The sequence below is a fragment of the Zootoca vivipara genome, chromosome 13, assembly GCF_963506605.1.
Source record: "Zootoca vivipara chromosome 13, rZooViv1.1, whole genome shotgun sequence".
Classification (NCBI taxonomy): domain Eukaryota; kingdom Metazoa; phylum Chordata; class Lepidosauria; order Squamata; family Lacertidae; genus Zootoca; species Zootoca vivipara.
Window position 1 is genome coordinate 8,500,062 of NC_083288.1, and position 144,179 is coordinate 8,644,240.

The 144,179-nt window shown below is 43.5% G+C and overlaps 5 protein-coding genes and 1 long non-coding RNA gene across 10 annotated transcripts in view; 2 read left to right on the plus strand and 4 right to left on the minus strand.

Annotated features, from left to right (window-relative positions):
* Window positions 1–12,490, minus strand: part of LOC118094577 (sulfotransferase 1 family member D1-like) — a 21,950-nt gene extending 9,460 nt beyond the window's left edge. Inside the window, exons 1-2 of the mRNA XM_035135104.2 lie at window positions 12,269–12,490; window positions 374–522 (exon numbers count right to left, since the gene is read on the minus strand). Of these exons, the coding sequence (XP_034990995.1) occupies window positions 374–521 (148 nt within the window). The 5' untranslated portion in view covers window position 522; window positions 12,269–12,490. The remainder of the gene's footprint in view (window positions 1–373; window positions 523–12,268) is intronic.
* Window positions 12,491–25,970: 13,480 nt separating this feature from the next.
* SLC20A2 (solute carrier family 20 member 2) lies at window positions 25,971–106,071 on the minus strand. Of its 4 annotated transcripts, none has more exons than XM_035134319.2 (11): window positions 106,003–106,071; window positions 63,044–63,595; window positions 55,750–55,890; window positions 53,376–53,461; window positions 48,777–48,873; window positions 46,566–46,682; window positions 45,707–45,910; window positions 43,651–44,239; window positions 32,771–32,956; window positions 31,783–31,867; window positions 25,971–26,773 (listed from the first exon to the last, which is right to left on the minus strand). In XM_035134319.2, the coding sequence occupies exons 2-11, from the start codon at window positions 63,324–63,326 to the stop codon at window positions 26,609–26,611; spliced, it is 1,953 nt and encodes a 650-aa protein (XP_034990210.1). In that variant the 5' UTR covers window positions 63,327–63,595; window positions 106,003–106,071; the 3' UTR covers window positions 25,971–26,608. The 4 variants fall into 4 exon arrangements, with proteins under 4 accessions (XP_034990210.1, XP_034990212.1, XP_034990213.1 ...); XM_035134321.2 differs by lacking the exon at window positions 106,003–106,071 and adding an exon at window positions 83,240–84,261; XM_035134322.2 differs by lacking the exon at window positions 106,003–106,071 and adding an exon at window positions 78,059–84,261.
* A 2,119-nt stretch (window positions 106,072–108,190) lies between these two features.
* SMIM19 (small integral membrane protein 19) lies at window positions 108,191–113,056 on the minus strand. Its single transcript, XM_035137098.2, has 3 exons — window positions 112,824–113,056; window positions 111,850–111,974; window positions 108,191–109,667 (listed from the first exon to the last, which is right to left on the minus strand). Exons 1-3 carry the CDS (start codon window positions 112,982–112,984, stop codon window positions 109,600–109,602), a joined length of 354 nt encoding a protein of 117 aa, XP_034992989.1. The 5' UTR covers window positions 112,985–113,056; the 3' UTR covers window positions 108,191–109,599.
* Window positions 113,057–117,179: 4,123 nt separating this feature from the next.
* LOC132593143 (uncharacterized) lies at window positions 117,180–118,119 on the plus strand. The gene is made up of 4 exons (XR_009558503.1): window positions 117,180–117,224; window positions 117,329–117,405; window positions 117,610–117,664; window positions 117,879–118,119. It is a non-coding gene; the product is annotated as an uncharacterized LOC132593143 (long non-coding RNA).
* Window positions 118,120–129,730: 11,611 nt separating this feature from the next.
* POMK (protein O-mannose kinase) lies at window positions 129,731–136,350 on the minus strand. Of its 2 annotated transcripts, none has more exons than XM_035135568.2 (3): window positions 136,283–136,350; window positions 133,029–133,336; window positions 129,731–131,033 (listed from the first exon to the last, which is right to left on the minus strand). In XM_035135568.2, the coding sequence occupies exons 2-3, from the start codon at window positions 133,308–133,310 to the stop codon at window positions 130,263–130,265; spliced, it is 1,053 nt and encodes a 350-aa protein (XP_034991459.2). In that variant the 5' UTR covers window positions 133,311–133,336; window positions 136,283–136,350; the 3' UTR covers window positions 129,731–130,262. The 2 variants fall into 2 exon arrangements, with proteins under 2 accessions (XP_034991459.2, XP_034991456.2); XM_035135565.2 differs by having other exon boundaries at window positions 136,288–136,340.
* A 4,931-nt stretch (window positions 136,351–141,281) lies between these two features.
* Window positions 141,282–144,179, plus strand: part of HGSNAT (heparan-alpha-glucosaminide N-acetyltransferase) — a 30,773-nt gene continuing 27,875 nt past the window's right edge. The window contains exon 1 of the mRNA XM_035136272.2: window positions 141,282–141,448. Within this exon, the coding sequence (XP_034992163.1) occupies window positions 141,346–141,448 (103 nt within the window). The 5' untranslated portion in view covers window positions 141,282–141,345. The remainder of the gene's footprint in view (window positions 141,449–144,179) is intronic.

Sequence of the window (144,179 nt, forward strand, 5' to 3'; positions counted from 1 at the left end):
GGGCAAAGCAACACCGGAAGTTGCATCTACACAACTTCCGATGTCACGCGTCTGCCGGTCCCGGATTCTGCAGTCCAGGACTTGGCAGGTATGCATGGAAATGACGTTGTATGGTCATCATGAGTATCATGGGCGAAGATGTAGCAGTCTGACAATTGCCAGTCACATATTCTCATTTGGCGTGGCAATCTCACAAGCACTGCCAGGATTTCTGGCAGAAGTGCATATTTTCCAACTTAGCAACGTTTTACAGCATGAAACCTGACTGAATCCCACTCCTGCAGATGTCCCAATTCCCTGCAACAAATAAGCAGCCGTTGTGCATTCTATGCATTAAAGATAAAAATCCAGGAAAGCCCTTAGGCACAGGCACCTGATTTTGGGTAGGTGGCAATCAGAAGATCATCTGGCTTGGCCTGGAAGTTCTCCACCTGGGTCCATGCCTCAGCGATGCTCCAGAACAAGGCAACACCATGAACATCTACCAGTTGCCGCCTGAAGACACCTTCTTTCGACTCCATCCTGTGGCAAGGAAGAAGAGGAAGAAGAAGCAATTGCTTTTCTTACAGCCAGCTGATCTCTATATCAGCTGATAGCTGTGGGAGTGTTCTCCTTATTCACTTGGTAGTGAAATGCTGAAGAAAGCAAGGCGCAGAGAACACTGAGCCCAGATATAACTCATTGCTGCATTTGCTTGAAGATAGTAGAGTACTCAGGTCCCTCATGCAAGCTTCCCACAGGCATCTGGTTGGCTACCGTGAGAACAGGATGCTAGACTAGATGACCAGAAGGGTGCTCTTGTATTTCCATGCATGGCAGCACAGCTCCCATGGGAATACAGCCACTGAATGCAGCAAAATGCTGAGAGTAGCCCTGAAGTCTTAACAAAATGGTAAACCTAGATCCATTTATTTATTTGTGTGTGTCCATGTACTGCTGCTATTTTTAACTCGGCTAAAACAACGTGGGATTCAGCAGTTACGAATTATCAGTCTCCGCAGCCACAGCGGGCGCTGCGATTCTCCAGCAGTTTGACTTCACCCCCGGAGGCACACTGCATTGTCTCCCAAGACAAACACACACACACACCTCAACTGCAAAGGCTCCCTGGTCGTTCAGTTCCAGGGTGTTCTGTCTGTGCATTTCTGGACCAGAAAAGGGTCCAGGTCTTACTACCACCTTGTTTCTTGTGGTGTAGGAAACTATAGAAATACTAAAAAATATATATTGTCCAGTAGCACCTTAGAGATCAACTAAGTTTGTTCTGGGTATGAGCTTTTGTGTGCATGCACACTTCTTCAGATACACTGAAACAGAAGTCACCAAACCCTTATATATAGTGGGAGGGTGGGGTGAGGTTTTTCCCAGAAGGGTAGTAGGAGATGGGTGATTGACTCAATGGGTATGGTAAACCTGTTGGCGACTGTTAACGACTGCAATTAATCCTACAGGAAAAAGCAAGGGAAAGTATGCAGATGACCAAAAATAGCTTTAGCATTTGTAATGAGACAAGAATCCAATATCTCTAATAAGGCCAGGTCTCTCCATAGTTTTCAGTTTAGTAATAAGTTGTAATTCAGCAACTTCTCTTTCAAGTCTATTTCTGAAATTCTTTTGTAATAAGACAGCTGCTTTGAGATCCTGCATTGAATGTCCTGGGAGAATGAAGTGTTCTCCCACTGGCTTCTCTGTCTTGTGATTCCTGATGTCAGATTTATGTCCATTTATCCTTTGGCATGGGGTTTGGCCTGTTTGTCCAATATAGAGAGCTGCTGGGCATTTGATGGTATAGACCAGGGGTGGCCAACTCCCAAGAGACTGCGATCTACTCACAGAGTTAAAAACTGGCAGTGATCTACCCCCTCAGGTCAAAATTGTTGAGCTTTTTTTAAGGAAGGAGGAAGGCCCCCATTTTGGGGGGGTTCAGGTCAAAGTTGTTGAGTTTTTTCAGGGAGGAGGTAAAATGTTGAGCCACAGTTGTTCAGCTTCTTTGGAGAGAGCCAATGATCTACCGGTGATCAACGCAGGGATCCAGTGATCTACTGGTAGATCACGATCTACCTGTTGGACATGCCTGATATAGAAAATGTTAGAAGATGAGCAATTAAATAGGCCTGAGATGGTATGTTTGATGCTGTTGGGTCCAGTGGTGATGTTGTCTGGGTGTAAAGGTAAAGGTAAAGGGACCCCTGACCATTAGGTCCAGTCGTGACCGACTCTGGGGTTGCGCGCTCATCTCGCATTATTGGCCGAGGTAGCCGGCGTATAGCTTCCAGGTCATATGGTCAGCATGACAAAGCCGCTTCTGGCAAACCAGAGCAGCACATGGAAACGCCGTTTACCTTCCTGCTGTAGTGGTTCCTATTTATCTACTTGCATTTTGACGTGCTTTTGAACTGCTAGGTTGGCAGGAGCTGGGACCAAGCAATGGGAGCTCACCCCGTCACAGGGATTCAAACTGCCGACCTTCTGATCAGCAAGCCCTAGGCTCAGTGGTTTAACCACAGCGCCACCTGGGTCCCTATGTCTGGGTGTATGTGGCAGCAAAGTTGGCATCATAGTCAAACTCATGTTCATAGCTTCGAGAACACTGTCCAACCATCTCGTCCTCTGTCGTCCCTTTCTCCTAGTGCACTCAATCTTTCCCAACATCAGGGTCTTTTCCAAGGATTCTTCTCTTCTCATGAGGTGGTGTGACGACCCTGGTCCCACTCTGCCTTACTATCACTGCGACACAGGAATCCAGAGGGGAAAACACCCACCCTCTGGTCCTGCCGCCTCAAAAATAAACCCCTTTTACTAATGGGTTTCTAAGTAAGGAGAGCCTTCCAGCCTGCGTGACCTGGTACCTTAAGAAACTCTAGGCTGTCCCCCAGGAATAACCTCTTGCCTCCAGTAAAGGGTCTCCCTCAGTTGGATTCCCCCACTGTAGAAGTTTGCCCTATGCACTCTGGCAACTTCTTGGCACCTCAGGTTACCCTTCTAAGTCTCCTCCGTGTAACTTCAGGACACAAACCACCACCTCCCTGCCTGAGGTGAGTTTTGCCCTCTCTTGAGTCACCACGGCTGTGAGTCCTGGTACCTCGCTGGAAAAATACAGACGGACCTCTTGTTGGCAAAAACAGAGATGAAGTTTTATTGTGTTAAAAACATAAGTGATTCTTTAACGTGTCATTTATTAATTAGCTTTGTTCCAGTTGTACAAAATAAACTCAGTCAAACATTTAACTTTAAGTTGTCCTAGCCTCTTCACTGTCTTCTAACAAGCCACCTCATAACACCACACCACACCTTCCTCCCTCTCCCTCCTAACTGACCAAACCGACTCTCCCTCCTTTTTTAAAACCGGGCACAGTCCCGCCCCCATCAGAGTTCTATGCCAGTCAGGCTGGAGGTGGGTTAACTCTTTGCCAGCTGGGCAGAAATAAACATTTTAAAAGTGCTTCAATTTGTCACATATCTCCCCCCACCACAAAGACATTGCGTCGGCTTGCTCTTAATTAACTAGAGCAATGCCAAAGCAATGGGCTTGGGGTTAAAAATACATCAATGCATCCTTTAACATTCATATTACAAAGTCAACTAAATTAACATCTCATAAACTTGTACACAGATAAACCATGTTTGGCATGTGTTAGATTATAACACCTTGGCACAAATGTCTTGCTAGGGTTCCCACCATTTCATATAATAATTTGCACCATTCTATACCTCACAAAAATACCTGGATAAAGCGTCCGCTATGATGTTTTCCTTCCCACTTATGTGCTTACCCTGTGTCTATTACATGAGTTGCTAGGCTGGTCCTCCCTGGGATGTTTGAGAAGATCTGAGCAAACTGAGCAAGGACTAATTTTAACTGCTCCTTTTGCTCTGGGGTCAGACCTTCGTCGAATGACACCTCTGCTAGAGTTGTGCCCTTACTTAGCTCTCCCCACCCAGTTAAATGAATCCCTTGGGTCACCTTCCCCTTTACTTGTAACACCAACTTATTTCTGTCAAAATAAGGCTTAAGTAAATTTACATGAAAATTTTTACATCGGTTCCCTTCCCCATCTAACTCTACCAAATAGTTCACCGCTGATATCCTCTCGACCACTTTGAAGGGACCGTCCCACGACATCTCCAACTTCTTTCGACGTCTTGTTCTTAACACGAGCACACTGTCACCAGGCTGGAAAGTTCTGTCTCTTGCGTGTGCATCATACCACTGCTTCTGTCGACGCTGTGCCTGCTGCAAGTTGTGAGCAGCTTGCTCCCGTAGCTCTTGAAGGTCGCTCTGCAGCTCCTGTAGATACGTCACAACATCAGGGCTGTCGATCTGCTCCTCCCCTGACCACGCTGCTTTCATCAAGTCTAGGGGTCCTCGTGGCTGTCGTCCAAATAGGAGTTCAAAAGGACTGAACCCTGTGCTCTCCTGCGGCACTTCGCGATAACCAAATAGGAAGTGTTGCAGCCTCTCATCCCAGTCGTTAGGATGATTGATGGAATAGGTTTTTAGCATCCGGCTCAGGGTCGAATTAAATTTCTCCGTCAAGCCATTCGACTGCGGATGATAAGCCGTAGTTTTAACATGCTTAACCCCACAAAGAGTTAAAAGCTCTTCCATGGTCTTGGACGTGAAGGATGTCCCTAAATCTGTTATAATTTCCTTGGGGAATCCCAGCCTTAAGAACACCGACATGAGGGCTTTTGCTACAGTCTTTGAGTCAATGTCCTTTAGAGGTATTGCTTCTGGATAGCGCGTAGCATAATCCACGAGGCATAAAATAAACTTATTCCCCCTTTTTGTAACTCTGGAGATAGGCCCGAGGATGTCCACTCCTACTCTGGAAAAGGGCTCAGTAATTACCGGAATAGACTGTAACAAGCCTCGCGTTTTGTCCGCTCTTTTGCCTGCTTTCTGGCAGATCACACAGGACTTGCAATACTCTTTGATGTCTTTGCCCATCCCAGGCCAGTAAAATCTTGCTTGGATTCTATCACTAGTCTTCCTAATGCCTAGATGCGCTGCTGAGGGTGCGTCGTGTGCCATTTGTAGCACTTGCAACCGGTAAGTTCTTGGCAACACTAACTGTTTCTTCCTTTCCCAAACAGCAGCAGTTTTCCTCCTCCTAGAAATTCTATACAATCTTCCCTCAATGGTGGTAAATAAGCAGGGGTTCTCCACAGTTACTTCTGCAGTAGGACTTTGTGCTTTACCCCACAGCTCTTTTATAGTTTCATCCTCTTTTTGATCACTCAAGAATTGGGCACCGTGCTCCTGGACCACTGGCACGCTAATCAGCCCTTCATCCTCACCAGGCTCTATGGGTGACTCTATAACTGCAGGAGGATTACTCTCAGTGACTTGAGACTGTGACCTAGTTATCACTTGAATACGGTGCTTCTGACTAGCTAGGTCATTCCCTATTAAAAAGGGTACCTCCAATTCATTTAGGATTCCTACTCTCCATTTGCCACAAAATCCTTTGTAGGTAATATCAACTTCAGCTAATGGTACTTCAAAATGTGGGCCCCATATGCCTTTTAAACTATAGGCCTGACCCTTGAGGTACTGCTCCTTTGGAACAAATTGTGATTTGACCAGTGAGACTTCTGCTCCTGTGTCCCTCAAACCTAAAAAAAACTGACCATTTAATTCAATTGGCTCCATGTAATCTTGGTTGCACTCCTGCTCAGCCCTCCAGACCTGCAAGACCTTAGAAGTAGTCTCAGCTGGACTGTCTGCTTTCTCTGAGCCTTCTGTCTGAGGAGAGCTATTTTCCTGTGACTGCGTTATCAGTTTTATTTGTTTAGCTGCAGAAGGTGTAGTTTGCGACTTAACCAGCAGGGGGCACCTGGCACGTACATGGCCCTCACGATTACAGAAAAAACAAGTGATTTTCTTAGACCCTGTCTTGTCAGAAACTGATTCCCTGACAGGAAAATTTTCTTGCCTGTCTTTATTTTCTCTGTTTCTCCATGGATTACTCTTCTGTGAGTGTTTTGGGAATGTTATTTCACTGAAATCTCCTTGTAGTTCATCTAAGACCTCGGCAACCTGTGCCACAGTTTTCAGTTTTTTATCCCTCAAGAACCAACGTAAATTGCTAGGGATTTGCTTAAAAAATTGTTCTAAACAAATTAAATGTTTTAACTCATCAAAGTCCTTCACTCCACTCCCTTGAATCCATCTGTCAAGTAATTTATCTAAGCGGCTAGCTAGCTGGGCATAAGTCTCTTTATGTTCCTTTTTTGCCTCACGAAAAGCCTTTCTGCTTTGTTCAGCCGTGAGCCCACATCGAACCCTGACCCTTTGCTTAAATACTTGGTAACTTGACAGCTCTTCTTCCCTCAGGTCAGCATAAATTTCACTTAGTATCCCACAAATTTGAGGTCTTAAATAAAGCATCCAGTTCTCCTCAGGTATTTGAAATTCCACACAAACGCGTTCGAAGGTAAACAGAAACGATTCGACATTATCGTCCTTTCCAAATTTGGGGAATCTTTTTAAATTAATTGCGATACTATCATTATTAACTGGACTGCTAGTTAATTCTGATCTCAAACGTATCTCCTCAAGCTTCATTCTGTCCTGTTCTAATTGAACCCTTAACCTCTCGGACTGCATTCTCTCCTCAGCTTCAATTCTAGCTTTTTCTCTCTCACTTTCAATTCTAACTTTTTCCCTCTCATTTTCAGCTTCAATCCTAGCTTTTTCTCTCTCACTTTCAATTCTGGCTTTTTCCCTCTCACTTTCAGCTGCTATCTTTTCCCTCTCAGCTTCAATTCGGGCCATCTCAATTCGTAGTTTCATCAGTTCTACCTGAGAATCTGGGCTTCCCTCAGCCCCTTCCGTTCTTTCATCTCCTTTTGCCTCTCTGGGTTTTCTTACGTGAGTCATTTTCCTCACAGGAAAATCCTGACAGACTCAAACCAAACTAAACGCGTGAGCTTTGAATTTCGATCACGACGCTGCCACCAAAAATGTGACGACCCTGGTCCCACTCTGCCTTACTATCACTGCGACACAGGAATCCAGAGGGGAAAACACCCACCCTCTGGTCCTGCCGCCTCAAAAATAAACCCCTTTTACTAATGGGTTTCTAAGTAAGGAGAGCCTTCCAGCCTGCGTGACCTGGTACCTTAAGAAACTCTAGGCTGTCCCCCAGGAATAACCTCTTGCCTCCAGTAAAGGGTCTCCCTCAGTTGGATTCCCCCACTGTAGAAGTTTGCCCTATGCACTCTGGCAACTTCTTGGCACCTCAGGTTACCCTTCTAAGTCTCCTCCGTGTAACTTCAGGACACAAACCACCACCTCCCTGCCTGAGGTGAGTTTTGCCCTCTCTTGAGTCACCACGGCTGTGAGTCCTGGTACCTCGCTGGAAAAATACAGACGGACCTCTTGTTGGCAAAAACAGAGATGAAGTTTTATTGTGTTAAAAACATAAGTGATTCTTTAACGTGTCATTTATTAATTAGCTTTGTTCCAGTTGTACAAAATAAACTCAGTCAAACATTTAACTTTAAGTTGTCCTAGCCTCTTCACTGTCTTCTAACAAGCCACCTCATAACACCACACCACACCTTCCTCCCTCTCCCTCCTAACTGACCAAACCGACTCTCCCTCCTTTTTTAAAACCGGGCACAGTCCCGCCCCCATCAGAGTTCTATGCCAGTCAGGCTGGAGGTGGGTTAACTCTTTGCCAGCTGGGCAGAAATAAACATTTTAAAAGTGCTTCAATTTGTCACAGGTGGCCAAAGTATTGGAGCCTCAGCTTCACGATCTGTCCTTCCAGTGAGCACTCAGGGCTGATTTCATTCAGAATGGATAGGTTTGATCTTCTTGCAGTCCATGGGAGTGCTCTTGAGTCTCCTCCAGCACCCTAATTCAAAAGCATCAATTCTTCAGCGATCAGCCTTCTTGATGGTCCAGCTCTCACTTCCATACATCACTACTGGGAAAACCATAGCTTTAACTATCCAGACCTTTGTAGGTAAGGTGATGTCTCTGCTTTTTAAGATGCTGTCTAGGTTTGTCATTGCTTTTCTCCCAAGAAGCAGGCGTCTTTTAATTTCGTGACTGCTGTCACCATCTGCAGTGACCAAGGAGCCCAAGAAAGTAAAATCTCTCACTGCCTCCATTTCTTCCCCTTCTATTTGCCAGGAGGTGATGGGACCAGCGGCCATGATCTTGGTTTTTTTGAGGTTGAGCTTCAGACCATATTTTACATCATAAAATCAATAAAAATAGGTTGTTGCTTTTAAAGACACAACAGACACCTGCCCTTGTTCAGATTCTTGTTCAGATGCTAGAATTTTAGCGGAGTAAACTGGACAAACAGCAATAGCTTACATGTGTACGAAACTTTAGCTTCTTATTGATTTCAGCAATGGACATATTGCATATTCCAAAACTATTTAAAGCACAGCAACATAGCAGTGGTGCAACATAGACAATTTTCTTCTGTTATCGGTGAAAGAAACGGGCTTGAAACGTATCAGTAACTAGCCTCCCAATTACATATGTGTTTTGAATTGTGGAAATGAGAGCACATTATTGATGTTATGTTTTTTCACAGCCAAAGGTACACCTTAGTTATGAAATCCTTTGTTGGCATTACACAGAAGGATTATCTGCAATGAATATGTCCCACCAAATAGAAAAGGAAAGAAAACCCATTGTGATGTAAAGAATATTATGGAGCTGAAATCCCTAGCAGCTGCGAATAATCTTGCGCACAGAAATCCACTAGACTCATACTTTGTGGTGGCTTAAGGTGCCCTTCATAATGCCAGCGGGTGCTGGTTTCCACTGACATCATTGTTTACTTAATGATAGGAGAGGACCCTGGAGATTAGCACACTCCAGAAGCTGCACATTAATGAGACTCTCAGCTACAACAAGGTTTTATTAATCCATGTTTACAACCGCCCATGGAGTTTGGGCAAGGGGAATTTCACAAATTATATGGAGGCAAACCTGGATTTGCCACCAAAGGTGCCCTCTGCGCAACAACCACCCAAACTCCTTGGTTAGTGGCCTTCTTTATATACCGCTCCCATGTCAAGTGGCCTTAAAACTTATAATAAAGGCTTTGTAATTGCAGGGTTATAAAAAACAAAACAAGTTTCTGGGCTGCTTGAACCTCTGCCCATTTAAGGGCCGGGACTAGATAAGACATGGGAGATTTGTGAATAGACTCTTCTGATATCTTGCTTGTTTAGAATTGTCAATAACAACCAGGAGGTTATTCGGATTAGGGATGTAGCACTGGGAAAGCAGAACTTTGATTTCTGCCCCAGGTGTCACCACCCCTTTTTAAACGCCCCCCCCCCGCAACTGCTACTTGCAGAGGCAAAATATACTCCTCTTCTTCTTCTTCTTCTTCTTCTTCTTCTTCAATCACTCGTAGCTGAGTAAGATTGTCTTCCATAAACACGGTTTTCACAATGAGTCCGTAAGTGACTGTGGAGGCCAATTCTGGATCCACACATCCTTCCACAGTGGAGACATTGGTTTCCGGGCGGGAGCTGATCATGGTGTAGATTTGACAAGCATGCCTAGCCAGTGAGCCCCCCCCCCCAAGTTATTGGATGCCAGCTGCCATCAGCCTTAGCAAGCATGGTCAGTGGCCAGGGAGTGGGGAGCTGTAGTTCAGCAACATCTGGGGAGCCAAAGTTTCCTCAACTCTGTTCTAGGAGAATGGCTGGATTGTTTCCAGAGATGAGAACAGAAACTGACACCAACCGTTCTGAATTTACACTACCGATTCGTATTTCCTCTCTCCAATGTTGGTGATACTGGCTTCTACTTGTCCCCATGCCATACGGTATCATGGATACCATTGCAGCTCCTGTGTGGAGCAAGAAAAAGAGCCCCGTACGTGGGGAACCTGCCCAAATGCATACTTCAAAAGAAATCATGTCTGTCTCGCATCGGTACAAAATGTAACACCTGAATTGCCTGGAATCAGGCAAGGACCAGAATTTCCTTTGGGCAGAGGAAAGAAAGGCACACAGCTGAACAGTTTCTCTCCCACAGCTCTGTTGTGCTCCTGTGGAGATCAAACCTGTTGGGATTATCTCTTGCATAACGCTGTTATCCAATGCTGTTTTATCTCCTTGTTCAGCAGGAGCAAGTACACACATTATTCCTTGCAAGGAATCATGGGAGCTGTAAGTTACCCCTCACAGAGCTACAATTCCCAGAATGCCTAGCAAACAAGATTGGGGGGAAAATAAAGTGCATTAAGGTAAAAGGTAAAGGACCCCTGGACAGTTAAGTCCAGTCAAAGGCGACTATGGGGTTGTGGCGCTCATCTCGCTTTCAGGCCGAGGGAGCCAGCGTTTGTCCACAGACAGCTTTCCAGGTCATGTGGCCAGGAGGACTAAACCGCTTCTGGTGCACTGTGACAGAAGCCAAAGCGCACAGAAATGCTATTTACCTTCCCGCCCCTATTTATCTGCTTGCACTGGTGCGCTTTCGAACTGCTAGGTTGGCAGGAGCTGGGACAGAGCAACGGGAGCTCACTCCATCGTGGGGATTCGAACCACCGACCTTCTGATCAGCAAGCCCCAGTCACTCAGTGGTTTAGACCACAGCACCACCCACGTACCTTTTTACCTAATGTGCATTAAATACATTATGTGTATGCAGTCTTAGTAGTGAGTGGGTTATTCAGCCACCATTGCTACACAATCTTGCTTCTCTCTGTGCATAGATTTGGGGGTTGGGGTACGTGAACGGGGCTTTGCTATTAATATGACAGTGCCAGAAGACCCTAATGCCTAGGGTTGTTATATGTCCTCTTTTTCCAGGACATGTCCTCTTTTTCAGAGGTAAAATGTCTATACGGGCAGATTTTCTGAATTTGCCAAAATGTCTGGAGGTACAGGAGTGGGCTAATTTTTATGATGCCTTCACAATACTAGACAACCATATACATACTGTGTGAGTTTTGCATGATACAGGAACAGGCCAGGTCCTTGTTTTTTTTATGTATTTTGAATGCCCCCGCTCCCGCACCGCTTCACTGCCCCCCACTGCTGACGGCATACATGTCCTCTTTTTTGCTTTTCAAAGTAGGGCAGTGCGGGTGGCGCTGTGGGTTAAACCACAGAGCCTAGGGCTTGCCGATCAGAAGGTTGGCGGTTCGAATCCCCGTGACAGGGTGAGCTCCCGTTGCTCGGTCCCTGCTCCTGCCAACCTAGCAGTTCGAAAGCATGAAGTGCAAGCAGATAAATAGGTACCGCTCCGGCAGGAAAATAAATGGCATTTCCGTGTGCTGCTCTGGTTCTCCAGAAGCAGCTTAGTCATGCTGGCCACGTGACCCGGAAGCTGTGCACCTGCTCCCTCGGCCAAAAACGGGAGATGAGCGCCGCAACCCCAGAGTCGTCCGCGACTGGACCTAATGGTCAGGGGTCCCTTTACCTTACCTTACCATGATCTCGCCTCTGCATGTGAAGAAATAGCAAGAAGGGAGGCTGTGTTGATAGGGGCATAGACCAGGAGGACCTGAATTAAAATCTGTGCTTAGCCCAAAAGTTGTTGAGTGATCTTGGACCAATCATCCTTCCTCAGTCTAACCTACCTTACATGGTTGTTTTGTGATCATCCTAACCCTGGGTTTCTCGCCGTAAGGGTGGGATAAAAACGTAACACATTAAATAAAGCCATGCCTTATTCCTGCAAGCCTATTCAAGTTATTCCTGTAATGTGGAACTCACTCAGCCAATGTACACGGACACACACAACTGGAGCTTTAATGCAGCTCAATTGATAGGAAAGCTGTCATTGCCCTGACAAGAGATTAAAACTGTGGGTGGAGAGAGTAAGCTTTGCAGTGCTTGAGTCTCTTGCTCCACTTAAGAAGAAGATTTTGAGTACGATATATACCGTGATCCAGACAAAAATAACTCTCCATGACTAAACTGGTGAGTAATCGGTTGTTTGGGAAACTACATGCCCGCTACTACAAATTTGTGTTGTCATCAATATCTAGATGGAACCTGTTTCTAAAGCCACCTTCGGCTGAGTTGCAGCCACATAAGCCTAGCCTCTCCGCTAGTGGCAACCACCCTCCAACCCCCAGAAAGAGCCGGACAGAAAGTGCCTCTCGATGGCAAAAACCTCCTGTAGTCTTGTTCCACAGAAAATAAGCAAATATTGTTACCCTTCAATCAAATCTCTTTCTGAGTGGGCCTTCGAGAGAGCCCCGTAGGGCTGCACTGAAGGCACTCGAGGCACCTGTCGGTAATTTCATTACAAACGAAGCTTGCTTACCTGTAGTTAGTTTAGTGCTGTAAGATGGCACTAATATATGGTGTACTCAAAGTGCAGTACGAGTTTGGTAGCTGATCTGAAGCCACAATCCCAACTCCTTGAAGCCTTTGTGAGCGAACGCCTTGCTTTCACCTGCCTTGCTGCCTCTCAGCCAGGCGTCAGATTGCAAAGACTTTTCTCTCAAACAGGCTGCACTGCTCTAGCGGTAAACTTCAATGTTCTCAGGAGAAGCTAGCTTAAACACGGAAATAAAAAGCTTTATTACTGCAGTGTAAAGGTGCCTATAGATGGGGTTTTTTTTAGGGGGGGAGTGTTTCCTATGGCATAGTCCAAACTCATATCACACTGATAACAAAAGCCTTAAGAGCAAAAAAAGGAACAGGGAGCCTTAATCCATGAAGTAATCTGAGCAAATGAAGTAATCTGTAAACTTTAAAGAGAAACCAGCAGACCCTTTGCTTGGAAAATAAAGTTCTGCTGGTTTCTCTTTAAGGTTTCCAGACTCAAAGGAGAGCAGGGCAATTAAAGGCACAGAAGTCCTGTCCTCTATTGAGTCTGGCAACCCTACTCAGAAGATTTCAGCCGCTGATTCTTCGAGGCGATGAAGTCTGGCTTATATGTAAATAAATGAAGTAGGGTGGAAGGGCCTGGGGTGGAAGGGCCTTACTTCAGCCTTCCGCATGAATATCTTCTAGAATTTCCAGATTGTCCACAAAAATTGAGCCATTTCCAAGCGCTGGCACCTCTAGTTCGACTTGATGCGCTATAGGTTGAGGTATTGGAAGGGGAGCTGAATGACCCACTTCTTCTGGAGTCAGATGCCGGCTAGATGTCCAATCTTCAGTGGATAAAGGCAGTGGATACAACACTGTCTGGAACAGGGCCTAAAGACACAAACTCATTAATAGCAATGTACTGTATCTGTCTGTCCTTCAGTTTGTCTGGGAACAACTTGGTGCATCCTGGCCAGAGTAGTTCAGTCCATTAAGTTCTACAGTCTTGTTGGGCTTAGTGGAAGGAGGCCTCACCTCAGTCTGAGAATCTCTCCCAGGTGCTACCTTGAATGCACAGAGCTTCCATGATATGAGTCGATTTCAAGGATTCGTTCTCCAGCATAGGTGAAGGCCAAAACTAACCTTGACAAACAGGAGGGAAGATCAAGGAATAATGGAAAAACCGTAGTATGATGCAGGAGCTAATATTATAACTGAGGAAAGCACCCAGCAAACTTCCGTTTGGAAGGGCAGAGGGTAAAAATAAGTTTCATGTGAAACCCAAATGCTAACTCCCTGCTTTCTGATTTGTAATTGGCCCTAATTAATATATATAATTGGCTGTTTGAATCACCGTATTTTTCTGTGTATAAGACGCCCCCCTACTTTTGGGGACCCCAAATTTAGAAAATTGGTAGCATATGCACTACCTGTGTATAAGACACCCCCAGATTTTTAACCTTATTTTAAGGTAAAAGAAACCTAGTATTATACATGGAAAAGTACGGTATATACGGGGAGGCTGGCAAGCTCTTGCACTTCCCAGCTATGTTTTATGTGAGCCCAGTGCCGGGCTTGCAAGATAAGCCTCGGGAGTAAAGTGTACAATAGAATTAAGAGTTATGCAAGTTACCGGTGGAAATCAATGAGAAAGGATTAAGCGTGTCAACTATGGCCTCTAGTGTCCAATGGAAGGAAAGGCACATGGTCGCACGGCACGGCAAATGCATCCAACTCGTCTCCATTGAGAAATCAGGGAAAACAGCAGCATGCAACTGACATATGAACGGCCCTCCTGGATCAAACCAATGGTCCAGCATCTAGGTCATGCAGTGGCCAAGCAGATGCCTTCCGGCAAGTCTGGAATAAGGGCATGAAGTCAAGAACCCTCTTCTCCTGTAGATCAGGAGATTCTGTATGACTAATAGCATCTCCTCCATAAGAAGTTCATCCAAACCACTTGTACAGCCAATTTAGCTAGTGAACATCAACGCTTGTTGTGGCAGAAGATTCCACAAAACATGCTATGTAAAAAAGAGTCCTTATGTTTGCCTCTTCTTTATAGTATACTGATCAATTCCATTGGCTAACCCCAAATATGAAAGAGGCTCATGTCCTTTATTTGTGCATTTATTTATTTGTCATTTCATAAAATTTATATACCCCAAAACTCACCAAAATAATCAGTCTCCTCACTGCCAAATTAAAAAGCCTCGGCTCCTCCCTCATTCTTCTCGCTGCCATTAATACCTGTTATCACTTTCTTGTTTAGCCTTTAGCCTTTAAGTCTCACTTAATGCTGTTTTCATTTGGCTCCCCTCCTACATCACAACTTAATCTTTTAGCGTTTCCGTAGTGGGAGTGCTGTTTTCCTTTAATCAGATGTTGTACTGAAAATCAAGTCCCATTTGTAAGCACCAGCCACAGGAACCTGCTTCTCCTGACCCCAGCAACCGTGCAGAACCACCTTTCCAAATAGTCACCCATCCTTCGCACACCAGCACAAGTTGTAATTAATTGCATTAAAACAGAAATAGTAGTTAAGAACAACAGTGGACCTGAGAACATTCACACACAAAAATCAGATTATTTTCTTATCTTGCTGTATAATAAAATTGTAAGGCATGACCACTGTGTTTTCATCGGCTAGTTGCCAGGGTTCAAAAGTCAGGTGCAGGGTGAGGTTGCTCCCAGAAAATACTATAAAAATAAAATTTCTGTTCTAACAGAAAATTATATAAAAATTCTATATCAATGGTATCTAACTGGGAGTAAATTGGCAAAAATGTATAAATCTAAATCAAAGAAGTGTTGGAAATGTAAAGAGAATGAAGGTTCTTTTTATCATATGTGGTGGTCTTATAGAAAGGTTAAAGATTACTGGGAAATGATATATAATGAATTGAAAAATAAAGTTTAAAATAACATTTGTTTTTTAAAAAACAACCCAGAAGCTTTCCTTTGGGAAATTATACGGACAGTACCAGTGGCGTTGCAGGGGGGTGCGGTGCATCTCAGGTGCCATGTCTGGGGGGGGGTGACAAGAACACACACCACGGGGTGCTTGCTTCACTGCCCCCGGGCACGGCGGCACAAGCAGCCATTGCGCCGCTGCAGCCGCATGTGGAGGATTCTCCGTTTGCAGCTGCAACCGTGAGCAGAGGATCCCGCCACCGTCCGAACGGTGCTCAGGTGGCACCGGCGGCAAACTGCTACTTACAACGCATGCACGGTGTCGCTCGCATGTGCTGTGCATGGCAACGTCGCACATAGAAGAGAAGAGAAGAGTTTGGATTTGATATCCCGCTTTATCACTACCCGAAGGAGTCTCAAAGCGGCTAACAATCTCCTTTCCCCTCCTCCCCCACAACAAACACCCTGAGAGGTGGGTGGGGCTGAGAGACTTCAAAGAAGTGTGACTAGCCCAAGGTCACCCAGCAGCTGCATGTGGAGGAGCGGAGACGCGAACCCGGCTTCCCAGATTACGAGTCTACTGCTCCTAACCACTACACCACACTGGCTCTATGTACATGCGCTGTACATAGCGGTTTGCCACCGGCGCCGCTGGAGTGCTGGGTGGATGGCAGTGCGATCCCTCCACCGCCAGCAGGAGCCGCTTGCGGCAAGCCAGGGGCCCCCCCTCCCAGCCTCTCTCCCTCCCTGGCTCGCAGTAAGCGGCTGCCGCTTTGCTGCTTTACAGCGAGCTGGGAAGGGAGGGAGGGGGACGGACGGGAGCCGTGGCTCCCAAGAGGACAAGCTGTGCAGCTTTGCCAGTGCCCCAGCAAAGCGGCATAGCTCCCTCCCTTCCCCCGACGGCTCGGGGTACTTGGGAGTTACGGGGGTGGGGGTGCAGAGGTGTAGGAAGGGGGAACAGACCACCCCAGGTGTCATCGCTGGGGGGGGGCATTCTGCGCCCACCCGCGACTCCCAAGCCTACCCCGAGTTGTCGATGTGGGGGATGGGGGTGACAAAAAAATTCTGTACCGGGTCCCACCTGGGCTTCCTACGCCTCTGGAAAGAACTACCCAAATTGTACAGAAACTAATTCATGTATGCTACTACAGCAGCAAAAAATGTTACTTGCCCCAAAATGGAAAGAACCAGAAATCCCAGCAAAGGAAGAACGGATACAACAACTTATGGAATATGCAGAAATGGTGAAGCTTACCAGTAAAATCAAGATAACAAACTTTTTTTATAAAAGAATGGAAATGGTTTATTGAATATTTGCAAATTGTAAACAGATAAGAATATTGGCAGGATTGTTGTAATAACCTGAAGTTTCATAAGAGCGTATATTTAAAGTAGATGGATAAATGGACAAATTAAATTAATTTGGATATGCAGAAGATATTTAAAATAAATTTAAGGAGCCGCAGAAAGAAGGGGAAGGAAGTCAAGTTCTGAAATGTTAAAATGACTGTAAAATTATTGAAATGTATAAACCTGAAAAACATAAATAAAATTTTAAAAATAAAAACAGACCATCCTCCTCTCTTTGTTCCCCTGGCAGTTCTTATGACCCCCAAATAAAGTTAGCCCTCACTTAATAAGCTTTTCTTAGCATTAGACTGTTAAAATAATTTAATTTCCTCAATAAGCAGTCTCTCTCTCTCTCTGGAAAACACTGAGCTTGAAAGCTCAGCATGGATAGGTTTTTAAAATAGAAGATGACAGCGTGCATGGTTCAGGGTTTTTTAAAAAGGTCTAGTAAAAATGAAACCATATACAGTGGTACCTCGGGTTACAAACACCTCAGGTTTCAAAGACTTTGGGTTACAGACTCTGCTAACCCTCAGGTTAAGAACTTTGCCTCAGGATGAGAACAGAAATCGTGCGGTGGCAGCACAGCGGCAGCGGGAGGCACCCATTAGCTAAAGTGGTTAAGAACAGTTTCAGGTTAAGAACGGACCTCCGGAATGAATTAAGTTCATAACCAGAGGTACCACTGTATTTCCTGAATTGATAAGGGTTTCCACTGAACCAAGTCATCCTGGGTTCTTGGATGATTTATTCTGCTCTATGAAACCCATTTTTAAACACACTTTTCATTAATGTAAATTGAGAGCATGTTATGGAAACCTGGGAGTATATTAAGAAAATGTGAAGCTGCCAAATGAGTCACACCATTGGTCCCTGTCTCTGAGTATTGTCTGCTGGCTGGCAGCAGTTCTTCAGGACCTTGGAAAGGGATGTTCTCTAATCCTGCTACCTAAAAAGCTTTTAAAAGAGACATGCCAGGGACCATCTACACAGAATTGTAGTGTTGGTCATTGTTCTGTACTAAGCTGTACTGAACAATAGGATCCAGAATGCAGAAATCTGACTGGTCTGCAGGAGCCACCCAATCCAGCTCCAGGTGGAAGTGAATCAGCGACCTGATTGGCCTGCAGAAGTGGCCAATCAGGCTTCTGGAGGAAGTGAATCCGCAACCTGATTGGCCTAAAGGAGCAGCTGTGCGAATGGCACCCCAGAACCAATTAAGTACTTAACCCGAGGTACCACTGTACATAGCAGACCTTTTGGGGAAAGTTTCATTCACTGTTTTACAAGCTGCAATAAAGAGCAAGAAATCACTACAGATCAAGGGAAGTAATAGTACCACTGTATTCTGCTCTGGTCAGACCTCACCTGGAGTACTGTGTCCAGTTCTGGGCACCACAGTTCAAGAAGGATACTGACAAGCTGGAACGTGTCCAGAGGAGGGCAACCAAAATGGTCAAAGGCCTGGAAATGATGCCTTATGAGGAACGGCTTAGGGAGCTGGATATGTTTAGCCTGGAGAAGAGAAGGTTAAGGGGTGATATGATAGCCATGTTCAAATATATAAAAGGATGTCATATAAAGGAGGGAGAAAGGTTGTTTTCTGCTGCTCCAGAGAAGCGGACACGGAGCAATGGATTCAAACTACAAGTAAGAAGATTCCACCTAAACATTAGAAAGAACGTCCTGACAGTAAGAGCTGTTCGGCAGTGGAATTTGCTACCAAGGAGTGTGGTGGAGTCTCCTTCTTTGGAGGTCTTTAAGCAGAGGCTTGAAAAGGCATATGTCAAGAATGCTTTGATGGTGTTTCCTGCTCGGTAGGGGGTTGGACTGGATGGCCCTTGTGGTCTCTTCCAACTCTATGATTCTATGAGTTTCCTTCCTTTTCCCCCTCCCCCCTCCTTCCTTTTCCATTTCTCCATTTGGGGCCTGAGACACAGGTTTCCTTTCCCTGTTGATAAATCTGGTCCTGCCTCTGGCTGCTACTGCACTCAGAGGCAAGGCAGCAATGGTGCCCGACATGCAGCGATTCTCAGTTTTAACTTGCAGGGAATGAGCCACACTTTGGAAATGGACCATAACGGTTTGGTATGTGGCCTGGGAGATGCTGCTGCTAGAGAGAAAAGGAGCTGCTTAGGCACTTTGAAAATAAGCAGCAAGGCTTAAGCTGGGTATTAGTGGACTGCAGCCAAAGGAGTTGAAGAATGTTAAGTCATTAGTTGTGGGTTACTTAAGGCAGAGTGCAGGCAGAGGAAAAAAAACAGGAGTCATGTTGTGCAAGTAGAGTGTGGTGTGCCGTTCAGCGGTATTCTGGAACGTGACCAGTTAGATTCGCCAAAGAGTCTTTCCCCCACAGCAACACTGTTTTACCTTAGTAACCTTACAGTGGCCTGGGGAAAATAGGACAGGGCCCCTGTATCTTTAGTTGTGGAGAAGAGGGGATTTTAGGGGATGAACCATTCGGCTACTCCTTGCTCAAATCTCATCCGCAACTGTGAAAAGTTGTAGAGGCATGGGCATCTACAAAGGATGAACTATAACAGGCATCCCCAATTGTGGCCCTCCAGATGTTTTGGCCTACAACTCCCATGATCCCTAGCTAACAGAACCAGTGGTCAGGGGTGATGGGAATTGTAGTCCAAAACATCTGGGGGGCCAAAGTGTGGGGATGCCTGAACTATAATCTCCCGATTCCCAGCATATATTTTTTTATAAAAGAGTGTAGGTTTCAAGCAGTTGCAGAACCTGAAAAATGGGACTAAATGTGCAGGCACAGTTCTTTTATTTTGGAGGAGAAATCAGCCTGCTCCCTGCTTTTGGTGCGCTCTGCTGCCCCTCACCGGAAAAATTCCCATGGATGCCCATGGTTAGGTGTACAGTACTGTCCTCTTTTGAATTTGAAAACTCAGCTTACAGAAGTGGCCCTGTCAGAGGAAGCCCTCCTTTTTCTAAGGAGAGTGAACCTTAGAAACCCTCAGTGGTTCTTATTTTTATCTGCAAGCCGCCTTGAGTCCCTGCCAGGGAAAAAGGTGAGGTGAGGTGAGGTGAGGTGAGGTGTGTGTGTGTGTGTGTGTGTGTGTGTGTGTGTGTGTGTGTGTAATATATGGGCAGACCTTCTGAGTTATAGAACTGCTTGGTTTCTGTGATATTGGGATGTGACTCCATCTGTCTGTGTCTGGCTAGTTCTCTGGTCTGCTGCGCTGCTGACTGGGACTGCAGGCTTAGCTCCATGCTCACCTGACCCATGAGCTGTGGTATTGCTTTGCTGCTGCTGCTACAACAACAACAACAACAATTTATTATTTATTCCCCACCCATCTGGCTGGGTTTCTCCAGCCACTCTGGGCAGCTCCCAACAGAATAATATAATAATAATAATAATATCAAACATTAAAAACTTCCCTAAACGGGGCTGCCTTTAGATCAGGGGTCAGCAAACTTTTTCAGCAGGGGGACGGTCCACTGTTCCTCAAAGCTTTCCTATTCCCCACAAATAACCCAGAGATGCATTTTAAATAAAAGGACACATTCTACTCATGTAAAAACACGCCGATTCCCGGACCATCCATGGGCCAGATTTAGAAGACGATTGGGCTGAATCCGGCCCCTGGGCCTTAGTTTGCCTACCCATGCTTTAGATGTCTTCTAAGTCAGTTAGTTGTTTATTTCCTTGATGGGAGGGCATTCCACAGGGCAGGTGCCACTATCAAGAAGGCCCTTTGCCTGGTCCCCTGTAACCTCACTTCTCGCAGTGAGGGAACCGCCGGAAGGCCCTTGGTGCTGGACCTCAGTGTCCGGGCTGAACGGTGGAGGTGGAGACGCTCCTTCAGGTATACTGGGAACCACTGTGGGATCTTTGTAGCAGCACACCTTGCGTCATGGATGGAAGAGAGTATAGATTGGATTCCGTTTCTGTTTGACATAGCAGCGCTCCTGCCATCGCTTCATGTTATTTGTACCCTCCGTGGAGGGTAAATGTTGGGGCATTGTCTGTGAATGGCCTTATGGCTGGTGGTTGGTGACAGAATTGCTAGGAATTCGGTGGGAACGGCTGCTGTTATGACGTTCCCTCTCTTTCCCCCTCTGCAGCTATGGTTGTGCTTTAGATGTTGCTGTGTGGTGGGTAGCACAGAATCCAAACGAGTTACGGGTATTTAACGGGCATAAGCTGAGGAGGCTGCTGCTGCTGCACAAATCTCGGCTTCTAAATTCTGTGCTCACGCTCCTTCATGGAATTGCCGAGTCTTAGCTCAAAATCCATTTCTCTGCATTTCAGAGAACCCACACAGAAGTGGCATGAGACGATGATATCTGAACACTTATTTGGCCCAGGGGGATCTAAATCGAGAAACCCAGTGACCCCGCAATCCCTCATGGGGGCCAAAGAGTGCACACATGCTGGTAATATTATATTATTTCAGATCATGAAGGGTTGGTTTATTTTTAGCAGCGGCATCTGCCGGAGCTAAGCTCTGGGTAAGCCGGAGCTTTGTTCTTAATTGTGTACACACCAGAACAGTTCCTGTGAGTGTCCCATGTCTGGCCACACATTAGTGCATGTTAGGCAGGGCTGTAACTCTAGAAGCGGCGACATTGTTTAGAAACATCTACCCCAATGCTATTTCTGCATAATATTTTCCTACTGCAGATACGGTTACACACCATGTGCTTGTTTCAAATGAGGCAGCTGTTCCTGTAGCTCACTGGGGGGGGAATTTATGCCTTTAAATCCAGAGGTCTCTGCAGCCTGAAGGCTTCACTCTTGCAGCAACACATTGGCATTGAAATTAAGGAAAGCCATGCTATGAATCAAGAGATTAGCAGAGATTTATATGCCCCAGTGACACAGCAAAAGGCTTCGCCCAGGTGCAGAAGACAGATCGCATTGATCAAAAGGGACAAGTTGACCTGGAGGTGAGAAGCCTGTTCAAGCTACAAGTTATTCAGCTGCTTCTGCAGATACATGGAAGGTTTGACTTGCCATGAAGTTCCAAAGAGCAGACAGGAGATGATTAATCCAGCCCCCAGTCAAAGGCAGGTATAGCAAATTTATGGTGCCTTTGAGGAGGCCTCTCCCAGAACCAGGGGGGAAATTGCAACAGCAGAAAATGCAGAACATTACACGATTGCCCTAAAAGGGCCCTAGCACATGTCAGAATGTGCTTCCTGGATGTCACGACCCCCTCAGATGCAAAGTTCATGCTCTCGTCTTCAGATGGGTTCATCCTTTGCTGCCTATTCTCCTCTCCTGTGACCAAGAAATGGATGCTCTCTCCCAACCATCCCGGATCGAGAGCCAAGATCAAAAGTACTTCTATACAACAGTGCACATAAAAAATGCTCCTTCAACTTCGCAAGAATGATTCCATCAAAATTATGCACCATGCAAGAGTTTGTGAACAAATCCTGAGAGACATCTTTCGGAGTCAAGCTAAATGCAACAGGACAACTGTCCTTGTTCTTTACATGTCTTTTCTGTTTGTGTATTAGGCAGGGGCAGGAGGTTTAATTTTTACAGCACCAAAAATTAACCAGATTGGGAGGGAAAGGTCTGAAAAAACAGAGCACAAGGAGGTATGGCAGGGGAGCATGGAAAGCTCAGCCCATCACCGACTAGCTTGACCTTCAAATGCATCTGCCAGAAACCAGTTTAGAAGCTGGTCTGAATTTAGGCATGTTGACGGAAGCAGCACAGCCAAAGCTATGATACATTATAGCACAATGCCAAGTTAATCTCAGGTGCTTAATACACAGCACTTTGTTCAAACAGCAGCCAGATAGAAATCGAGTCGCAGGTCCACAAAAGAAAATGTGGATACGGTGGTAAAAATGTTCTAAGACTGTTACCTGTTAACATTACCTGTAGGAGATTGCCCAGCTGAATCCTTCTACATGAAAGAAACTTCATATGAAGCTACCACATCAATGAAAGGGCTGGGCTAGTTCTCCCAGATATTTAGCTTTCTATGGGCAAGAGGTTGTTTATATAGCTGAATATTCAATCGTGTGACACCTTCTCCCCAAATACTAACCAGACGTGGTACCAGTTGTCACATTAATATTTTACGGCAAAAACGAACTGCAGTGACACTTAAAAGACTAATGAATTTATTATGGCATAGCAAAACTGCCTGGAAAGAGTTTTACTACCTCATATGCTGCATGTGAAAACTAGTAGCCAGGTTTCTGCAACACGCAATGAGGATCCATGAATGTTGTACAACAGCATTTTAATTGTTAGATGCCGATGTTGCCGAGTGATTTTATTGTACCGAAACTTTCAGAATTTTGCCTATATGTCAATAGACCCCCCACAGAAAGAACTTTCATCACCACTTTATACTCAGGGTCCTTCATTGAAGCCCATTTATACATCTAGGTACCAAACTTCACATATCCAGCAATCAAGTGATCTTTGTGCAAGCCACATCCAATTGGCTGGTTTCTTGTCCATTGCAAAGCATTTCTATTGCAAGAGCACAGAACGCTGGGATGATACCTGCATGGTTTGATATTCCCTTGCTCTGCTGCTTTTTTTGGTAGCTGCAATAACTGAAACAGCCAAGCTTTCTGCTATTATCCAAATCCTGAACACACTGCCCCAGGTGTGTGGGTGGCAAAATGGGCCTTTTCTGTAGTGGTACCTTGTCTCTAAGACACGCTCCCTGGCGAGGTCTTGCACCATTCTTTGAGGCAACAGATGAAGACCATCAGACTCTTAACATGATTGCTTTTTTTTCTGCTGCTGGTTTGCCATTGCTCTGCTTTTCCTTTTACTGCATTTTTATATTTGACACCTTCCGCACGTGTGTGAAAAGGCAAGATACGAAGGTTCTAAATGAATAAAAATGAATCACGAGTGCAGCCTTTTCAAAGCCACACCAAGCAAATGATACCCTGCGATTTGAATATCCGGCATTGCTGGAAAGAAACTTGGAGCAGGATTTAAAGTGGGGGTCAAGTCAGTAAACATAATTGAAAGCCAAGGGATTTGTTTGTTTCGATGCCAAGCACACCTTCAGCTGTTGAGACATATAATGCCTATTGATAAGATGTTGGCAACCTATGCCCATTGACTGCAATGAAGCAAACTCCTGTTGCCATGGCAGTTGAGGGGGCCAAGACTGTTGGCTATAACTGGATAACATGATAATAGCACCCAGTCCCTTGCTAGTGGTCACTTTTGTCCAAAACACACCAAAAAGAGGGAGCACATGGACAGTCACACAAGTCAGGAATTGCAACAGACTTTAAGGTACACTGACTGTTCAAATATATGCCGGTTGATCTCATCCTCGGCTCATGGAGCACTTTGTCCTAATAAATAACACCAAACAGGTGTCAAGCTCCATCTCACCTGCCGTAGCCTTAAGAACTATGTTTCGGGCTGGAAAGAATCTGCTTGCTTTATGAACATGCTCCTTTTTATGTGCAAGCAGAGAAGCATTCTCGAATTGTTGTATAAAGTTCACCAAGGGTTTAAATTATGCTGGTTGCGTCATTAGTGGGTTATATCATCCTGTCATGAGCCATGAGTTAATGTTCAGGTGCTTTGTGTCGTTAAAGCAATGCAAGCTGAGTTTTAAAGCCAAGAACCACTGCAACACTGGACCTTGGATAAGGAGGACATATTTTCCTTGGATTTCCTTTGCACAAGTGTGCTTGTGACAGTAGCACCCAAGCATCGCTTTCTCTAGACTCATGGAAACACATTCATTTGCATCTTTATGTATGAGATGTTCATTACAGGATTACTACCGAAAGAGGGCTATGGTAATTCATAAGGGGATCTTAACATCCTGGGACAAACAGTCCCAAGTGAAATAAATGGAAGTTTTTGTTTGCTTTACACAGAGCTTGGCTTTATTTGGGCTTTGCCAATGGGTGTGTTCCTCTGCTCCCCTCCTCCCTCCCAGGCCATTGTTACAAATTTCTAAACAAGAACTCAGACAGAGGGAAAGCAAACGAAAGGATTATAACAAATGCAAAGTAAGCAAGGAATGCTTTGAGATAGGAAGCGCCCACGGCTTAGGTTGCAAATAGTACAAACACATGGTTCGGTATCTAAAAACAACAACAACCCAACAAGAAAGCAGTTCTAGGGCAATGTATTCTTTTATTATAAATTTAGAATGAATGGCCAATGAAAAAGGATCACAATGGAGTACCAAGAAAGCTCACGTATCAAATTTTTTTTAGCAGCATTTCAACAGTCCTAGGGCTCCCAACATTCTCCAAGCGTGACCTCCTCAAGCTCACTCCAGTAAATCCAACCTGGACACCGTTACAAGTAGCAAGTCGAGGAGCAAAATCCTCTGGGAAGTGCTCATTTATGAGCCCAATGGAAAAAAAAACTGGAATTGCTCGAGAACACAGATTCATTTCAACAAGGCTTCCCAAAAGGTTCCCATAGCAAGGGGAACTGGATTCAACCCACTGTCTGCCAGGTTAATACGGTCCCTTTATACTAGTAAATTTTTTTTGGGGGGGGGGTTTCCATCAATGTGTATCTACCAAATTATGACAAATTGCAGTCCTAGGGCCAGAGACCTTGTAGGCCTCTTCAGTAGTGTCTTCATATGACTGGCAGACTAGGATGCCTCTTCAAAAAGAGACAACACGTTTCTGAGTATCGGGCACTGCCTTTAGCAGTTCCGAAGCTGTCGCAATGTGATTTTCCCCAGGCACCCTTGGCAATGTCCTAAGTGCCGGGCAACAGCAAAAGACTCCACACTGCAGCTCCTTCCTCTGCGAGCACTGAACTGGCACAGAGAACAACTGTAGCTTAGATTCCTTCCGCATGTTCCGACACTTGACCAGAAATGGCTCTTGTATTCACTCCTCCTCCAGTTATGAGGGTAACTGTAGTATAAAAATCTTAACCACCAAACACTGTCCATTGACTGTTGGTTAGCACCCCAAGCTATCCTAGATTGCTCCCTTTCAGAAACTGGGCATAACACCGCCAATCTACACGTTACGGTTGACACTGGATGCATCAGGAAAAAGCAATGCAAAAACTATCTGAAACCCCATCTTTCTCCCCCACGCCCCTTGAGCTTGCTGATGGATGGCTGTTTTGAGAGCAGAATTGGACCTATATACAAGGGGTGGAAAATACTTGTTTGATTTGAGGTTTGACACATAACGAAGCAGAGCTTTTTTTAAAATCCTTTGTGGGTGATTTTTTTATATATATAGACTGTAGCAGTGCAACACTTTACCTGCTACAGTAAAACATGAGCGATGCTATCCTGGCTTTGCTGGTGGCTGACTGGTAGAAAATAACTTTAATTAGAAAGTTAAATGGGTTGCAGGGGGAGGGGGGAGGGAGGGAGGGAGGGAGGGGGAGGGAGGGAGAGAGAGAGAGAGAGAGAGAGAGAGAGAGAGAGAGAGAGAGAGAGAGAGAGAGAGAGAGAGAGAGAGAGAGAGAGAGAGAGAACAGCACACAGATAGACAAATATAATACTGACAAGCTATCCCTCCTTCTTTGGTACTTTCTAAACTTTCTTATCCAAAATATATGAGGGAAATGCACCATTAAAAAGTTACATATTTGTAAGTATTTACAAATTCAATGTCCATACAGTATTATACACAACAATATGATATGAACAGAGTTTTTGCCAATGTACTTCTGCGCTTTGCTTCCAGTATCATTGAACAGCACTTTTTTTTTCTTTTACAAAAAAGAATCTCATCTTTTCGCACATTGCTTCATCATTTATCAAACTGATAAAACACATCCCAGGTTCTTTTAAAAGATTTTTATAAAATGGCTACTGAATGATACATTATGTACAAGTTTTACTAGGGATTAAGTTCTAGGCAATTATTTTCACCTCACTTATAACTTAAGGTAGTGTCACCTACTGTAAGCATATATATATATTTCTTTAATACATAAGAAAACGGCACCACATGTTATGTCACCAATGACACAGATGTTATGTACAGCAGATGTTAGATTCTGACGGCAAATCCTTGCTGATTAGCTGTTACTGCATGGTTTAAATAGGGAGGGGAGACCTTTGCTTCTTTTATCTCAGAGGCACCCCCTTCTTCCATGGAAGGAGCAGCGATGTCAGACGTACGGCAGGATGGCGTACATGAAGAGAGCCATGATGGCAGCGCTGAACAAGCCAGCCACGGGAACAGTCACAAACCAGGCGACAAAGATATTGCGGAAGAGGTGCCAGTCAACAGCCTTCTTGGAGCGTATCCAACCAACGGCCACCACAGAACCAACCTTGGAAGTTTGAGAAGGAACTCAGAATTAAAGGCATCTTAACATGGGCAACAGATGCTTTATGGCCTGGAGTCCATAAATTTGGGTTTGCTTTTAGTAGCCAGCTATTATCTGTGATCACCGTCGCCCTACCATCCCCCTCTGGCATGTAAGACGATTCGGGGGAAGGGCTGGGTCAAACCACGCTTTGGAGGCACGCGGAAGCAGCAGAAGGTGCACCAAGTTATCTCCAAAGCCTGGCACTAAGCAAGATCAATCCCTTTCACGAGTTGCGTGAATCCCAGGCATGAAAACGAGATGCTTCACCCCCTCCATTTTCTTTGCAATGCAAGCCTCCCACTTTAAACTGGGTATCCCAGGGACTTGCAATTGCCAGAGAGACTTGTGGCAACTGCTGACCAACCAGCAAACAAATTTATGGACCCCTATCTATGACAAAACCAATGCCAGTCAGCTGAAACCCAGAATTACAAAGTATCTGAAATTGGAATTCCTGCTTCCTTTTCACACAGGAGAAGAGCTCTACATGAATTTATCACACAAACTGAAAACTATTTGGGATGGGACAGGGAAACCATTAGTGCCTTGCATAATCTGGATTCCATGGCAGTTCTTATTCTTATTATTCCTAGCTTTACATGACATTCTCTTTAATTTAAGGCCTATGATAGCAGTTATTGAGGCATGCCCCCTTTCAAGGGAAAGGCTAACCATTACAAATAAGAGAATCAACCGTGTTTTATGTGTTTAAAGTAATATATGTTGCTTTTCAGGGCGAACCATTTCCAAAGCAACTTAACAAGGTAATTTAAACATGAAATGATTTTAAACACTAAGCAAAAAAAAAAACCACTCAGTAACAAAAACTACAACTAGCAAGTTATAACAAATAAAATGCCTAGAAGTTTGCTACACATGGCATAGAAAGTAGCAATTAATTATGTGGCAGAACATAGGAAATTGGTGGTAAAGCTGGATTCCATAAGCGAAGAGTAGATGGTTTGAGTGGTTTGAGGCTGGAGCTTAGATATTTTTTTCCAGCTTTGAGCCCCATCCTGGAAAGAACAAGAGTTATTTTTCTAGCAAGCTGCAAATCTAGTGTTCTTCCATCCCTCCTATTGGGACGTTATCTCAGATATGCCAAAGGGGCTGACAAATCTTCTATCACTCTGGCAAAGAGAAGCATGTGTTTTTCCTGTTCTGATCACTGCCATTTTAGGGCTTGCCTGAAGCTGTTCTCTGGAAGAAGGCTTCTAATACAATACATTTGCTCAAAAGAATAACTATGTTTTTGCGTCTTAAATAATGGATTGTGATTCGTCTTATGTGAGCAACTGCCATTTATTTTAACTGCTTAACCCAATTTCCCTTCTAAGTGCCATTAAGTCCACAGTTTGTTTCCTTGTATTGCCAAGGTTTTCCTCTTATGACCCTACATTTCTCCCTAAGGGCTGAGTACAACTGAGACACTATCATGTTCTGCCTTCCACTTTTCAGAGAGCATCTGGAGAAGAGATTCTGCAAACAAGAGGAAGCCATTTGTGAAAGGAAGGACACTAAATAAGAATGCTTCGTATTGCCATCCAAGCAAATTTGGAGCTGGCTGGAATTGACTGATCAGGTGCACCAAATTAAGTGATACAGTAACATACAGAATTATCTGAAACAACACATTTGGTTGCTCTCACATATATGAAGCTGCCTTAGAAACAGATACTGGTCCATCTGGCCTTCTTTGACTGCAACCAGCAAGGCCTCAAGCATAAAGAAGTAATTCTCAGCCCAACTACCCAAGATCTTTCTTAGCTGGAAATGGCAGAGACTAAATCAAGGACCTCTTAGATGCAGCACATGTGCTTACTACTAAGCTATGGTTCTCCTCAAAAGGGATGCAGTAGGGAAAACCACATTTTCTTACTATAATGACTGTCCACAGATTTGAACATTGCTGAATTAATATAAGAAATGCCCATATATCCTATAGTGGCAATGGCAGCTATATAAAAATAAAAACTATATCAGGATAATGACTGCTTCACTTCTATATCCCTTCTGCCTCCTGAAGAGTCTGTGCAAATAAAAAGGCATATCCACCTCTGTTAAAATATTCTAGAGCAGGCATCCCCAAACTTCGGCCCTCCAGATGTTTTGGACTACAATTCCCATCATCCCTGACCACTGGTCCTCTTAGCTAGGGATCATGGGAGTTGTAGGCCAAAACATCTGGAGGGCCACAGTTTGGGGATGCCTGTTCTAGAGATTTATGGTTTGTCAGATAAATTACTAGGATGCAACAATCCAAAGGATTAATTCAATCCAATTAGTGTTGGTGGCATAGCTCAGTCTTAGTAACCAAGAGTTAGTCATACGACTATCTCTGATCAAATCAGTTCTGAAAACCACAAGTCTGATCATAGTAACAGTAAGAAATTACTGGCTAACATTCAACGTCTATAATAAATGTCTTTTCCCCCTTGTCAGTCATTGCCCCTAGACCGGAAGATAAAAATGAATAGTTACGAACATGCTTTGTTCTTCATTTTGCCTGGGGAAGTTTCACCTGATCCATTCCAGAACAGGACCTACACCCACCAGCAGGAATCATGTGTGCAAATGCAAGGCTGTGCTCACATGACGATTGCTGACACTAGTGCAGCAACACTGGAACTTTTATCTGTGCAGGCACCAGGCAAAGTGGTGAGTGAGCAGTGATAATGTTTAGGATTACAAGAGTTCTGTGTGCCCTGCAGCCTTCCAAGACCATTTAAGTTATCCTGTTGCTCTTAGGTGCAGCAGAAAACACGGTTCTGTCACCAATGCGGATGTAAAATTCAATTGCTAGTCCAGATGGCTTCTGTACATGGAATCTTTGCCTGGATTGTGGGGATGGGGTTGGCTTCTGTTTACAAAATTGTAGGGGTGTGGTAGCACTCTTTTCTAGCCCTGAAGGTAATGGGCATGTGACTGTAATCATGGTATCTAAAAACATTGTTTAACTCAACCTGATATTACAATATTTTGCAATCTTCTTCAAGGAGAATAGTGATATGTTCATACATGAACTGTTATCAGCTCCTAGAGATTTTGTCCAGCTTTTGGCCATTCTTCTACCTCATTACTTGCTAAGGATTTTCCTTCCAGCAGATTGGTCACCCACTGCAACTCTCTTTTTTATTTGTTAGGGTGTTTTTTTATAGAGAGGGGGGAACTTGGGGGAGGAGAATTAGAGAAATGGAAAGAGGGCAGTGGTGGAGATATGATATATGCTAAAATAAAAAGGGGGCACAGGTCTGAAACCATTAAAAAAAAAGATTCAACTTATGCTGTTTTGTTTCATGAATTTTCCCAATTGTAGAGGGTATCAGTGACACTGGCATTAGTTAACCCATTTCTAAGCATTATCAAAGTTTAGCTTACTACGTTCTGATGAGAATACAGGTTAGAAAAGCAGATTAATCATTGAAAAGCTACAATCTGTATAGAGCGTCTAGTTCCGATTCGCTTGAAATCAAATACCATTTGCCTTCAGATACATGAATGCTTGGTTCTGTATTTCAATGACTTGTGATGTATACTCCTAAAATTATGCACACCACAATCCATGAAAGTTCCATATGAGAAACTGCAAATTTGGGGGAAGAAAATAAAATGTATGAAACCGTTAGTTGAAAGCTAATACTAAGAAGTTTAAGTTCATATAGAAGCAAGGATTCTAAAAATTAAGATGGTGACTGTTGCTTGTTAATACACTACAAAATGAATACTACAATGTGTTTTATAAATAGCAATAATAATAGAATATATATATTTTTCTTTTTGCTCTCTTCTTTTAAAAAAAGAAGAAAAAACCAACATTTTGACATGGGGGGGGAATTGCAACTCATATGTTCTGTATAATTTTGTAAATAACTAAATTTCCATATTTTAATTGTTGCTTTTTTAATTTCAAAACTTGCTTGGTATATTACTTAATGAAGGCAAAATGGGGGAGGGGGGATCAGCACTTGTTATTTGTTTCTTTCTTTTCTTTAAAGATTGAGCATGTGTTTAATCGACGTGACCACTGCAGACTCCAATACCTTGCAATGAGTGGAGCTTATTGGAATACCCACATTTGAGGCTAAAAGTACGGTTAGCGCACACATTACTTCAATGCAAAATCCACTGTAAAGAAATAAAAAAAAGACAGATGGAGAATTTGAAGTGTAAGAGCGACACACAGGAAACCCCATGCCATGCATTCATCAGGAAAATAGAAGAATGAACGATGAACAGTGTCAGAACCTCCGGACAAAGAAGGGTGCAGCAGATCAACGTTCACATGGCATGACCTGAGGAAAAAGTTACTGCTATTCGGGGCCAACTCCACTGCGTACGGCAGCAAATTTTGGTGTACCAGTCAAGGGCAGCACAATGTAGATTTTTAGTTTGTTATTTTAATTCCAATAGGCGGGTGCTGCTTGGATTTCCTGCCTCAGGCATCAAAACGCCTCGGGCCATCCGCCCCCTACTACACTCTAAAACATTTGGGCTAGTGTCACCATTCCTAAATGTTCTCATGTGTTCCATGACCATGTGAAAACATCGAGATTAGGCAGTTCCTGGTGCACAACCCCACCGATCTTTCCTTCTGCACAAGGCCCTCTGAAATTAATGGGCAATGCAAAAGGCCAATGGTTGATGGATTGATCTTTCGGGGAACACACCACTAGGTCGAATTCCATGTGGATGCATAAGGAAGAATCTGCTAACAAGTGTTTGTAGGGGAGGGGGAATACTTTGATTCCACAGTGTGCAAAAAGGGTGACATGTCTGAGAAGGGAACCTGAGGGCTGTCCATTCAGATGAGTGGAGTGACGGGTGTGGGTGTGGGGAGAGTTCTGGGATGTGAAACGGACGTGTGCATTTCCTCATTGTGGTGTCATGCCGCTATAAACTGATCTGGGCAGCAGAGTTAAAACACGAACAGTCCAGACCGGCCTGGCTGCAGTCACATGGCAAAGGCATACCTTGCAGTGTGTAGTACTGACAGGAAGTCCAATATTGGAAGCTATCACAACTGTGAACGCCGAGGCCAACTCAATAGTGAATCCACTGCAGGAAGCATAAAAAAAACACTTCACAGTCACTCTTTCCTTAAAAAAAGTGTAATCAATCAGTCTGGGCTGACACCATGCAACATGCCAAAGTCTTACCAGCATCTTCTCCAACCGGTCCCCTCCGACTGATCTTTGGTCATTGAGTTACATTAAGTGAGAGAACAAAGAGCTGCTGAATAACAAAAACTGGACACACACATCCACATTAAATTAGCTGAGCAGCTCACTGCTACAGACAACCTATTACAGTGGTGCCTCGCTAGACGAATTTAATTCGTTCCACGGGTCAATTCGTATAACGAAAAATGCGTCTAGCGAATCCCATAGGAATGCATTGGAAATTATTTAAAGGGTTTTTTTTGCCCATAGGAACGCATTAATTGAATTTCAATGCATTCCTATGGGAAACCGCGATTCGCTAGACGAATTTTTCATAAAACGAATTCGTCTAGCGAGGCAACCTCCACTAGAAAAAACCTTTCGTTAAGCGGAAATTTCGTTAAGCAGGGCATTCGTTAAGCGAGGCACCACTGTACTACATTCCAATAAATCATGCTCAATTAGTAAACAGGTTAGCAGCAGAGGTCTAGTATGCATTAAAAGCAAATTTAAAAAATCACAGGTTTGGTTTCTTTTTTTTAATCATTGAGAAGCACATGGAAAGCTACTTCGATTTTTTTGCCATTTCCTAATTTATGCCTCTCTATGCTATTCAGACATTGGTAGGCTATTCTGCCCAACTAGACCTCAACAATGCAAACAACATTGCCGTTAGTTTAAAGAGAGAGCTACGAACGTCACTACTCCGATCAAAACCAGAAATCATTAGGCACACATATGCTATGGCAGAGCTAGCACGAGATGCCAGGGCAATTAAATGCAGGAGATGGGCACGTACCTTGATGGCGTGATGGGTGTGAGGTCCTTCCCCATTGTTTGGATCACTCTTCTCCCCCAGACCCAGAGGCCCACGCAGATGCCAACGCCCCCGTAAAGGAGCAGCCATACAGGGGTAGGAGCTTCTTGCAGTACGCCACCCTTGTCATATATAAGCCAGAGGGCAACCAAGGGGCCAATAGCATTGCTGGAAAACATAGCAGTGAAAATATACTGTCAAATCCTAAATGCTTCACTCAATACCCTCCTAGTCACACTGAACAAGGACAGAAGAAGCTTACAAAAACAGTTGAAATAAAAAGATTTTTTAAAAAATATATTTAAAAGATCCTTTTTTAAAAAAATAGAAATTTCTTTTAAATTCCTTTTTAAAAATCCTTCCAAAAATTTTTACTAAATTTTTTTAAAGAATTGTCCAGTAGTACCTTAAAGACCAACTACGTTTGTTCTGGGTATAAGCTTTCATGTGCATGCACCCTTTTTCAGATAGTCAGACCAACATGGCTACCTACCTGAACTTACAAAAACAGCCATTCACTTACAGTATTACAATTTATACCCTTCCTTGCTGCATATTGCGCCCATGGTGTTGAGACATGCTATTTTCCTCTACAACGAAATACCAGAGTGGCACTTTCACAGACATGAAGCTACTACACAACAGAAAACTGGAGTTTTAACTTTTTCTTACGTCACAGAGATAGGACAATATGAGGGCTAATGGGCCGATCCATTGTGAACGCAGCTAGTTTCCCAACTGGCTTCTGGATGCAATTCCAAGTGCTGGTTTTAAAACTCCAAACAGGCTGCTGCTCTGGTTACTATCTTCTCTCTCACTATACACACACCAAGATCCTCAGAAGAGACCATGTTTCATATTCCCTCTTTATCCACTATGGGGACAACAAGAAGCAGGAACCGTTTTCTCAGTTCCTGCTGCTTGCGGAGTTCAAAGGTACTCAGCTACAATCTGGTGTTTCATTGGTATCTAAAATATTTTAAAGGATACTGTTCTGTTCCTTGTCAGCTTGTGAATCACTTTGAAAAATCACAGGACAGGTGGGCTGAATATTTTTAGTTAGCAAAATATAAGAATCAGAAGATACCCCAATGCACTTTTATGAAATACTTCCTTTGCAGTCACTACATTCACAACATACTGCAGACTATGACCACTTTTCTACATATTTTTTGCTGGCATTTATGCATTGCTAGCTTAAGCATTGTAAATCTGATACTGGGTTCCATAAGCAGAAATAAGGATGCCCCGGATTAGTCACTCATGGTTACAATGGGGTAGGTTGAAGGATATTGCATTGAAAGAGGAGAGGAGGGGAAAGTTCATGATCCCCCAGCTCCCTCCTTGAACAATTATAAACCCTAATAGCCCTGTGAGTTCTGAAGAAAGTGTACTAATACTGTCACTTCATGATACCATGTGCTTTACGGGAAATAGATTCCTAGTTACAATTTATTTTCAGTAATTCTTAACCTGAAATTTGGGAGGAGTGGAGGGGTGAGAATAACCAGGGATGATCTGTCATTCTCTCTCTCTTTCCACACACCTAATAGCATACATTCTTTACACATTTTTCACCTTTATTTTTGGAAGATCTCTACAGCAGGGGTAGCCATTGTGGTCCCCTGCATATATTGTTGGAATACAACGCCCATGAGCTCAAGTATGATTGACAGCAATTGTAGTCCAGTAACATTCAAATGTCCAGAACAAATGACCAGAACATACTAATAACCATTTGTTCCTTAGCAGGTCTTAAAATTAGGTAAATACAACCTCAGATGAACAACAACACATGTGTGTTGTCATGTGCTGCTGTTCATCTGAGGTTGTATTTACTCAATTTTAAGACCTGCTAAGGAACAGATGGTTGTTATTTTATCCTGATATGTAAAACCACAGAATTCAAAGAGGGTGTACTTTCTTTTTCCCGTGACTGTATGTGTACATCTCAAAATGTAATGCAGTAAGCAAATGAGACACATATTTGGAAATACAGATATGATACAGGAATACTTAAGAAAGTCAAGACTAGCTTCAGATTCCTATTGAATGCAGACTTGGTCACAAAACCTAGTTTCCTGCTAAACAAAACATGGGGAAACTACTATATTAATGAAATGTCTGACCAGCTTAGTGGTATAAAATCATGCTCTTGAAGGCATGCAGTGACTTGCCTAAATGTTTTTGGCCCTGGTAGCCAAAACTGGACATTTCAGAAGCACACTGATTTGATCTAGTTTTCTCTCCCCAGGGCGGAGCTGAGCACATTTTTATTCTTTACCATACTGTACAGGGATGGAAGTTCTATGTGACACGCACTTCTAAAGCACAAGCTCACAGCAAGAACACTGCAAGCCAAATATAGAATGAATAGGCCAATCACGCATGGCCATGTGCAATATTCTATGGCACTGATTTTGCTATCTGTTACCTAATAATAAGAAGGCACAGAAAGCAAGAATTGGTTACCAGAAGAAATACATAAAATAGCCAGTATGAACGATCCAAGTTTAATGAATTAACAAGCCAAAGCTTTCTCAGGACGTTGGCAATGGAGAATGGCATGCACAGAATGCATAACCCGGGACCTGACAGCTAGATACAAGGACTAACATTGGCTATATTTAGTCTATGCACCTTGCCAAAATACACAGCTGTAACAAGGGCAGTGGCACTGTCTGACATGGTGCATAACAAGAAGGCAAGGTCTAGAAGTTAATGTTTTCTGAAAAACGGAGCCCCAGCTTTCAAATGATATAAATCTTGCGAATTTGTGCCTGACACATTCCCTAGGAGTTAAAGGCAGCCATCAACTTACCCAAAAAGAAAAAAAGAAACACACTAGCTGCCAACCAGAATGAAATCCTTAAACTCGAGTGACTCTTACGGCTCAGTAGGAAACAGGTTTATACTGAAATGGCGTAGAAGAAGGTTGTCAAGCAGCTTTGTTAGCAGAGTCAAGGAAATGTGGTGTTTCAATAACAACTAAACCCCAATTGCAGTTGAGCTATCAGGGCCAAGGAGGTGGATAAGCAGTTTAATTTAAAATCCAGTGTTGTACAACCTGCCGCTTACAATTTACCAGTGCCACCCAACAAGCCAAAAAACGCTTACCTAGAATGAATGCTTCCCCCCTCTATGTTAAAAATACCCCAGGTTTTGACGAGCCCATATTTTTGGCACCAGTCACTGGCCAAAGTAAAGAGCTCCTGAGATTATGTGCCTTCCCTAACCTTCTTCCACCAGGTACAAAGTTGGCCTGGCCCAAACTAATGGCCGTTTTAAATTTAAACGTCTGCATTTGTTAATTAAATAATAATAATCTCTTTAATCTTAGCTTTCTGAACTGCTCCCTCTTCCTCTTCCCTTGTATTTCTAGGCTCTTAAATGGTTTTTAATAAAACAGAGATCCACCTCATTCAGGAGTGCCTCCTTGTTTGTTACAGGGGTGAAATCCAGGCTCCAGATCTGAAGGTGGAGCAAGAGGAGCTCTAGATGGATTCGGGGCTGCTTACAACAAAGATAGCAGCTCACAATAGCAGCCCTTCCCCTTGGGCTGCCCCTGTAGGGTGCCATGACAAAAGCCAAGAAAAACTACCCCCTCTCTGAACTGCAGGCCTTTTAGATTTATATTTGCACAAACATTGTTTGCGAGGAATGATCCAATTACCAGGCTTGAATTGAAACAGAACACTTATTTCCATTGTTTCCCAACAGCTTGGGCTTTTGACCCTACCATCTTTCTGCTAAATTAATCCTTTAAATACTTCACAATGGTGTTATTGTATATTGTAGGGACCTGAGGGGGGTGGGGTGCAGTGCATCTCTATATGCTTTGCGCAAGCACACACAGCCCTTCCCCCCACCCCCAGGAGACTTTTCTTTTGGTAGACGCCTACCTCTACCCAGTGCAAGGAGAGAACAGATGCGGCTCACACAACAGGGTCCAACTGCAACATCACAATTTTTCAATTAGGAGTGAATGGCAGCCTTTCAGCTTCATGGAAGAAAGCAAAAGAAAACTTGGGGACAAGATTTTAGCTCCACAAGACCCTTGCCATGCCATGGTTACATAATAAAAAAATTCCTTCAGTAGCACCTTAAAGACCAACTAAGTTTATATTTTGGTATGAGCTTTCGTGTGCATGCACACTTCTTCAGATTTTTTTATTTTGCTTCGACTAAGACCAACACGGCTACCTACCTGTAACTATGGTTACATAAGATAAGCAGGGGAAAGGTAGCTTAGCTATATGCTCTGCAAGACCAAGAAAACCAAGTCAAAGAACACACATGTACTCTCAAGTTAGCCTGTGGAGCCTACTTTACAAAACAGATAGTGTGCCCTTTGCTGCTGTGCATAGCAAGGGAGGGTCAGGAATAGCAGGCAGTCTTTCAAGCTACTTGCCCACGATGGCTATGTTCTGCCCCCACAGTTGGAAACACCAATGTTTCCAATGGTAGAAACCATCCTGCTTGCTGGTTTCCTACCAGCAACTGTTCAGCCGCTATAAGCACAGGATGCTGGACTAGATGGGCCATTGGCCTGATCCGGGAGGCTCTTGTTATGTCCTCGGTGCAGAACCCCCAATAAGCACCCACAAAATACAATCTGAAAGCTACTGTTCTATTTCCAAAGAACAGAGCAAATGTTGGAGGAGCCAGTGCCCAATGAATAAAACACACAACCAAAGGACACACCAACACCCAAGCAGGGCAGTCATCAGCCGTGATGACTGTGGAAGTAAGAGGCTTGAGTTATCCAGGGGAATTCATCAGGTCAGGCTGCCTCCACCACAGGTATCAACTTGCCACCTGATTCATAAAGTAAATAAGCCCTCCAGTGGGTAGCTTTATTCCTAGCTGCATGGTGCTCAATGAAGAGTCTATTGCGACATTTTAAATGTCGTGGGTGGTATGAAGAAAGAAACCTAAACAGCACAAGTGAATGCAATCGCAGACACAGAAGACACCACGCAAAATCAATCATGCTCAAAATGTTGGCAGCATTACAACAGAGTGCCCACTGGGTGTTCCAATTAATGCTCAGTGGGGAACTATTAAAAAAGGTGCTGTGGAAATCTGATCGCTTCTGGCTCACGCTGACGTTATGTAAGGGTAAGGTGCCAAGGATGAGGAATGTCTCAAACTGGGGCCTACAACCATAACTCTTCTGCCAGGCAGTCCCAATTTTGTGGTTCAAGGCTGCTCTCTTGACTGCAGTACTTATCTGAGTATTGTCAGCTGACCCCACAGCCTTAACAAAAACCCACAACTTTCCAGACGAATCAGCTGCAAATCGTCACTGTCCTGTTTCCCATGCTACCCTGACTGCCTGATCCAGTATGTGACCTCAAACCTATCCAGGTCTCCTGTCACTAGACCAGGGTCAGTCCCCAAGACAAGATGCCTCCCCCCTGGAAAAAAAAATCATGTACAGAAAGAAGTCAACCAGACATGCTGTTGGATCCAATTTAAAACTGGCAATGGAACTGGGTCTTCCACAACACCCAAGGGCAGCAGGTTAGCTGAGGGAGAACTGGGCAGGCCGCAGGCCACACACAGCTCTACCCTCAAACCATAGGTGCCATCTCCCAGATTGAAAATCCGGGATCGGCACCGGAAGTCACGCTGTGGCCATTTTGGAACTGGGCAGAGCAGCACCGGAAATCGCTTCTACGCATGCTCTGCCCATTTCCAAAATGGCCGCAGCGCCAGAAATCGCTTCTGCGCTTGTCCAGAGACTCCAGACATGTGCAGAAGCAGCCTCCCCGGGCCGGTAAGAATCCAGGGGATTTATGGGGTTTTTAAAAATCCAGGCTGCCAGCGGGAAACGGCTGGGAAAACGGGGGTTTCCCAGGGAATACAGGAGACTTGGCAGCTATGCCTCAAACATCTCACCACTGTTCCCTCACTGCTCCACCTGGTACCTGCTCCCATCCACCCACGAAAAATGCTGTAATGCTGCAGCGCTAGTGCCTACATGTAAGCATTACCTACTGGAGTGAGTGGCCTGGGCTGAAAGCCTCTGCCTGCTTGCTCGGGGGTCTCTCTCGACAGGACGGTCTGCAATGTTTCAACTAAGGCATACAGGTCTATATAACTGTGCTCACTGGCCACATTTGGAATACAGCATGTGCAAGCTCTGGTTATCTCATGTCAATAAGGATATTATAGAGCAGGAAACTGAATAAGAAAGCAAAGCCAATGTGACTCAGGGATTGAAGAATCTTCCCTACAAGACTTAGGAGCTGGAAAACCTTTCGAGCCCAACAGACGCATTCCCTTCCGGGCAACCTATGGAGTTGCCTCTGTAGAGTAGACTGGTTTCTACAAAGCCATGCAATCCTGCCTGCTCTCCATTCCTCTGGAGTTTGAAGGCATAAATTCCAGCCAGGAAGAGGCACTCAAGGAAGGTGGGGAACAAGGCTGGGGGAGGTTGTGGCATGGACTGAGCTCCAAGTGCCAGACAGAGTAGGGAAGGGACTTGATAGAGGCTTCTAAAACTGTGCATGGCACAGACACACACAAGTGAAGTTTGGGGAAATATTGGGGTTCTATTGGCTGCCTGAAACAGCCTACAGAATCCAGACACAAATTGTCACTCAAACAGGATGCTGATTCAGGCGTGGGAAGGCCGATGTGAAACAACCTCAACCAGCAGGTAGCTGGAAGGAGGCGAAAACTGCACAAGCATTTACACACTTACAAGCGAAGGGGTAGTAATGTCCAAATATGGCAATACTTCCTTCTACCAGTTTCTACTGGTTTGATCACGAGGCACAGCAACTCTCTTATCTTTCCCTCCTTCCTTTGCCCTAAACAGTTACGGCAACAGCTCTTGCATATGTGTCATTCCGTCTTTCTACCATGGTTGTCTTGCAAACACAACCTTCACATTCCAGCCTTCACCTGCTCAGCCCTTCTCTCACACATTTCAATTTTCATTCTGTAATTTCAATAATTTCTCTGACGGGAGAAATCTTTTTTTTTTGTCTTCCACAACATTAAAGAGCTCAGAATCAGCCAAAGAACCTGATTTGCTTTCAGCATAGACAAAAGAAGCTGCTGGTTCACCCTGTGCTCCATTAACTTAGAAAGGACATTTTTTTATCTCTTTGTGTTTTTATCAGAAAAAGCAGAGGAAATTAAGATATCACTGGGACAATCCTTGAGGGAAGCTGCAGCCACCTGGAGGAAGCAGCACTGTGATATATGAAAGTCCAGCCTCAAGAGGACTTTGCTTGCAACAGGCACAATTCCAGCTGAAAATAAAGCTACAATTCCTCACACTAGAACACAATTCAGGTCCATAAAACTGTGGAGCAGATTATAAGTAGCAAAGAAAGAGGAAGCCAGCAACCAGCCCACATCAAGGAGCATGCAGGAGGAATGCTCAGCACTCCCTATCCCCACCCACCAATCTGACAATGACCCATGGAGAACTGCCATTGCAATGGCACCTTCAGCCAAACTACACAGCTTACGGGCACACTTGGAATGAGAATGATAACACCAAAGTTGGAAGAAGAAAAATATTTCCAGTTTTCAAATGAGGCCTGAATTATTAACCTCCCGTTGCAGAGGCCAGGCTGTGGCTGAGAGAGAGCGGACTACTCGATGAGCGTGTGTCGGCTTAAATTTGAGCCTGTGACTTTTTGACTCCCATTCTTAGCCACTGTGCTACACCAGATATTCCTCCTCTCTGTGAACCTTTGAGGCAGACCTTATTTGTGCACAATATGCTTCAAGCACTCATTGATATCTACAAGTGCTTTACGACAAGATTAAATCTCCACTCATTTCAGAATTGGTTCTATTTTCAAGTTTAATAGATAATTAAATGCTCTTGGGCATACGGTTGTTGCATTAATACATAATACATACAAATGTATATAAATGCTCCACAGCATTATGCAAAAGTATATCACACAAAAGTACAGCTCCTGCTTCTTCTTCACATCTTTTATGTTTATATTGTAATTGGACAAAGTTGACGTTTTTGTGCACTGCTATACGAAGAGCTATTCATGTGGTTCTCTTTTGTGATGGCAGTTTTTAGCCAAAGCTCATCCATTCCATTGTCAGTAGCATCTTCACTTTTACATAATACCTGACATATTTTATTCTTGTTTATATACGGTACCATTGTGATGAATATGTTTTAATAATGCAATGCCTTTGAGCACTGCATTAAGTGCTGCATACATTTTCATTAAATGTTGAACTATGCAAAACAGTGTATTTGATTTATTTATCAGTTGTATTAAAAATAGGCAATGAAATGTCAGCCGTACAACTGGCCTTTGCTTTGGGCTGCTATTTTCACGTTAAATAATTAACAGGGCACCTGACCATAAAACTCTAAACTTCATTGCCATGCCAAATAACTTGGGAGTGTTCCTTTACAAAGGAAGAGTAAACACTGTATAATTAACCCAGGAAGTGCCTACCCTCCAGTTGAGAACTTGGTTACAGTTCATGCTCAGAGGAATTTGAACCTCACAGCTGATTTCCCATCCGTGGCTTCATTGTTTATTTGGACTCACTCAATGAGTGAGTGCCAAAACAGAGCATGTTTCTCTGCTACTGGCATAGATTCAGGCAGGACAACCTCTCCGATGGCCCCAACTTCTGCAATGGGACTTCGGACATCATTTCTTAGCTTAATAAGTTAAGAGATGAGTAAGTTTCTTGGCCACATGCACGGACAGCCCTTTAAGCTCTTCCTTTTGGCAGGTGAGTGACCACAAAGTCCTCAATGAACTACAGCATTGTTGAGGAATCTTGTTCAGCTGGAGGCCACATTCCCTTCTGGGAACCCTTAGCAAGCAGGGCCAGAGAGAAAAGTGAACATAGCACCAACTGCATATGTTACCTTTGTACAGTGAGCTAGTTTCTACACATGCTCACACACCACTTTCTATGCAATGTCACAGCTGACGGACACATTCCAACCAGGCAAAAGCACTCAAGGAGGGTGCAAAGCAGGGCTGGAGAGAGGGGTTGGGGACACTGGGCTGAGTCTTGAGTGCAAAATAGAGAGGCTTGGAGGGCAGCATACAGACCCGAGTCTAAGGTTTTGAAACCCATGCTTTGAAGTTGTGGTTCAATGCGCTGGCTTGCGCTGAAGCTGTTATCCAGTGCGGACACCATACTCAATTGAAGGTTTCCTGGTTTATTTGCTTGCTGAAAGGTGGAGCGACGTGACTGTCTACGCAGCCAAGAAGGCTCATTCATATCTCAGCTTATTAATCTGATATATGATGAAGCACAGGAAGTTCTAAAAACTGTAAGGCTTTGCGGTGAGCCAGAAGTGGCAAATGGGTGCGTATAAAAATCAATGGGATATGATTACAGATACCCAAAATTGGCCCAATAAAAGCAAGCCTGTTGTACAAGCTCCGCTTCATTAAAAACAGAATGGATTTGTGGGGAGTGCAAGAAGCAACCTCTTGGATTACAACAGGCTATTTGTTTACAGTAGCTGTTTTTTGTTTCTATGCACAATACAACTACCGTAAGCCTGCCTAGGAGGTTATTTTCCAAGGCACTGAACCGACATGTGCCTGGCAACGTTCTCCTAATTTATGAACAACAAAACTGGCCAGCAACTTGGTAAAACTTGCTGAAAATGTACTGTATTTTTCAGTGTATAACATGCTCCCGTGTATAATGCAATCCCTATTTTTTGAGACTCCAAATTAAGAAAATGGGGGGAAGATTGCCCAGAGCTGTTAAGCTTTTGGGGGGGGGTTGCCTAGGGTTGTAGTTTTGGGGGAAGGATTGCCCACAATTTTTGAGCTTTTTGGTTGGGGGGGGGGAGAATGCGACTTGTTGAGCTCACCCGCCTGACTGCAGCTGCCAATCACACACCTCACAGAAGACAACAATCATCTGCCCGATCGCCGCCAGCAGCCACAAATCGCGCGCCCAATTGCCGCAACAACAGTCAATCCCAAACAGCCCTTGGCACATGCACCAATCACCGCTGTATATCTCCTACTCGCAGCTGCGAACAATCACCCATCCCCCCTATGCACTACCCGTGTATTTAAAAAAAGGTAAAGGTAAAGGACCCCTGACAGTTAAGTCAAGTTGCCGACGACTCAGTTGCAGCACTCATCTCATTTTACAGGCCGAGTAAGCCGGCATTTGTCCACAGACAGTTTTTCTGGGTCATGTGGCCAGCATGACTGAGCCGCTTCTGGCGCAACAGAACATCAAAACCAGAGCAGCGCATGGAAACGCCGTTTACCTTCCCGCTGGAGCGGTACCTATTTATCTACTTGCACTTTTGGGTGTGCTTTTGAACTGCTAGGTTGGCAGGAGCTGGGACCGAGCAATGGGAGCTCACCCTGGTGCGGGGATTTGAACCACCAACCTTCTGATTGGCAAACCCAAGAGGCTCAGTGGTTTAGACCACAGCGCTACCCACGTCCCCTACCCATGTATAAGGCAACCCCAAATTTTAAACAATATTTTTAAATAAAACCCCCCCTCATACACAGAAAAATACAGTACTCCGCAAATAGAGCTGATAAATTCTAGCTAGACCTGTACATAAGCAATATGGCACCAAGAGGGAAGATGAAATCCAGCATAAAGCCAACAAAAATAGTTCAGACTTGGAGCTCTCAATCTCAGATACAGGGTTTCATTTCTGTATTTGTTCTTCACACAAATGGAAGATTTACACACAGCCATAGATCCAGGAACTTTTTGAGCAATGCCTGCTTTTAAAACAGATCAGCATTACTAAGATTCTGCAGCAGATTTTACCTTGTTGGACTGCTGGAACAGACAACAGAATTTTTAAATGATGACATCGTTCACATATGCAAGCTCTCCTCACTTACCTGACATCATTACCTCCGTGAGCAAACGATCCAAAGCAAGCTGTGAGGATCTGAAGAAAGTGAAAGAGGAGGTGAACCTGTGAGGAGTCCCTCTCATCTTTCTCGTCTTCTGCAAGGTCTTCAGGGGGGTGGCTAGGATCTACTAACTCAGATGCCAGCTTCATCTCCACACCACCTTCGTCAGCTTCAATTTCTGCTTCTGCCACGGCGTTGCAGTAGCTGGAGTAGCTGTCGTAACGAACCCTCTTTTTGGAATAGGAAACCGTGTCTGTAACTAGCTTTTCGCTATCTTCTGGGGTTGACGTATCAGCAGCCTTGAAGGACGAATGTACTGGCACCCCACAGATGGCAGCGGTGTAGCAAGTGTAACTATTGTTGCGCCGCAGCAGTTTGTAGTTGTTTTCTTGCGTAGGCCGGTTGTCGCTGCCTCTGTCCAGGTGTATTTTGTGCAGTAAGTCTTTATACAATCCCGAGTCTTTGTGCACAGTGTGATACACATGAATATCGCTCTTCATGTGGCCGTCAAAATTAAAGGTGCCATTGGAAATAGGAGATTTCACCATTGTCTGTGTCATTGAAAAAGCTCTTCCTAAAACAGCAAAGAAAAGTATTTTTTTTTCAGAGAAAGCTAAAGACCTAAAGGCAACAGAACAGTGAAACTCCAAATAAATATCACTCTTTTTATAATTTGTTACAGGTAGGTAGCCGTGTTGGTCTGAGTCGAAACAAAATAAAAAAATTCCTTCAGTAGCACCTTAAAGACCAACTAAGTATCTGACGAAGTGTGCATGCACACGAAAGCTCATACCAAAATAAAAACTTAGTTGGTCTTTAAGGTGCTACTGAAGGAATTTTTTTATTTTATAATTTGTATGAGCATTTATGCTCCATCAGAGCATATTTGCTGCTCCAAGTCCATTTTCTCCTGACCAAATTGGCCAGAGAGACGTAGGGAGAGAACACCAGAATATTCAGAGGAATCCACGCTAGTCAAAGAGTTGGAAAATGGCCTCCAGGAATGATCAAGCCAAGTACTTTGTTGCTTGGGAAACAGACTGAGGCTCTTTCCTCGCCAACTGCCAACACCTTCTCCTCTTGGACTCCAACATCAGCCAGCCACTCTGGGTTGAATGTCAGAAGAAAGAAACCCTTCTATTAACCTGTTGTAGCCACCCACCTTTCCCCAATTGATTTATCCTCCCCAATTTCTCTTGTCTTTACCTTCAGATTATAAGTCTGCAGGCAGGAACCATGTTATTTCAAGTTATCAATTTAGGTGTAATAATAACATAAATAACTGCATATGGAGAGCCATTGCAGTATAGCAGTTAGAGTGTTGGACTAGGACCTTGGGAGACCAGGGTTCAAATCCCCAGGCAGCTATGAAGCTCACTGGGTGACCTTGGGGCAATCACTACCTCTCACCCTAACCTACCTCACAAGGCTGTTGTGATAATTAAATGGGGGGGACACCATGTACACCACCTTGAGCTCATTAAAGGAAAGGGTGGGGAATAAATGCAATAAACAAACAAATAAATAAATATTTATTCCTGTTCAGCTACTGGAGTAAAATACTCTCAATCTTTGAAAACAAAGACATAGACATAGACTTGTCTATTGGTGAAACATAGTTCAGTATCTCAAATATTAAGATGCCACTTAAAAATTCAGCCAAAATATTATGTCATTTCTATTGTTCATTACCAGTATATCAGAAATTGATTTGACAGCAGCCTTAAATGCATCACCCACTAAGAGAAACTGTGGTAAACAAACAGGTAGCTATTTAAGAAGACAATACACAATTACAGTGTAGCATACAACTGTGTGCTGTTCTTTAAAAAAACTGCTATGCATAAGCACACAGAAAAAGAGCATGAGCAATTATCCAAAAAAGCAAAATGAAACCATATACTCTCTCTTTTTATTCACCCTGTACATCAAAAAAGTTGGGGTGGGAAGGGGTTTTGCACAGAAGGGAACTGCCCACTAGATATCAGCAGGCAGCAACATGAAAACAGAGAAAATAATTTATGTGCTCTTGGTTTCTCACCATATGGCACACGGGGATGGCTTCCATTTGCTATATTATCTGATACACCAGCCTCTTCTGTTCCAGAGGCAGTAAGAGGAATAGTACTTTCATCACTTGCTTTGGCACCAGGAAGTTCTTTAAAGACAGGTGTATCCTCATCTTGTATTTTGTCAAGGCTTTCGTCAGATATCTTTGATAATGCCCCTTCTTTCTTTAACCGACCTAGGGAAAATACAGAGTTTTTATGAGGATGGGTTAATTATCCACTCAACAGAAATAACTAGCATCACTTAAATAAATGAACTGACTGCTTTGCTCTTTTGTCAAGAAACCCAGAAAGTTGCCCACATCTGTAAGATTAAACTCCCTCCAGAGACCAAGGAAACAGAACATTTCCTTCCACCTCCTTCCACCTCCATCTAATTTAGATCACTAAATCTTAAAATTCTGTTCTACACTTCCTTGAGCTCAAAGCAGCCTAGCTGTTTTAGATAAATAAAATACCTTGGCTGAATGGGATTTCTGTTTCTCACATATCATTTACCCCATTTGTCACACAGTAAGTAAATTTTGGAAATAAGTTACGTTTCAAAGGTATTTAAGATACAAAATAGGAACCTCATGGAGGGGGGTTGTTTTTGTTTTTTAAAAAAGTATGACGTCACAGTGAGCTTTTATACTTTGGATCATGGCCTGCATTTTTAAAACACAACAACTAAAAACCAAAATGTCATGCTATGCAAGACATAAAAAGGTCATCGGTCAGAGTTATATTTAAAGCATCACTATTCTAGAAAACAACACTGGAATGGTATTTCCTCAGACATGGGATTTAAAATTACACACATTTTGACCTCCCTCATCCCCCAATACATACTTGCTATTTTTCTTTTCATCCACGGACACACAAATATCCACACTAAGATAGCGAATATTACTGATACACCAATTGATATTAGCGCTATTGCCCACATAGGAAGAACGATTCCTAGGACTGAAAAAAGAAACAAAATCACATCCTTCCATATTGGTTTTGTAACATTTACCATAACATTTTTTTTGCCCAGTGCTGAGGGGGAAGTGGCAATGATGTGACTTCACACCAGCGCATCAGACTCATCAACATGCTTTAGTACTGCCTCTTTCGAACCTATTTGTTTGGATTGTGTGTCAGCCTTTGTGGAACAGACTCCAGTGCATCCATCAAAAAATGACTGCAGTACTGTCCCCAAAGTGTCAGACCACAGAGCAGAAGAATTTGTCAGCACGCTCACAAAATGTCAGGAACTCCTGAGGCTTCCCTGCTGCTTGAATTAAGTGCATTGCCATCAATGCACACAAGTTCTGAACCTCATGTAGGGTTATCTACATCAATAGCCTGCTTTTGGCATGGTGCTCATCTGTTCTCCAACCTTCACAAGCAATATTGAAACAGAGAATCTGTATTCCATCTAGACATCACAACATCCGGCAAAATGGAAGTGGAAGACAGGAGTGCCTGGCGTGCTTTGGTCCATGGGTCACAAAGAGTCGGGCACAACTAAATGACTAAACAACATGTCATGGAAGCAAGGTGGCAAATGTATTCAAATGCAGTACCCAATTACCACCACCCCTTTCCATTCTTATTAAGTCCATCAAGATCTTTATCGCTCTTATGTAAGCTGCCCAGATCACAAGGGTTTGAGTTGCCACTGTGTTCAGCACTGAAGTTCACTATGGCATCTCTGCATTTCTGTTCATTTGAAAAATGGGTATGAGGCTTTCCACCCCACTGTAAAGGTCATCTCCTTTGGCTTGACCTCTACACCAAGAAAACACCTATTACACTCCGTGGCAGCTTTTAAAGAAGAATTACCACACAGAGTTCATGATGATTGCTCACCAGCTATGACTCCAACATGGGCCATTGAATTTGCCATACTGCTGCACATATAATTATCTGCGTTCCGTCACAGCATAAAGGGACCCCTGACCATTAGGTCCAGTCGTGACCGACTCTGGGGTTGCGGCGCTCTCACGTTATTGGCCAAGGGAGCCGGTGTACAGCTTCCAGGTCATGTGGCCAGCATGACAAAGCCACTTCTGGCGAACCAGAGCAGCACATGGGAACGCCGTTTACCTTCCCGCTGGAGCGGTACCTATTTATCTACTTGCACTTTGACGTGCTAGGTGGGCAGGAGCTGGGACCTAGCAATGGGAGCTCACCCCATCACAGGGATTTTAACCGCCGACCTTCTGATCAGCAAGCCCTAGGCTCTGTGGTTTAACCCACAGCATGCATACTCTTAAATACCTGCAGGCCCAATTCTGTACACAGGTCATGCAAGCCAGCATTGTCAATTGACAGGAGATAAAATGTGGGTTTAATTGGTAAAAACAGCATGGGAGTCCAAAGCCATGGTCATAATTTCTGGTGCTTTTGTCATTGAAGCCCTCACAGTCCACAGTACAGGACAGTGGTGTGTTGCCTGGTTCTACTGATCACAAAAAAATAAAAAGTAAGAAGGATGCCTTTTTTCAGCTACCCTTTACTAGAAAATGTGCATATTTAGAACATGAAGTTTCAGCTTTCGACAGAAACAAAATCAGGGCAACTTTGGACGTTAAACTTTGGTATGCGCCTAAGGTTTTTTTAAAGTGAGCATATCAAGTGCAACAAATATGTGTCTTGAAACATGCACGTCATGCAAGCACATTTGTCAAGAGACTGTGGCTGGCTGTGAATCCATGCGGGGTGTACTCTTGGTGGTGAATCCTATGTAGCAAACACATGATGTGCAAAGTGGCCCTCACAGATCTACAATGGCTTAGGTGAAAACACACTAGTTTGTCTTGCTTTCTGAACTGAATGTGTTCCTTCTTTTATGGAAAGCAAAACCAGCCTTAAATAAGATGTCAGTTGTAACATTTATCATCTCTTTTTGTCCTTTACCAATCATCCAGCATCCACAATGAGAGAAGTCCCAAAATTTCCCTACGAATTATTACTTTGTGTAATTTTTGAAGCCTTTGTCCTCCTTCACAGAGTGTTTTGACTACAGCTGGCTTGTAGCATAGTGGACTTTGTAAGTCAGATAATACTCACCAGGGGCACCTGTATACATTATAGAGAATACATTAATTGTTAAGGTAGCAGCGTAGAAGACTGGAAGGGCTCGAAGACCATTGGGTACAGGGTCTTCCTGTATAAAGAATAAAAGAAGATAAAATATCACAGCTTTGGAGATACTGCCTCCGATACAGTCAGTCAAAAAATTCAACTCACTCCAAATGAGGAGGCCCTGAATATTTGCTAGCAAAAATCCAGCCTTTATTACCCAGATATGGCACGAAGCAAAAAAGGAAAATGTGGTTCTGAATTCTGAAATCAGCCCAAATTAAAAAATGAAGACAGACAACAGCAAACGGCTGGATGAGTTAAAACTGTAAGAAGCACCTTCAGCTGGTTCTGTTGTCCCCACTGTAAGAGGTAACAACACCCAAACAAATACAGTATTGTCACAGACAAAGATACACAACTGTCACCCTGTTGCTAGACAGGGGCCCTAATTCCAATTGTGAAAATGGTTGCACTAGATCCTGGGGACGGAGTACGTCGCTTCATTTGTACAGACAGATTTCTAGGCAGACAGGATCTGACAGCAGGGCCGCCCCTAAGGCAAGGCTGGGTGGCGCAGGGCGCCAGGGCACCGGGCCGCCAGGGGGCGCCACGCTGGGAAACGGGGGGGCGTGCCGGAGGGATCTTCACACCACAGCGCCAGGGCACCAGATATGCTTAAGACGGCCCTATCTGACAGTCTGAGTTATATTCCTTATGAGTCCGTTCTGTTCCCTAGTCTGTCATTCCCTCTCACTGGCTTGCCCATTCAGGGACCCACACAGTTTTAGGAGTGTAGAAAATTATCTTGTTAGGAGATAGAAAGATTAAAGCACTTCACCTCCCTAGGGAGAATTGGCAGGAAAGGGAAATTATCAGGAGGTCTTTGAGCTTTACCCTTCCTTGCCTCATAACCAAAGGCAGTGTTTTGATTAGAGCAGGAGGCAGGCTGCCAAACTACATATCAGTATCACAGCAAAACAGAAATCTATGTTCACTATCCTTATACAGTAATTGCTGGGAGGAGTGGAACCACAAAGAATAAATGCTTCTTCAGGGCTGGTCTCGAATTTCCGTCTTCCTACATTCACCATGCTATCCCTTGCTTTCCTCCAGGTTAACAGTAAGAACACAGGCTGCCAGGAAACCACCTCTCTTTTTAATGAATTTGTTTAACTGGAAGTTCAAGCAAGCAAGCAAGCAAGCAAGCAAAACAACCCTAAGGGAAGGGTCATAAGTTCACTGCCAGAGTATCTGTTTGCATGCAGAATGTCTTAGGTTCAATCCCCAGCATTTCCATTGCTAGGAGAGACGCCTATCTGAAATCCTGCAGAGCTGCTGCTGGTCAGTGCAGGCAATGCTGAGCTAGACGGACCCAATGACCTGACTCAGTATGGTAGTTCCCTGTGCTCCTAAAAGAGACATATTTTTTATTCCAATTTGAAGTTGACTTGTTTCAATCAAGCCACAGTTAAGATTAACCACAGGACCCAATGAAATGAACCATGGGAGTAAACACTGTTTACGGGTGACCACCATATTAAGCCTTCATTTGAAAATTAATTGCGCTGAAACTTTAAACCTCAAGGGACTTTGAAATAAACATTTAATGTTGCCTCCCTATATACATAAAAATGCAGAGCTATCGACAATCACCCCTCACTGGAGGGTTTGTAGTGTACAGGCATCTCCCGCCCCACTTATGTGGGGGTTACGTTCGCATAAGTGTGCGCATAAGTGCGCATAAATGTGCGCATAAGTAAAAATTGCGTAAGTGGAAAGTGCCCTCTTAAAAGCCTCTTCCTACTCTCTCTACACAACTCTCACTTCAACTAGAATTGAAGCTCTAGAGCTACCTGGAATCAGGAGAATGTGCAGAAAAGCGGCCATTGCTGCTGCGCTACCGCACGTGTCAGCTGCTAGGCGGGGAGGCTGAGCAGTGGAAACAAAAGCCCTGCTGCCCCTCCAATCTCTTTGGAACTTCCTCACTGAAATCCTCTTTGGGCTCTGGAGGGGGTCTCCTTGTGAGCCTCGAGGCCTCTCCAGCTCTCTCCCGTCGTTTCCAGGTTTGAATTTATTTCTTTGTTTGGCTGGTTGTTTCCCAGCACCATGGAAATACATGATCGTGCATAAGTGGGGTGATGCCTCTTATCACCACAACCCTCAATTTGCATGAAGTCACGGTGGCAGAGAGCAAAAGAGAGGACAGGTTTATTAACGGCAGTTGTAAACAACTGAAGAAGTTTGAACAAAGATAACTGGGGGGGAGGGAGTAGTGATTTTAAACATTGGCAAAGGTTTGAGTTGAGTGAGCAAAGGGCAATACTGAGTGAGGGAAAGTGGCAGGGGAGTTGGCAAACGCAGAGAGCAGGGCACAGCCTCTAGTAATATAGGAAGATTTTCACCGGCATTTCTAAAGGTTGGAAGCAACTTTTTAAATAAAGATTTTGTGTGGGTATAAGTAAAGGTATAAAGTGACCCCTGATCATTAGGTCCAGTCGTGACCGACTCTGGGGTTGCGGCACTCATCTCGCATTACTGGCCGAGGGAGCCGGCGTACAGCTTCCAGGTCACATGGCCAGCATGACTAAGCCACTTCTGGCGAACCAGACCAGTGCATGGAAACACTGTTTACCTTCCCGCAAGAGTGGTACCTATTTATCTACCTGCACTTTGACGTGCTTTCGAACTACTAGGTTGGCAGGAGGTGGGACCGAACAACGGGAGCTCACCCCATCGCGGGGATTCGAACTGCCGACCTTCTGATCGTCAAGCCCTAGGCTCTGTGGTTTAACCCACAGTGCCACCCGCTGTGTAACAAACCCACCACCTGTAACAAAAAATGTTACAGGACATCAAAGTTGTGGATATCACAGGCAATCAGATCAGGGTTACAGAAAGAGGTTGGAATCATTTGTTTTGATTTCCTGAGTGGGTAATTTCTGTTTAAAGTTTCACAGTCTCTTATTCTGAAGCTTTGGCAAGTTGAAAGATATTTGAAAGGGGAGAGGAATGTTTTACAAGCATTTCTGATGAGCGATGTAGCAGTGTTCCAGTAAAATGTGTTGCATTTAAGTGTTGAAAGCACACACTGATCTCTGGATGCTTCAGCGCTGCTAGACAGATGCCCACACCTAAAGCAACTCAGCAACAAACAGACCTCAGATTCAGACTCTGAACTGTAGGTGCAGTTAATAAACTTTTCTTTATTTAGTCAACAGAGAGAAGCAGTGCACAAACAGTGGCATATATAAATTATCCTCTACAGCTTGTAGTTGTGTATTACGTTTCAGTTTGAGAGTTACTCCAGAGTCCTTTTTAGCTCTCTGCAATATTAAAATAAGGAAAAAGGAACATGGAAAGTGAGAAATGGCAACTCACGATCAGTGGGAGTAAGAACCAAAATGATGTGTTTTCTTTCAGCTCTCCTCCCATACATTTGCTTCTGGGGACAGATCTAGTCCAAAAGAGGGCCAGACATGCAACCTACTGTCAGTTCAACTTATGCATGTCGCTCTCTAATTTCAAAACGCCGTTGGCTTTTAGGCAAATTCAAATTCCATAATTAGAACCCATGAATTTATCACTTGAGTGCCGATGTCCTTAACACAGGCTACTGAAACTTCATGACTGATTTGAGTCCCTTTGGGGCTTTACAAAATGTTTGCATCTTTCCTGAGAACCTTACACAATGGGAGCTCAGTATTTTAACCATTTACTAAACTTACAGCAAAAATAATTTTGCTCTTTGAACACATGGTGTATCTGATTAAAATTGTGTCTTGGGTGTCTTGACTGAAACTGACCAATTTAAATTTCAAAAGTCAAAACAATGGTATAACCATCCCAAAACCCATTTTAACAATGACATCAGAAAATGCTAGTGACTGTGGCAGGTGATGTATGGAGGGAGGGCCTGTTTACTGGGAAGGTGCATGTTATGTGTAGGAATGCATCTCTGTGCACAGTGATACATCACAAACAGTACTACTTAGTGGAGGCTGAACCAATATTGGGGTAGCAAATGGATCCTGCCCCCACAAAAAAAAAACTTTACTGTTCCCTGAAATAAGTGAACTGAGTGATTTGATTACATGGGAGTAAAAAAAATGGGGAGCAAAATAAAATGAGAGCTAAATCTCCACTGCCTGGGACAGGTTTTGCCCCCTATCACCTGTGTACCACACTGCAGCCTGTTTACTTTGATCCACATAATCCAATTAGAGCCATTAGTAAAATCCAGCCTCATCTACACAGTAACACCTTGACTTCCATTTTTGGTGGAACACTAGAACCCAAAGGAACCCTAGAAACTAATAACTTGCATGGATATCAAGCCATTTCAAGATGAACTTAGCATTCTTGAACTACACTTTGAAACCTGAATAAGCAAATGTACCTTCTGCAGACTTTAAAGAAAATCTACAGGCACTGAGATCACTAAGGGAACAGGGCACATGACAGCCTCTGGAGTGCATTTTGAGTAGGGGGGGGGGAATTGGCGGTGAGGAACAGCAAAGCCTATTTGTCACTAGCATTACAGTCTTACCAGCAACAAAAACAGGAAGCACAAATTTCGCCACTAACCTTATTTAAGATGAAGTATCTAATCAGCAGAAACAGCACACCAGACATCATACCAGATAACAGTGGGGAGATAAACCAAGAAGCGACTGAATAAAAGCAAAAGAAGAAAAGATTGAAAATATATACTTTCCAATGTGTGCTAAAATCCTATCCAATAAAAATATAAGCTTTTGACAATGCACATTTATTTTGTATTGATTCTGGATACTCTAAAAAAGTTGGCTTACAGGTTAGAAGAAAAAAGAAGTGTGCGCCAACTCACAATCCTCCTGAAATTAGGCATGTTTAAGTCTCATTGAATTCAATGTGAGTGTTTAGTGCGAAATTGCATGAAAAGGGAATATTTTAAGCTGGATATTTAGCATATTTTTCCCTGAAAGGCTTACCACACTGCCTTAACAGCTGTTAAAGTAAAAGTAAAAAAATGGCATCTCCTCACCCATTCACTCATCCCTCAATGTCTATTTGAAAAATATAAATAAAAATCTGTAGAAGCTAGACAGTGATGATAGAAAAATAATTCAACTCAGTATTCGGATACTCTATAGATAACACTGGCATTTAAAAGAGAATTGAGCATTTTTGCAAGTCCCAAAATACACAAGGGAGTTACAAAAGTTTAATTCGTACAAAAAACTCAAGTTTTTAAGAATGATTGCTATCATGCCTGTTCTGTATGTCTTTTAAAATACAAAGAACATTCTGCTGAACACAGTAGGAAAACCCATGGTTATGCCCCTAATGATGGTCTAACACAGGCAACCCCAAACTTCAGCCCTCCAGATGTTTTGGACTACAATTCCCATCATCCCTGACCACTGGTCCTGTTAGCTAGGGATCATGGGAGTTGTAGGCCAAAACATCTGGAAGGCCGCAGTTTGGGGATGCCTGGTCTAACACCAACACAGAGTACTTTGGAACACCACAGCTTCAGATGTCATTTAAATTTGTGTTATTTTTCAGCACAAATACACTGAATTAAAAAATAAAGAAATTCTACTTTAGGTCAGATGTCTTGCAGCTCTGGAGGGATTAAGAAATGTGCATGTCCCCAATAAGCATGCACAGCACATTATGCTTTGAAGTATTAACTGTGATCACTTTAATTAGAAATGTAAAGCTATCAATTCTCACATAACTTTGGGGTGGATTTAAAAACTGAGAAATAAAACAGACGTGAAACCAGAGCTTGACTTCCAGTGCAAAGGAAAAGGAAAGCAGCCATAACAACACTGTTATCTCTCTCCATGTCAGTATTTAAAGTGCACATGAGCTCAGTTCAGACTTCACGGAACCTGACTTCCAAACTGCACTTTGGGGCACTTGCATGCTTCCTCCTCCCTTCTGTGATTTGATATGAAGCGGCTTAGTCATGCTGGCCACATGTACGCCGGCTCCCTCAGCCAGTAAAGCAAGATGAGCGCTGCAACCCCAGAGTCGTCCGCAACTGGACCTAATGGTCAGGGGTCCCTTTACCTTTACCTTTACCCATAATTAACCTCAGTTCAGATACTGTGGTATCAGGACTGCTTGAAACTATGCTGTAAAACCATGACATGAAGAGGGGTTCTACTTCAGGCATCTGAATTAGGGCTAACTAGGATTACAGGAAAAGGGACCCAGGTGGCGCTGTGGGTTAAATCACAGAGTCTTTCTGATCAGAAGGTCCGCGGTTCGAATCCCTGCAACGGGGTGGAACTCCCGTTGCTTGGTCCCAGCTCCTGTCGACCTAGCAGTTTGAAAGCACATCAAAGTGCAAGTAAATAGGGAACGCTCCGGCGGGAAGTTATTTCCGTGCGCTGCTCTGGTTCGCCAGAAGCAGCTTTGTCATGCTGGCCACATGACCCGGAAGCTGTCTGCGGACAAACGCCGTCTCTCTCGGCCTATAGAGCGAGATGAGTGCCGCAACCCCAGAGTAGGACACGACTGGACCTGATGGTCAGGGGCCCCTTTACCTTTACCTTTAGGATTACAGGAATGGGAAGAATCGGGGGAGATCTCCAAATCTGGTTTAGAAATTAGATCCCAGGACATGTGAGATAGGGATAGTTTTTTTTCTTTTTTCTTTTGTCACAGCCCAACCCTTTGTTATGAAAGAATAACATCATACTACAGAGGCAGAGAATGCCATGGGCTCAACCTAATATATTTATTCTGGGTCTAATCAAACTGTAATTTGCTATTATGTCCAAACTGGCCAATTACACTGGCCAGGGAGCCCTCCAAACCAGGATATCAAACTAAGGTTTGTAAAAACATTTGGCTATAGCTCCCAAAGTATAGCAAAATTGTAAGATTGTGTTTCTATAATGCTATTTTCAGTCAATGCATGTTTGTGCACAAACCTTCACAAATAAAAGGAAATGTCAATTACCAATCTTGACAAGTTCCATCCATTGAACTCCTTTTGTGCCGATTGCAACTAATGAGAATCCAATAGTGGCACCGACAATGCAGTGAGTTCCAGATATCGGGAGCCTCAAGAATGATGCTATCAGCTGCCAAACAGCAGAGCCTAAAAGTTAAAGCGGGGACAAAAAAATTAGTATAAACATTAATGGCCAAACACTTACGTTAGCATTCTTGTTTGAGGGCACACCAACCCAGTCTTTCGGCATATTTTTGCTCATAGACTGTCACAAAACATTTCTGGAAAGGATTACAGAACTCAAGTACAAGCTTTATCCAACACTGCTTCTATTTATTTTGCATTACAAATCGTACTCCTAATAGATTTAAACTGTATAAAGGCCACAATGCTTCTTTCGCCTTAATGAACCTCTGCCCTATTTAACGCATGTTAGCCCAGTACTGAGGTAGAATAATGGTTTTTTGCTACACTGTCATTGCAGCCTAACCATTCACCTCCCCTTCACTACATTCTAAGCTTTCAATCTCCAAAACAGGACAAGGAATAGCAATTTAGAAACCTGGACTCGTAGAATTCTAAGGTGCCTGGATAGTCTTGCAAGGGAAGGAATACGCACAAGTCCTTTAGAAAAAGAGCAAGCTATCAAAACTGGTGAAGTTGCCAACTGCCTTCTACAATCTTAACAATCCTTCTTTGTTCTGTTTTGAACAATATGCACAGAAAAAGAAAATGGAAAACGATTTCATGTAATTTTATATTTTCACTTGCTACCGTATTTAATTTTTAAAAGAACACAAAATTTACATTCCCCATTAGATTCAAACCAAAGTTTTTGGGGAATTTTTAAACGTCTCAAGTTCTCCTTTGGCACCAAAGTACCTTTAGCTGGAGAGATGTTAATAATTCGGACTATATAACTGAACTTTTCAGAAATTTAGCCAGGAAAACAGCTTTATTAATAAGATTTATCCACTCCTCTCAGTACTAGCTCTGCATCATCCCTGTCAAGAGCATCAGAGTGCATAAAACCTGGAGTGGAAAATTTAAGTATGTTAAAAGGGCACGAATGTATGCTGGAGTCGTGCTCTTTAAACAAGAGAATATTGGTCCAGGTGTTAGCTCCCTGGGGGATTGTATTTTTATAATATATAATTTAAGATCTATAGCACGCCCACCCCAAAAAATCATAGAATGCCACAATATATTGAAAAACATACACATGCCCCTCATACATTAATAACAGTAGATGCAAATGGTTTATAAAAAAACCTTCACAGTTTATGACCTACCAAGATGAACACATCCCATCAGCTAGGATGGTGAAGCTTTTGTTTTGCTGCATGCCCAGGACTGTTAGAACAGGTTGTTTGTCAAGCACTAGGCAAGCTAAAATATATGTATGGGAAGCGGAATCTGAAGTTGTGCTTTAACAGAATAGGCAGGACCGTCAAGCCCCTGCAGACGTAGGTGCGAACTTCAAAGTGTGAGGCCCTCAGCATCCGGTTCCTAATGAAGTTCCCGCTGAGGCTTGCCAAATTAATTCTCCACAAAGTGGCACAGTGCAAGTTGCCATTATATGTACAGCGCAGAGCAAGATTTATTACTTTCTAAGCGGTAAAGCTCTTACCCAATTTCCCTTCCAGAAGAGCCTATCTATTCTGCTTTTAAGAGCGAGCCATTAGAACCACATACAACTTCCTTTAGGAAGCCAATGAATAAAACTAATTCTTTCCTGGCGCTCCATTCCTAAACTACTGACTTTTCTATTCCTAGCTGAGGCCTACCCTCCAAGCCACAAAGTGAAGCCACCTGCTGCGTAATTTAGGCCTCTGATTGACTTGTTTTAGGCTAAGAATAGCCTAACTAAGCAACCTTGAGCCCTACAAGAGGAATGCATTCCGAAAGGGAAGACACGTGGATGGACTGGTTTAAAAGTTCCCCTTGGAAGCCACAGATCTTAGATTCTTCAATGAAGTAGGTGCTAAAAAATTGTGGATCTCATACATGCAGCTGTTATGAGTGCGGATTTGCTCAGCTATCCAACATTAACTCAGCTCTGCCTTTCTTTCAAATAATCCACATGTTCTCTTCACGAGCACAGGACAATGACATACACAAGTGCACCTTAAATTGTCACCTGGCCAGAATGACAGAAAGTGTTTTCAATATTACTAATGCACAAGTTAACCATAAACAAACTGCATGCCTCTAGCATTCAGACTCCTCTGTATTTCCAGTTAGGGATGCTTGTGTTGGGCATTTGAATGATCATTGTGCGGAGGGAGGGAGGGGGCAGAATATACCTGCATGTGTGCACTCATTGCCTTTTACAAGGTTGTGAAATAATGAAAAGGAGCATTCTTGTATTCACATAATATCTGAGACCAAATATACACATAGACCTGGTTTGTACATCACAATATGCCATAGTTAAAATAAACTGTGGTTTAATGTAAAAAAAGCTATGGTCTAGCATGTTATGTAATCCAAACTCAATCTCATGGTTCATTTTTCTTCAAACCTTGAGCATAAGTCAGGATTTGTTCTTTGTGGTTTATCTGGAGAGAAACGTACCAGGTTTAGACAGCACAAGTCGTACCATTACTTGTTTATTAGCAGTGCAGCAGCAGCAGGAATAAAGCAAAGTGTCCACAATTTCAACAGTGTACACCAGCATGCTTAATAATAATACAGTCACACCTCGGTTTAAGTACGCTTTGGTTTGAGTACTTTCAGTTTAAGTACTCCGCGGACCCGTCTGGAACGGAATAATCTACTTTCCATTACTTTCAATGGGAAAGTTTGCTTCAGGTTAAGTACGCTTCAGGTTAAGTACAGACTTCTGGAACCAATTGTGTACTTAAACCGAGGTACCACTGTAATAATAATAATAATACAATAATAAATTACTTACACCTAGCCCACCTGACTGGATTGCCCCAGTTACTCCACCATAATAAAAAAGTAAAGAAAATATGTAAGTAATCACTCATTTGGTTGCCTATGGTGACCAACAGGTGACCATCAGAAATGAGCTGAACTCAGGCTCTGAGCATGTGCAGATTGCATTTCCCTCCAAATATTAATGAGAAACTGCTCATTAATGAGAAACTGCTCTCCAACAGCCGTTCACGTTTGAAATTAAGGGCTGACTAGTAGGTGACTGTACTTCTTGCGTACACACAAGCCCCAAAATTCTATGTTGAAACTAGACACAGGCCCTTTCAACCTTCTTAGAAACTATGCAATTTTTTCCCACAATTCTTTCTCCACCCACTCCACCCTGTTTTCTTGCTACACACTTAGGATGGAGGAATGTGGTGCTTATGAACCCGTGCTCAGTCTAGGAATTTGTTTTTTCTTTTTTATTTGTTTTCAATACCATAGCTGTCACTCCACACAAAAATCCATTCCAGCATTTCTACCTAATCATTTCACAAAACAAAACTTGTTCCTTGAAAATCTGCAGAAGCTGGCCGACTAGTTGGTATTTGGAATGTATTTGTAGGGTCAGGGCTGGAGACTGCAGTTTCAAAGGCTCTTAAAGCTACTGCTGCCAAGTTCCAGGGGGCGGTGAAGTTGGGGAAGGGTGCAAAAGAGGCTCAATGAGGGGAGTAGCTTTGCACATGGATCAAGGAGAGGGAGACACAATCAACTTGATACTGAGAAGGGGACAGAAAATGGTGTGGTCATATGCCCTGCCCCCTCAGCCTACCAGTAAAATGTGCAGGATTCTCCCAATGGAAAGTGCAGGGAAAGGGAATCCGAACAATAGGACAGAAACTCACTTTTCCGAAAACCACACTTCGTTTTTCTGGCAAAGGGTGGTACCCTCAGGTGAGGGACACATTGTGCTTCTTCTGGGTTTGTCCTGCTTTGGTCCCCACCCTGCACTCACCTCTCACCTGTGGCTCTTAGAAGATGTATGTGACAGCGGCCACACCCTGGGATGGCTTCAACTGGCCTGCAAACCAGGTGAGGATAACTGATGGGTCTTAAACCCTTGGTGAGTTAGGGACTTCCCCTGCATGTAAAGACAGGCTCTGGTGGATTGAGCAGACGAGACCAATAACAGGCCCAAAGGTCAAGAAGGTGGTTTCTGCACATGCTGTAGAGGGAAGTGAGGGGCAGATGGGGCTCATCAACCTAGGAGCCCATCTAGGAGAAGCAAAAATCTGATCCTCAACCTCCACTGCCTTGTGGGATATCTTCAGGAGAAGAAAAGGCTAAGGAGTAAACCCTACACAATCAGGAGTCCCTAAGATGGTTGGATGGCACCTTGTACGCCTCATTCCGGCAACTCCTGCAGCCAAGCAGGTGTCAAAAACGTATTGCTCTGCTTTCCTTTGGACCACATCAGCAAGGCTGAGAGGGGGGTCTTGTTGTCTGGGCAGCCCAGGACCTCCATTCACACTGCCCAGGACCACAGTTTCACTAGTTATTATGTGCATGTGCTATTGAGTGTGGTGTAGCCAGGGCTTGTTTTCAGTCAGAACTCAGCTCTCATGTGGGCGCCACTGCCATTATAAGAGAACAAGAGAGGCACCTCTTTTTCTAGAATAATAATAATTTATTACTTGTACCCCATCCATCTGACTGGGCTGCCCTAGCCACTCTGGGCGGCTTAAGCAATGTTCTTTCCCTGCATCTATGTCGGGTGTCCATAATCTTGTGATATTTGGTGGAGCCAATCAGAAGCAGAGCAAGCAATATTGACAGTTAGCTGCCAGCACAAGGTCTTCTCTATAAACAGGAAGAGAAAATTCACTTGTACAGAAGAATCTAGGACTTGCAATTTGAGAGAGAGAAAGTGTATCATCCCGTGTGACACAGCTCTCAATAACTATATCCGGGTGTTCATTTTGGCATCCTTTGTGCACAGCAAGGAGTCAAGAGGATGTGACATCTGACTAGCAGAAGGGAAGGTGAGAACATCCTAATAATAACCGGTGAAGCTGTGATCCCAGGCACAGTGGGAACCAATCCTGATAAGGATTTACAAACCCCAGAACGTATGCAAACCAATGAGCCAGTTCCGAAGAATATTTCTTCAGCTTATTAAGCAGAAATGTACACAAGTCTTTTAGTAGCAATAGCTCCTCATTTCATCTGACCTGGGAAAATACAGGTCCCAGCTTCAGAACAAGCCAGGATAGTAAAACCAACTTCAAACAGTGGTTTATCTTGACGTGTTCTGAAACTGGTAACCAAAGATTCTCATTTCAGACAAAACAGCAAACTCTGGATTAAAGAGGCTTCTTGATTTTTCTGCAGTTTGAGCAAAGGGGCTGCCTGTGTGGGCAAAAAGCCCACACATATCTCAGCTTAATAAGCTGATATATGATCATCCGATAATAGTTAGGCCTTTGGTTTCTAGAGTGTTTACAAGCACTGACGCTAGATCCCAGGGACTAAGAGTAGGATCTAATGGACTTTTCAATCAAGTATGCATACCGGTAATTAACATACAAACTTGCCATACTGTCTGGTTATAAATGCAAACAAAACAGCTAGAAGTTTAAAGAACAAAGGAAGCTGCAGGACACTGATCAATCATCTTATTTCTTCAGAGCAGATGAGATTTTTTTCTGTGGAAGTGGGAACCTTTTTATTTTTTATTTAGCCAGCCCAGAGAGATGATGGTTGGACTTATCCAACTCCTTCTATTCTTCACCCTTTCCCTTCATGTATTTTGTTGGAACATCACATATCTCCAAACTGGCATTAGCTAGTGAGACCACAAGCTATGGAAATTCTTTTGCTCCTAAGCTTTATTTTGGATTGGGGGGGCGCTACCCAAAAACCTGTTATGTCATCCTAGTAAGATCATCCTTTTTAAAACTGCACAATTGTGTCATCTTCATAGCTGCCAAGTTTCCCGTTTCCCCCGGGAAATCCCCGTTTTTCCAGCTGATCCTAGCTGAAAAAACGGATTTTTTTTTTGTTTTCCCCCGGTTTATTCTGGCACGGCGGCCATTTTGGAACTGGGCGGAGCATGCTCAGAACCGACTTTTGATGCTGCTCTGCCCAGTTCCAAAATGGCTGCAGTGCGACTTCTGGCGTGGCGGCCATTTTGGAACTGGGCAAAGCAGCATCAAAAGTCACTTCTGAGCATGCTCCGCCCAGTTCCAAAATGGCGGCAGCGCTACTTCCGGTCTGCTATTTCCAGCCCAGTCCCTTATTTCTCTGACAGCAACTTGGCAAGTATGGTCATCTTTCTCTGTTCTTGCACACAATTTTAACACCCGTGTCAAAATAAGCACAAGCATTTATTTTAGCAGTTTGGTGTTATATGCATTACAATGCACATGGTATATTTCTACTGAAGTAATAAAAGGCTAGCAGCCTTAATAAGAACTGAAACAGATGTTAGCATTTCCAATCCTTTAAACTTGGTTAATAAAGAAGCAGCAAAGGGCATGAAAGTTCCCTCTCACCATGACAGCACTGATTTTATCTGTAGCCAACACTAACCAGATTCTTTGAGTTATCTCTAAACCCTCGTTTGATACAGTAGAACCTCGGTTTATGAACACCTCGGTTTACGAATTTTCGGTTTACGAACGCCGCGAACCCATCTGGAACGAATTAATTCACTTTCCATTACTTTCAATGGGAAAGTTTGCTTCAGTTTATGAACGCTTCAGTTTATGAACAGACTTCCGGAACCAATTACACCCATGCTTCAGGTTAAGTACGCTTCAGGTTGAGTACTCCGCTGACCCATCTGGAACGGATTAATCCACTTTCCATAACTTTCAATGGGAAAGTTTGCTTCAGTTTATGAACACTTCAGTTTAAGTACTCCACGGACCGTCTGGAACAGATTAATCCACTTTCCATTACTTACAATGGGAAAGTTCACTTCAGTTTATGAACGCTTCAGTTTATGAACAGACTTCTGGAACCAATTGTGTTCATAAACCGAGGTACCACTGTATTCTGTTTAAGATGAACCTGGTTGGAATAATCTTCAATCAATCGTGGTACCAACGAGGGGGGGGGGAGCTGGTTGAATTTGTACAGGGGGTGAGAGGGAGCACCAGGCCCCAGATTCTTAAGCATGGTTGAGAGTTCAGCAGTTAAACATCTATATAGGGTAGAATCTACACCAACCCTGGCAGTTCCTAACAATAGCGAAAAGCAAATTTGCGCATTCAGAAATATTAGTCTCCAAGACTCAAGCTGCTGTGTTACTGTTTGTCAAAAAGGCTTTGATCACATTTCTTAACAGGATTGGAAAACCACAAAACTGCTTGAAGAAACTGACATTGAATATAAAACAAAAGTTACTCACCAACCATTGCGCTGACTTCTCCTGCCATCAGTAGTTCCACAGTGCTGTTGTATAGGTTCACATCAATGATACCTTTACGAATTGTTTCACCTACTTTTGCTCCTAGTAACACTGAGCCAGTAGTTTCAAAAATTGAAGCGAGAATGCAGGCCTGGCGCAAAGTAACCACACCAGAGCCCACGGCAGTACCAAAAGAATTGGCAACATCGTTTGCCCCAACCGAGAATGCCAAAATAAAAGCAATTATAAAACCAACAATGACCATCCACAGGTATTCCTCCATGTTTCTCCGGGTGCTCTTAAAGATAGGTTTCGCCTTTTGTAAGTGTTTAACCAGACAAAGCTGTAGGGTACCAGGACAGATTTGTAAAGCAGATTTCTTGCACACAATGAGTTCTCTCTGGAAAGTGCTGTGCAGTGTTGGAGCGTGAAGAAACTGCTAACTGGTGATTTTCAAGCTACTGTCAATACTGTTTGTTTGGCTGGATTCAGTCACCAGTGAAACACATTCCATATTTTGCTTCAGTAGTGTTAAAGCTGCGATGACCTCTCCTGTAAAAGAACAATTTTTGAGGGTAAAACACAACAGATTTACAAGTGGTTAAAATCAACTGATGATATTGCGGAATGACACTCACAACAATAAATGCACACAAGACTATCAGAGTCAGTTTAAAAGTAACCCAGAATCAGGGATGGCAGAAAGTAGACCGACAGTCCTTCTGCCTGTTGGTTACTGGGATGCTTTCAAGAAATGCTGCAAGAACATTTAAAGAGAAATCCTTGCACCAGTCAACCAAAGCACTCACGCTTTGTTTTATTTGGTTTTGGTTTTTTAAAGCAAGAATACCTGGTCACAATCAGTCAAAGCACAATTGAAAAAGTTGTTGAAAAGATGTTGAGTTGGATCCAGAGAAAAGCTCACACCTACTGTCTTTCAACAGTCCCCAAAATGTCTCTCCTGAGGATCAGGATGTACAGAGCAACACGTCCTTCTCTGCCCTTCCTGTAGAGTTTACATCCAGAGATAACCGTCTCCCACTGGTTCTCTCTGCCCCACCAGGGTTCTGTAACATTAACTATATCAATGCCACCTTTTAAAACCAAGCGCTACAGTTCACCCATCTTGACTTGGGCGCTTCTAGCATTGGCATATAAACACTTGCACAGTCTCTCTCTCTCTCTCTTGAAGTGTCTTTGGTGCTTGCATTTTGATTTGTGGCGCTTTGGCTTCTCTGGATTGCTATCCTGCGCCCCAGCACTCACAGTGCTGAGTTTGCTGCCACCCAATTTAAATATTCACCCGTTTATCATCTTCATCCCTCAGGTCCCATTGCCTTTTGCTGCGAATCAGTTTAAACGTTGCTTTGGCACCTTTTTTATTTTAAATGCCAACAGTCTGCTCCCAGCCCAGTTCAAATGGAGCCTATTCCTTTTGTACAGGCCTGTCTTGCCCCAGAATGTACCCCAGTGACTAATAAATCCAAACCCCTCCTCCCAGCACCACTGTCTCATCCATGCATACCTTGGAGATTCTGGTTTTCAGCATTCTACCTACCAACCTAAATTTGGCTTCCTGGACCTCGGAACTACATTTGCCCTTAGCATGGGTGTGAATGTGCCCCCAAGTTCTGACTTTGCCCCAGCACAATCTCCCTTGCTAACTTGGCGACTGGCAACATGCGCAATCTTCATGCCAGGCAGACAATTCACCCTGCTAGTCTGCACGCTCACACTCAACTACCTATGTTCCTAATGATCAATGCTTTAAAATGAAATAAAATAAATGCTTCTCTTACTCACACACTGAATGATAAAGGCACGTTTGACAGAGTTGTAAATTAAGCTTTAAGAATTACCGGTAAGTATAAAATGAAGTATGTTTATATTATATTGACATTTCAGTTGCTTTTAAAGACTGACACATGGGATCACTAAAATTGCAAAATAATAATAATAATAAGTGTGTGTGTGTGTGTGTGTGTGTGTGTGTGTGTGTATCCACCCCGGTAGTAAGAATAAAGCTTCCATCTAGGTTTTGTCCTCATTCAGTGGAAATAGTGTCAGCCTGTCTAGTGACAAAAGAGAACTGAAACAGAGGCCCAGCGGCAAGCCTTAGAAAAGCCAAGAAAACTGATGACAGATGCTGCTGTCCTGAAAAGGCCTGGTGAACTGACCCTGCAATACAGTGTGCAAGGGAAAGGACAGGATGTTGCTCTGCCACAGGAGCAGCCAATTGAATCCATTGGCAAAGATTAACCAAGAACGAAATAAGAATATGGCAGAGCAGTATCTTAATCGCACAGTACTTGCTGGCGAAAAATATATATGCCTGCTTCAGAGATACTATGCTATGGCATTCTGGTCATGCTCCCCTGTTACCATTGTTTAAAATACTGTACTGTTAAGTGTAAAGCAGCCTTTCTCAACCCTGGATCCCCAGATGTTCTTGAACTACAACTCCCATCATCCCTGACCACTGGCCCTGCTGGCTAGGAATGATGGGAGTTGTCGTCCAACAACATCTAGAGACCCATGGTTGAGAAAGGCTGATGTAAAGGGTGCACAATGAGGTGGTAGACCTTCAGTATGACAAGGCAGGCACAAGATACTGTCTTGGGATGGCTGGCTGACGTGACGCTGTGCCTGTCACATGCCAGGCACCTTGTTTTCCACCCTTCTCCCAAGTTACCAAGGGCTTTCCTCAAAAACCATACCAAATTTAACAATGAAGAGAGACTGGCAATCAATTGTTGGAGCTGAAGCTGGATGGCTAAGCGATCAGCAGCCAATATATACTTCCAAATATGGGAGAACCAACTGTCCTGGATGAGGTGAACTCAGCAAGCTAGACATTTGTAACCAGCTCATAATTACACATTGTCACAGCAAAGAGCAGAAAGAACTCATATAAGCCACACATTTTGCATTCTGTTCTTCTTGATGGGTTGTTTCACATGGAACGTAATGCCCTAGTGAAGGGGTACTAAAATCTTTAAGCTTGTTGTCTAGCTTCCACCATATGATGGAAATGCAACCCTTTATCCCCTGATCTTTATTTATTTTTTTTTTTTTTTGGTTTTGAACATACTTTTTATTAATTTTACAAAATACAAAAAAGCAAAAAAAAAAAGGTACATACTTAAACCCCTTTTCCACCTCCTTCCTACCCACCCACATGGGTCCTCCCCTGCCACAGAAGTATCCCATGTATGTGAACAGTCAGAGATGGTCCATTTTATGCTTGGGTTTCTGTCCTCCCCCCCCTCCCCTGGCCCCAAGGCCCCCCCCTGCCACCAGGGAGCTCCAGCAAACCAGGGCAGTACGCAGGAGGACATCCATCCAACCATCTATTGTCATACCAAAAAAAAAAAAAAGAGAAAAATAGAAATAGGAAAAAAGGGGAAAAAAAAGAAAGGGCGAAAAAAGAAAAAAGAAAAAACAATACAAAACAAAAAAATTTTTTCTTGCATTCATAGTTGTAAAACCATATTTTGTGGGCTTCCCCTCCCCCCCCCTTCCCCGGTTTTCATCCCTTTTTTATCATCTGCAACAGTTTCTTACTTTATAAAAATACACCTTTGCATCTTATACAACTTATAAATCAATTGTTAACATTTTCATCTAATATTCAAATCACTGAGAAATCAAACTCCCATTTTCTCTTCCCGTGCCTAATTTTTTGTTTTTTCTCCCTCTATAAGCCTCCATATTTTCACATTTTCCAAAATCCATTCACTTTTAAAACTATAACTATTCTCAATTTAACCTTACATCCCCGATTGCCGGCTTCCCCCCCCAATCCAGTAAATTCCAAAATCAGCAGACCAGTTATAAACCTGTTAATCCATCCTTAATCACAACATCACTTTCCCTTCACCCCACCCCCTGTTTACAGTCTTTTGTCATCCAGGCCACCATACAGGACCCCTGAATTTCTTCTCTTCTCTGCATATTTTTTCCTTCTTCCCTGTGGGCGTTCTGGAGTTCCAATGATACCAATCGTGCCCCCCTCAAAAGCAGGGCACTCCATCCAACTTTTTGTAGAGTAAAGTCATCATTTTTTTCGTGGTGTGCTTCATTTTGTGTTGAATCATCACAATCCTCATCTTCTTCTTTTCCTTCCCCATCATTGTCATTCTCACATTCATCTTTTTCAGCGTCAAAAGCTTCATCTCCTAAAAAATCATATTCCGCCATCACCTCCTGGAATTTTTCCTGTAACTCTTGCCGTCGTGTCTCCTCTTGACATAACTCTATTCTTGTTTCCCACATTAAGGTCAAAACAGACCGCTGGAACTCAGGGGAACACTTTTTTGTTGACATATTTCAGTCCTGCCAAGGTCAAAACTTGTCACGTGGGGTGGAATATGATCACAGTTTATTTTTCGACTCCATTTTAACAAGCTGGCTGCATTCTTCAAGTCTTATTGACAATAAAGTTCGAACTCACATTTCACAAACACTTAAGCCAAAAAAGAAATTCCACAAAGTCCAGAAATACAAAGTGAAGTAAAATTTGACTTATAAAACCTGACAACTCACTGGGTTGTCTGGGCTGCCGGCTCCCGAGTGGAAAGGTTTTTTTCTTAGGCTGTGCCTCTTATTGCAGAGCAGTCATAAACCGCAGTCTCTCTCCCCTTTTCACCCTGCATCAAAGGGGAGATTCTCTTTGATGCCTTTGAGGGATCCTTTGAATTGTAAATCTTCTGTTTATGGCTTCGGGTTTCTATTTACTGTCTCTTTTGTTGCCGTGGGGGGGGGTGGCTTCCTCTTTTCTCCCCTCTCTCCCAGATCCAAATTGTTTTATAATAATCCAAATCATGAGGTTACTTACAGTCTTTTCCAATCGTTTTATTTTCGGAAGAATCCAGCGCTCTCCGCCTTCGGCTTGAAGCTTCTCCCTGCTAGAATAACGTTGCCGCTCAAAATGGCCCCCGCGACTTCTACCCTCCTCGCTCCGGAGCTCTTATTAGAGCTAGCCGAAGAGTTGGGGAGTCCGGATTGGGTCTGTGCCGAGCAAATTGCCCTCGGGACGCCCTTCCCGAGGTTCTAAGGGGCGCAGCGTCGCTCTCGCTGCCCTCCCCACTCCTAGCAGAGACGGGCCGTCTCGGAGACGAGACAAAGCCCCGCCGATCGACGCTGGCGCTGAACCCGGAAGCCTATCCCCTGATCTTTAACAGCATTTTTTCGTGGAGGCAACCTCTGCTGTGTTGTTTAACCTATACTGTTACTTTTCGCTTGGAATTGGTTTGTTTTTATAACAGTATACACCATTCTAATTGTTTGATTATATTGTTGTAACCTCCCCCTAGGACCTTAACATGAAAGGAGGGATAAGAATCTCATAAATAAGTGAACTATTTGACACCGTGCCAAATCCTTGTGCTCATTTACCGTATTTTATTTTCAGAGAAAAGGGGCCCCTGGCTGCAATCTCTCTCAGGCCCAGCTAGTCCACAGTGTGACAATCCCTTTCCTTGCCAACTGCAAAGTTGGAGCATATTTTAGGGCTTCCGCTGTAACTGAGTGAAACTAGAGTTTCTTTTAAAGAAATAATATGGCACAAGTTTGCAACCCCATAAGGAAGAAAAATAAATGCATCAGAAACAAAGATTAGTACCATGGCCTTAACAAAGCAAAGGACATAGCCTTCTTCAAAGAATTAATTCACACTAGAAAGTCACAAAGTGTTGCGTGCCACAGAAGTTCACAAAAATCTTGTGTCAATACACTTTTTATCATACTTTATCAATTTCTTTTAATTACCCCTTTTCTACAGCTACTGCTACAGGATTTCAGACAGCTCACAAAATTCATAATAACACCTTAAACAGCATTCAAATCACTGCCTTTACATATGAGCTGTCAGGAAAAAGCATACCGTTCAAGATGTAAAACCAAGCTAGCAATACAGTAGTCAAAGCAGCAATAAAAACTAGCAGCCTACCAGAAGCTTGGGCAAGCATGAAGGATTTTCCCTGTCACCTAAAAGACAGATGCTCCAAATTCATGTGGAAAGCACAGAAAGGGTCCTTCTCTTTGGTAGCAACCTGCCTAATTTTGCAAAGCAGAGGACGGACGAACAGAGGAAGCTCTCCAATTAATATTGTCCCTAACAGGAAGCTTCATATATATATATACTATTGTGGGTATGGGTTAACAACCTGACCACCATACTCTGCGCCACTTCAACCTCTCAGAGACATTTCCACGTCAGGCCTCCATATGATGTCTTGCAGTAAGTCATGGAAGCTATGACAAGAACATCCCTTCCCAACTGTTCACATTCTTTGCTGAACCCAGCAATCAAAGGGAGAGTTTTACATGCTTCAGGATCTAATGATTCCCTAAAAGCAACCAGCCTTGAAGAAAGATTGGTATGTGGGCAGAGGAAGCAACAAGTTCTAGATAACCTTCATACCCCACCCTTTCCCCTTTACCTGGCTTCCCTCCTCCTAGCATTCTTCTCAGGAGTTGATCCTTTCTTTTGGAGCTTCAGCAAAGCCCCAACATCTGAAAGCTGTGTGTGTTTTTAACTTGGGTTAGAATCTGGTGTGACAAAAGTGAGCAAGTAGAGCTTATTCTTCTTGTTTTTCTACACATTGCACCCAAGGTTCCAGCAAATAAGGAAGAAATCGAGATACCGAAGCAAAAATTATATCCAAAGTTTGAGGTACCTCTAAACAGCTAGTCATTGGAACACAGCTTTGCAGAAATCTGCAGTGCTGTTTGCACAATAGCTTTTCAGATAGCAGGGAATAGGATTATGTTAGCAATGTGGCACGTGAACAAGCTAAGCCTCCTTCTGCTCATGCAATATAGGTAGCTGCTGTGCTACGTTCAATCAGCAAGCATGAAGCAGCACCACGTTACTATAATAATAATAATAATAATAATAATAATAATAATAATAATAATAATTTATTATTTATACCCCGCCCATCTGGCTGGGTTTCCCCAGTCACTCTGGGCAGCTTCCAACAGAAAAATGAAATAATATAATCTATTAAACATTAAAAGCCTCCCTAAACAGTTTCACCGTGTTTAGACAGGAGGCACCAATAACCCACATGCAAGGCATAGCAGAAGAGGACAAATAAGAGAGCATTGTGTGTGGGAGAGATGAAGAAGTGTCCACAATTCCAGGGAAGAAACCACCATTGTGAGTATACAGGGTTCCACTTGGAAAAATGAGGGATGCAAGACCCACCACTATACCCACCCCATATCCCTTGGGCCAACACTCTTGCCGTAAACCAGGCAGACTGAGCAATACAACTGGGACTAGCCCCAGATGCTAGTCACAAAGCACCAGCAGGCATATTCTTGCATTTATGCCCTGCCAAAATGGCCTATGGGGCGCCACAGCAGCTTACAAAAATGCAGTTACCATGAAATCCCCAATTTAAAAAATGAACCAGGTACAAAAACTATCTCCCACTTCTATTAAAACAGAATTATATCTCACCATCTGAAACCTCATAACTGTAAAGTAAGGGAAAAGATGACCTTGGCGAGGATCATCTAAAGAAAAGCACCATCAATGGAAATGCCCTGTTCCTTGTCCCAATCAGTCTAGCCTCCAGTTATGAAGGGGATGGGCTACTGGAACACATATCAAATTTCTGGATCCATTTCAGGGTGGATTTGATTTAAACCTCTTTCCTCACAAATCCTGTTCTCATCTTATCTTCACAACAACCCTGAGAGGTAGGTTAGGCTGGCAGTGACTGGCCAAGTGGAGATTTGAACCCTGGTCTCCCAGGTCCTAGTCTGACAACACTACCCATGGCACCACAGTGGCTGCTGTCAGACAATATAAGCTTCAAAGTGTGATTTAAATCACTAGTCAGTAAGACTTGATTTAAATATTTTTTTTTACAGAAAGACTGGTATAATCTTAATATTTACAACTGGGAAGAAGGGCCTGGAACCAGTGAACTCTTTTTAGTTGACTGGCAAGGACTTACAGATCCCAGTTACTATTTCCTCCACCACCCCCTTTGGATTTGCTTCCACATTCAGGTGCCTATTCTGTAAAGTTAAGTGTTAGTGCACTTATTGGAATCCAGTGGGATTGGGAAGAGGTTGCCAGCCTTCAGCACTTGTCTGAAATCTGAGTTGCAGAGACACCCAACTGACTTGCACAATTGTTACACAAAGATCCCAATACTTGTGGAGTATTCTGCTCACAAGGTTGCACTTTCATTTTTACTGCTTCACACTTAGCTAGTAGGAGATTGTCAGTGGTGATTGTTTGGCTGATTGGTGGCGCAGCAAGGGCTGCTGTCGATTGGCTGTTGTTGCGGCTATTAGCGGCTTCTGTGACATGTGCTACTGGCAGCGTTGGCCAGGTGGGTGAGTAATCCCTCCCCGGCAAAAAAAGCTCAACAACTCTGGGCAATTCTCTCCCCCCCCCCAGTTTCTTAATTTTGAGTCCCGCCGAAATAGGGTGTCTTATACACGGGGGCGTGTTATACACGGAAAAGTACAGTAACTTAAATAGAAAACTAACTTAATAAATATTTTTCCTCCAAAAGCATTTTATTTTAAAAAATCAGATTTTTTTAAAAATCTGATATATATATTTTTAAATCATTCACCCTGATCCATTTCAACTAGGGTTCAAGCTATACTGAGACCACCTTTGTTAGGAGAGAGACAGAGGGAGTGGTTGCTCTGCTCCTACTTGGGGGCTTCAGAAGGTGATCCTGTGTGATTTTTGCCTGGTCTTATGGAGCCTTCAGTATGGCGTTCCACAGGGTTCAAGTCTTATCCCCCATGCTATTTAAATATACATGAAACTGCTGAGTGAGATCATCCAGTCTTTTTGAGGGTGTTGTCATCAGTAAGCTGGTGACACACGGCTCCACTTTAATCTTCAGCAGGTGTAGCAGAGCACGTGCTGAACAGGTGTCTGGTTGTGGCAATGAACTGGATGACAGCCAAAAACTGAGGCACAATCCAGACAAGACAGATGGTTAGAGAAGAGTTCCTTGATCTGGACAGGTGGGCATGCAGCCTACTTTAGGGTCGCATTTGCCCATGAAAGATCAGGTGCACAGATATACCCTTTGATCCATCACTGTCAATGGAGGCACAAGTGGTCTAAACAGCATGGAGCACCTTCCACCAGCTTCAGTTGGTGGTCCAATATGGATGCGCATAGCCTTGCTTCAGAGCTCTATGACCAAGTAACCTCACAGCTGGATTACTGCAATGTTACATATAGGTCTGGCTTTTAATATGGTTCAGAAACTGCAGTTGGTGCAAAATTCAGAAGTCAGATTATTAACTGGGACAGCACAGTCCAAATATATAACACCTGTTCTGGACTGCCAGTTTGTTTCCCAGCCTAATTCAATCTGGTAGTCTTCACTTCTAAAGCCTTAGATGACTCAGGACCTCAATACCTTCCCGGCCCTTATATGTCCTGAAGTCAGAATGAGTGGCAGGCAGTTGTCTGGAGGGTGATCATGAGGAACCAGCCTCCATCCACAGAACCGTCTCCCCAGGGAAGTTCACTCTGCACCAACATTTTCTTCTCCCAAGTGTTAAACTTTTCTTTGAAGCAGTTGGTGATATCTTTCCATCGCTCTATCTACCTTTGGCCATCTGCTACGGTAAGGCCTATGTTAGAGGCTGGAATGATTGTTTTATGATTTGATTACTGTGCTCTACTTTTTCCTTTGCTTGTCATGAGTGGCACTGCATATTTTACTATATTTGTAAATTGCTCTGAGGTGCTTATGTAAAGCAACTAAGAAAGCTTGATGGTGGTGATGCAAAAATCTCCTAGTTAAAATTCCTGGTATCTAAGGTAGCAGCACTGAAACAGACATTAATGCATTGTTGCAACATGTTATATGTGGACGGCTGCCTCTGAAAGTTTGGAAACTTCAGCTGGTGCAGAATTAAGCAGCCAGTTTGCTCACTGGCACAAGATGGTTTGAACAGATAACACTAATCTTGGCCCGATTGCACTGTCTGCCAATTAGTTCCCAGGCCCAATTCAATATGCTGGTTGTGACCTATAAAGCCTGGAACAGCTCAGAGCCACAATACCTCAAGGACTGCCTTTCCCCATATGAACTGTCCCAGACCCTGTGATAATCATCTGAGGTCCTTCTCTGTGTATCCATGAGTGGTCTGAAGGGAAGCAACACAAGTACAGGTATGTGTCTTTTCTGCAGTGGCTCTCTGTTTGTGGAATGTACTCTCCCCAGAGAGGCTCGCCTGGAGCCTACATTACAGCTATTTAGGCACCAGACAAAAACATCCCTTTTCTCCCAGGCCTTTGGCTAATTAAACAATCTATGACCTTTTAAATCTATGACTTTGGGGAAATTATTGTTTTGTTATTATGTTGTATATTTTGGTGTTCATGTACTGCAAACTGCCCTGCGATCCTCAAATGAAGGATAGTAAAAGGTAAAGGTGAAAAAGTAAAGGACCCCTGGATGGTGAAACTTGGCAGATATATTGGATACTATATGCAGTGTTCGAAAATCCCATTGTTCTAGGCGCATTTTGCGACAGGGAATTCTATTAGCGTGAGCAGTTTCTGAGCTCTGGGTGCAGTACTGCGCCTGAGATTTCATATTAAAACTGCAGAGTGGAAGGAAAGGAGGACTTTTTCTGTCTCCCCACTTCCAGCTACTCTCAGAAGAATGGAGAAGAGAGCCTCTTGAGAATATTAGGGGAGTGGGCAGGGGAAGGACTAGACCATGTAAAAAAATGGACATAATATTTTAGCTGCAGTTCATTCATTTTCAGCTTTGTATTCTTGTTATTAAAAAAGTGTGCCTAGACATTTCGTTGTTGCGCCTATAACCTAGGTTTAAGGTGCCATTTGGCTCCTACCTTTCATATCTTAGTTGCTTAACACTGGCTATATGGGCAGTCATAATTATTGAAGCATATTATTGATACAGGGATGCATTCCTACTGAATGGCACAGGATACCTTGATGTGAGTAGCAACAGTCATAAGACTGAGACCTTTCACTGTTTCTCTCATGTCTGGGCACCACAGTTCAAGAAGGATATTGACAAGCTAGAACATGTCCAGAGGGCGGCAACCAAAATGGTCAAAGGCCTGGAAACAATGCCTTATGAGGAACGGCTTAGGGAGCTGGGTATGTTTAGCCTGGAGAAGAGAAGGTTAAGGGGTGATATGATAGTCATGTTCAAATATATAAAAAGGATGTCATATAGAAGAGGGTGAAAGATTGTTTTCTGCTGCTCCAGAGAAGCGGACACAGAGCAATGGATTCAACCTACAAGAAAGAAGATTCCACCTAAACATTAGGAAGAACTTCCTGACAGTAAGAGCTGTTCGGCAGTGGAATTTGCTGCCAAGGAGTGTGGTGGAGTCTCCTTCTTTTGAGGTATTTAAGCAGAGGATTGACAGCCATCTGTCAGGAATGCTTTGGTGGTGTTTCCTGCTTGGCAGGGGGTTGGACTGGATGGCCCTTGTGGTCTCTTCCAACTCTGTGATTTTATGATTCTATGTCTGTCATCTATTCAGCTGCTGGGGACAAAGTTACCCGGAGTGTTAGAAGATTTGCTAAGTAGTCAGCTGATCTTTACTCAGTAATGCAAGTGCAGGAGACATATGTTCATCCCAATGGAGAGATAGAAAAGAAACAGAGTCAGTAGGCACAATGGATGCTTGGGGATGGATGACATATTTATACATGTGTTTATTTAATTTATATCCCACCCCCCCTTCCTCCAACAGCTCTGTGAGGTAAGGATGGACACAGAGAGGGGCTCATTGCCAAGTGTGGATTTGAACCTTGATCTCCCACTAATGTTCCCTAACCCCTACTCCATAGTGGTTATATTCTAGAATTCTTATCATGTCTACAGAATGTACTTGGGATTCAGATCAAACTACAGGGTTTAGGCACATGAAAGGAAGGTTCAATTTGCTTGTTAAATTACAACACTGTTGCACACACAAGCACTGAAGAAACATCCTTTCTAATGCACAGACTTCACCCCAGGATGACTTAACAAAAAAGAACCGGAATGGGTCAACCAGATGTCACAAAGTCACTTCCCTCAGGATGATACGTCAATCAATCACTATCACTTCCCTGCACTGTGGTGTATAGTATTCACTTTGATCTACTCTAATAATCTGCTGCTGGAATTGCCTGCAGTTAACTGTACGTCTTTGCATTATTTACTGCTCTCAATTCCAGAACACTGATGAACAGAGCACATTCTTTTTCTATTTCCCAGTGAGTAAGCTGCCTGTACAGTAAACAACCCCACCTTCTAGGGAAGCATCCACAGTAAGACCCATTTCCATAACCCCAAATCCACTTGCTCAATTCCAATATGGGCCACAAATATGAACCATGTAATGTAATGCAGAAAAAAAGAGACCAAAGGTATAATGAGTGCTAAGCAACAATTAAAATGTATCCTCTGATTAATACAAGAGATAAACACACTTCAGAGCAACCCAATAAAATCTGTGACATGGTAGCACAAAAACCAAATTTTTGCTCTGAGGTCAGAAAATCATAGTACAAATGGTCATTTACCTTACATTACATAAGATCTACCTTTAATAATCCTGAGTAAGATATATTTAGAGAATTCCTGCCAAGAACTGAAATTCCTTGCAACAAATTGCAGATAAGTCTGTGAGAGCCATTTTCCAAAATAATCATTAAGCCTCCCAAATTACATACCCTCACCTCCGAGAGAGAGAGAGAGAGAGAGAGAGGAGTGAATTGTGCCTGGTCCAATGCTTTGGGAGCAAAATACTGCATAGCTCTAGTATGTCAAAAAGAACTAGGAACTGGGGTGTGCACCTCACATAGTCACAGTAAACTTAGGCCTATCACAAATCATATATCCAGGATGAGGTGGCATCAATTTAAGACCAACCCAATACGTATATTCCGGCGTATGAGACGACTGGGCGTATAAGACGACCCCCAACTTTTCCAATTAAAATTTAGAGTTTGGGATATACTCACCGTGTAAGAAATACGACCCGGCGTATAAGACGACGCCCAACTTTTGAGAAGATTTTCCTGGGTTAAAAAGTAGTCTTATATGCAGGAATATACAGTACTTTCTTTTGAGTGCAAAAGGCTAACAAGTAAATGGGCCCACACCAATAATTACAAAAATATGCACAAACACTCTCCTGGGGGTGTGAATGTATGGTTTGAGGTGGCCCAAGGATTCATGTGGAGGTACACATTCAGTGTTGGAAACTCAGATATATAAGCTAATTGGCAAATGGCACTGTAAACCTGGGTTATGGTCACTACAATAAAATGTCTAGGTGCCAATTTTTCCCCAGTGGATTTTATTATTGCTGTTGATTTCCTTTCTATATTTTAAAGAAAAAACCTCAAAGTGGTTTACAGCACATTAAAACATCAAATAAAACAATCCAGAATAAAACAAATTTAAGCTTCAAGGAAAATATTTCAGATTCTTCTCTAAGTGACATTTGGCTTGCTCCATATTTATTTATTTGTTTATTTATTTATTTATTTATTTAGCTAGCTAGCTAGCTAGCTACGGTACTTAATTTATATAGCTGCCTCATAGGAAAAGGACTCTAGAAAGGCAGTGTTGTGTTTTTAGAGTGTTGGATTAGGACCTGGGAAATGAGGGTTCAAATCCCTACTCAGTCATGAATGAAGTTCACTGGTTGACCTTGAGCCAGTCACAGCCTCTTAATCTACCTCACAGGGTCGCTGTAGGGATTAACTGAGGTGAACCATTTACTCCTTGAAGAAAAAGGTGAGATATAAATGCAATAAATAAGCTCTTCTGTTTACCTGCTTAAGAAAGCTAGAGGGGCCAGCCAGATGCAGATGTCAGCCACCAACCTGGCATCCAGAGATCTCCATGTGGTCGGAATTGGACCTGTGGCAGTCACAAAACATGCCTAAGGCGCACACCCCTAATCCTCCTTTTTAAAAACGTATTTCCCTGTTGTCGGCTTAAGTTCACACCACTGACAGTGCCTTGCATCCACGCAAAGTGCTGGATCATACACAATTCACTTCCATGTCACAGAGCACACTCTCCTGGAGTTGTGAATGGAAGTTTATCTGACATGAATCAATGGTATCAAGGGGAATTTGCCTTAATGGAAAAGCTTACGGAACAAATTATTGTCTTCATTACACAAGTGTATGCTCACAGTTTCACTGGAAACTGCTATCCATTCATAGCTTACATCTATAGCTCCCGAGCGAGGACAGTATCTAATAAGTGACAATTCACCTAATGACCAAATGGCTAGATAGTTTATATTGTTGAAGCAGTTCTATGAAGTACCATGAGTGCTTTCAAAAAGGCAATAATATAAGAAGACACTGCTAAAAATCAAATTTTATTTCACTTTTTAAATCAAAAACATAAAAGCCATAATTATTCTGTGCTTGACAGTTATGATTGCCAGAACTTGACATACAATTTGGCAACTAATAGGGGGGGGGGGAGAGACCTCCAGGAATTATATTCAAAACAAAGGCAACCCAAAACTCAAGAGGCAAAATATTCTACACAAAGAAATACACTGAAACACAAGGTGGGGCTTTGCAGCCTAATCAGCATGTATTTGGCAAACAATATCTGGTGTTTGCATTACTGTAACAGATGCCAGGACTGTGAAAAGTAGACATATTTTTTCACTTCTATGAGGTTTTCTAACATTTGAGTTTATGATCAGCCACTTAAGCCACGACACTTCAAAATCTGAGTTTCCACTTACAGTCTCTTTCTGAGACGTTTTAACATTAAAAATGCTACTTTGTCCTCACCAAGAACAGTTCTCAATCTATCCCTCAGCTGTGGAATTCTCAGTCTGACCACAGCACCCTTAACACTGTACAGTCTCTTCCCAAACCACATTTCCATCCTTACTTTCCCCCCAGCCTGCAGTCTATTCATTCAGAGCCCTCTCAGATCTAGTCCTCGCTCTCTTCTATCTGCTCCTCAGAACCTGCAATTTTCACTCACTCACCCAACTTGCGCCTGTCTCCCTCTCTTGGCTCATTTGTACTTCTCCACTAATGAAGTATTCACGCCTCAAATCCTCAGCCCTTTTGCCTCTCTTCAGGTCCGGTGTTCCTGCTCTCATGCAGCTGAATGCCTCTGGGAGAGAATCAAACAGCTGAGCTGTTTTGTCCATTGTAAAAGTCATCCTCTCCTTTCTGCTTGCCATATGACTCATCAAGAATACTGTTATGATCCACACCAACTCTAGGAATCTCCAGCACCTCTTTGACGTCCTACTAGGAACCCCCTTCATGCTCTCCCTCCACATTGAAGAGTTTGCCTGATAAAAATAAAATAACCCCCTTTCTAACTCTCTTTCCTTGAAGTCCACACCTCCCTGAATCCTTTTCTCTTTTCTCCCATCTAGTTCATTATTCCACTGTTATCCTCCCCTTTGATTCTATCTAAAAAAGGTAAAGGTACCCCTGTTAGGTCCAGTCGTGAACGACTCTGGAGTTGCGCGCTCATCTCGCTCTATAGGCTGAGGGAGCCGGCATTTGTCCGTAGACAGTTTCCAGGTCATGTGGCCAGCATGACTAAGCCATTTCTGGTGAACCAGAGCAGGGCACAGAAATGCCGTTTACCTTCCGCTGGAGCGGTACCTATTTATCTACTTGCACTTTGACGTGCTTTCGAACTGCTAGGTTGGCAGGAGCTGGGACTGAACAACAGGAGCTCACCCCGTCGCAGGGATTCGAACCGCCAACCTTCTGATCGGCAAGCCCTAGGCTCTGTGGTTTAGATTCTATCTACCTCCTCCCATTATTCCTCCTCAATCAAATACACTGTAAACTGACCTGAGATAAATAATAAATAAATAAATAAATATACCACTTTTCTCCACCTCCCCCATCTCATCAGCACATTCCTTCCCTTCTGCATTTAGACACACTAACACTTTCCACCCTCTCCAAAAAGGACACCGCCTTGACCCATCCTGCCTCTGCAGCTACTGCTCAACTTCTCTTGTCTTCTTTATCTCTAAACTCCTGGGATGTGTCACTCACACCTACTGTCAACTCTCTCTACCACAGCTTCTCTTGACCCCATAACATCTGACTTCTGCCCTCAGCATACCAGTAGATCAGCCCTTTACTGATGAACTCCTCACTGGCAACTATCTCTGGAACTGATGATTCTCCCCTGCATGACTCACTTTGTGCCCATGACTCCCCTCAGCTGCTTCTCTTCCTGTTGACGCAATTGCTCATTCAACTTTTCCACAGGGAAGGGAAGCTCTTCCTTTGCTTTCCCCCTCTCCATCATGGTCTGTTGTGACCTCCGCATATACTCTCCCTGGGTGACCTCATCACATACCAAAACTTTCAATATCAACCATATCAGGGGTGGGGAACCTACCCTCAGGACTCTGCCTAGGTCACTCCCCTTTCTCAGCCACACCCATTCTCCCCAGGCTACATCCCTCCCCAGCCCTGCTTCACCTACCCCTTAAGTGTTTTTTCCTGGCTGAAATGTGTCCTTGAACTTTGACAATGCTTCTTGGTTGCCCGGATGGAGGCTAAAGACTAACCTATGGTACAATGCTAAAATTTACACTTTTTGGCTTTGGTGCCACCCACCATTGCCATGTGACTCCTGGAAAGTTGCCCAGATGAGAATGTGGCCACTGGTCTGAAATAAGCACTCCAGACCTATGTGCTTATGACACCTACCTCCACATCAGAACTCCCTCCTGCATCTCAGAACCCGGCCTACCTGTCTGCTATTTCTGCTTAATATTTAATCATGGTGTGAAGCACAGTGAGGGTTGAGAATTAACCTCTGTCGTCTTTCCTTCCAAGACCTCCACTCCTCATATATTTTCTATAACCACCAACAGCATCACTATTCACTATCATCCCTCTCCTTTGGCATTCACATTCAGCTCAGCACCATAACATGTCACTTTACAACAAACACAAAAATAAACCCCTTTCTCTTTGTCTCAACAAAAACTCTAGTTCTCACACGAGTAACTTCTCATCTTGTCTTCCACTGTCACACTTCAGCCTCTTCACTTCTATCCAGAACTTTGCCACCAAAACCATTTAGCTCACTCATTGTTCTGATCACATGATGCGTCTTCAGCAGGTCCATGTCTGCTCCAAACCCAGCATAAACTCCTCATTCTTGGCTTCAAAAACCTCCATAGCTATGCCCCTACTGTAATCCCATTCTCTTTGCTCTTGTATCCTGGTCTTTGACTCTGATTTATTACAATAACTAATTTTTCCCCATCCCAAACAATTTCCTTTTCTCCTCCACCTCTGCCACTCTCAGCCATCTGAAGGTCTCCAAACATCCTTAGATGCCTACAGTTTCTCCCTCTTGCCCCTTTTGGCTAGAATGGCTTTCTTGAATTTCTAGATGATGCCTTCTGTCTTCTTTCAAACCCATTCTAAGTGCCCACGTTATCCATAGTCTTCAGCACATTTACCCTCTTCTCCACCTGATTCCAAATGTTTATCTATCACTTCAAATTTCTTACTGAAAGCTTTTCACTCCAGGGATCTCTCTTGTTACTTAAAAATGCACTATGATCGTGCTATAAAATATTTTATTTTATTTTATTTATTTATTTATGTTGTTGTTGTTGTTCTTGTTGTTCCAGGCATATCTTCACAAAAGACAGAAGTCTTGAGAATAAACTACAATAAATGTCCCAAATTTCTTGACTTTAAATACCAACTTCACATCAACATCTCATTAAGACACTACATAAATTATTTGAAAGACTGTGTCAAATCTTTTTCAGGGGGACTATTCTTCACACTCATACAAAGGCACTAGTGGTATTACCTACAGGACTCAAAATCTCTTTTCCTACTGAATAACAGGGTTCCTCAATAGAGTTTATGAAATAGAAAACTAAATTTGGTTTTATGGAAATTCTTTGCAGCTTTTTTCAGCCAATATATTGCTATGTAGGTCAATGGAAAGGGTAGTCTTGGGCTGGTGCCATCATTCCATCCCACCTCCTAGTCCAGATTTAACACACCCCAGTTTGCAGATTTACCGAACTAAAGAAAGGATGAGTTTCCATCAATTAGCAACGGCTTCCTCTGTATACCGTTCAAACTACTGTAATCTGTTTGCTTTCTGTTTGTGTTAGATTAGAAATCTTTGGGTAGAGACTAAACTAATATTTTGTAAAGCGCTCTACTCAAAACACTACTCAAATAAATAATAATCTCCAAAATCAGAAAACATTAAGCAGGTGCCAAGCCTTGATGGCTTTACAAACAGAAGCCGAGTAGGCCCTTTATAATACAGTGAAACGCCCAATCCCCAAAAGCAGATTTGTAGTAGAGGCTTGTAAAAATACTTTATACCCTTCTAACCAGCCAAATAGTATATCCAAAGGAAAGGCTATCACAGAAAACAAAGGTGAGGGGTCAAGCAGGACACTTGCAGAGCCAAGTTCAAACTCCAAGGAAACTGCAATTTATTCCCAGCCAACAGCAGAATAGTGTACACAAATGGAAATAAGGAACTTTAAAGGGAATTCTAATGGGTTATCCTTAAATTTCCTCTGTGATAGAATCCAGGGCAAACCCTGCTGACTTACGGAGCTTGTTTACATGTGGCAGATTAATTACTGCCAGTACTTTGCCAGCATTTAAGAAAATCTCAGATGCAACTCAACCCGTACAATATAGGTCAGAAGGCACTTGCCCTGAAAGAACTCTGAACTTTAGCCCATGTAAACCTAAGCGGCATCAGATCACTTGGACATTTATTATGGACTAGTGATAGAGGAACAAGGAAAGCCAACCAGCAAATATTAGTTTTCCTTAATATGGACCTCACCTTACCCATGGGAATCCATCTAAAATTGGTAAAAAAAAATTGCTGCTTAAAAGCAAAGAGGCAAATGTTACAAAATTTGTACACACACACACACACCTTCAAAAAAGGAAGCCCAGCGGGATTGTACTGTACTACTAACCACAACCATATAGTTTCCTATAAAACAATCAAATAGAGCCATAAAGACAAAGTTTGTTTCTAATTGATAATAACATGGGTTTTGGGGGTTCGTTTACAACAACAGATTATTTCACAGCAACCTGCAAGCAATTCTTTTTGTTTGTTTGCGGGGGTGTATACACACACACACACACACCCCTCTTACATAGCATATTTTATTAAGTATTGTAGAATTAACTATCAAATCTGGCTTGTAATGCCAGGTACAGGCAAGTTGGATAAAATGGCTTTTTCCCTCCCAGAGGTTAAAGTCATTGAAGTATTTAAAATTTAACATACCCTGTTATGGCAGGCAGGATAATTAAAATAGTTCTGGGCAAATTACATCCCTACATGGTTCTAAAATTACATGCACAAAGCTTGCAATAAGACCAAGGAGGATGAAAGATTTATACTCCAGGAAGGAAATAATGCCTAATAAATATCAGTTATATAAAAGGGTTACTTCACCAACCAATTCCAACTTTCCCTACACATCCTTATATAGCTTGCTTAATTGCAAGCCATCTTGCACGACAAGCACTGGTATGTTGCATTTCAAAAACTCATGCTGGCGTCTGTTACCTTCAGCTACAGAAACACTATCATTTATAAGGAAAAACCTGGCAGTAAAAACTATCTTCCCTGAATAAAACCCATTTCATTTACTATACAAATTTACTATACATACTATAGACTACAGTATATATTTCAGATACATACTACACATATTTGAATTCTGATAGAGTAAAGTTTACCTCCAATAAGAAGACAGTGCTGCTTGAGGTTAAGGTAGTTTTCAACAATTGAAAACAGAAGATCATATCTGCCTCCTTTCAGCTCTATTTATTTCTTGCTAATAGATGTTATGAAATATTTTTACAAAGGGGAGATTCCACCCCATCATGAATCACAAAAGTGTCATAGAACTGCCTCTCATTCTTTTCTACTTCCACGGGAGGTGTACGAAATTCCATAAAAGTTTATCAAGGGGAGGGAAACCATTAAAAACTTACTCAATGCTTTGAAGCTGTTTCAAAGAGAAGCAAAGTTAATTCTTCAAGTAACTCTGCCTTGCTAGTCACAAATGCATTCCTTATGTCTAAAATAGATACCCTATCATATTCACACCTCAAGAGCAGAGATCTCAAGCAAAGTGAACTGTTCTACAACTTACAGAGCGAGCTCCAGATAAAACTCCCGAGAGAACTGCAAAACAAGGCAACACTCATAAGCATCAACCAAGAGTTTCTACTCAAGATGAAAACATGCCTCCTCTTAACAGGACACTCTGTTGAGGGTGGTTCCTGAAACACAGCACAGCGTCATGATTGCTTGAGTTAAGCCAATCCAAATGAAGCTCATTTAAAGAGAACTCCTGTCAATCCACCCCACCTCCACCCCACAAAGCATGAATACAAAAGGGACAATTGATTGTGCCTCTCAGTTTAGGGTTTCTTTAAGAAAAAAAATCAGTTCACACAGACTAGCAATACTTACCAAGTGTTGTATACTGAAACTACATATGCAGAAAAATAATTCAGTGCTTGAATTGGATTGCACAAAATAAAAGGCTAGGAAAATGCACATTTTTACATTTTGTCCAGACATGCAGTTGCAAACATTACAGTACATTATTATTTAACAGTCAGAATTATTCTAATTTAATAAAAGGAAAATGTTTAGAATGCACATGCAAACACAGATTATTAAAAAAAACCTGCCTTTGTCTTTAAAGTTCTTGCTAAGTCACAGTGGTAGCAAATCCTAGTGTGATACAATGGCCATGAGGCTCACTGGGTGACCCTGGATGAGTCAGTCACTCAGCCAAACCTACCTCACAGGGTTGCTGTGAGGATAAAATGTGTCACCTTGAGCTCCTTGGAGGAAAGGCGGGCAATAAATGCAATAATAAAATAAAAGTTTCATGAGCATCATAGCTGTCTCAATGCTTTGGGGGCACAAAGGGGAATTCTAGTGAGTGAACACTTTTACACATTTTTAGATTTTGAAATCTAAATCTCTATGTGGGACAAGAAGCTACAGTTAGAACTGGATATGGAACAACTGATTGGTTCAAAATTGGGAAAGGAGTACGACAAGGTTGTATATTGTCTCCCTGCTTATTTAACTTATATGCAGAATTCATCATGCGAAAGGCTGGACTAGATGAATCCCAAGCAGGAATTAAGATTGCCGGAAGAAATATCAACAACCTCAGATATGCAGATGACACAACCTTGATGGCAGAAAGTGAGGAGGAATTAAAGAACCTTTTAATGAGGGTGAAAGAGGAGAGCGCAAAATATGGTCTGAAGCTCAACATCAAATAAACCAAGATCATGGCCACTGGTCCCATCACCTCCTGGCAAATAGAAGGGGAAGAAATGGAGGCAGTGAGAGATTTTACTTTCTTGGGCTCCTTGATCACTGCAGATGGTGACAGCAGTCACAAAATTAAAAGACGCCTGCTTCTTGGGAGAAAAGCAATGACAAACCTAGACAGCATCTTAAAAAGCAGAGACATCACCTTGCCTACAAAGGTCCGTATAGTTAAAGCTATGGTTTTCCCAGTAGTGATGTATGGAAGTGAGAGCTGGACCATAAAGAAGGCTGATCGCTGAAGAATTGATGCTTTTGAATTATGGTGCTGGAGGAGACTTGAGAGTCCCATGGACTGCAAGAAGATCAAACCTATCCATTCTGAAGGAAATCAGCCCTGAGTGCTCACTGGAAGGACAGATTGTGAAGCTGAGGCTCCAATACTTTGGCCACCTCATGAGAAGAGAAGAATCCTTGGAAAAGACCTTGATGTTGGGAAAGATGGAGGGCACTAGGAGAAGGGGACGACAGAGGACGAGATGATTGGACAGTGTTCTCGAAGCTACGAACATGAGTTTGACCAAACTGCGGGAGGCAGTGGAAGACAGGAGTGCCTGGCGTGCTATGGTCCATGGGGTCACGAAGAGTCGGACACGACTAAACGACTAAACAACAAATTTTATCCCATTATGATACTATTAAAATGCGCATGACAACTGACATTTTCAAATTGCCAATGGAGAATATGTAGGCCTAACACACATCATGCCAGTTTAAATCCTGGTTAACCATTTGAGGTTCACAAGCATCATGTGGCCATTTCAAGACGAACTGATTGCTCCTGGGTTAACTTGGCATCATAATCAGGTACATATTTGCAGAGGGGTAACCATGCTAGTCTCTCACAGCAAAAAAAAAAACACCAACAAATATGTTTGCAGCATAAACTTTCATGGACCAGGGTCTACTCGACACAATTAGTGCATCAAAATTGAACTGAATATTTTGACAAAAAATACTACATTCCTTGACATGTTTTAACTGTACCACATTCTGTATACAGAATTAGGATAATAAATCCAAAGCACACATACTGCAAGTTGGAGCACATCTATAGCAGAAACAGAAGCAACAAAAAGGCAATTTGTTCTTTTAGTATCCAACCAAAGACACATTCCTGCATGTGAAAATGTCTTCTCTTCACTAGGAGGTTTATATCTCATTCCAATATATTCCTTGAGGAAACCGAAATTCATAGTTTTTGTGTGTGCATGAGAATTTGTATAGTATTGCTGCTCAGCTCTACAACCAATGCATTATTTTCAGGCAGCGGGCTTCAAGACCTGAGACACACTTGCAACCCTACCCACAACATAGGATCTGAATCCTCACACATGTGGCTCTGTTTCCTTTTTTCTTCTCCCTGCCCCAGGACTGTCTGTGACTTCTGCAGATTCTCTCTCTTACAGTTAAATCAGGCTGCAAACTGTGTACAAGTTATCATGGATCAGTAGCCTTACTCTGCACCACCACATGAAATTCTGCAATATATAGTGGAATAACCCCCTACTGTATCCCATCCTGGAGGACACACAAGAGTCTCAGCTAAGGGACGGACTCTATACATTAGTGTTGCAAGGTGGTACCGAGGCACACCTTTGTGACTGAATTATAACACAAATACTGTCTCTTTGAAAAGGAAGCAGCAGCAATGATTCCACATCAAACTTCAGGCAATGCTGCAACCCAGCACTTGGAAGGACAGTGCATAAATAATGGTATTTTTGACACAGGTGTAGTTTACTATAGTCTTCTACAGATCTTTGGCTTCAGCCTGCCAAGAGTTGAAAACAATTTTTCAACCTTCCACTACCAACATTAAATCCCTAAATGAAGTCATCCTCCCTTTTAAAGAGTGAGAAAGCCCTATTCAGGCTCTAAATTCCCACAAGCTTCAACTCGTCCATCTGGTCATTAAATCCAATGACAGAACCAACAATCAAAGGAGACTATGTTGCTAGAAAAGAACATTTGTTTGATTTAAAAGAATGTGTTTAATTCTAACCAATCAAGACAAACTTCAGCCACATGAACCCACTTAGTCCTTTAATAGCAGTATTGTGGGAAGACTCTAAAAAGTTCCCACAGACAACAGATATCAAGGTTTAGTTTTATCCCTAAAATTACTACATGTACATCAAAATAAAAACAAACGTTTATATCAAAGAGCAAACAGGGAATGAAAATATTTCAGAAGTTTGTAATTATCAGACCCCAAGACATGGGAAAGTACATCAGGAAGGCATATTCTGATAATGCAGCATAAAACAGGTTTCTCAAGGAAGAAACTGCCAAAATGTAGAACTCAAAAACTGATGCCAATCTACAGCAAATACAGCAACCAAAATTTACAGAAAATATATATTTATTTCAATACATACCTAAAATAAACATGTTATTTTCTCATTAAAAATATTCCATTATTATTGTGCATTTCTAGAAAAAAATATTCAAGGTAGTATAATGAGGAATGATTCAACAGACAGTGTGTGAATTTTGGAAATACATATAAGAACATTTAGGTAGTGGAGGATGTAGGAGAACAGGGTTTTGTGGTGGAATAATTTAAAATGTGGCCCCGATAACCTTCAGCAGGGATCCTGCCACTCTGCTTAAAGCCATATCCTAAGTCACCTATCAACTTGTAGGAGTGCATCTTTGACGAGGGAATGGTCAGCCAAACCATTCACCCGCCCCGCCCCCCAACACACACTACTGACAGAGCCAGGGAATACATATCTTCATGCTGGTTTGGCAACTAGGGTTTCAGGTACTGGAATTCAGAGGACTAGATTTGGTCCCATGGCATCCAGCTGCTATCCCTATGGCAGACTCATCTATTCTGGGATCCTACTACATTTATAACAGGCAGAACTACATTTTCCAGAGTCACTGCAACAACCTACATTGGAAGCAGGTACAGTACATTCAGCAGAGGTACAATTTCAGTTCTAGATAATTCACTAAAGTGGATCGCCCAACAATGTTCCTTAAACTGAACCAGGGGGATCCAATTCAATGTAGGGCTATTGACCAGCAAAGACTCTTGGCTCTTTGGCACACAAAGAGGGAGTACAGGATAAGGTCAGAAAATTGCACTTCTCCTAAAGTACGGCAGAACAGGTATGCATGATGACAGGCGACATGGGCCATTTTAGCATCAAGCCTATTGATCAGGTGTGGGGAACCATTGGCTCTCCAGATACTGCTAGACTAAAACTTGAAGGATCCCCAGCCCACCAAGTATGGCCAATGGCTAGAGATCCTGGGATTTGTTGCTGAGAAACACCAGAGGGTCAAAGATTCCTTTACACCTGCTACAGATGGTAATGGACAGTAGAGATCCATGTTCAAATCTCCAATTCAGTTATGGCGTTCACTAGGTGACCTTGGTGCAGTCTCCCTCTCTCAGCCTAACCAACCTTATCGTGTTTTTTTGGAAAACAAAATTGGGAAAAGAGGATCATATAAACCTCGAGCTCCTAGAAGGAAACATGGGATATAAATGTAACATTTAAATAAGATGACAGATTATTTAAGCAGGTTACTTTCAAGGCAAGGGAAGGCGGAGTATTTTTCTTCTACGGAGCTGTTAAAAGCAGCAGCAGTTCCTGGGCTTGATAGCCTTAACTTTTTAACATTGCTTACTTAACCTAACCTATTAAAGGAAAAGAGAAAGCAGAGCATACCTTCTTAGCCCAAAGTCTGTTAAACTGATGCAGGTTTTGTACTATAATGCAGTACTTGCCACATACGTGGCAGCACAAACTGGTTCAGGAAATTGGACTATGCTCTGGGGACCAACACGACACACCTCAGTATTGCCCTTGCAACCTGGATAGTAAAGCCAGCCTTTTCCATACCAAGCAGATAATGCTTTTATCTGTTCTTCCTGCCTCCATTGTATTTTCCTTGATGCTGTGATTTTAATTGTTGGAAGCTGCCCTGAGTGATGCATGTCTATTGGAAGTGCAGGGTAAAAGTTCTCATAGAACTAGTAAATGCAGACATTAATCAGCAAAAATAAAGTTATCTCCTGCTAACTTGGCTCACACATAGTCTTGCAAGATTTATTGTGGCAAAAATTTGTGCGGACTCAAGTCTATCATCAAACAGATGAAAAGACAGATCTGCCACTGAGCACAATCCTTCAAGCTTTTGACAGTATGGTGTCTGGTGCACAAAAGCCTATGCCACAATGATTTTTTTAGTATTTAAGATAAAACAAGAGCACTGTATTGTGTTAACAGAACTCCCCCTCTAGACTCCAACTTGCAGAATTATCAAACACACATTGCTTCAAAGTTCCAAAGAAATACAGAACTTTCTTTCACAAAAATGCCATTAGATCAGAGCGTTAACAGATTACGGAGGCTTGCATGTGTAACAAACCTTGCATGCCTCTCAGCTTCCAACAGAACCTTACTTTTTCCTATACACTGCAAAACTGTTATCATTTGGATATCCCCAACAACATAATATTTTGCTCCTTTAGTTCAATGTAAGAAAGGCACCATCCAAAGTTACAGTCAATGGAGAGCACTCACTACCTCCAAGCTTTTTAAATAACAAGAGGGGGGAATATTCATTCGGTGATTTCTGGTCAGTTTATGAATGCCATTTTTCTAGTGTTTTAAATGCACCCTAGAATTTTGGATGAAACCTATTTGTGAAGGACATGCACTGCATTTGCAAAATATTGCCAATTGGCTATTCTGTCAACTCTTGGTGTATATTTAATCATTCGGATCACAACATGCTTTATTTGTGCACAAGTCCATATTCCATCTGTACTTGGGATGCATTGATTTCTCTAGATTTTGCATGTTCATAAAAATGAGATTTGCCAACTGCAGTGACCAAGTTGTCCGAGGTACAAGAGTAACAGCTGTTTTCCCCCTGAAGCAATGGCAGATAATACACAACAGTGCAGAAGGCATAAATGGAATTTCCAGAGAGCAAAGGAAAATGCCACCATTCATAAAAGATGAAGAGTCAACTTTAGAAAGTGCAGTGTGTTACAGATTCTGAAGTCCCTGCTCAATAGCTGGAGTTCTATGTCTCCACTTTGCCGATTTCCTCTCAGTGTGATCCCCAAAATATCCTGTGCGTTTAATGACCGCTTGAATCAGCTTCTTGGTTTTGTGCTTCTCCATTCCAACTTGTTCCAGAGGCGCTCCCCTTCATGATACCTGTATCTCAAGAAGCAAAACAGGAAGCATCACCAGAAAGAAGGATGGTTCTTGTCTCTGAGTCTTGCAACAATCTTTTGACATTTTTAGAGGGAAATACAGTGAACCCCACATAATTGTGCACATATATAGCTTCCCAGCCCGAGTTTCTGTTCTCAGAGTTTCTATGAACAGAATTGCAGTTGATGTTACCCCTTCCCACAGGTGCTGGAGAATGTCCTCCTAACTCAGCAGAAGTTTCTTGCATGCTAAGGGAGGAAACAAATCAAGCTATATGACAACTACTGAATGTAGTTGAAGGTAAATTTAGGAGGTATCTTTAAGAGCTTAAGTTATGGCAACCACTTGCTATATGGCTGACACTTAGAATATTACATGCAGAGGAATGGATGACATTTGCTTCCCTTGTAATGGAGAACTATAGGGAACCAGCTCTCTGGATGGTTATCACTGCATGCAGTGAGATGACTACAATTTGGTTAAGAATCTTCAATATAAAACAACCACATTTTGATCCACTATAAGGTTGTCTTTCTTTAAGCCTGCAGTATTGAATGATGTGCCAAAATACAAGAGTACAGTCCTCCCCAGCTCACAACTAGTATCACATTACATAGCTTTCTATAGCCATTCCAACAGGTTAGAGGCAGAGTTGGAACTGCAAGGTCTCATCATCCGCTTAGCTGTGAGATCTGCAACATTTGGCTCCTCCTCTCCTTGAACTTTCCCCAGTCCAACTGGTCATTATGGAATTTATGTGACTAAGAACTAGTGTCCCAATGTGCTTTCCCCCCTCCTCCTCCCAATCTCTTTTCCTATGGTGTCAGGCCTTTCAAATGATAACCCTTAAGGGCATGAACTGTCTTACTTAGAAGGCACTCTGGGAGGGTCCCTTGCCCACTGAAGAGCGGGGGGGGGGGAATTTAGTTAAAGAAATAAAAAAAATTGTAAAGAGCAAAACCTTAAAGAAACAGACAGCTGTCTCAAAACAAATAGATGCTGCTTTTGAATTCAAGGTGGTTTGGCATGTTCCCTTATGTTGGTTTGGTCTTTGATGATAATAAAAATAGAGGGTCAAGGATCAATTACTTACTCTTAACCATCATGGTCTTGTTTTGCAGTATAACTACAAACAAATTTTATTTCCTTTTGTTCATGAAGTTATAAAGACAGAAACCTAATGGTATGCTTTGCGTATTTGGCACTGTGATGGCTGAACAGAAACAACATATTAGCATTGGACCCTCACCCCAAGATAAAATTACACCAACACACCCCAAGATAAAATTACACCAACACACTGTAGTAGCAAAATAGGCTTTTATTTGAAATAAATTTATCAAATAACTAGACATGGATCTGAATTTGTCCCAGAGAACATTAGCTCAAATAGGTATTGTTTCCACAATATGACTCATCCCAAGATAATGTTAAGACAGTTTTCATATAAGATACTAAAATAAAGTTTTGAATTTTTCTTGCAATATTTGTACCATGTGGAAAATTTATTTACATAATTTATATACCACACCTGCAACATATCTTTTTCTCCACAAGGTAGCCAACAGAATACAGTGATACCTCGGTTTATGAACACAATTGGTTCCGGAAGTCTGTTCATAAACCGAAGCGTTCATAAACCGAAGCGAACTTTCCCATTGAAAGTAATGGGAAGTGAATTAATCTGTTCCAGACGATGAAAAACACCCCCTAAAGCAGCAATTTTACACGAATTTTACTGTCTAACAAGACCATTGATCCATAAAGTGGCAATAATTAATGTACTGTAATATAAAATAAATAAGATGGTACAGTATTGTAAAAAAAAATTAAAATTAATTTTCTTTTTCTTACTTGAACTCGCGGAGCCATCATGGGAGTGCTTCCGCGACTGGGGCGCAGCCACGGAAGCGCTCCCATGGCTCCGGGAAGAGAGATGATTCTTCTTCGCCTGGGGCTTCCCCTCCTCTCTGCCCGCTTTCCTGCAGCTGCGATGGGGACGGTGGGATGGACTGCTCTGGGAAAGGGCTCGCCGCCGTGCCTAAGAGACTCAGCGCCTTGCGCTCAGTCTCTCGGGCAGGGCGGCGAGCCCTTTCCCACAGCTGCGATGGGGACGGCGGGGTGGACTGCTCTGGGAAAGGGCTCGCCGCCGTGCCTGAGAGACTCAGCGCCTCAGGCACGGCGGCAAGCCCTTTCCCGGAGCAGTCCACCCCGCCGTCCCCATCGCAGCTGCAGGAAAGCGAGCAGGGAAGAGGGGGAGCTCCTGGGCTGGGCCCAGGCAAGCTTGCGAAGCACTCCCATGGCTCCGCAAAGGCCCGGCCTCCGGGAGGCATTGGAAACCTCGGAAACCTCAGTTTACTTATTTCCGGTTTACAATCGTTCGTAAACCGAAAATTCGTAAACCGAGGTGTTCGTAAACCGAGGTTCCACTGTACGTAGTAAGAAACAAAAAGACAATTTTAAAATAAATAAAAAGCATACAAACTAAGAGAGGAAAAGAAAATAAACTAAGTAGCAATAGTCCAATAGGCCGAAAAATCAAATTACTCCAAGTTAAAAAGGTTTACATTACCAGTTCTTAAAATCCTGGGAAAACAGAAACGTTTTTGCATGGTGGCTAAATGATAGTAACAAGACCTCTAGGCCAGGGATCCCCAAACTAAGGCCCGTGGGCCGCATGCGGCCCAATTGCCTTCTAAATCCGGCCCATGGACGGTCCGGGAATCAGCATGAGTAGAATGTGTTCTTTTATTTAAAATGCATCTCTGGGTTATTTGTGGGGCATAGGAATTCACTCATATTTTTTTCAAAATATAGTCCGGCCCCCACAAGGTCTGAGGGACAGTGGACCGGCCCCCTGCTGAAAAAGTTTGCTGACCCCTGCTCTAGGCAGACCTTCCTGAGGAAGGGCACTCCAAAAGTGAGGTCACCACCCCACACTTCAGAGAAAGGCCTCAGGCGAGAATTTCAGGGGACAGACAAATTGAAACAGGAGAAGGTACGGTAGTTCTAATACCCGGATCCTAAACCACAAAGGGTTTTGAACATTCAGACCAGCACTCTGAATTTAACTTGGAACAGGGTTCATTTGATTTAAATCATTTAAATCAAATTGATTTAAATCACGATTTAAATCACTAGTCAGTAAGACTTGATTCAAATCATTTTATTTTTTTTTACAAAAAGACTCATTCTTGCTGGTATAATCTTAACATTTACAACCAGATGAAGGTTTCGTTTTTGGAATAATAAATTTTCAGAGTAGTTTTTACAGTTATATCAAAAATTACTGATTTGGTTATACTACAGTATTAGAAATACATAGACAGATAATTATGAAATTATTTTGAGGTTTAATAAGTTAACTGTTTATATTTGGACAACTTTATTTGCTGTACTCTATTGGAAGGAGAAAAAGAATCATTTCCTTAATAACAATTTAAACAATTTATTTAACTAAAACAATAACATTAGAGCATATGTATCCATGTTTGTTTAACTGATGTGGTTGTACGTGTTTTTTTAATAAATAAACCAGACTGAGTTTTAGCACACATGAAAAACTTAAAACAAATCCTTATTTCCTGATGAAGAGCCTTTGCACTATAATGTAACTTAAATGGAAAACTATCCTTAGAAATATTTATTTTTATCCACCCTGACTTGGAAACTTATTAGGAACCGATAAAGTTATTTCATTTTGGGTCTTTTGCTGCTTAAAATCCCTATTTTAAAATTGCTACTTTTAAGCCTGTAAATGGGTGATATCTACAGCTTTCTCTGCTTATTTTAACTTTAGCCTCAACAATTGATGACGCAATGGTATGTTAACTTCCAAAATGCATAGTTAGGTATCTCCTTTCCTTAACAGCTAAATCCAATAAGAACACATGCTTAGATATGATAGGTGGTGGGTCTGAAATTTTTGCATGGTTTATCTGCATATATGAATGCCTTACTAAACTCCAAGTTCTTTCCTTTGGAAATTTTCAGGAAATCAGTAGCAACTGCTTTAGAGTAAACAATGTGTAGACTTATAACATGCATTTTTCATTAGGGGAAACGAAACAAAAAAAGCCAAGTATTTGTGCTTTGTAAATTACATATAGCTTACCAGACCAAGTAGTACAGGATTCTTACGCTTGTTGCTATCAGCTGTATAAAGTTCTTGACAGCTGATTTATCCATGGAAAGACATCTGAGACAAGTTCTATAAATAACATCACATGGAACCCTTACACAACACCATGCATCGTTCTTACACAGGAACTCAGAATTGACACCCTACACTCACAGTCAAAAGCCCGTTGCAATCTCTATTTTGGGGATGACACAGGTGACATTTCAATCAGCACTATGACCCTGTAGCATTTTATTCTCTTCCCATCATTATGTTACAAACGTAGACTGCAGATATTGTAACCAGCGGCACTAAGCAATAATGAAGGGATCATGGCACAACTTCAATGGATGCCCACCAGGTAGCTTAGTGTGAGCAACAAGACATAGTATTTATATGTTGTCTTTATATTGAAAGTGTTCAAAATCCTTGGCACGCATTGGCCCAATTTGTGCACCATGCTAAACTGGTATGTCCTATTTCCCCAGCCTTGCAGGTTCCTGAAGAAAGTTCAAAAGGTAACTCCAAATACAAATAAGACAGACTCACAAATTACACACATTTAATGTGCTTGCGCGATCATATCTTTACGCGCTTGGCTGAAAACACAAAAATAAATAAGGAGCGGTAGAGCAGGGGTAAACCACTGGCAATCCCACCCACCATTACACTCACCCTGGGAGAGTGCAGGTCAAGTCTGTAGTAAGAAAGTAGTAAGTATGTGCAGAGCTGTGCTTTTGTTTTTTAATGGTTGTATCGGCCACACGCAGTAATAGCTTTAAGTGCTATCTTGGAACATAACCCCTGCACAAGTTGAGAGTCAACTAACTGCATTGTTTAGCCTAGGGGCTACCAAAGCACAGTTAATCATGACCAGTTAATCATGACCAGTTAATCATGTGAAATATTCTTCTGATCAGCAGAGTATGGAGTATATGAGGAAGAGTTCTCTCTCATAATCCTAGAACTCATGTGCATCCAAAAGAAAATGTCTAATCAGAACCTGCTGGACAAAGGCAAATACAGCTTCATATAAATATGGAATTTATATGAGTCACTATCACACTATGTGGTAATGGCCAACAGCTTAAGTTGGCTTTAAGGTTTCTGAAAGAAGGGTGCATCAGTGTCCCCATTAATCATGCTGGCTATACACAGCACCCATTCAGTATAAGCCACTGAATACCAGCTGCTGGGGACCAATAAAGGAGCTTCCCAGAGGATGCCAGAACTAACTGGGCCTTTGGTCTGAACCAGCAGGGCTCTTCTTCTGTTTTTAAACTTTTATAGCAGGGGTGTCAAACTCAAATTCATCGGGGGCCGCATCAGCAGTTTGGTCACCCTCAAAGGGCCGGCTGTATTTGTAGGACTATGTGTCCACTCTTTATTATCATAAATTATTGTCACTGCATTCAATTATTACTGTTTTTTGTAATAATGTAAGTAATAACTAGCTCTGAAAGCAGAAACATAGTCAGAATAATGGCAAGTAGATATTCAAATGTACAATTATTGTACAATTTATGTATTTATGTATTGAAAAGATCTATTAGAAATACAGATAATAGCAACAATAAAAATACCACAGCGCTAGCCCTTTCCTCAAAACACAGTCAGTTCCCATCTGCCAGCAGGGAGGGAGCCCATCTAGCTTCCCTAGGCAGGGAGTTCCAAAGTTCTCTGGGAGGACTAGAGACCTTTTTTAAAAAATGAAAGCTCAGCGTCTGGGGTTGGGGAAGAGGTTGGGTTGGGGCAGCCATGGAAGGAGGCTCCTCTTCACGGGGGTCTGTCTGTGGCTGCTCAAGAGGGAGGCTTGGAGAGAGGGGATGTATTTGGACAGCAGGTTTCAGAGCTCCAGCAGGTGCCCCCAGCAAAAGGGTTGCCCTTTGGCTTGATGGGGGAGGGCTTTGTCTTGCAGGGGATGAAAGACCCACAAGGTGCACACACACACACACACACCTGCATCGGTCATCTAACCCAACACCCTGCAATGCAGGAATCCTGGCAGCTTTTCCCTGGCAGCAACTCCAGGCAGGGCTGAAAGCTGGAGAGCTGTTGCTGCCAACCAGTGTTGGCTGCACTGAGGGAGATGGACTGTCCCAGGATCTGGCAGGCTCCTCTGTGCCTCATCTTTGGGAACAGACATGGCATGTCCTCTCTGGCCAGCTGACACCTAGAGCCTGCCTGTGGCGCTCTAGATCGCCTCCCTGGGCTCTCAGCCAGGTAGGGGCTGAAGGGCTCCTTGGGGGGCTGAAGAGCTGAAGCAGGAGCCTTGGGGGTCCTGTTAGGGGCTGGGGTGGTGGGGCAAGTGTTTCCTTGCAAAGGTGGCCCTTCAAAGGTGCAGGGGAGAGGAGGGGCTGAGAGGGAAATAGAGAGAGGGGGGGAGGGGGAAATAGCGAGCGAGAGGGAGGGAGGGAGGGAACTGTTAGCCAGCGGGGAAAGCAAACGGCAGGCACGCCCGATCAACTGCACAGGCACTTCACAGAAATTACTCGGAAGTCGCCCTCCTCCTGCACATGCTTGCTTGTCCTGAGGACATGGGGCTTCCTGAGTGTTGTCCCTGCACAAGTTGGCAGCGCCGAGCTCTGCCGCGGGACAAATAAAGGGGGTGAGAGGCTGTGCCTTCTCTGTCCTGAGCCCCAAAGCCAACCGCGAGGACCTCGCCCGCCCTTTGCCGCTTCCTTCTTGAGGCTAACAGTTCCAGTTCCTCTCTCTGCCCTTCCCTTAGTGACGCCGCCGCCCCGCACTCCGAGCGGCTTACTCATGGCACTCACCTCCCGCTGCCTCAGAGCAAGGCTCAGAGCCGGCTCAGAGCCGGGCGTGCTTGCTAACGGCAGATTAGCAGCGCCACTAGCCAATGGGGCCTCAGATTCAACTTTGTGTCCCGCCCTTTCCTCCGGAAGCGGTGCCCAGGCCGCCCATGTGACCGCGCGGGCGAGCGGCCGCCCAACGGCGAGCGGCGGGCCACAGCACGAGGTCTGGCGGGCCGGATTAGGCCCCCGGGCCTTGTCTCTGACACCCGTGTTTTATAGGCACTTGCAGATGAGTTCTAGTGCATAATGAAGAAACCTTGGTGGCTGTCATGCAACTTAAGAATACTCTCCTCCTTGAGACTTGACGTATCTTTCAGAAGACCTTTCCTAGTCAATTTTTTGTTAGATTGAATACACTGTTTCCTTGCCCAACCCAAACCCTTGGTATGAAATAGACTATAACACCAATCAATCAATCAATCAATCAGTGCTGTGTCCCTCCTCAAGCAACTCCCCATAAAGAAGTAGCTATCATTTCCCTCTCCTGCAAGACTATCATTATTGTAACAATGGCTCTTCTTCATCCTCTGTCTTTAAAGCAACCACACTAACGTTAGAGGTGCAGGGTTAGCTCCACTGCAGTCCTAAAGGGCAAGTTCCTCCAGTGGCCTACCAGGCAAAACTTACGGTATGTCATAGATATAATGATGACCATTCAAAATGAAAGGACCATTTTGGATCAACTGGACCTAACCGAATACACTACAATGCATTTTATGGAAACATAAAAGTGGAATTAAGGGGACATGTCATGGAATGAGCAAAATGCCTTTTAAGATATGGGCCGTCAGATACCCCAAGTTCTCACAAGATTTACAGCAACTCCTTAGTTCAGATTACAAGAGTTCAGTTCAAGACACATTCATTCACTGTGTCACCTAACCGGTAATACCCAACACCCAAAAGTCCCCCACACACCAGCACCTTTGTTCAGCAGCCAGTGATGGAAACTATATCATTTTAATAAGGTGGCACAGCAGTTCATTACTAGTTTAAAAGTGTTGAGGATAACACTATTTATAGTTCTAATTTAAGCTTCTAACTCCATGTTAGGGTATATTTTTGTTTCTTATTGCCCAATTATGAAACAATTTTATCTTTTGAAATCATAACCCTGAAACATAAATTTATGATCGATGACAAAGTCATGATTAGAAAAGCTGTTCTTCATAGGTTTTAGGCAATTACTTATAATTTACTTATACTGAGATTTCATGCTATCATTTTTGAAGGTCTAGGCAGCCTTCCAGGAAAATAATGATCCATCCCCTGCACCAGTCTGCAACAAATTATTCCAGAAAATCTGGTGTGAATGTTTTATTTATATATATATATAGATATATATATATATATATAGAGAGAGAGAGAGAGAGAGAGAGAGAGAGAGAGAGAGAGAGAGAGAGAGAGATGAGCGCCGCAACCCCAGAGTCGGACACGACTGGACGTGATGGTCAGGGGCCCCTTTACCTTTACCTATATATAAATTTTATTTTCTAAATGAGAATCATTCATCCAATAAAAAGAAAGGAACATGAAGATTAGAAAGTTTTTTTATATTTATGTTAGCCAATTATTTAAAAAAATTACCCAGCTATAAAAGTTCCCAGAACTGCTTACAAAGATCAAGTTAAGATAACCCTTACAAGGCATGCTTACAATCAGTGCTTTTCTTCTAGAAAAAATGGTGCTGAAGTTGTTACAGTAAGTGCCACACCTTTAACCAGTGCCTTTCTTCTAGAACAGGCATGTCCAAAGCCAGTCGGTTAAATCCGGGCCCTGTGGCAGTTTACTTCCTTTAGTAAAATAAAGCTCAACAACTTCTTTGGGGCAAAATCCTTTAAAAAGCTCAACAACTTTGGCCGGCCCTCACACATGTTTGCTTCATCAAATCTGGCCCTCTTTGAAAAAAGTTTGGACACCCCTGTACTGGGGGGGGGGAAAGGTGCCAGTACCCTGCATACCCTTGACTACCCCCAGAAAAAGCACTGCTTCCAGTCTAAAAGGCATAACATACAGTATATTGAACAGGGATGGAGAAATCATACTTTTTCAAGTTCCCTTATCAGCACAACTCCATTAATTGTAAAATCAATTGTACATTGTGATCCAGCAGACACCTCCACAAAGAGAGAAGAAGGAAGAGCAATTTTAGTTATTTCATCCTTCTTCCTGCAGCCCTTTTCATCTTCAGAAAGGGCAGTGGTTCCTCCAGAATTGTGTGAAAGGTGGTGCTGAGAGAAACTGGCAAAAATCACCATTCACAAAATGCAAAACTGATCCATTATGCTTATGTTAACAAGTTCAAAGCTTGGAAATTTATTAATGTATTCATAGCCAGCTTTACAAGGCTACACGTGTTTATAAAATAGCTTAAAATACAGCAAATATGGTACTGAGTTAAAAATAGTTAGAACACCTGCAAGTATTTTATGATATGACAACCTAATAGCATACCATTTCATATATTAGTTGCAGTGCAATGCTATACATGTCTACTTGCAAGTTAATTGGGGATTGCTCCCAGTTAAGCGAGCACAGGTTTGGAGCCTTCAATTTTAAGGACCGAGGAACTATTAACATACTAATTTTCGCATGCTAGAAGAGGTGTGCACATAAATGTGTTTCCTAAGAATAGTCATGGGAGGGGGAGAGAGGAAACATTATGGATTCTATCACTGCTAGCCCTGAGTAAGGTTAAGGTAAAGGTAAGGTCCCCTGGGTGGTTACTTCCATTCGAAGTCCACTATGGGGTGCAGCACTCATCTCCGCTTTTCAGGCCAAGGGAGCCACCATTTGTCCGCAGACAACTTTCCAAGTCATGTGGCCAGCATGACTAAACCTATTTATCTACTTATGGGACACGGGTGGCGCCTAGGGCTTGCCAATCAGAAGGTCGGCGGTTCAAATCCCTGTGACGGGGTGAGCTCCCGTTGCTCAGTCCCTGCTCCTGCCAACCTAGCAGTTCAAAAGCATGTCAAAGTGCAAGTAGATAAATAGGTACCGCTACAGCGGGAAGGTAAACGGCATTTCCATGCGCTGCTCTGGTTCGCCAGAAGCAGCTTAGTCATGACCTGGAAGCTGTACGCCGGCTCCCTCGGGCAGTAAAGCGAGATGAGCGCTGCAACCCCAGAGTCGTTCGTGACTGGACTTAACAGTCAGGGGTCCCTTTACCTATTTATCTACTTACACTTACACTGGTAAAAGCTACAATCTGTATAGAGCGTCTAGTTCCGATTGGCTTGAAATCAAATACCATTTGCCTTGACTACTTCATAATGGATCCATTTCAGTCTGGCTTTCGCCCTGGTTATGGTACCAAGATGGCTCTGGTCGCCCTAACAGACGACCTCCGTAGGCAGCTGGATTGAATTGGGTCAGGACTGCTGATTATTTTAGATCTGTCAACAGCCTTCGACATGGTCGACCACAAACCTTTGGACCACCGCCTTGCCAACGTGGGGATTCAGGGCACAGTCTTACAATGACTGCACTCTTTCCTTTCAGGTCAGGGACAGAGGGTGGCGCTAGGGGAGGAGTTGACGTCCTGGCACCCCTTGGTGTTGTGGAGTGCCACAGATGGCACAATCCTCTCCCCAATTCTTTTTAACATCTTTATGCGCCCCCTTGCCCAGCTTGTCTGGAGTTTCAGGCTGGGCTGTCATCAATACACTGATGACTCCCAACTTTATCTGTTGATGGACGGCCACCCTGACTCAGCCCCAGACACATTGACCAGATGTTTGGAAGCTGTGGCTGGATGGTTGTGTGGGAGCCGTTTGAAGTTAAAGCCTTCAAAGACAGAGGTCCTCTGGCTGGGTCGGGATGACATGGGGTTGGGGGGCCAACTCCCATCTCTTACGGGGGCTCAATTAGTGCCACAGCCTTCTGTCATGAGTCTGGGTGTAACGTTCAATGCCTCCCTTTCTAAGGAGGCGCAGGTTGCTGCTACAGCAAAGGCGGCATTTTTCCACCTCCACTGTGCTAAACAGTTGGTCCCTTACCTTTCCTGCCCTGATCTTGCCACAGTGATGCATGCAATGGTCACCTCTAGGCTCGATTATTGTAATTCGCTCTACGAGGGGCTGCCCTTGAAGCTGACGGAGAAATTCCAGCGGGTGCAGAACACCACGGCAAGCTCCTTACGGGGTCCTCACCGCGGGATCACATTCATCCAGTGCTATACCATCTGCACTTGCTCCCAGTGGTGTACTGGGTCAGGTTTAAGGTGCTGGTTTAAACCTTTAAAGCCCTATACAGCCTAGGACCCCCGTATTTATGGGACCGCCTCTCCTGGTATGCCCCGCGGAGGACCTTACGGTCCACAAACAATAACATCTTGGAAGTACCAGGCCTCAAGGAGGTTAGACTGGTCTCTTTTTGGCCTTGGCCCCGGCCTGGTGGAACGCTCTGCCGCAAGAGACCAGGGCCCTACAGAATTTGACAACCTTCCAGAGCCTGCAAGACAGAGCTGTTCTGCCAGACCTTTGGTCGGGGCCCAGTCTGATCCTCATCTCCTTATAATGCGATCCCAGATCTGCATCTATAGCATGCCTAGCCAAGTAAAACTTCTGAATATGGCTCACTGGAGGTCAACACCCCCAAAAGAATTTGGTGTACACATTTGCCTCTTGCGTATGGGCATAGCCTTTGATCACTATCAGCAGGACCCCATAGAACAGGATGCTCCAACCATCAGGTGTGCACTGAGGGGATGATAATCAGCTACAGAGATTAGATATTGTGTTTTCAGCTCATCTGAACTGAACTATTCAGTTTTCAAATTAACATTTTCAGCAGTGCCAAGAACTGCTTATCCAATTTTGGTGCATTTCAGCAAATGGTCTCTCATTCACTAGCATTGCCCCTCATTTGCCTTCTCTTTCAACAGCCCTCGAAGCACAATAATTATAAAGAACAAAATTAATTAACATTAGTGATGAGGCAAAATCCCTTCCTCTCTACATCGCCACCACTGCATTTGTTTTATTTTGAAATCTTTAAGATAATATTTTAGTTTTCTGTTATGTTGCTTTGACTGTATATTTTATATTTGACTTTCTTAAGATTGTTTTATTTATGTTTTATCAATTTAATACAGTATGCTGTAAACCGCTTTGACATTTTTCTTAAAAATACAAAGTGGTATAGAAATTAAATAAATAAATAAATAATGGCATTCAAGAGATGAAAGGCTGTCACTATAACAGCCCTAGAGATAAAGAACATAGCTTTAGTAAGGTAAATTCTTATAAATGGGAAAGGATACATGGAGCTAATTAAAACTTCAGAGCTTTTCTGGTACATTAAATGGGAAAATTTTTCCCATGTATGCAAAACATTGTTAGATCTGTATGCAAAACATTGTTAGATCACCACAACAACCTTGGTAAACAAGACATAAACAGTTATAGATGCAGAGCATGCTGGTAAATCTACCATAGTTCAACATATTCACTAAGGCAGTAGCAAAGCTTCTGTCTACTGTACTTATATCAGTCAGTCATATGTGTATACATTAACTGGAAGCAACTGAACAATCACAAACTATCAGACTTGCTACCGCACTTCTATCCGAACATTTCCTTCCACCCACTGCAGCTATAATGTCTTTCAGTATTTGCCCTAAAAAGGAAACTCTGTGCAGGAGCTATCCAAAGAATAATAGCCTATTACTAGAAGCCCAACAGTATGGCCTGAACCTTGTGATATGACTGGAATAATACTGCACCTGAAATTAGTGCTTGCTTTATCCATCCTTTTATGTGTGCAGAACTGAGAAGCAACCCATGCTTTTGCATTCTGCCTGAATTTTCATTAAATCACAAACGTTTGCCACATTCTCTTTTACCAGTGAGGCAAGTAACAAACCCAGTTAAGGATATGTCTAACTAACATCTTGTATGTATCTCACCTGAAAATTAAATCTCTTAATGAGATATTCAATTTTTCAACATCCCCTTACACATTGGTCTCTTTCAGGATTCAGCCACTGCTTTTCTAAATGTAATCGAGAATTATAGGAACTAATGGTGACCCATGTTGCAATCCAGCACAGCAAGAAGCACCCAAAACCAGTCACTAATCTGTTGTTGTTTTTTACATTTAAAACAAGCTTGTGCTCAAAGGATTTCAGAAAAACATGCATAGAGCACCCCTCTCGCCATTTTCTCCTCACAACTGACTTGTGGAGGTATGTTGGGTGGAGAGAGAAAAGAACAGAATTCATGCCCAAATCATCATACTACTCTAGCACCAACATCACACACAGAAATGGGCAAAGAACACCATTCAGCAAACATTTTCCCTCATCTCCTCACAGATGGCGTCTGGATTATCTGCAACCACACTATCTTATTATTGGCAGGTAATACCACACACTTCCAGGAAAATTTAAAACACAACAATAAAAGCAAGATGTTAAAATCCAATAAATACATTAAAACCAATAACAATCACAGCCACTAGAAAATTCTTAATGGCACTGGTTTCAATGACCAGCTAAGGCCTGGGTGAACAAATACTATTTTATATGCACAGAAAACCAGGTCCAAAATTATTCAGTGTTTTATTAAGTCAGCAACAAAACCTTAAAGCCAGGACCAAGCAGAGTCAGGACTGCCTTTTGGGCAGCTTTGTCTCTGCCAATAATACTTCCCACTTGATACAGTATATCCAAAGCACAGGGGTTGGGGTTGGCAGCAAGATCTTAGCAACTCAGTAGCAGGAATTTGAAGACAAAGTTGTGTGTCTTTAAAAGTTATATCCGGTGAAATATGAAGCCATTACCACCCTAAAGTTAAAAGATTGTGAAATTTCAAATAGATAATGCAAATATGTACTCTTATCCTCTTCTGCGGACAATGTCTGCATACCCATAGCTGCCTGTGGATCTTCAGTGAGGTTGCTCTATCTCTTCTCCCCGCTAGATAAAGGAAGCACCCTTGGCACAAGCCAAAGGGCCAACTGTGAAACAATGCCTGTACCAGCAGTGCAAGACCAACAGAGACAGGAGTGGGTTACCTATTAAGATATTATTTACTACTGCTATCCCATTTCCTCCCAGCCTACAAAAAAGCAGTATCCTCACAGTACTGTAGTACAAAGTTAAGTCATCCTGGAATGCACTGGAATCACACTAAGAGTGGTGTTCATGGTGTGAACAGATGGAAATTTAATGACTGATCAAAAACAAGGGACATTCTGAACCTGTTTGGAAAATAAAGGCTGAAGAACATGCAGGCAGCCTCGACAGATTCAGGAGGCTCCCTACTTCACACAAGCACCTTCTTTAATTTGAGGTCACTGAGGACTTACCACACCCATCACCACTTGCATATTTATTTAACAATGGTCAGTTGCTCTTCTCATAGTCATGTGCCTAGCTGCAAGGCAACACAGAGCCATCAATAAAATGTTGCCATCAGCTTTTAATGGATGTGAATGACCACATATCTTCCATATTATTACTTTTGTTACATGCTTAACATTCCCAAAATGTCTGTTAAACAGCCACTCCAGTTTGTCTTAGATTTAACCTGTTGCTCTTTTGCCCTCTTCAACCAAGATATTTGATTCAGCATAGATAACTTCAAGTATTGCAATGTATTGTACTTTAGACATTATTCATTTCCCTTATGTGCGAACATGCCTACAAAAGTACTTTCAGGACCCACCCAAAAATATTAGCTGAAACTTGTCTATAAAAGACTTGGCCATGACACGTAAAATAGGTCTTCAAAGGAAGAACTGCCTACAAACTTTCCTTACAATGCAATCCTACTCAGAAGTCCTACTTAATTCAATAGGACTTAGGAATGCAGTATTATTTTGTGTGTCCTTCAAATAAGGCATTAACCAAATAAGGCATTAACCTTAAAGGGGAACAGAGTAATAACTGCACTTCTGAACCTCTTTGTAAATATATTTTAGGGACTAACTAGATATGTTAGTGGTTAGTAATGTTGTGCATAGTTTTTTGACATAAATAATCAGTGCACGGCTAAATCAGATTGGAACAATGGCATGGGGAGAAAAGTTCCCATTGGTGCGTATTTATGTATTAAAACTCATGCATGCCAAATAACTGACATCAAGCCTAGTCTGGTCCGTCCAGTCTCATAACATGGCAACAATGCTTAAAATATATAAAAAAATATTATCTTTACAAAGCAGCACAGGAATAGTTCAGGCATGCCCACTTTCTACTTTATGTGTAACAACCCCTCCCAGATACATCAGTGTACCACTTCCTCAACAATTTAGGTACCTTTTTAAAGCAAATCTTGGCCTGACTGCCTTATGGAGAAAGGGGGGGGGAGCAGGGCTAATCCCTACAGTAGGCATTTTAAATCCTGGACATAGCTGTCAAGTTTCCCCTTTTCTCACGAGGAAGTCTATTCAGCATAAGGGAATTTCCCTTTAAAAAAAGGGAGAACTTGACAGCTATGATCCTGGATGAAGTAACGTGCCCTTGTTTTTAAACAAACATACTTAAGATCATACATAAGATTAAAAGAAAACGAGTCACTTAGTGCAGGGATGTTTAGCTAAGCAGCCTTCCAAGGTTTTCTGACCAGAAAACCCCCCCTTCACCCTACCACGCAGTTCCCACCTTAGCATCTTTTTTTGCCTCTCATTTTATACTACAAACGGCCCTGAAACCTTTGGCATACGAAATACGAAAAACTTGAGAAATGAAACAAACATAAATGAGATTATCTCTGCTGGTGCTGCTCACCCTCTCCTTCAAGACGAAAAGGGGAATCAAACAAACAAACAAACAAACACAGAGAGAACAGTCGATACAACCTCGACGCTGGGTATGAGCTGACTGAAGAAGGGACTTCGTCCCAGCCAGACCGGACAACCAGGGGACATTTTACCAAATAGTAATAAAAAACAGTGATAACAGTTGAACTTTTGGGAGGGGGGGGCTGCATGTGCATCCTGGCCGGCGAGGCAACTGACATGAAAAAGTTCTCTTAAACCGAAGAAGGGAGAGAAGCGTCACGCGAACCTTCATGGAGGGGGAAGCAGAGAGGAGGTGCACCTGGCTTCAACGGGACAGGTAAGGCGTTATTATATTCCGTTTTTATTCGGTGGTGGTGATTTCCTCTCCCCCACCCCACCCCATCCCCACCGCTCCCCGGTCCCCTCGCACGCCCTCGCCGCCTTCTTCCCGCGCCGCTCGCTGTCACACGACCCGCGGGCTCAGCCTCAACTCGTGAGGGGGAAAGGAAAGCGGCTGGCGGGGGTCGGGAAGGCCGCGGCGGCTGCGGCGGGGACGGCCGGTCCCAAAGCCCGCGCGACTTCTTCGGGTCACCGTGACCGGGTCGGCGGAGCCTCCGAGGGGGGAACGCGGCCCGACCCACCGCGTCTCCACACACCGCCATCTCCACACACGCGCGCGCGCCCGCCCGCTCTCTTCACTCACCGTCCAGCCACGCGCTCTGCAGACCCGGCGCCTCGCCTGCCTGCCTGCCTGCCTGCCTGCCTGCCTGCCTGCCCGCCTCCTCTCTCAGCCTCTCTGTGTCACGCGCGCGCGCTCCTACACAACGGGCGCCAGGCACGCCGGCAGGACCCGGATGTGCACCAGGAAAATAAGATCGCGGAGGGGGGGAATAGGAAAGCGCCGCCGGAAGCGGAACAACCGCGGAAGACGAATAGGGTAACACCGCCCCCTGGGTGCTTCTGGTTTTGTGGGGGACGGGCAGGTCTCGCGCGGATAAGAGCTTGGGGGTGGTTTATTTGAATAAATGAAATAATAAAGTGGCATTATTATTATTTTATTTTTATATCCATCCAACCTGTCCATTCTGAAGGAAATCAGCCCTGAGTGCTCAACTGGAAGGACAGATCCTGAAGCTGAGGCTCCAATACTTTGGCCACCTCATGGGAAGAGAAGACTCCCTGGAAAAGACCCTGATGTTGGGAAAGATGGAGGGCACTAGGAGAAGGGGACGGCAAAGGATGAGATGGTTGGACAGTGTTTTTGAAGCTACGAACATGAGTTTGACCAAACTGCGGGAGGCAGTGCAAGACAGGAGTGCCTGGCGTGCTCTGGTCCATGGGGTCACAAAGAGTGGGACTCGACTAAACAACAACATTATTATTTATTGTGCCTCTAGGCATGTGTGACTGGCGCCTCCTGTGTTGGGCCCACACTGCCTTTGGGCCAGAAGTGAGAGCTGCCCCAAGAGATCCAGGCTCCTCCTGCCATCGCTGGGACTGGGCACCACCGACATGTGGTGTGGTCCATGCTTTTTCTAAAAGTCTTCTTCTTTGGTGATCCCTCATAGCCGAATAAGATTGTCTTCCATAGACATGGTTTTCACAATGAGCCCGTAAGTGGCTGTGGAGGCCAATTCTGGATCCACACGTCCTTCCACAGTGGAGACATAGGTTTCAATGCGGGAGTTGATTACAGTGTGGCTTTGCCAAGTGTGCCTTCCTCTTAGCTCGTTTCTCCCTTGCGTCCTGATTTCGAGTGACTTCAAAGCCCACGGCACCTTTGGTAAAGGCTGTTCTCCCATTGGAGCGCTCGCAGGCCAGTGTTATCCAGTTGTCAGTGTTTATACTACATTTTTTAAAAATTTGCCTTGAGTCTTTAAATCTCTTTTGTTGACCGCCATTATTACACTTTCCATTTTTAATTTCGGAATAGAGTAGCTTTGGAAGATGATCATCAGGCATCCGCACAACATGACCAGTCCAACAAAGCTGATGTTGAAAAATCATTGCTTCGACACTGGTGATCTTTGCTTCTTCCACCGGTAGTACACTGGTATGAGTTCACCTGTCTTCCCAAGTGATGTACTGCTGATGCTCAACAGGTGGTCCCATGCTGGTTCCTTAGGGAGCAAACTCGGGCTGCTGCAGTTTGCTGCAGAGTTGGAAAGTTTCCCCTGAGCAAGGAGCACCATCTCTGTGGTGAGCTGGTAGCCCTGTTTTGCTTTCAGAGGAATTGCTTCAGGGCCACCTGAAAAAAGCCTACCAAGCTAAGGCAGCGCTTCCACGATTCTCCCTTGTTCATTGGCATAGGAATTCCCCTCCCCCCCAGAAAACCCTTATCACTGCCAAAAAAAGAGTTGAGATTTCACTAGAGATTAAAAAGGTAAAGGGACGCCTGACCGTTAAGTCCAGTCACGAACGACTGGGGTTGCGGCACTCATCTCGCTTTATTGGCCGAGGGAGCAGATGTTTGTCTGCAGACAGTTTTTCCAGGTCATGTGGCCAACATGACTAAGCCGCTTCTGGCGAAACCAGAGCAGTGCACGGAAACGTCGTTTACCTTCCCACCGGAGCAGTACCTATTTATCTATCTGCACTTTGACGTGCTTTCGAACTGCTAGGTTGGCAGGAGCAGGGACCAAGCAACAGGAGCTCACCCCATCGCAGGGATTCAAACTGCCAACCTTCTGATCGGCAAGCCCTAGACTCTGTGGTTTAGACCACAGTGCCACCCGCGTCCCTCACTAGAGATTAAGTCTGATAAATAATTCTTAACGTGCCAGCTTATAAAATAAAAAAATGTGCATCCTTGTAAGAAATAAATGTTAAAACTTACATGCATGTTACTCATAAAAATGCTGTTAGTTCAGGAAAAATAAGCTTCACACAGACCCAACTTTAAATGCATTTTACTGTTAAAAATAAAATACAAAAACATTTTATACACTGAAAGTACGGAAGCATTTTGCAAGGGCAAGTTTACAGCTGCTACCCAGGGCACAAGAGTACCAGACAGTCCAATTGAAGTGATATATTACAATAATACCATGTAGTTTTATATTTAACACTAGACAGAAATGGCTATTTAACATTAGACAGAAATTTGTAAATCTTCTCTTTTTATTTTTAACCAAAATTGGAAAGTCGCCGCCTACTTAGGGATGGAATTCATTGTTTAATTCATCACGTTTATGTTTTCAAATGTGCCTAGAACAATTATCTCACATTTCTTCAAGTATTTATGAGCACCTACATATAAATTATTTGCATCACCTAATCACTCCACAATTCCACCATAATCAGTTATGTCTGACATATTTGCAAATACATTTATAACTGACCATTAAAGGTGGATCTGGATTCCAAGCAGTTCTAGCTGTAATCGCTAAGAACATTTTTATTACCTTGTGCTCCAGCTATGTAACCCTCTTTGTAATAGTGCCTCATTAAAGTGCCATTTAACAACCCAAGAAGAAAACATGCTCCCCCAGCCCATAAAGAATTGCAGCTTTGCTACTGACTTAGTCAAATAGGCATTTTCCCAAAAACATTTTAAGTTTATTTTAGTTCTAATTAGGACCACCTAATTAGCCACAACTGCCTAAACTTCAAACAGCTTAATTCCATTGAGTTCAATGGTCCTAAGCCATTTTAACTGCGAGTATCCTGGCTTAAAAACAACAACAGATGCAACAACAATGGAACTTAACAAGATTTTTAAAAAAACACCAGGAAGACAATTAAAACAGGTAAAAAAAATATCCATGCCCTGCGGAGCCTCCACCTGAAAATAAGTGACTTTCTTAACTACTTGTTTTATCTACCACTGTTTACCAGTTCAAAAAGGAAAATTTGTACATTCTAATATTTTTATCTCTTGATCTATATTCTATAACCCAAACAGGACATTTGGTATTTATTGTGAGCCTCTCAATATATATTCTGTTCTCTGCCAGCACCAACTACTTTATTAACTGCACTGAGGCACATCAAATGTCATGTGCCTTTCTCATCCCTTTTGAATGGGAATAGCTGTGATACCCACACTGAACGTCCCAGCAGTCCTGCTTTCACTTTATCAACTCTTACTGGAAATCATTTGTAATGCAAACTGGAAAACAGGACCAATATGTATCAGCCATGTTAATTTTCCCGATTTCAGAAAATGCTCGTTGTACATTTACATACGTCTTCTCAAGGCAATAATTACGAATACAAATTGATATACTATTCAAGTCGCATTGAAAAAGACTATATCCCAAACTTTCCGTCATCCTCTCAGCTTCAGAGTTTAAAGACTTCATTCCACCAATAGCTGTACACTATCAGTCTGCTTCTGAGGTTGCTGCTGGTGATCATATTTCCTTGCTAGAAAAATAAACACATTTAGATATATTAGACTGCAATCCTAAACATGTTACTAGAAACTAAGCCCTACTGAACACAGTGGGACTTGCTTCCACGTAAACATACAGGAAATTGTTAAATTCCTATTATAAGATTCTTTCCCTCCCCCCAAAAAAACAGCAACAACGTGTAGTTACTTCAAATCCATTGTTTATCTGTTAGCTAACAAACTAAGTCAGCACATATTTAGCACGATACACATTCAGCAAATTCCAATGCACACATTTTAGGATAAAAATTTGCCTTCTGTCACAAGTGCAAAATGTCCACATTTAATAGTAATTGTTACTGGCACATCATTTTTCGATTTACCATCATAGAAGCAATAGATATAAGCACATGCCCAACAATGGCAGGCAGTAAGAAGTTGCAGAATCACACCCCAAACCTGCTAACAAAGTTTGATACTAAGGTTATGCATGGAATGATGTGCTGTTTTTCAGAGGGTTTGCTTGGAAGGAAAAGTGGGAGATGTAATGGACACTGCAAGTAAGAAAAATCACTCGCAAATGAGAAACGTATTGTAATTCTGCAACTTAGATTCTGTAAACTGGTTTTACATCCCTAGAATAAAAAATGGGAAGCTTGAAAAAAGGCCAAGAGTACCCCCCCCCCAAAAAAAAAACCCACATGTTGCTCTCTATCACAGGGGAACCTGGACACTGGCAACTTCTTGTTTTGTATTCTGTGTTTGGCTTTGAGCAAACCTTTGTGCACATCAGTCTAGCAGGTATTCTTTTTGTTTCCATTATACTGAAAGGAGAACCTCCTTTGGAGAGTACCTGGACCATGATTTCAAAGGATAAATACTGTCATCCTATATACTAACATCAAACCAAAGCAACACCAAAACAGAGAGGTATCAAGTCTGCAGAAGTACCCCCAAAAAAGCCTTTTTCTCGCAAAAGCCCAATGAAGCTACTACAGAACACCGAGCATCTGTTAGGGCAGAGGTGGGGTGGGGTGGCTGGACACATGGAAATCCCATGGAGGAATTATCCTAGCAAAAAGCATGGCTGGCTGGCACCCTGAACACACTGCAACATTTACTTGCAAGTCCCACCTACTTGTTTCTGATCTAGGCTGGCTGAACATCCATTTACCAGGACATCATAACTAAAATGAAGGCTACTCCCCTCTCATTAACAGTAAATAGAAGGAGAAACATATGAACAGTTGTATGCCCTCTTATGACCACATGGTCATAACAGCCTACTGCCCATCTACGGTAGGCAGTAATGTGACAAGATTCACCAGCATAGCTGCTAACCAACTGCAAATCCTGGAACATCCATTGGGATTTGTGACTCCCCTTTTTCACAAGCTATGCTGCGTTCTGTATACTGACATCCCACAATACTATAGTTTTGGCTTTCCCCTTGCACCTCTCTGTATAACATGCAGGAAGAGAGCTGTACTCTCGTAAGCTTGGAAACTTTTGAAACATCTTTCTATTAAGAATTTTGAAATATCCTGAATGTTTATTTCTATTTTGAGTCTCCTTTTGACATATATTCAGTTATGAATTGCAATAAAGAATAGAAGCTCTGTATCTTTAGAAGCTCTGTATCTTTAAATATACTACTACTACAACAACAACACCCTGTCTAGGTTTCCCCAGCCACTCTGGGTGGCTTCCAGCAAAAGATAAAAACATAATAAAACTTCAAACATTAAAAAATTCCCAATACAGTACAGCGCTGCCTTCAGGTGTCCTATAAAAGTTGTGTAGTTCTTTATCTCCTTGACACCTGATGGGAGGGTGTTCCACAGGGAGGGTGCCACTGCTGGGAAGGCCCTCTGCCTGGTTCCCTGCAACTTTTATTATTATTGTTATTTATTATTATTATTTATTGAATTTATATACCACCCTATACTCGCAGGTGTCAGGGCGGCTCACAGAATAAAATCAGAATATAAAACCACAAAATACATAAACTAAAACAGCAACCCAATAACCCCCCCCCCCAACACATTTTTAAAGGGAACCGCCAGGCCTTCGGAGCTGGATCTCAGTGCCCGGGCTGAATGATGGGGGTGGAGACGCTCCTTCGGGTATACTGAACCAAGGCCGTTTTACGGCTTTAATGCTTTGAATTGTGCTCAGAAACGTACTGGGAGCCTACCGATAAAGTATACCTACCGATAGAGTACATCTCTAGCTGCTGTCGCAGACGAATTTTTTTCACACTATCATAAAAGTTTGGCTCAGGTGGTACTTCTACAGCAGGAGGTAGCGTAAAAATCCTCATGATCTTCCTTTTATTTCTAAAATCCAAGAGGACAAGCAACATGTAAGCAACAAAGTAATAAATAATAAAGTGCCATATCATGTCTCCTCCAGTTGTAAGTGGCAAGATTAGCCACCAATGGGGGTGGGGGGGGAAGCAATCTGCAGAACCATGAAATTTGTGCTTGCTTGGGACATTTATTAGACGGCCATAGCACAAGAATTAGCCCGTTCCTTTAGGCGGCAAGTCTTACCACCACTGCAGGATACCACCACTATCCCATTCAGAGACTATTCAGGCATCCCCAAACTTCAGCCCTCCAGATGTTTTGGACTACAATTCCCATCTTCCCCGACCACTGGTCCTGTTAGCTAGGGATCATGGGAGTTGTAGGCCAAAAAATCTGGAGGGCCGCAGTTTGGGGGTGCCTGGACTATATTGTAAGACCACACAGGCTGAACCCCACTCTGAAAGTCGCACTTCCTGTTTGCTCCACCCCATCCTTCCATGCACTTCATGCCATGATCCACACCTGCCTTTTTATACATTATTCACCTGTTCCACAAAATGTCTCCACCGCTTGATTGTTAAAAGAAGGAGAAAAAAAACCTCACAAAATGACTCAAAACCGCAAGATCCAGAAACATCCACACCCCCTACTTCGAAAACATGCAAAGCAAAAAATGAAACACTAAAGCAGATTCAAGCCACCTCGACTTCCACCGCGCCTGAGCGGGCTTCCTTTTGGCAGGCGCCCTGCTGGATCCCGAGTGGCAGGGAGTTCCAAAGGGCAGGCGCCGCCACGCTAAAGTTTCCCAACAATGCGCAGCGGGCGTCTCTGCGATGCCGATCTACATTAGCACGGAGAGAGATGGGGGGAGCCCACCTGCGCGCGTACACCAGCAGGGCCAGGCTAGCCAGCACCGCCAGCAGGTAGACGTTGGTGGCCTCGTTCCAAGCCTCGTGCACCGAGTAGTCCATGGGGGCCGCGGCGGCGGCGGCGCCCCCACCGCCCCCGCTCTCGCCCAGCACGCGCGCACCGGCCATGGGTGGGAATCCCGCGCGCACCGCACCGCGGAAAGGATGCAGGGAAACAGGGAGGAAGAGGCCGGCGCCTGATGTCACATCCTGCGGAAAGAGCCCTGGATTTGCAAAGAAATGCAAATGCAATGCCATCGCGCGCCGCTGCTGGCTTCCGGGTGGCTTTGGACGTACCGGTAGGTTTGCAAACGCAAATAGGCACACGCGGTGCCGGATTTACGTACAGCAGGCACGTCCAACAGGTAGATCTACCAGTAGATCGCTGGACGTCTGTGGTAGATCACTGGTAGATCACTGGCTCCCCTCAAAGCAGCTCAACAACTTTAGCTCCCCTTAAAAAAAAGCTGAACATTTTTGCCCTGCATCCCCCAAAAATGTGGCTTTCCTCCTCCCTAAAATAAGCTCAACAACTTTGACCTGAACCCCCCAAAACAGGGCTTTCCTCCTCTTTAAAAAGCTCAACAACTTTGACCTGAACCCAAAAAAACAGGGCTTTCCTTCATAGAAAAAGTTCAACAACCTTGTCCTGAACCCCCAAAAGGGGTAGATCACTGCCAGTTTTTAACACTCTGAGTAGATCACAGTCTCTTGGGAGTTGGCCACGCCTGACGTACAGTATAAGCTTTCAGTGTATCTGAAGAAGTGTGCATGCACACGAAAGCTCATACCTATGACAAACTTGGTTGGTCTCTAAGGTGCTAGTGCTACTGGAAGGAATTTTTTTTTTGACTGCATCAGACCAACACGGCTACCTACCTGTAACTAGTATAAGCTAAACAACTTATAGCTTAGGGCCCCAGGCTCTAGAGGACCTCCAAAAATATTTTAATTTTTTTATTGAGATTTGATAATACAAAAAGGGGGGGGGGACACAATACCAATACATAGACAAACAAAAATAAACCACTGTATTTACACAAAGATCCTTCCCATCACCACACCCACCACGACTCCCCTCCACAACTCGACTTTCTCATATATTATAGTCAATGCTATCGTTGCAATCATTAGGCTTTTGATTTAATCTCTTTATAACGTGCCTTATTCATGTTGTCTTTCCCACTTCACTCCTTTAGTCTAAGCATATCGTCATGTTCTTTTTTGAACCGTGTTTATCCATGTATTCTTCAAAACATTGGGGGGGGGCAAAAATTTTAAAGGAAAAAACAACTGGATGTACATTTCCAAAATATAAGATAAAAAAACAAATAAAATAAAACCTACATACAGCAACAGTGTTTTGTGTTGTGTAGGCTCCTATGATGTAAGTAATGGGCCCCGCCTGCTAGCTTGCTCCCTAAAATATCACTTCTTAATTGTATTTCAGTTCAACAATTACTCTGATAAAATACATATTTTGTTATGTACAAATGGCTTTAGATACCTATTAGCGCCATAAATTACCATATAGTACATATTCAACATAAAAAACAGCGACAATTTGCTGTTCAGAAAGGACACCTGGACATATAAAGGGCCCCATTACCATCAGTAGCTTAGGGCCTTGTCAAACCTAAATCTGGCCCTGGGCACACACATGTAGCAGAGTTATGATTGCATTGCATCATGGACTTAGGGGTCTCAGAGTCTTATGCGGAGATGGGCAGCAAAAGCCGAACCCCAATTTTTGCATCAGTCAGAAGGCTTGCTAATACGCCCACAAGGTTTGGGTGGCAATAATAGTAGTGGTGTTTTTTTTACAATGAGTAGAGAATAAAATTGTGTACCACACAACTAGGTTGTTGTATCGCTTGCTTGCTGGCTGGTGGCTGCTTAAGCAGTTGGAAACGATAAATAATAATAACGTCAGAAAAAAACATAATTGTGGAGCTGACTGAATATAATAATACAGTACTGGACTGTGTGCAGTGTATTCACAACACACACACAAACACAACACAGTGCTAGCACAGACAGACAAGGAATACTGATCACAGTTGTAAAAAACAACTCACAAACTTTACCTAAACACTAAGCGCCAAAAGAGTTTTCTGTAGCATTTATGCCACATATTTATTTATTTATTTAAATATATTTAAAAGCATTTATGAACTTCTTAATTTTTTAATAAAATATCCAAGTAGTGTGCAATATAGAAACAACATACAGACACTTACATTTTGGTTCTGGTCTGTCACAGAATCATCCTGTATGTTCTGAGGTAGAACCCCTCCAGTCTCCAGAAGAATCCTAATGAAAAAGAAAAAGGGAAGGTGGATTATTTCGTTATTAGAGGGTAGTTATTACATATGCACAATATATTACTTCCAATATCTTAGGGTTAAAATCTTTCCCTATGGCACTAAGCCCCAAGACCTCCTTCTGCATATATTGTGTTTAAAATTGGGAAGCTCGGATTTATAACTGTGTTCATAAGATAACATGCAACCTTAAATATGTAATATGGGAGACTATACAGTGGTGACCTCTGGCTTCTTCCCAAAACACCCCTAAATGTGGCAAAGGGGTGCTATGTTCCTCACTGCCAGAGAGGCCGAGATTAAATGCTGACCACCAATCATGGCTCAGTCAGTAGAGCCTGACTCTTAATCTCAGGGTCGTGGGTTCGAGCCCCACTTTGGTTGAAAGATTCCTGCATTGCAGGGGGTGGATTATCCTTGTGGTCCCTCCAAGCTCTACAATCCTATGGTGCTAAAGGAAGAGTTAAGAGTCTAAGCCCTGCCACGAACTCCATAGCGGCGGCAGCACCCCTTCTGCTATGATTTCGTTGAGACTCCTACGCGGTGGACATACTATCAAAGGCTCATTGGCATGGATAGCCAAATCCATCGCTACCAACAACGTTCTTTGGAAAACAGGACAGTGGATGGGAAAGGCCTCCTTAGAGGGCCGTACGGTAAACGGGGTGCAGATAGTACAGATAGTCAGAATTGGCCCTTGGGTGGACATCTGATTAAACCTGTGGGGCCTGATTCAGCCAAGTGAAAGGAAAGCGGAAGGCTGCTTCTGTGGGGAAAGGGATGGGGAGGGAGACAAAGAGCCCTACCCTCTTCTTCTTCTGCAATGGGAATAACCAACAAAAAGAGAGCAAAACACACAGAGTGAATTTTTCACAGCCCCAAAGTTGTTGTTGTTGTTATTGATTTAGTTTATTTATTGAATTATTTAAGCATGCAAAATAGGGGACGGATGTAAGGGTTGATGGGTCCAAGGAGGCATGATGGAAGCAACAGTATTTGTTCTTCAAGTGTCTCTGCCACATTTATATATGAGGAAGCTAGAATCTAGCAGCAACCCAACAGAATAAGAAAGTTTGCCACAATGGTCTGCATTGCTGACACATATCTAAAGAAGCAGGGAATTAAGTCAGTGGTTTTTATTCACACCATGTTCCCAGTTGCGCCTCAACTGTGTCATATCTACGGGAAACTGCCAAGAATAGACCCACATCCCATGTCTTTCTGGCCTCCTTCGGGGGAAAGAGTGCAATATAAATTCAACAAATAAAATAATTAGGAGTGAGTGCTCCGGCTTGCGAACGTTTTTTGGACGCCGAAGGTCCGACACGGCTTCTGATTGAGTGAAGGAAGCTCCTGCAGCCAATCAGAAGCCGCCCCTTGCCCCCCCCTTCTAGAACCCACCACTCTTAACAAACTCTCAACTGCCCCCCGCCCAACATTCAAACTCGCTTTCAAAGCCTGAAAGGACTGCTGTACAACTGTTTTCTTTCTACAACTATGACTGAGTTTTCCAAAGGTGAGAACCTGGAAACCCATAGGACAGGGGTGGCCAACTCCCAAGAGACTGCAATCTACTCACAGAGTTAAAAACAGGCAGGGATCTACCCCATTTTGGGGGGAGGGGTTTCAGGTTGTTGAGCTTTTTTAGGGAGGGCCGTTGAAAGTGGAGAGAGAAGCCTTTCAATCTTTGGTGTGGCTAAGACAGCTGAATGTGCCCCCATTCTTATATGATGTCCTTCTTCCTCCACAGGGCCACGCCTCCAGGGATGAGGCTCCAGGTCCAGCTCCCGGGATGAAGAAGCAGACAACATCCCGGCGGTTCCCGGCTGTGATCCCTCACAGTGCTGCCCCACTGCCCATTCTCCGTACGGGCATGGCTCCTTCTCGGCCCCGTTTGGTGCAGAAGCAGCAGCCAAAGTTTCCTCCCATTAAAACATCATCTGAAGTTATTTCAGAGAGGGAGGAAACTTTGACTGCTGCTTCTGTGCTAGGCCGGCCGGAAGACGCCCGTACGGAGGCCAAGTTGGGAGCATTAATAAGATCAGGTAGGAGGACATACCCCTTCCCAGGTCCCCCACCCTCCTGCCCCAGACTGGGGCTAACGTGGCTGGGAGCTAGGCGCCGGCTGATGTCTCCGTTTCCTTTGCAGCAAGGGAAAAATTCAGCTGGGGAGCCGTCACATTTCGGGAGGGACTGGAGCCCAGACAACGGCCTCTCGCCTCAGAGGTAAAGGGACAGGGGGGAGGGGGGCCTTAGGAAACACACCAGAAGGGCATGCAGGATCAGGCCAAGGGCTCACCTGGTCCAGCCTCCTCTTCTCCCAGGGGCCACCCAAATGCCACTGGGAAAGCAGCAAACAGGATCTGAGCCCAAGAAGCAGTGCCTAGCGCCCCGTTCTCCCCTGCTTCAATGATCCCTTCTTTCTTGCAGGATCTCCTGTCGGCACCACTGTGGCTGCTGCCCAAGCCTCCCCCAAAGAGAGCAGGTAAGAGGATGGGGAATTTTGCCTGGGGAGGGGAGAACACCCTACAAGTTGAGCGTACGTGTTCATGCTCTCAGTGAATTTCTGAGAAAAAAAGGTTACACTAATAAGGCGGGTTTGGGAACTGAAAGCCTTCCTACAGGGGTTGTTTGACTATAACTCCCATTGTCCTTGACCACTGTCCTTTCCCCCCTTCTTTTTTATATAAAAAAAACAGCTTGAGGATTCCCCAGTGATGCCAGCTGGCGGAAGGAAGAGGCATTGGGTGACGGTGCAAAGATGAATTTCAGATCGTCTGGATCTCAGCTGAAGAACTGTATGAGGCTCCAGATCTAGCTCCCGGATGAAGAAGCAGACAACATCCTGGCGGTTACCGGCTGTGATCCCTCGCAGTGCTGCCCCACTGCCCATTCTCCGTACGGGCATGGCTCCTTCCCGGCCTGGTTTGGCACAGAAGCAGCAGCCAAAGTTTCCTCCCATTAAAACATCATCTGAAGTTATTTCAGAGAGGGAGGAAACTTTGACTGCTGCTTCTATGCTAGGCCGGCCGGAAGACGCCTGTACGGGGGCCAAGTGGGGAGCACTGATAAGATCAGGTAGGGGGACATGCCCCTTCCCTTGTCCCCCACCCTCCTGCTGAAGGACAGTATTCCAGATTCTGATTTTTCAGCTGCTGAAGCATTTGAAAGCTGTGATGTGATGAACAGAGGCTTTACAAATGTGAAGAGCGAACTTTTCCCTGTTCATCCTTTGGAGATACCAGATAATTTTGTTGTTGTTGTTAAATCAAGATAAGACGAATTTTTCTACTTTGAGAAATATTCAGAGGCTGCATGGACCGCTGAAGCTGCAAGTGGAATTCCAAGCAGTGATGCAGGTCCAGCATCTTCTTTCCTTCCTAGTTCTAACTTTTCCCTGGAGTGAAGTAATGGGAGATCCTCATCTTTTGGTTGAACACAAACTTGGTTTATTATAATGCACACATACTCCATCCTTCTGTTCATGAAAATGTTTCTTACCTGTGTCCCTTTATGTGCAAGTAAACCAAATTTAACTGTAGTTGTATAGCACTTATTTTGATACACAATCTCTTACTGACTTTGATGAAAAAAAGGTACATTAAATGCTTAAATATATTACTTTTGTTCTGTGTTTACTGTCAGTACAAATGTCTTGTGAGTGTCATCTGTGGCTCTTAAAAGCAGACCCTCCAACATTTCTCCAATGAGAATAGGGATGTCCCATTCCATAATGATAATTTTACTATTTATACTCTACCCATCTGACTGGGTTGCCCCAGCCACACTGGGCAGCTTCCAACATATATAAAAACATAATAAAACATTAAACTTCTTTTTTTAAAAAACCCTTCCCTATATGTACAGGATTGTCTTCAGACAGCTCAGGAGTTGGATAACTCCATACCCTCCAACATCTCTCCAATGAAAATAGGGACATCCTAAGGAAAAGGGGGGCATTCTGGGATCAAATCAGAAACCGAGATGGCTTCTCCAAATTAGGGACGTGCCTGGAAAATAGGGACACTTGGAGGGTCTGTAAAAGCCGTCAGGATGTAACAGCAGCCACACCCTAGGAAAGACTTTGACCAGCCAGGTAAAGCAGGTGAGGGTAGCCAATGGCTCTCAAACCCTCAGAAAATTAATACAGAGACAGACACGACCAAACAGACACGACCAATAGGGGTTCCATGGGTCTGCAGGTGCTGTAGGGAAGTGAGGGGCAGATGGGGCTTTTCAGCCTGGGAAGGCAGCCCATCTCAGAGAAGAAAAACCCTGGTTTTAAATCTCCACTGCATGCATGTGTGTGTTGCAAAAACGATGGAAATCTTTAAACGGCTCCCAATATTGGTGTCGCCTCAAATCTAGTTTGATTTTTTAAGGAGACATGTCTCATTTTGGTTCTATGCCCCCTACTGACACAGGTAGCGCTGTCATCTAAGCCACTGAGCCTCCTGGGCTTGCCGATCAGAAGGTCGGCAGTTCGAATCCCCGCGATGGAGGGAGCTTCCATTGCTCTGTCCCAGCTCCTGCCAACCTGGCAGTTCGAAAGCATGTCAGTGCAAGTAGATAAATGGGTACCACTGCGGTGGGAAGGTAAATGGCATTTCCGTGCGATTTGGTTTCCGTCACGGTGTCCCGTTGCGCCAGAAGCGATTTAGTCCTGCTGGCCACATGACCTGGAAAACTGTCTGTGGACAAACGCTGGCTCACTTGGCCTGAAAGCGAGATGAGCCCTGCAACCCCATAGTCGCCTTTGACTGCACTTAACCATCCATCCAAGGGTCCTTTTTCTTTCTTTCTAATTATAAATGGGGAAAGGAATATTTATTTAAAATTCTCTAAGACTAAATTCATTTTTGTTATGCAATTTGTTTTAGTAGAGACAAAGAAGGCAACATAGCCAGCTACCTGGTATACTTCTGAGCTTGCAGTCCACACTTCAAACAATATGTAAATCTTCCTATCTTGTCTGCAATACTACAGACCTGCCAATTCATTTTTATTTTATTTTTTGCGTTTAAAATTTTTATTTTTCCCATACGTATGAATACAAAATACGAAAACTTTCCAACCAAAATACAAAATCAACTTATAGAATACATCAAACTTATAATTACCCTATATCCCCCCTCCCTCCCCTTCCCCAACCCTCCCATTCCCCACCCCCTTCTCTTCCTTTCTCATTTTTTTCACTTTTAATACTGTTTGAATCAGATGCTTTAAAACAGCAATAGTAAATGCGCGAAACAATACTTTGAATACAATAAACAATATATTTAACTATATCTAAGTGTCTATGTCATGTTTGTTTGTTTTTGTTTGTTTGTTTTTCCTTCTACACTGAGAATAGCAAGAGAAGGAGGAGAAGGAGAGCCTTTTCAATGTCCTCTATACATCAATGTCCTGATGTATATTTTTATTTTAAAAACGAACGTACATAACACAGTATAAATCTCTATAGCAGTTTTCTAATACGTTCTTACCTCCTAATGCAGTGTTTCCCAAGCTTGGGTCTTGTGCTGGTTTTGGACTACAATTCCCATCATCTCTGGCCACTGGTCCTGCTATCTAGGTATGATGGGAGTTGTAGTCCAACATCAGCTGGCGACCCAAGTTTGGGAAACACTGTCCTAATGTACCAAATTTCAAATCTGAATCTTTTTCCCCCGATGTTCTTCAAACTCAATCGAATACTAACACCCGCAGTGCACCTTTACTGTACTTTCGAACATAAACCATCCAAGGGTCCTTAGCCTTTTTTTTTTTAAATGCCTCCTACTATATCAACTTCCAGTAAAGTTTTCCAGTTTTTGAGGCTCCATCCATTCTTTCCACGGTGTGTTCCTCCTATCTCTCAAGAGTGAGGAAGTAATAAGAGTTGTGGGGAACATGATCTCTTGTTTCTGGATGATGGGTGAACAGCTCTGAGCATTTGTTGTCTGGAATAAATTACATTGATCTAATGATGTAGATTAGAGGTAGGAATTAATAAATACATATTATATGTAATTATGCTTCATTCATCTATAATAGCATATACTTAAGGGTATTGCTTAATCTACTTTTGGAAAACTGTAAACAAGCAAAATTGTAAACAGCAAATTAAACACTGACTCATGACTTTCCTGCGGTCTTCAACTGGAAAGTTCTCAGGGCCAGATTTACAATAACAATATACTTGCTTCCAATTGCTATACCTGTGTTTCCTTTCCTTAAGGGGTGGAGAGAGTTAAATGATGCAAGGAAACTATAAATATCAGTTAGGCATAATAATGCTTCATTAAAGCACACCAAGGAAACACCATAATGTTATGGGAATCACTAAACAAAGTTTCCTATTTCTTTCACACACACTGTTTGAAACGGTGAATTGAAACTTGACCTACTCGAGTAAATTAGAGTAGAATAGGGCTTAATTTTCTTTTAGCAAGGTTACAGAGATCATTTTGCCAAAAGAACATCCCTGTTCTCAAGGGAGATCCAGGGAGGAATAAACAAACCTCCCTTGTGGAGTCATAGTCCGGAGCCTCTTTCCTTTCTGCAGCACTGAGAATGTCTACATGAGATTAGTTCTTAAGTATAGCAAATGCAATATACTAATGGAGTTTAAAATTAAGGATGTGGGACCTGTGGGAATTAGAGATATGACCAAGCAATGTGGCATGTGATAGACTGTTGCAGGAATCAATAAGGGTCCCCCTGGACAACTCTGTCCCTCTGAGGGATTATGTGTGACACACACACTGCCAACTAAGGGGTTTTCCACACTTCTGTTTGCCCCATGCTTTCTCAGCAAGCAGTTTTCTGCTTTTCCCCTTGTCCTCTTCCTTTCTAGGGAGCTCTTTAGCTGTATACTGGAGCAAACATCCATCTGGATAAACCCGAATGACCATTTGTTCCAATGAGCACTAAAGAGCTGTGTTTTGTTCTTCCAGGGGGAAAGCCCTAAGAGGCAAAAGAAGGGTGAGAAAAATGAAATCTCTGGAAACTAAAAAAGGAATCGAAGCAGTAACAACAAAGAAGCTTTCTAAATTCACTCAGACATTACCATTCATGGGGTTGTGCCATCCAAAATGACATTCCTCACACAGCACATGCTTATCATATGACATTTGCTGCCACAAAATCCTGGTGTGGCTACTGACCCAGAAGGTTATTTGTTGTTGACAAACAACAGCTGGACATATAAAGGGCCCCATTACCTTCAGTAGCTTAGGGCCTCATCAAACCTAAGCTACTGAATATATGAATTTATATATCGCCCTATACCTGGAGGTCTCGGGGGGGGGGTGGTCTATGCTGTCTGGGACTGATCAGAGTATTGATCTGGAGAGTACCACACTGGCTACCCGTACCTCCATGGACCTTTGATCTGAGGATCTAATACAGGGGTCGGCAAACTTTTTCAGCAGGCAAACTATTTTTTTGGGGGGGGGATGAATTCCTATGCCCCACAAATAACCCACAGATGCATTTTAAATAAAAGCACATATTCTACTCATGTAAAAACACTAGGCAGGCCCCATAAATAACCCAGAGGTTATTTTAAAATAAAAGGACACATTCTACTCGTGTAAAAACACACTGATTCCCACAGCGTCTGTGTGCCGGATTTACAAGGCGATTGGGCCGGATCTGGCCCCCAGGCCTTAGTTTGCCTACCCATGATCTAATATGACTCAGTCTTTAGTCACAAGGCACTGCCCTTCTTTCAACATTTACAAATAAAACATTATATACAAACCATGTTGAGAAAGGTGGATATGGCCAGAAATGTAGCAGCTTTTTTGGGGGGGGGAATTCTCTAGAGGTACCTTTGCACATATATAGTGGAACTGTGTTAAGATTTAATATTTCTAAATGAGAATCATTGAGGAAATCAGCAAAATAGCAGGCGCCAATTGACATTTCAGGCCCCTTGGAGACGTTGGGCAATATACAAAACAGCAGATTCCTCCAAGTTCTTTGGTCTCTCATATGTTAATACCTGCTTGGCTTTTAATAGCTCAGATATGAAAAGTGGATATTGTACCAACAGCAGATCTTGGGGAGAGGAAAATCTCTTATGGATAAAAAAGCAAGCCCTAAGGAGTTAGGGGATAGCTTCATTTGGTGGAGATTTATTTCAGGGGGGAAAAGGTTCCTATTTTTGATGCTTTTGAACCAATATAAAGCAATATAAAGCAGGAAGCTAAATACTTAGTTTATTGGGTTTTTATATATATTTGTTTATTATGGAACTGGAAAAACCAAATAAAGCAACAAAGGGGGGGGGAGAGACATACTCTTTGGTGTACCTACATGCCCAAATTACTATGGAATCCTCTATGGCAATGGGACTCAGTACCAGGTAAGTGTGTACAGGTTTGTTGCCTGACATTTATGTTGTTATTACTGCTATATAGTATTTCCATTTAGATGGCAATTTTCCAATAGCTTCCACTTGTTGAAAAATGTGAGGAAAACCTCTAATTCATACTTAAAAAATAAGGATGCATGTGTTTTAAGCTTTCCTTTCCCACTGTCTCCTCACTTTCGATTGGATGCCGAGTCTATAACCATAGGTTTCGAGCAGAGCAGGAAATTCTGCTAAACAGTAATTGCAGCATCTTGAAACAGCTGCTTCCGCTGGATAAAGTGCGTAATAATAGCCTGCTTAATTTGAGATGCCAGAGGAAACCAATTTCTAAGCTTTAACTATGTTATTTTTAATGGTGATGTTAACCCTTATAACTGCTGGTCCATTAAAGAATAAAACACAGGAACTCAACCCAACAAAATTATCTCACTTATGTCATTGAGAATGCAGTCCCCTCTTTCTGATTGAATTTGTGGGAAACAGGCTGTCTTCTGTTTCCTAGAGCTTCCTTCTCCCAAGGATATAATGGCTGCTTCTGGCATTCATCCATAGCTTCATAAACCATGGTTTATGAAGCCATGGACAAGTGCTGTGGCTACTTATTCCCCTCTTTCATTTCATGCAGCAATAAAATGGGATGCAGCCATGAGGCTTGGTCCTTCCCCCCGCCCCTTTCCCTTCTACACAGCCTGTCGAATCTGCATTGCTGAATGGAGACAGCTCCGTACATTAAAAATCAAATATTTTTCTCCCCACTGGATAATTACTAAAGAAGATGGTCAAAACAACCTGACCAGGGCCGTCTTACCCATAGGTGCTTGGGGTGCGGGGCACCCGGGCGCTGGGCTCTCAGGGGCGCCAGGCCGAGAGTCAGGGGCCCAAGAGTTGAGTCCAGGGAAGAGCCCGCCCGTCTGTCGGAGTGCTGTGGCAGGCTCTTCTGCTGCTGGTGGCTCTGCGCCGCGAGCTCAGGGGCGAGCATGCCAGCAAGGCTCTGAGACGGCTGGCCAGCTTTGCCCTCCTGCGCGCCTGGGATTGGCGTAGGGCCGTGGAGAGGCCCACCCAGCACAAGCTGCTTACACCACGAGGCGCCCGGCTTCGCTCCGCTGCCGACGCCAACACCTCGGGCTGGTTTGTTGCGCTGGGCTCCTCTGCTGCTTGCGTTGGTTGCCCATCCCCCAGGTGCCCGACAACTCTGGGGAACCTTTCCTTAAAAAAAGGTCAACAATGGGGGGTGGGCGCCGGGTGGATATTTGCATCCTGGTTGCTTAAGACAACCCTGAACCTGACGGACGTGGTCTTCAGTCTTCCAACTAAACTCATGCCTTCTTCTTACTTATGATGATCCTTGAAAGCTCTACGGGCAGCCTTTCAATTCAACCCAGCTCCCTTTCATCCCTGAGGTTCTAGAAGCCCAGTGAAATTATTTGGCCATCCCCTTTACCCTTACACCTCCTTAGGAAGGAGTGTGCGGCCATGGCACTAGTCCATGGCTCCATAAACCATAGTTTATTAATATAATGAGAATTAACTCCTGTATCCTGTGGAATAAGTTCACCCTGGGTCAGAAGGAAAAGCTAGACCTCAACACCCACCATAATAAAGCTGCATATGTCCTTATTGGCAGACAGAACCCCATGTTCTGAAATCTATGGGCAAAAGCAGTAGGCACCATTGGAGAGTTTCATGCGACGTATTCACTGCGGCCCTACAAAGGAACTTGCATCAAGACACGAGTTCCCCTTTTCAGATTCTATGAAGCGAACCAACAGGTGGTTGGAAGGGTTCGTATGAGTTGCTTCTTTGACCGTTTCACCTGCCTTTGAGGAATGGAAGTACTGTATGGGGAAATGGTGTGTGTGTCCATTTGGGTATCAGGGTTACGGCTGACGTTTTGTTTCCAAAACATACAGGGAGCCTCTATAGATACAAGATCTATCAATGACTATTCATCAAATAGCTAAAGAGAACTTTCTGAATGAGAGGCAGAAATCCTATGAAAACCAGTTGATGTGGGGCAAACAATGGGAAAGGGTCACCATCTTCACACCCTGCTTATGGCCTTTCGAGAGGCATCTAAATGGCCACCGCTGAAAGATGCTGGAGTAGATAAAACCTTTGGGATGATCCAGCAGAACTCTTCTCACTTTCTCTCCCTCTCCCAGCACACTGCTATTCTGTACATTGTGCCCCAGTGTCTGCAACAATAGGACCAAGCTATCGTAAACAATATTTATCACTTACCCATGTGGTCAGAGCCCTTCAATGACTTCTTTTTCCAGTAAGCCAACTTCACTGGTAACACTGGTGGGAAATGCTGTTTATTCTCTCAGCCACCACACACATACAAACACACCTGCCTTGAAGTCGTTGATTGATAGTAAAGTGTATTTTACAGTTTATGCTCTGTGACCATTGATACCCTACTCATGTTCAGGTTTCACTTCACCAGGGAATGGATAAAGGGATTTTGGAGTTAGAAACCACAGGAAGTTTGCATACGTTCTACTGTCTACTGTCATCTAGTGTTCCTGCAGGGTATCTCAGGCAATTCTGCAAATCAGAGCTAGGGCAATGTGCCTTTAGTCATTTTGATAGGTTCATCTCATTGGGTTGCTGAAACATTAAGAAGTCTGCCACTAGATGTTTGTTGTTGTTGTTTAGTCGTTTAGTCATGTCCGACTCTTCGTGACCCCATGGACCATAGCACGCCAGGCACTCCTGTCTTGCACTGCCTCCCGCAGTTTGGTCAAACTCATGTTCGTAGCTTCGAGAACACTGTCCAAACATCTCGTCCTCTGTCGTTCCCTTCTCCTAGTGCCCTCCATCTTTCCCAACATCAGGGTCTTTTCCAGGGAGTCTTCTCTTCTCATGAGGTGGCCAAAGTATTGGAGCCTCAGCTTCACGATCTGTCCTTCCAGTGAGCACCCAGGGCTGACCTCCTGAAGAATGGACAGGTTTGATCTTCTTGCAGTACATGGGACTCTCAAGAGTCTCCTCCAGCACCATAATTCAAAAGCATCAATTCTTCGGCAATCAGCCTTCTTTATGGTCCAGCTCTCACTTCCATACATCACTACTGGGAAAACCATAGCTTTAACTATACGGACCTTTGTAGGCAAGGTGATGTCTCTGCTTTTTAAGATGCTGTCTAGGTTTGTCATTGCTTTTCTCCCAAGAAGCAGGCGTCTTTTAATTTCGTGACTGCTGTCACCATCTGCAGTGATCAAGGAGCCCAAGAAGGTGAAATCTCTCACTGCCACTAGATGGGCGGGACCAATTGTGCTGATCCCTACCACCTGATTGCCATCCCCAATCCCAGCCAGCTAACAATCACATGTAAAGCACCCACATGACTGATCCGCACTTTACAGCAGCAACATGATATGAACCCATGGAGAAACAACTCCCATTCAGCTTCTGTAAAGTCAAAAATGGACCGGGGTGGAGGCCAATAGGTTTCTCTCCAGATGTTATTGAACTTTAATTTCCACCATCTCTATCCCGTCTAGGAGAAGGAAAACTCTGATCTGAAACCTCTGCTGCCTTGCGGGACATCTTCGGAAGAAGAGTGAACCCTACCCAAATCCAGAGTGGAGTCCCTAAGACGGTTGGATGGCGTCTTGCACACCTCCCTCCATCAACTCCTGCAGCCAAGCTGGTGCCAAACATATTGCTTTCTTTTCCTTTGGACCACATCAACAAGGCTGAGAGTCTGTTGTCTGGGCAGCTCAAGACCTCCACACACACTGCCCAAGCTTGCGCCCCAGGGAGGTCACTTGGGTGCAGCTAACAGGTGGCGCTGTGGGTTAAACCACTGAGCCTAGGGCTTGCTGATCAGAAGGTTGGCGGTTTGAATCCCTGTGACGGGGTGAGCTCCCGTTGCTTGGTCCCAGCTCCTGCCAACCTAGCAGTTCGAAAGCACGTCAAAATGCAAGTAGATAAATAGGAACCGCTACAGCGGGAAGGTAAACGGCGTTTCCATGTGCTGCTCTGGTTTGCCAGAAGCGGCTTAGTCATGCTGGCCACATGACCTGGAAGCTATACGCCGGCTCCCTCGGCCAATAATGCGAGATGAGCGTGCAACCCCCAGAGTCGGTCACGACTGGACCTAATGGTCAGGGGTCCCTTTACCTTTACCGAACACAAGGATCTGAGTTCACCCCCCACGCTCCATGTCTCTTGAAACAGGTGGATGCCAACAGCAGATGCCAAAATGATCAGCGTTTAAAAGCTTTAGTTTGGCAAGGGCGTTCACAAGGGCGTTTATTTTGCCACAAGCTTTGAAGTTACTCAGGACTCAAAACTCTGCATTCCCATACCTAGAAACAATGGTCCCAGAAGAAAGGACATCTGACCTATTTTGTGTATGTCAAACTTCTAACACGTAGGTAACACCCCAGAGGGGGTCTGGGGGTTTGGATGACAGTATGAAAGAAGCTGACTGCATGGAAGTCTCCTGGCCTGTTGCTCCATCCAGATATTCCCATGGGGGGGGCAGACAGCTATAAAGGACCCCCCTGCCTTTAGACCCAAAATTTGGCTCATTTCTTCCATTTGCATAAGGTGAAACTTTCTATCATTCTGGAAAATGTATGTGTCTGCCCATAGGATGCCTCCAAACTTGCATTTGCTTCAAGGATGGGGATGAAGTGCAGATATCTGTCAGATCAGGTGGTGGTGGGGTGCTTGCTAAACCTCCTCCACACCCACCAGTTCTCCCCTGCAAATGGATTCCTCACCCATCACCCCTAGTGGGCTCATTCAAAGTTACAGAACACAGTATGTCTTTGAAGGAGGGGGTCCTTTTCAAGAAAGCACAGCCAACAATTGCTCACTCGTACATTAGCTTTGGGGACGTGGGTGGCACTGTGGGTTAAACCACAGAGCCTAGGGCTTGCCAATCAGAAGGTTGGCGGTTCGAATCCCCGCGACAGCGTGAGCTCCCATTGCTCGGTCCCAACTCCTGCCAACCTAGCAGTTCGAAAGCACATCAAAGTGCAAGTAGATAAATAGGTACCGCTCCGGCGGGAAGGTAAACGGCGTTTCCGTGCACTGCTCTGGTTCACCCGAAGCAGCTTAGTCATGCTAGCCACATGACCCAGAAGCTGTACGCCGGCTCCCTCGGGCAGTAAAGCGAGATGAGCGCCGCAACCCCAGAATCATCCGCGACTGGACCTAATGGTCAGGGGTCCCTTTTCCTTTACATTAGCGTTACAAGGGACTGGGAACCTGGTGTTTGCTTTGGAGCATCTAACATGCCTTCCCTGTGTGAAGAGAATTGCTTGCTCGGGACACGGCAGTCATCTCTGAACCCATAACTTACTCCTGCAGTAACCCCAACTAGATACAAAAGTACAAGTTCACCTCACTTCCTGATTCTGCTAGCTCTATATAATCTATTTGACTATGTCTTTTTTTAAAAAGCATTTTATTAAATTTTCCAAATAAACACATTTAAGACAATAAACAAAACAAACAAACATTCAAAAACAAATACAACACACAAAAATATCTTTTTAACCATTATTTCTACATTTCTCCTTCTCAATGCTCTGCCGAGCTTTACTTCCCTCCCTCCCCTCATTTGGTTTTCTTTTCAACTCTTATCTCGCAGTTCCTTTATTCCAACCATTTAAAGTCAATTCGTAGGATTTATTTCAGTCCTGCAAGTGTCTTTAAACTTCTACAGTTCTTTTCCATATAGTCCACAAATTTACTCCAGTCTTTTTGGAACCTTGTTTCCCCCTGGTTCCGGATCCTGCTAGTCAGTCTTGCTAGTTCCGCATAGTCAATCATTTTTGTCTGCCACTCTTCAAAATCTATTTGACTATGTCTATTGATAAGAAGAAACTGTAGAAGCTGTACTCAGGACCAGCTTAATGTTAGGTTGGATGGAATTAGGTTCCAAGGAGCAATTTTATTATGCTGGAGGAGATGGGGTAAATAGGAGTCGAGAAATGCTGTAAGGGAGGGGAAAAGAAAAACACAGTAGGCAATAATTCGAAGAGAACAAGAACTGTTGGGAAACGCCTTGGAACGCCTGCAGCCCTTAACTCCCAAGCGTCCTCCGGTATGCGCAGCTCTGGAAAAGGCATTCCCCTTCTTCTCCAGTGCGCTTCAGTGACGTATATCAAATGATATATGCACACTAATCTTCTAGCATAACACAGCAAGAAGCGTGAGACATCGTAGAGCTAATCTACGTATTTATTTACACACTATGTACAGACAAAAGATTCATGCCGTCTTCTCTCTCCAGCTGAGAGAAAAAAAGGAACAAGTGAAAGCAAAAGTACAGTACAACAGTACATACAACTTAAGAGATAAGACTGTCTTCCCGTTCCCACACTCTTCCTAGACAGGCATGTGAATTACACCAATCTCATCTGCATCATCGGAGGCGTGAAATACTAACACTTCTATTATATCTCCTATCATATAGCTACATCTATCCTGCCTATGCCAACTTGATTTAGGAAGAAATGCTCATTCAGAAATGTACCACACACAACACATACTATCCCTCCCCCCCCCCTTTTCTCAACAATTTGTCACAGAAGGTGCAATTGGGAGTCATTTTTAAGAAGCCATTTTAGAGTTTTTCTATTTATGCTTATGTTTCCACCAGCACTATTGTACTTCTCAGATCAGGAAGAGTCAAATGTGCTAAATATGTACCAAGGCATGTCCATGAGGTTTTTTGTTTTTTTTTTGGTGTTTTTTATAATATGTCCCTAGTCCTTGACATAACTGTTTCTCTCGCAAGCGACGCTAGCACTTTCTTGTATGTATCCAAAACAGTCTGAGCAGAAGGTCTTTCAGCTGGGCTCTTTTTGCACGCCCCGTGGATGTCAAAGAGGTGGAACCTGACGAGGTCACTCCCATCAACATCCCCCAAGATAAAATTGGAAACATCGGGGATTTTCCATATATCTGTCATTTCATCATAAGGAGGCATGAGGCTGTCTTCAAAAGCCATTTCGTTTCCATGAGGCCAAAGCTGTTCTGGAGCAACAAAGTCACCCCGAAGTTCCCGATGGCCACATCTGATCAGTTCGCCAGCATTCTTGTCTACAAGAGGCAAAGCATCCAAGTCATTCACAATAACATGGAAGCTGCTAGTCAGCAAGTACTGAGAAAGAACTTTGTCCAAGTCGCTGGAGTCACACATCACAAGGGTGCCCAGGGGACTGTTGTGCAAGTAATGGAGGATGCTCACGTAATCGATGGCAAGCAGGAACCTGATGTTCCATGTGTTGAAGCTCTTGTACTTTGGAAGGTTCAATATCTCGTTCAGATTCTTCAGAGAGCCGAATGGATGGTACTCCGTAAGAAGTGTGAACTCCTCCTCACAATATCCAATCAGCTTGACCACGTGCCTGCTTTGTAGAGATTTCAGCATCTGTAAGCCATGGATGAAGTCCTCTTGAAGCTCCGGCACAGTTAACTGGGAAAGGGCAACTTTGTTTTCCTTCCACTCAGAAAGGAAAACCTAGAACAAGGAGAACAATGTTAAAAAACTTTGAGATCCAAACTCTGAAATGCAGTTTGTAAAAGCCAAGTTGTTTTTCAATATGGGGGACAACAGTTTAGTCTTGACAAATGCAAACCCAAACCTATGTGTTAAAAACACACACACACACACACACACACACACACACACACACAGAGAGAGAGAGAGAGAGAGAGAGAGAGAGAGAGAGAGAGAGAGAGAGAGAGAGAGATGAATAGATACAAGGTCTATGCCACAACAAAACAAATTATGTCACAGCAAATATCTGAAAATTGGTAATGTTTACAAATCCCAGAGTGTAAGGAAATAGAGAGGTGAATATGTACAGTAACTCAAACTTAACTGTGAGATTCACTGGGTGTTGTGCTCCCGCAACATGAGGAAATACAGTGGTACCTTGGTTTGCATACGTCTTGGTTTGCATACGTTTTGGATTACAAACACGTCAAACCCAGAAGTGCGTGTCCCGGTTTGCAACCTTTTTTGGATTACAACCCATTTTTTAGGATTACAAACAAAAATTTTTTGGAGGCCCCATTGGCGAAAGCGCGCCTTGGGTTACAACCTGTTTTGGTTTACAAACGGACCTCCGGAACAAATTATGGTTGTAAGCCAAGGTACCGCTGTAGATATATATTTCTAGACGTAGATTCAGCTGGGATTGTCAGCATCCACATATAAACAAGGACAAATTTAAGATCCGCTGAAACATACATCAAAGCCACACACTTCCATCCCTCAGTTGTTCATGGCAAGTTTCCCTTTTATGACCCTCGTTACAGCTCTGAGTTGATTCAGTCAGATGTCAAATTCAGGCAAGCGGGATATTTGATCAGTTATGTCAAGTGGCCATTGCCCAAAGCTTGTGTTTCTTCAGAATCCACTGCAAGGAAGCAAGCGTCTCCTCTGGCCTCCTTTGGAAGATTTTGCCCTCCCTCCCTTGTTACTCTCTTTTGCTACAGGATTTGAGCTTCCATTCGGGCAAGCCCAAACACCCCATCCCTTTTCCCTTGCTACCTCCAGTTCACCCTGGAATTGTCCCCCCTTTGTGCCTTCCCCAGCTGCTCCTACCACGCCTGTCCAGTCCTTTCTCCCTTTGGACCCTCCTTTCCCTGTTATTCTGCTCTCCACCTTTCCTTCTCTGCCTTCTAGCCATTCTCATGGCGTCAGCTGCAGTTTATATGCAGCCGCGTGAAGGCCTTGCTCTTCCCCTACTTCTCAGCTGAGTTGCAGTGTGCCTCTAAGCTACTTCCTGGCTGGCATGTAAGCTCTGAGCAGCTGCCTTCCTCTTCAGGAGCTCACAGCCAGCGAGAAGCAGTCCGCTTGCCCCCACACAGGCCCATCCTAGCCATAGAGGCTAGTGGCGTGGAGAACCACAGGGCTGGGCGCTGGAGGGCGCTGGAAGGGCGCCAAGTGAGCGCAGGGTTCCGGCGATCTGACCAGGACTGCGCTCCACGAGCTGAGAGGCTGCGACATGTCTCTCTCCTTCTCCGAGGACTCCGTGCTATGCCTCCTTCTCGTTTCCCCAGCGCTGGGTTCCGCTCAGTCAAGCTTCGCCACCAGCGCGCGCACAGCGCCCAAGCAGCTCTGGCTGCTTCTGCGGTGCGCGCGCTGGTGGCGAAGCTTGACTGAGCGGAACCCAGCGCTGGGGAAACGAGGAGGCGCAGCGCGGAGTCCTCGGAGGTGGCCTCCCGCTGCTGCCGCGGTCCACTTGGCACTCCCTTGGAGAGGCTCGGGGGGGGCGCTGGAGGGACCTTAGCGCCAGGGCGCTGGATGGGCTTGACGGTCCTGCGCCCACGGCTGGAGCATGACAATCCTATCAGCCTTTCTCCCAGCTGACAATGTCATTTAGAACTTTTTCTGAAGCATATGTCAAGGCACACACACACACACCCCCTGGTAAGAAAAAAAGTGAATGGCAAAATTACAGAGCAACATTTTTATTATATTCAAGATTCATGATGATAAACCAACCCTTTTCACAGCTCCTTCACCAATGAGTTTCAGTTTGCGGACTTCTCTTTTCAGCGCTTCACAAGACAACCATGGTGAACAGTTCTTCACTGTTCCTAATCTGAAGTAACCGTGCTGACAAGAGTCATGTTCAACATCGGCCTGTCCATAGGAAGGATATACGTAGCTGAAATATTGATAGAGCAGCAAGTTCACAAGCAGCACAGCCAAAATCAGATACAAGACGGGAGGGATCAGCCTTTGCATAAGATCAGTTTTCGTTTCATACAATTTTTTCTCCATGTTGTAACAGTCATCTTTCAGATTTTCTGCAAGACATTAGAGTTATAAATTGTTACTTTAATTTAGCAATTCTGGGGGAGGGGTAGTTGAGATACACTTCTTTTTTTTGGGGGGGGGAGATTCCAACACAGTCAAACTCTCCTAACTTTACATAGCAATGCCACAAACAGGCATTAAACATGAAACATGCTACTAGCAGATTAATAGCTCTGCTAACCATTTTGATGGTTTCCTACCATAGACTGAGATCCAGCAAATAGCTTTACAGACATGGAGAGAGAAAGCATGCAATGGCCAATATTATTTGGATATATAGGAAAGAAGTCTAGTCTTTTCAGGGGTTGCCATTAGGACCAGTAAGTTTTTGGACCAGAAATACTAGTAATTTAAGAATCACTTGTTTTCACAAAAGCACTTGGTAATAAGACAATTTTGTGGGCCCCTGATAAAAAACAGTTACTCATCGTGGATACCATCCATTAATTTCAATGGGAGATCTCTACAGGGCAATCATATACCACACATGTATACTCAGAAGGAAGATCAATGGAGTTCAGCAGGGATTATTTCTAGTAAGTTTGCAGAGAACTGCAGCCTTAAGCATGTAACTAACTCTCCCTCTGAAAATAAAGAGATTTAGAATTTTTTTAAAAAAATTGGTATACAGCAATTGTAGGGAAAACTTATAGGTGGAACGCAAAACATCTATAAAATGAACACAACATAGTATCTGTTTATTACTACTACTACTACTGTTATTTATTAATTTTTATAACACCCTTCATCCAAAATTCATAGGGCAGTTCACAATTTAAAAATACAAAAGGAGAACCCAAAATACATACTAAAAACAAAAAGAAACCAATAATTCTTATCCCACAAACACATTTAAAATGATATAGAATGTTACATCAGCCAATGTTAAATCGGCCTGGTTAAGGAGAAAAATTTTCACCTGGCGCCTAAAGATATGTAATGAAGGCACCAGGCGAGCCTCCCTGGGGAGAGCATTCCACAAATGGGAAGCTTGTTCTCTTGTTACTAGACTCAGGACCTCAGATTATGATCACAGGGTCTGGGTTGGTTCAAATTGAACTAAATGCCTCAGTTATGATGAAACATTGTACTTTTTACTAACCTAGTCCCCCCAAAGATCTCTCTCACACACATAACACACAGTTAAATTTAAGAATTAAAATTTGTGTATGGTTTTTCTTTATAGCTTTTACTTTTTAAAAAATTCTAATACAGTATCTCATATTTAAACACAAGTAATGTATCATGTTTAAATATGAGATACTGTATTAGAATTTTTAAAAAAGTAAAAGCTATAAAGAAAAACCATACACCAATTTTAATTCTTAAATTTTACTGTGTGTATATAGTTATGTGTGTGAGAGAGATCTCATATTTAAACACAAGTAATGTATCATGTAGGGACCCAGGTGGTGCTGTGAGTTAAATCACAGAGTCTAGGGCTCAGAAGGTCGGCGGTTCGAATCCCTGCGACGGGGTGAGCTCCCGTTGCTTGGTCCCAGCTCCTGCCCACCTAGCAGTTCGAAAGCACATCAAAGTGCAAGTAGATAAATAGGGACCGCTCCGGCGGGAAGGTAAACGGCGTTTCCGTGCGCTGCTCTGGTTCACCAGAAGCAGCTTTGTCATGCTGGCCACATGACCCGGAAGCTGTCTGTGGACAAACGCCGGCTCCCTCGGCCATAGCTGCCAAGTTATCCCTTTTTTACAGGGATTTTCCCTTATGCTGAATAGGCTTCCTCGCGAGAAAAGGGAAAACTTGGCAGCTATGCCCTCGGCCTATAGAGCGAGATGAGACACGACTGGACCTGATGGTCAGGGGCCCCTTTACCTTTACCTTTAATGTATCATGTATGATAATCAATTTAATACAGAATAACTACTAAATAAGAAAGTATTTATAATATAATTTTTAAAATGAATATTAAAAAATTCCACAATACTCTTCTGATAAATTTCCCTTTTCCACATCAAAGACTGTTTTGCTTTCTCCTTATTCTCCACTTATGTGTAATATGTGATACATTATGCTTGATACTGAAATAACAAAACTAAAGGAGGCATAAATTAACTCCCACAATTATATCTTATGTTTTCTAATATTAGACATAGCCTTTCACCTCAAAATGTGCAAGCAAGTGTGTAAGTCCTGAATTTATCCCAGCAGCCTAAAAATTTGCCTGAGTGTTCTAGCTAGATTTTCAGCCATGTAGCATGGCAAAAAGGTCACAGCCTTAAACTAACAGAAACAGTAAAACACAAGAAATGTATTTTCAGATTTTCTAGTTAAGTGTTTTAACAAGCTTTTGGGAACTGACACTTTGAATGAAAGGGCTGGTGCCATACTGAGTTTTTTTGGTCATTATCTGTATACTTTTATATATAGTTTTTACCTTATTCTACCAGTGTTTAATTGTTTTTAATGATTCCCCCCCACCTGTTTTTAACTGTTCTTATTTTTATCTGCAAGCCGCCTTGAATCTGTTAGGGGAAAAGGTGGGGTATAAATAAATGTATAACAACAACTGAAAATTTGTTTAAAGTATTGCAGGCTTTTTCATTCATGTCTTGATTATAGGAAGCCCGTCTTCTTGTAGAGCGATTAGCAGGCATAGGCAAACTCCGGCCCTCGAGATTTTGAGACTACAATTCCCATCATCCCTAGCTAACAGGACCAGTGGTCAGGGATGATGGGAACTGTAGTCCCAAACATCTGGAGGGCCGGAGTTTGCCAATGCCTGGAATAAGGTTACAATTCTAGGCAGAGAGTCGCACTGTATATACTTCCAAACAAAGAGGAAGCAGTAGATCCAGCCAGGAGAAAAAGACTGAAAATCGTTTCAAGATCTCAGCATCACCTCGCAATAACTTTTGCTATCCAGCAACAACCTCGGCGGCGCCTAACTCTGCAGCTTGCTGCTCAAACGAACGACGCTTACCTTACCCTGAACTATTGTGCATTACTCTCATCAGCTGGCAGCCGCCATGACAGTGCCGACACCACCTGACACGAGTCACGTGACGCCTTTCCTGTTTTGCACATAGAGATAAGAGGGTAGAGTTGAATTTGGAATTGGCATTTCGCAGCCTCGGGAAGGGGCAAAGCTAAACGTGATGATTTGAATGGGGAAGAAATCGTGCTTGCATTTAACAATTGCTACTGATGTTAGGGGAACAGTGAGGGAAATAACCAGGTTTACATTGGCTGCAGGATGAAGTGTGCTTTGAATTAAGTGTCTTTTGCTTGATTTCTGGAAGCAATAATAATATTTATTTATTTATTTATTTATTTATACCCCGCCCATCTGGCTGAGTCTCCCCAGCCACTCTGGGCGGCTCCCAATAGAGTATTGAAACAATACAGCATTAAATATTAAAAGCTTCCCTAAATCTGAAGGGCTCCCTTCAGATGGCTTTTAAAATTAAGATAGCTGCTTATTTCCTTGACATCTGATGGAAGGGCGTTCCACAGGGCGGGTGCCACTACCGAGAAGGCCCTCTGTCTGGTTCTCTGTAACCTCACTTCTTGCAATAAAGGAACTGCCAGAAGGCCCTTGGCGCTGGATCTCAGTGTCCAGGCTGAACGAAGGGGTTGGAGACGCTCCTTCAGGTATACTGGGCCAAGGCCGTTTAGGGCTTTAAAGGTCAACACCAACACTTTGAATTGTGCTTGGAAACATACTGGGAGATCTCTCAGGACTGGTGTTATGTGGTCCCGGCGACCGCTCCCAGTCACCAGTTTATTGCATTCTGGTAGCATGTGAGCAGTGCATGTGAAATGGATTCATTTGACATTCAACTGTGTTTTGTTTTATTGACAGTTTTCTGCAGCCTGCATAGTATTAGAACCATAGAGTCACAGAATTGTAAAGTTGAAAGGGACCCCGAGGGTCATCTAAACCAGCCCCCTGCAATGGAATCCTGCCCACAGACATCCCTGGGTGTGATTGAACCATCAACCTCCTGGTTAGCAGCAAGGCATACGGATCCATTGCACCACAGAGGAAATGCGCATATGCAGCCCTTTATTTTGCCAATAAAGATCAAATCAGTGCACTTCCAGGTGTTTGCTTATTGTGAAATTGTTTCTGCTCATGCACGTTTTTTGCAGCACTCACACGACATCATCAAAATGCCTGCTCATACTTTTATAAATCTGCAGTTTCTGCTGCTGTGGAATCTCTTTGGCACATTTCTTTATTTGCATAGCTGCCAAGTTATCCCTTTTTTAAAGGGATTTTCCCTTATGCTGAATAGGCTTCCTCGCGAGAAAAGGGAAAACTTGGCAGCTATGTATTTGGCAGGGAGATTGTCATGTGTGGCGACATTCTGATACATGTGGCTTCTGCCAGACTTCTACTTCAATTTGCTTCTCACTTGAGCACAACTTAGGCATTTTGTTTCTGCCAGTGGCCCAAATGATACAAGTCTGCCCATTTACAACAACTGTCAAAGGCATGTTGGAATCTCAGCAACTTGGAAACTGTAAATTCAGTATTGTACAGTACATACATCTGGCTCTGGGGGAAAAATAGAGACGTCTTACGCAATACCTTTCTATCATTCTTTCGCAAGTCTTACTCAGGCAAATATAACACTTGTGCAAGACCTTAGTATTTGTTTTATAAAGGAAATGAATAATGTCCCTGGACCTGCAAGAAGGAAGGAAGAATAAAAAAACAAGCTTCTTTTTTTATGGAAATGAATAATGTCCCTGGACCTGCAAGAAGGAAGAAAGAAAGAAAAAACAAGCTTCTTTTTTTATGGAAATGAATAATGTCCCTGGACCTGCAAGAAGGAAGGAAGAATAAAAAAACCAAGCTTCTTTTTTTTTTTTAATGGAAATGAATAATGTCCCTCGACCTCCAAGAAGGAAGGAAGAATAAAAAACAAGCTTCTGTTTTGTCCCATGTAAACATGTACACTTCCTGGGCATTTTGGCATTTTTTTTAAAAAAGGAACACACAGAGAAACATCTGCATGCAATTTCCAGAAAAGCAAAAGACAGTGGAGAGTGTGGGAGTGTGAACAGTGGATTAGCAATTAATAACCAAGACTGAAAAAAGGGGAATGTGTGGAAGCCAATGTGCCAAAAACACACAAATAGGATCTGAATGGTCCACTCACAATATTATTATAACATCAACAATAATAAATTTATTTTTTATACCTTGCCCGTCTGACTGGGTTATCCCAGCCACTCTTGCCAGCTTACAGCACAGATAAGGCCTCTGTCTAGAAGCACCCCAAGTGATTGTTCTTAAAAGACTTTAGAGTTATGTCTGCAAGTCTCAGGCCCTGGCCACCCAAATACATAACACAATGACAGTAACTTAGAATCATAGAATCATAGAGTTGGAAGATACCACAAGGGCCATCCAGTCCAACCCCCTGCCGAGCAGGAAACACCATCAAAGCATTCTTGACATATGCCTGTCAAGCCTCTGCTTAAAGACCTCCAAAGAAGGAGACTCCACCACACTCCTTGGTAGCAAATTCTACTGCCGAAGAGCTCTTACTGTCAGGAAGTTCTTCCCAATGTTTAGGTGGTACCTTCTTTCTTGTACAGTAGTTTGAATCCATTGCTCCGTGTCCGCTTCTCTGTCTTACTGAAATGAATCAGTCTTACTGAAATGAATCAGGGAACGGGGACAACACTGCCAAAATCACTGTTAATGACCTGGTCCTGGATTTCTACATTTTGTCTTAAGCAGTCATCACTTTATCTTTCTAATACAAGTTATTCACACAGCATCCAACTGCCCAGTTTTCTAGTTTGATTGAAGTAGGTTTGAGGGAAAAGGCATGAAACAGCGGTATTTGTCAAGAAACTACAGGACTGATGCAAACGTGTCAATGTGACTACAAAAATTAGCAGCAGGTCTAGACTAAGCAGTAATACAGTATGTGAATATAATCTCAATTCAGGATTTGTTCAGCAAGAGTATGGCGCAGCAATAGTTGTCTAGCAGGCTAAGGTGCATTCCATGAGATTTCACTGACACCAACTACACTGCCACAAAACTCTATGGAAAAAGGTAAATCCAGTCCATTAAGTTGCTAAATGTACAGTACAGAATTAGAATTTACTGCAAATGTAGCATCTAGAGCACATTATCTCAAGCAAAAGAAAAAAGAAAATGGCAAGTATTTAAACATTTTCCAAGGTAAAAGATGAGACACTGACCCAATACTGTCATCTCCACAGGGACATAAGTGTTTTTCAAGCGGAATTTTTTGGAATCGACCCTCAAGTGCAGCCAAATATTCCCTCTTGCAAAAGCGAAAGTGCACCTGTACTTTGGAACTGTTACAATTTTGCAAACAGGGTGCCGATGTGTCAAAATGACTCGGTGGAAAATAACCACACCACAGGCAAAATTTCCTTATCACGGCCAAATTATTCTGTTGCTCAATATCATAGAGGCGCCGTCCGATTAAATTATTTGCTTTACTGAAGCCCAAAGTTAATAACCATTGTGGCAATAATAAACCAGGAAAAATAAAGCTTTTGGTCGACAGTTTTAATCCAAGCGCTCTCATGACAATCTTGCGATACTAAGGGCAGGTAGGGTTTAAATTTAAGGTGAAGCCAGCAGTTAAATGTCCTGCGCCAAATCTGTCATTCAGTAGAGGGGAGGTTAGCCTCCAAGAGCAATGAAGAATTTGGAACACAGAATTTCGAACGGGGGGGGGGGGGATCGCCTTAGGAAGTTATAGATTGAACAGCTTCTGTAGATCCGAGGTGAGCAGCGCCTGTCCAAATCTGAGCCCCATATAATAATTGTCGGATTTAGGTTTGATGAGGCCCTAAGCTCCTGAAGATAATGGGGCCCTTTATATGTCCAGCTGTCCTTTGCCAACAACAAATTGCCGCTGTTTTTTGTGTTGAATATATGCTGTATGGTAATTTATGGACCTAATTGGTATTGAAAGCCATTTGCATATGCAGAATGTAGGCACCCTATACATAGAAATGAGCAAACCAATTGATATTTTAGGGAGCAGGCTAGCAGGCGGGGCCCATTACTTACATCATAGGAGCCTACACACTGTTGCTGTATGTACGTTTTATCTTATTTGTTTTTTATCTTATATTTTGGAATTGTACATCCAGCTGTTTTTTCCCTTTCAATTTTTTGGGGGCCCTCCAAGAGAGTGGGGCCCTAGTCCAGGCATAGGCAAACTCAGCCCTCCAGCTGTTTTGGGACTACAATTTCCATCATCCCTGACCACTGGTCCTGTTAGTCAGGGGTGATGGGAGTTGTAGTCCCAAAACAGCTGGAGGGCCAAGTTTGCCTATGCCTGCCCTAAGCTATAGCCCAGGCTTCCTCAACCTCGGCCCTCCAGGTGTTTTTGGCCTACAACTCCCATGATCCCTAGCTAGCAGCCAGGACCAGTGGTCAGGGATGATGGGAATTGCAGTCCCAAAAACATCTGGAGGGCCGAGTTTCCTATGCCTGCCTTAAGCTATAGCCCAGGCTTCCTCAACCTCGGCCCTCCAGGTGTTTTTGGCCTACAACTCCCATGATCCCTAGCTAGCAGGAGCAGTGGTCAGGGATGGTGGGAATTGCAGTCCCAAAAAACATCTGGAGGGCCGAGTTTGCCTATGCCTGCCCTAAGCTGTAGCCCAGGCTTCCTCAACCTCGGCCCTCCAGGTGTTTTTGGACTACAACTCCCATGATCCCTAGCTAGCAGCCAGGACCAGTGGTCAGGGATGATGGGAATTGTAGTCTCAAAAACATCTGGCGGGTTGAGGTTGAGGAGGCCTGCTATAGCTTGTTTAGCTTATAGGTACCGTAAATCCGGCCCTGGCCTGGCTGAGGCAAACGGGACGGGGCGGCGGGGGCGGCGATGGCCGACCGGCGGCAGCGGCCTCGGCCGTTTTCCTGAGGGGAAAAAGAAGAGGAGGAGGAGGAGGAACCGGGAAGCCTCCGCCTCTCCTCCTGCTCCTCCTCCTCCCGGAGGGCGGCCGGCGCGGGCGACTTCGACAGTGGCAAGGATGGCATCGCTGAGAGCAGGCGGCTGGGGCCAGCGGGCCTCCTCCCTCGGCGGGCCGTTCCTGGCGCTGCTCATGCTGGGCTTGGCGCAGCCCCACCACCACGGTAAGCGCCGCCGCCATCCGTCCCTCCATCTCTCCTTCCTCGCCGGTGTCGCCATCTCTCACCGGGGCATCGCTCGGGCGCGCCGCCGCTTCCTCTCTCGCTTCGGGTTTTTGTTTTCCTCAAAACCCCCCCCCCCCGGTTTTTATTATGCATGTTTCCATCTCGTGTTTTTTGTTTTTAATGCCGTGGCGGTTATGCATAGTTTAGTTAATAATGCTAACATTAAAGGCACGGAGTCGCAGGCCCTTTCCAGGCATTTTATTTATTTTTGGGTGGGGGGAGAGGGGCGGAAAGGAAAGCGGGGTTGGCGCCATTGAAAAGCGTTTCGCCTGCCCCGCTTTGCCCTCAGGGTAAAAGGTAGGGGGTTGGCGCTGCTTGTAGGTTTTTAAAATTACATTTATATGCCACTTTTACCCCTCCCAGGAGCTCAGGGGTGGTGGGCGTGGCGAGGGCACATGGTCGTGGGCGTGGCGAGGGGGTGGTGGCGGTGGTTGAGGGGACAACTCAAGTGAATAAATAAAAATACTTCACTAAAAGTTAAGGAACTGGAGATTTTGGCAGGTTTTCCTGAGCACCTGGGGCCAAAAAAGAGTGCTGTATTTTCCCGTGTATATGACTATGCTATTTAACCAATTTTTTAAAATTTTTAAAATTTTTAAAACGGGGTCGTCTTATACACGGAATGCTGAAAATATTTATTTCTTAATTTGGGGCTCAAAAAATAAGAGTCGTCTTATACAGTGGACCCTTATACAGTGGACCCTCTGGAACTAACTTAATTCGTTCCGGGGGTCCGTACGCACCCCAAAAAATCCGTATCCAGAGGCGCCACTTCTGCACTTCCGGGTTTGCCGCTTCCGCATTACTCAAGAGTAACATAACCCAAGGGTCTACTGTACACAGAAAAATACGTTACAGTGGTACCTTGCTTTATGAACAGCCCTGTTTACGAACTATTTGGTTTATGAACTCCGCAAAACCAGAAGTAGTGTCCCAGTTTGGGAACTTTACCTTGGTCTAAGAACAGAATCCAAACGGTGGAAGGGCACCGGCGGCGGGTTGCCCCATTAGGGGAAGCACGCCTCGGTTTAAGAACGGTTTTGGTTTAAGAACAGACTTCTGGAACGGATTCAGTTCGTAAACTGAGGTACCAATGTAATTTAAAACAACAGTTGTTGAGACATATCCTTCCCAATCTGCTAGACAGACCCAGGCAGAGGATGACAGGTGGGTCTCCTACCTCCCCCCCAATAAAGCCTGTCTACAACCATGTATATGGCTCTTCCCCCCCCCCCACATTCCCCCTTTGCTTCATCCTCACAACAGCCCTGTGAGGCAGGTTGGGGCGGAGAGACAGGATCAAGGCCACTTCATGGATTAGTGAGGGATTCGAATCCTGATCTTCCCGCCCGCCTCAACCTTCGGGGTCTCTTAGTCCGGTGCTCTAACAATTGCACCACACTACCGTAGCGCTCTGGTTGCAATGCCCTGGGAACAGGATGTCGGACGCAGCTGGCCTTTGCTGGAACGATTCAGCAAAGCTTAAAAAAAGAAAATATTATTACAGGCTTGTTTGTCTTCCATTTAAAAACCATGGAAGTACAGCTCACAAAAGACGAAACAGAGCAGATTAAAATAAAAAGTTGCAAGCTCTAAAATATGCTTTAAACTAGCTTTTAAAATGGAAAGCTGCCACTGCCACCATCATTTTGTTTTGCATGCCACCCTTTCCCACAGTTTCAAGGCGGCTCACAGATCTGCGTAACCACGAATGTGACAAAAGTAATAAACAATAAATAAAATTGTGTCTGCAAGAACGCAACCAAACAGAGCAATTTCCACATGAATCATAGGAAGAGCAAAAAATAAAGATACCAAAAATTAATACTGTATCAGTGGTGGCAACAACATCTCCCCTCCCCTGCCGCAGACAAAACCCCAGCCCAATACCCTGAACAATATATCCCAACCAATATTTTTTTTTGGGGGGGTGTGAAGCTTTAAATATCATCATATTTAACCCACTTTCCCATCCAATATTCCCACGCTACTTGGATTTCAAAAGGTTTTGCAATGTCTCCCTAGATTGACTCATCAGCCTGGCAGATGTTTAAAAAATGATAATTTCCACCCTTTATTGGGCAAGGTGGTAGAGAGGGCGGTGGAAGATCTGGATTATACGAATTGCCTGGATCCATTTCACGATCTGGATTTGGGCACGGTTCACAGCCTAAATCAGTCTTGCGGGTGACCTGTATCATTAATAGGCCAGCGGATGTCACAGACCGTGGTATCCACTGTGGGATGAGTATTAGGGACACTCTTTCACAGTGCTTTCGCTTCTACCAAGAAGCTCATGTCTGAAAAGTAGCAATGGGAGACTGTTTCAACTCCATCGGCTTTGTGCTGCAGCGTACCACAAGGTAAAATTCCCTCCCCAATGCTGGTTTTAAAAGCCTCTGGGTGCAGCCGTTAGGAGTTTGGGGGCTGTTGCCTGTTCTGGATGGAGTTGCACTGCCTCCGAAAGAACAGGTGCAGAGTTTAGGGGTGCTCCTGGATTTGTCTCTGTCTCTGGAAACCTCTGGTGGCCTCAGTGGCTAGGAGTGCCTTCTACCAGTTATGGCTGCTATGTCAGCTGCAGCCATTCTTGAACAGTTATGGTCTAGCCCCAGTGATCCATGCATGGGTGACCTCAAGGCTTGATTATTGCAATGCGCTCTATGTAGAGGCT

Excerpts from the sequence above, each read along its gene's own strand:
- SLC20A2 (XM_035134319.2), bottom strand. The coding sequence starts at position 63,326 with ATGGAGGAATACCTGTGGATGGTCATTGTTGGTTTTATAATTGCTTTT. Across the intron at positions 48,874-53,375 it reads GATACTTCATCTTAAATAAG|GAAGACCCTGTACCCAATGG; the intron begins GTTAGTGGCGAA and ends TTCTTTATACAG. Across the intron at positions 26,774-31,782 it reads TCAGTACTACACACTGCAAG|GTTGGTTCTGTGGTGGCCGT; the intron begins GTATGCCTTTGC and ends CAAACTTCCAAG.
- SMIM19 (XM_035137098.2), bottom strand. The coding sequence starts at position 112,984 with ATGGCCGGTGCGCGCGTGCTGGGCGAGAGCGGGGGCGGTGGGGGCGCC. Across the intron at positions 111,975-112,823 it reads CTGCTGGTGTACGCGCGCAG|AAATAAAAGGAAGATCATGA; the intron begins GTGGGCTCCCCC and ends CTTGGATTTTAG. Across the intron at positions 109,668-111,849 it reads GCTAGAGATGTACTCTATCG|CAAGGAAATATGATCACCAG; the intron begins GTAGGTATACTT and ends TTATTTTTCTAG.
- POMK (XM_035135568.2), bottom strand. The coding sequence starts at position 133,310 with ATGGAGAAAAAATTGTATGAAACGAAAACTGATCTTATGCAAAGGCTG. Across the intron at positions 131,034-133,028 it reads GTGAAGGAGCTGTGAAAAGG|GTTTTCCTTTCTGAGTGGAA; the intron begins GTTGGTTTATCA and ends TCCTTGTTCTAG.